Source organism: Cupressus sempervirens, chromosome 11, assembly GCF_028749045.1.
Source record: "Cupressus sempervirens isolate cs-2001-9-10 chromosome 11, ASM2874904v1, whole genome shotgun sequence".
NCBI classification, from domain to species: domain Eukaryota; kingdom Viridiplantae; phylum Streptophyta; class Pinopsida; order Cupressales; family Cupressaceae; genus Cupressus; species Cupressus sempervirens.
Genome location: NC_143128.1, coordinates 584,488,196 through 584,632,374, shown reverse-complemented (window position 1 = coordinate 584,632,374; position 144,179 = coordinate 584,488,196). Strand labels below are relative to the sequence as shown.

The 144,179-nt window shown below is 35.2% G+C and overlaps 1 protein-coding gene across 2 annotated transcripts; it reads left to right on the top strand.

Annotated features, from left to right (window-relative positions):
* Positions 1–41,686: 41,686 nt before the first annotated feature.
* On the top strand, positions 41,687–143,387 carry LOC149531003 (ubiquitin interaction motif-containing protein). 2 transcript variants are annotated; one of them, XM_089811195.1, is made up of 8 exons: positions 41,915–42,841; positions 66,459–66,537; positions 88,180–88,298; positions 119,317–119,443; positions 119,700–119,885; positions 141,296–141,364; positions 141,577–141,648; positions 141,849–143,387. In XM_089811195.1, exons 1-8 carry the CDS (start codon positions 42,402–42,404, stop codon positions 142,677–142,679), a joined length of 1,923 nt encoding a protein of 640 aa, XP_089667321.1. In that variant the 5' UTR covers positions 41,915–42,401; the 3' UTR covers positions 142,680–143,387. The 2 variants fall into 2 exon arrangements, with proteins under 2 accessions (XP_089667322.1, XP_089667321.1); XM_089811196.1 differs by lacking the exon at positions 141,296–141,364 and having other exon boundaries at positions 41,687–42,841.
* The last annotated feature ends 792 nt before the right edge of the window (positions 143,388–144,179 follow it).

The window sequence follows — 144,179 nt, the reverse complement described above, 5'->3', positions numbered from 1 at the left end:
CACACACCTTGAAGGGTGGTGGAGATATGGTAGAGTTGTGGAGGAGGATATTTTGAAGGAGATGGAGGAGAAAATATGGATTTTGAGATATAAGGACCCAAAATGGATTTGGGAGATGGAGAATTGGATGAACTATGAGTGAAGGAATCTTTTGAATTAGCAAGTTTGGATGCCAATTTGGATTTTTCTTTGAGTTTTGTTTTCTTCAGTTATTAGCTTGGGAATCCACGTAATTTTTAAAATATTGTTTTTGGGCCTTTTTGGCCTTTTGATTTTTTTTGCATTTAGATCGTATTTTTCTTATCTTGAACATGTCTTTAAAATTGTACATGTCCATCCTTGGACTTTTGTGTATTTTTGACTTCATGGATTTTAGAGTTGGCATCCAAATTGTGTCCAATAGAAATGATATAGGTGGATGAGGGTGAATAATTTAAAGATTTTATAGATGGAATAATGAAGGGTAATGTTGGAGGAAATTCAAGTATGTGTTCATTTGCCAATCTTACTTATGGATTTGAGTTGATAGAATGGTGTATTTGGGTATGGTGGATGGATGTATGTAAGGACCCAAAATGTATGGAAGGAATAAATGGTATGGGTTTGGCAAATAAGGACCCTAGATGGATGTGGATGAGGAAAGAAATAATTTTTTACATAAGGGCCCAAAATTGATTTTAAGGATGGGGGATGGGAATATTTAAGTTTATACGGAGGGATTTTGGACATAAAAGGTTTACCAAAATCTTGAGAAATTTTTTTCCCAATGGGATACTTAGTATTTTGAACGCAAGATATGGGTCCATGTGAATTGAAAGGATATGCGAAAGGAATGATGATAGCTTAATGGAAACCATGTTGGATAGAGGTGGAGGAACTTAGATTATATATATGGGGTCCACAAATGTGTTAGATAGGTGTCATGGGATCTTGTGGAGGATTAGGATCATGTAGAAAATGAGGGTCATGAGGAGTTATAAGAAGATATTGAGATGGACTAGTATTATGATATAGAAGTGAAGGGTACTTTGATCTTGACTTTGGAGATGATTATCTGGTGGAGAAGGGATTGTTGGATCTTGAGATGGAATGATATCACGGAATGGTGTGGAAGAGATGACATCATGAGATAGAGTGAATTATTCTTGACATTAAGAGAATAAATAGATTGGATACAAGGAATAACTTTATGAGGTGGAGGGTAAGTGTATGTTAAGTATTGGAATGGAAGGGGATCATTGGGTGTGATAGATTAGATACTATTATCTTGGAACTAAATGGTACTTTTATACAAATTAATTTTATCTTGATATGGAGGGGAGTTATTAATGGATGGGACAAAAGGAATGTCCTGATATTGATTAAGAATGGGATCATGATGTGTGTCTTTATTTGTTGGGGATTTTGGTGGGTATATGACTTGGGGTCATTAGAAAAATATGTTTGGAGCTAGGGATTTAGAATTCTTTCCTAATACTCAAGCCTAATTAATGAAGGACTTCTTACAAGGTGGGAATAACATGGGCTTTGGACAATCATGATTCTTTAGAGGTTGATGATTAGGTGAGGTTTTTAGATGATGGTTTTGGATATTAATATTAATGTGTAGGGGATTAGAATTAAATGGTAGATGGAGTTCACCTTATGGATTTGGGAAAAGGAGGAGGGACATATGTCTTCAAAGGCAAACTTTTTTTATTTTGAGCCCCATTTTATAAACTAAGGAAAATGTTTCAAAGTTCTTTAATCTCTTGGTAAATGATAGGTATATTGGAGGTATTATGTTGGCTATGGAGGGAATAATATGTGAGTGAATGATAATGAGATGGATTTACCTCATCAAAGATAGAGTAAGGATATGAAATGGGAGATGGATTAAGATTGGATATGATTTGTTGAGGTACGATGTATAGAGAGATGGTAGATGGATATGAAGTTATGGGATTGAATTGGTAAGTAGGTTGTGGTGAGAGATTTGAATAGTTAGGGATTAAATTATTTTGATGAAGATATGAGTTATATGAGTGTGGTTGGTATATTGGTTGGGCTAGAGGTATGGTTTGAGGATTTGGATTTAGAATTTGAACATCCTTAACCATATTTGTGATGCTTATATGAGATGTTTTGAATTTTCATTAGATGATGAGGCAATAGAAGAAACAATCAGTGTGTCGGCTACAAGGAAACAAGCTATGAAAATTCCATTCACACGAGATGATAGATAAATACAGAATACTTGGCCGGGGATTAGATTCAAATCACCCTCAGGAGCTTTGGTAACAAGCAGTAGCAAAACAAAGAAGAAGGCAGTTGAATGGGTTACTCCACAGGAAGGCTAGGTCAAAGTGAATTTTGATGGAGCAGCAAAAGGCAATCCAGGGGATTCAGGAATTGGGATTGTTTTTAAAGATGACAGAGGGCACCTTTTATTAGTAGGAGCGAAAAAACTCCCATATGGAACGAATAACATAGCAGAATGCCAAGCAGCATTATTAGCAGTTCAAATAGCTAGAATGGAAGGGTTAAAAAAAATACATCTGGAAGGGGACTCTCTGATCACAGTGCAGGCAATATCGAAATTGAGCGTAAAGGCATGGCATCTATAACCTATTATTAACAACATAGAGCAAGAATTGAATAATTTTGAAGATTTTAAAATTCCAAATATAAATAGAGAAGGAAATCAGGAGGCTGATATGCTTTCAAAATGGGCTTTAACAATGAATGAGCAGACATTAAGGATTGAAAAGAAAAACTCAAAAGGTAAAATTTTTAACATTATAAATCGCAAGAATAAAAGAGGACTATCAGCAATGATGTAAAAGACAACTCAGGCCGTCCGATGAATCCTGTGCGAAATCTTTTAAGTAAGGTGCCCGCAGGTAGTTTTAATGATTGGAAAGATCTTAATTGCCTTTAAAAAGGCACGGCATATGTCATTCTTTAAGTGTAAATTTTAAGGGGATTGTAATTGCACAAGGAAAGTGTGAATAACAGAGATGGATCCATCTTTTACATTCAAAACTCAGCGATAGCAAAAGGCGTTATTTGGGCGAGTAGCGGATCATAGGCTGAAGAAGATGGTAAAATGTGCAACGCAGGCTGTGGTGGGCACGTTGCAAAACACATTGGGCCCCCTTTTCCAAGATTTGGAGCATCGATGGAAAGCGCAAGTTGATATAGCTACGATGACAATGGCTTGGGGCCTAGAAGTTGGAGAGCATGAAATAGTAGTGGAATGGGTTATGAAGGAATTGTTTGAAGAGGAGTTAATCCCAAACATGGATGCATGGTTGGAGTGGGCCCATCCGGGCTGGGCCTTCAATTTATCGGAGGGTTATGCAAATGAGGAGGAAGGCAGGGAGAAAGGAATCATGCCATTTGTGAACTGGCCGCGAGGATATCAGGAGAAAGATGCCTATGTGAATGAGCGTTGGGTAGCGTGGAACGCCTTGAAAACTGCAGTCATGGAGGGCAAGGCACAACACTGAAATGAGCCCTTCAATGTGGTAGTGCCAAGGAAGTGGCGGTCAAAAAGAGGGGCCAGTAGAGGGTGAAGGTAAGACTTGATGGATGGTTTTTTGGTTTTGAAGATAGAGGCCATATCCTTTTTGTCGCCTCTAGGCATGAACGAAAGCAGCCGAAAGGGTAAATGGAAGCTCAATTTTCTGGCTCTAGTTGGTGGTAAGGAAAACCATAGAGGAAGGTAGCGACCATGGGGAGTTTTCCAAAGGCAAGTTGTATGGCAGGGGAAGGCAGAAACATGCGAAGGATGCCTTTTGAAATGGTCGGGTTTTGCAGGTAACAAGGTGGCCCCCTGTAGCAGATTATGTTTATGGTTTAAAGTATGTAGAATGTAGTTATTATGTTTGAATGTAAAGACTTGTAATGAAAGTAGTTGGCTATAGTGAAGAAATTTATGTAAGTAGTGGGGAAGGTTTAGACTCAATGGTAGAATGGTGAACCTTGGAAAGGTTAATGTATGAAGATTATGTAATTTCTTTTGAATTAATAAAATATCTTATTATCGATCAAAAAAAAAAAAAGGATTAACTTTGAAAGATAGACTAGGGATATTTGAAGAGAATTGAATGACTAATTGAGTGATTGGTTTTGTAGGAAGCGGGAGATGTATTGAATTAAGATTTGGTTGGAATGGTATGCAATTAACAAGTGAATTGGATTAGGATGATGATGATTGATTAGATTGGATTAAGGATGGATAATGAGAATGAATTAATAAAAGTGGATTTTGATGTGTATCATGGTGGATGATTAGTATGAGGATTGGGTGATGAATAAGACCTTGATTAGATGGATTAGGAAAACTAATATGGATTGGGGATGATTAATATAGAATGATGAAGATGAAATATGTCTAATATGAGAGATGAACTTAGGGCTAGGAAAAATATTTGGATTTTTTTTTTTGTGAGGGGTATTCAAGATTCTGTTTGGTTCAAATGACTGGATTAAGGTTTTGGATAACCTTAGTGAAATAATATTCTATAAAAGAAAATTATTTGGGTATGGATGATATATTTTCTCTACTCAAGATAAACTATAGATCTTGAGAAAAATAGGATATAACTAATTAAAGCAATCACTTAAGAAGGAAAAAGTTCTCAACTAATAAGATTTAACTAAGGTTTTTGTAAGGATGAGTATCTTAATAACACTTTGATAAAGCCCAAGTGGATTATGTTTTTCCTAAGTCAAAAGTTGGAATACTTGATGTAATGTAGAAGATTGGATTGATAAAGAATTTAATAAGATGGAGGAAAAGGATTGATTTAGGTAAATTGACTTGATCAATCTCTAAGAAACTAGAGATGATAGATTTTGGAAATGTTTGGTATGTCACTATTTTTAGGTGCATAGAACGCTTCAAAATAGAGCTATCAATCTATGTGGATGCCAATTATAGGTAAAAATTCTAATTTGAAAACCTAGGTTTCCATTAAATTTTCTTGTCTCAATCCAAAGAGGCGGAGATGATAGTTTACCTAGCAGAGATCTCAATTTGTGCAAACATGGGTTCATAGGCATAAACGACATTTTACAAATAATGATTTTTTAAAAAGTTTTTTTAATGTTTGACTAATTTAGAAGGATTTAGTTGGATCTATTTTGTGGCAAGAACAGGAATATGAGGCATAAACTTGAAAAATCACAAATGTTTAACCTTCAAACATTTTTCAAATAAATCATTTACATATGGATAAACATCAAACAACCACTTTCTACCTTAAGGAGTGGATTCAATTTAACACTTCTAAGCCCATGAGAGAAAGATCCAACTATGATATATTGGACCATCATGCACTCTATCCCTCTCAATATAAGAGGTAAGTTAATGCGAAGATGAATGAAAAATTATGCACTTAATAGGGCCTTCAAGGAGTGTGTAAGTAGTGGATCCCCTTGCGAGTAGAGATAACTTTAAGAAACCCCTCCGAGAAAATTATGTAAAATACTGGAAAATTCAACATTAAATATGTAGGAAAATTTTCTAATCAAGGGTGATTTTTTCATTCGAGACAAGGGAGAAAAATAATTTTTATTGGCAAAATTTTCCTTTTCGTATCAAAATTTAATAATAACTGTGGCTAATTTATTTTATTTTATCTAGTATGCAAATAAATGTAGGCAATTTTTTTGTTGGTCATACACATTTTCGTAATGTAAGAGACAAATTAATTATTTCATATAACACAAAATATTAAATTTAGTTGGCTAATTAATGTCGGTTTCCTAAGAGAGATTATCTAATTTTTTGGTGAATTTATAGAGTCACAAGTGGTGCATGGCCCACATGCCAAGTGTACACTGTATAGTGTACTTGTAGTATGCCAATCCATTAAGATTCAACTAATAATGTGTCCTTTTGTATTGCCAACTTGGACATCATCACTTTTAATGTTGTCATTTTTATGGTGAAAGGAATTAATTTGGACCGTTGATGTAATATAGATCAATGGCTTAATCTCTATTTTAGGCCTAATTTTAAATGACTTACCATAAAGTCTAAATCTTCCTGAAATTAGGACATGTGTATCAAAGACCAAAACATAAAATAGTTGGCTAAACGAGGGTAGCTAGAGACACACGTCTATAAAATGGTAGGTGATGCTCAACCCAAGAGAAAATATTATTTTATTTTAAGGTTGAAATAACATTGTCCAATAAGAAAACATTAGGGAAAGGCTGGCAAAAATTGTAAAATAATTGTGTTCTAAATGTGGATTACATTGGTGATAGGATCAGAATTTGAGACCAATTATGTGTAAACTAATGAGCGATTACCTTGGGATTCAGACCCATATTATTTAATATCTTGATGGTGTGGTTGACCCCTTATGTAGATTTTATTTGCCAAATTTTGATTTCCCAAAGAGACGGAATAGCCAATCGGTGAAAATTTGCCACTAAAAAAATCACTACTTGCGAGGGATTTTCCAACTTTCGATAACAAATCCAAAAGACTTCACACCTCACAACTTTTCATGAGTAATTTTAAAGGGTGACACAATGCCCTTTCAATACAAGTGTTAAATCAAGGATAAAAATGAGGACCTCTAAATTATAGTTTATAGTTAGAATTGTGCCATCCCCTTAATGCAAAAATCTTGATACTCTAATAATTTCCAGATTCTAAACTTTTCTCAACCTTCTTGTAGGCTTAGACAATTGTTGTTTCACAAGGAGGCAAATAGATGAGTTGTAAAACTATGAAGTTTTAATATTTTTCAAGGAAGTAAATAAATGAGTTGCAAAATTGTCAAGTTCCACTATTTCATAGAGAAGCCAATCAATGAGTTGCATAAGTTTCTCTATTTCACAAGGAACAAAACTAGCATGTTGCGAACTGGCAGAATTTTGCTACTAGTCCTGCTAGACCTATCTTTTGGACTTTTCTCTGAACCTTCCCAAATAATTTCTAACTCTTTTTGAAACAACAATAGTTGATTCACCATGTACTAACTCCTAAAAAAAAATCCAATACCTTAGCCATATTATGCATATATTGCACTATGCCAATTTATGCAACTCCTACCCTAGGGTTTCAACTTCTAATACATAGTTCTTTATTGTACTAGTTCAGTAAATGCAAAGAAACAAAAGTATGGAAAACTATACTAGTCATTGAAAACTATCTTTTATTGCAGAAAACTTCAAAGTGTTGCAATTTTCTTCCACACCAAAAGTCCTTCACTACCATGCCTTCCTTGCATATATTTATCACTCTCAAGCCATCCATGGGTTCTAGAAAACTTGTGCAACTTCCTTAACCCCTTAAACTTCTATTACCCACTAAGAAGAACTAACTATTATGATTTAAAAAATTAAAATTGTTAAACTTAACAAATGACCTTCTAACTTCTAAGAACTGACACCATATTGTTGCTCTTTCCCCCATTACATTATTATGACCCTTCCTATTCCCATTGACCCTTTTGGAATCATTTGTGTCATTTTACAATTTTTTGTCCTGTGGTCCTTACTAGGAACATTAGAACATCTACCCATTTTATTACATCTTATAGCTATTATAGGATGTAATATCATAGTTGAGTCTTGTAGACACGTGTACATCCTTTTCACTCTTCGATATCTTCATAGGTCCTTTTCCTCTATCAGTTTCTCCTACACCACGTCTTAATTGGTTTGTACATGCATGAGACACTTAGGTCTCTAGTGGACCAAATTGGATCCATAGGCACAATTTGTCCTATTTGAATTATCATCCACACACCTCACCCAAGCTTGTTGGGATGAGTCCAGAGGTTAATTGGAGTCTTATTTATATACCATTTGGGTTATTTTAAATGTTTGAGGTCATTCTTTGAAGATGAGTGATTTTTCAAAATATGCCTTGCTATAGGGAGTACCTCCACCAACAAAGTCTTCCAAAAACACAAGATATAGGGTTCAATTCCAAAATGAAGCTAAGTTAGAGTAGTTATGCATAATTATCTAACATAATACTCTCTCATAAATCATTAAATATAATTCACTCTAAGCATGAAAGTTTTCATTCCACTAAAATATGAAATACACATTCAAAACATTTAAATATTCATGAGAAAACCTGCAAATGTTAGTAGTTTCTTTATTTTTTTGGTATTGGACAGTGAGATATAATTGCACCATTGGTTATTCATTAGGAAAAATCAAGAAATCTACAATTAGATACAGATGCCAATAAACCGATGCAAATGTTGATCTACACAAATATGAATCAATAAAGATGGTAGTTTTGGAATCGACTAAAAATCAAAAGTAGAAAATAGAATTTAATCACATGTCAAAATGCCTACACTTACCCAACAAAGATGATGATTCAAGGAGCATAGACATCGATCTATGCAAGCATCAACCTATAGAGACACAAATCAAAGCCTATGGTTAGAATATTAATTTATTTGCCAATATTTACTTTCATTAAAACAAATGTCTATTAGAAAATCAAATGTTAGTTATTCTAAAAACTACAAAAATAATAATTAAAAAGTGAAAACCCCTCAAAACCAAGTGTCAAATTATAATAGACTAAGACATCAGTCTATAGGAACAAATGCTAATCCACATAGACTTTCACACAGATGACTATTTATAGGAAGAGATGCCTATGTGCAAAGTGAAGATGTTGATGCAAAAACTGGTCATGTAAGTGCATAAAATTTGAAAAATGGTAAGTAGTTTAGGGACATGGGTCCCACAAAGCATGCCAAAATGTATGTGTATTTTCTTTCTCCTGTGTAGACAAGCATAAACAAAGAAAATGTTAAACAAAAACATGTATTTAATCTTAATCTACAACATAGAAACTCACATGACCTCCAATAGAGCCAAAATAAGTGCACCCAAGGTTTTTTTTATTTTCTATTTTAGGAGAATGTGGATGTTCTCTCCTAAACAAAATGTTTTATCCATAAATTCAACCTCAAGATGATTGAATGAAGCTACAAGCACTAATGGATATCCAATGACTACAAGACTAGTATGAGGAACTAACTTGTAAAATTAATCCAAGATAATGAGACAATGAAGCTAAGATAACAAGATTATTATAGAATGAGATGCAAACATAAAGATATTGTGGATTTAAAAATTAAACTAGCATGATATCAAGATTGAAAACTTGAAAACAAAGCTAACGAACATATGTTAAATGGTCTAGAATGCTTCAAAATAAACTAATACAATAACTCTATAACATAAAATGATCAATATCAAACTAGCATGATAACTATAAAATGAAAAAAAGGATATTCAGAAAACTATCATGATAACTCTAGAATGCAAAAAGATGGATAAAACGCTTGAGGAAATGCTCCTATTTATAGATTTTTGAAAGAGATGAGAGGGATTGGATGAGGTGGCACCTATTTGACATCCACGTAGTAGGTACATAGGGGACAAGTGGGCAAAAAGACAAAACATGCAAAAATTATAGTTGCTCACACATGTTTGAGAAACTTGGGACAAGATGGACCATTCAAAGTTTGAAGGAAACTGTATGATGGGGAATGACTTGAGGTTGCTCACAAATGCTTGAGAATCATTAGAATAAGAGAGATGAGACAAATTTGTAAGGGTTTAGTTGGGGACTTTAAGGAAGGTGGTTGGTCAACTTGGGAAGAGTTACTTATACAAGTATGAGCAACCGATTAGTTCCAATGGATGTGGAATCCCTTGGATTAGTTAATTAATCTAGGATTTATCTAAAAGATAGGTTTATGTATGATGATGATCAGGTAGGTTAGGTTTTAGGCTATATTTAGGATTAGACCAAAATGGATTTAATTAGAGCATGTGGGTTAAGGTATGGAGGGATTTAAATAAAAATATTTATTCAAATGGGAATGGAAAGGGATTAAATGTATTGAATAACATTTGATACATTAAGGGAGTGGTATTTGAATAAAATTCAACTACTCTAGGATAAGAAAAAATTATAACATATTTGATTAACTATGGTATGTTATGATATGATATGATTAACAATAATATAATATAATATAATATAATATAATACAATATTATGTTATACAATAGAATATAATACAATAGAATACAATGTAATAGTATACAATATAATACAATGTAATATTATACAATATAATACAATGTTATATTATATTATACAATACAATATATATAATATTATACAATATAATATAATATATCATATAATGAAATTAAGATTAGGAAGCAACCTAGGGCACCTCCACCAAGGCAAGCTTCCCTTCATTGAAAGGTCTCTCCCATTAATTGCAGCTAGTACACCAAATTATTTACTTAATTAATGGGATTGATTATTCAAGGCAAGGATAAACAACATGATCCAGGCCCACATACGCAACATAAAACCTTTAGAGAAGTGATGAAGAACAAAACACAAGTCCCATATAGAGTGTGTTTTACCAACAGATAAGCCAACCCTCAACAACTGATGGTGGAGGCAAAATTTCTAGCTCTAAGACTGTTGCTATCAAACCTAATGCTTCCATAGCCATAGCCATTGATTCTTGAAAAATAGACTCAAATATTTTGCAACTTTTTTGGTCGCTCAAGATATAAATGTTCTTCCTTCTAGGAAATTCATGAATGGTTGAACCCAAAATGTATGGAATAAAAAAATTGGGTACTAGTTCTCATATTTTAGATTAATTCAAAAAGGCCTTTTGATTGTTATCTTTTGGAACCCCAAGGCATCAAAAGGATTTGGTAGAGAAACAACATTAGAAAATAGGGTAGAGTGTTTTTTGTGCCCTACCTTGGACACCCAATGCATTGCTTGATGAAATTGTGGCTCTTTCTTGCCCGGGGTGGGTAACAATTGGGAAAAATCCTCCATTTCTTTGTAACTTTATTCCTTAGGCTTTAACCCTTATTGAAAATGTTATTAGGTTTGATCAAACAAATAATGCTCTACCACATAATGATGCTCGTATTCTTATAGCCGCTAACCCAAGGGTGGAAATCCCTAATGAACTAAAGTTTGACATTTAGGGCCAGTTTTTTTCATGCCTAGTTACCTTCCTTAGAGGGTTTAATGTTTGTTTCTTGTGCAAAAAAGAGAGACACGGAATAAAATATTGTCCTCTCCTCCAATACAAAAATAAATCCACTCTCTCTAATGCTAATCTTAAATCTATGTATAATAAACCCCTTAATTGAACTTCTCTTACTTCAAATAAGAAATTAAGGAGGAACTTGATGCCCTCCAAACAAAGTTTGCAAATAATTAAAGAGAGAGAGAGAGAGAGAGAGAGAGAGAGAGAGAGAGAGAGAGAGAGAGAGAGAGAGAGAGAGAGAGAGAGAGAGAGAGAGAGAGAGAGAGAGAGAGAGAGAGAGAGAGAGAGAGAGAGAGAGAGAGAGAGAGAGAGAGAATTTGTTCGTATCTCCCAACCCCAAAATATTTGTGGGCTTCCATTTATTAATACCATTGACTTTGGTCTAGATAAAGCCTCGACCAAACCTAAATATAGGACAATGAATGCCCAACAATTAGCCCTTCAAAAAATTAGGAGTTTATCCTCCTCCAAGAATAGGCCAAAATCTATTATCTATTAGAGCATTGGGCTAGAGGAAGATGTTTCTTGTGCAGTGGGTGTGGAGAGTGGTGGGGTAGGTCTTGATGCTCCAATAATGGAAGCACCCCTAGAGAGACATAATACTTTGAGCTTGGCTATAAAGACTAGCTTTAATCATAGAAATGACAATAGTCTAAAGGAGTTACAATATACTTACAAAGGTTTTGATAGAATATCAGACTTTGAATTGATAGTCATTCCTCCCAATTAAGACTTGCACCCCTTGGAAGGGCTTCCATCAGTGGATTGCAGTGCCTCTCCTCCCAAACCCTCCCCATCAAATGTGGAGGAAGTAGATAATCATTTTTTTCTAGAATCAATGTGAATATTGAAGATATGAACATATATATTGTCCCCCTCAAGGAAGGTGAAGAGTTTATATTCAAATCCAAAAAGAAAAAGAGGAGATCTAGGAAGGAAAGCCTATCCATTAGAAATGAGGCTGCTAGGATGATGGTGAGAATTAGGTAAAAAACCCTAGAAAAAGAGGAAGGCCTCTGGGATCCACTAATGTTCCCAAGGATAATAGAAAAATAGAAGAAGCAACTGCCTTATTGCTTTAAGAGTTTCAAATACCCAGAGGAAAACAACAATAATCCTACTTTACGATGGAATTAAGACTAGTATCTTGGAATGTGATGAGATTGGAATCCCCAAACAATAAATATTTTAATAGATTCCTGATGGAAAACAAGGTAATAGATATACTTTTGATGCAAGAAGTAAAGGTTGTAGGATTTGGTTTGGGCATCGCTCTTAAATGCATATGGAGATATGCAAATGTATTCTCTGCAGCCCATGATAAAGGAAAAGGAGGAACAACCTTGCTGGTAGGTCCAAAATGTAAAAATAATATATTACAATGGAGAACCTCACCCTACAATAGTGTGGTTTGGGTTAGAATACAAGATGATGACAAAGAATTTTGCATTTGCAATGTTTATGCCCCAAGTGACTATAAAGAAAGGATTGATCTCGAGAATCAGATTAGTGAATTACCTAACCTTCTTTGGATTTTAGGTGGAGACTTTAATATGGTAGTAGTAGCATGTGATAAACTGGGGGAACAAATTTCAATGGAAAGGGAAGGAAATTTTATACTAGCATAGAATGATCAATAAACTAAGAATTTGTGACCCCTTGGAAGGAGCCAAAGATAATCACATAGGGATCTGGTTCGCTTGGTCCAACCTACAAAGTGTTGATAAAATAGTCTTCGATAGATTAGATAGATTATATGCCAGCAAAGACTTCTTTAGATTTGAGTTGGGACGTCATGATGCCCTAATAATAGTGATCCCCTACTTTATGTCAAGCCATCACCCAATCCTAGCTGGAATCTAGGTTGTAAGCAAGATAGAGAGAATTCAGGATAGAAGGGATAGTTTTTTCTATTTAACCATATCCCTTTTGGTAGATGAGGATGTAGGAGTTGTAGTAAAAATTATTAGGTGGCCCAATAATAATGATGCATACATATTCTCTACAATAGACTCATGCAATCAAAAGGTTGAATCTTGGAAAGTTTTGTTCCAAATAGTTGGTAAAAAGAGAGGAACGAATAGAAGGAGAAAGGAGTTAGATTTACAAAATAAATTATTACATGCAGAATTGGACAGTTAGTTGAAACCGGAGTGTGGAAATATTTAGACAATAGTGATTATTGCTAGGGATGCATTGATAAATTTGCAACATAACAAAATCCAAGGAGCTAGAACTAGAGATAGGTTGAACTGGGTTAGCATGGGAGATAGAGGATCCAAATATTTAGTCAATATGCTTAAAGAAAAAGAAGCCAGAGTTAGAATTGATTGTATCAAAAAAAGAACAATAAAAAGTCATGAACCAGAGGAAATCCTATTGAAATGAAGAAGATTGTTGAAGGATAGAAATCGTGGAACAATAATTATTTTGTCATTGATGTCAAACCTACACTTACTAGTGAGACAAATGCTAATTTGGTTTGCATTTTATCATTTGATTGATTGATGAAGAGGATTTGAAAAGAAAGGATAACAAAAGTACGTAGAGAAAGGTTGAGTTAGATGGTGTATAAAAGGAGCACTAAGACCAAGTAAGCCTTTGATGATATAAGGTATTGTTTATCTACTTAAGGCTACAATGAAAGGATTCTTGAGCAAAGACAATAAGAAGACTAAGAAAAGAAATGTGTTTGCTAAGCTTGATTGAGCAAAAAGTGGAAGTTGAGCAAGTGAGTGCAGGCTGAGTAGAAAGTTAGTTGAAATTGAGCAAAGAAAATTTAGTATGTGCCTGTCGAGCGAAGGAAATTCAATATGTGCCAAGCGAAGGAAGTTTAGTTTACATTGAGCACCAAATTAAACTTAGTGTATGCCAAGCAACCTAGTGTTGACTGAGCATCAAAAGACATTTATTGTCAAGCAAACAACATGTTATTGCCAAATCCTAGTAAAATGAATTTGATCAAATATTTGATGAATCTGAGCTGACAAAGTTGATTTATTGAATTGTGTGAAGCGTGTGAAATGTAAGTATGATGAGATGGTGGCACAAAATTCAAGATAAACCATTTTGAGATGAATTTGAAGAAGATTGTAAGAGAAGTTTCTAGAGGGAACAAAATATAAAAGAGGGTGGATTCAATGAATCTGACCTAATCCTAAAATGGACAATTGTGGTGAAGCGAAAAAAGATCTAAATTATTTATATAAGGAGATAATAGGCTAGAAGAAAAGTGTCATAGTGCAAACTAGAGAGAGACAAGAAGTCTAGTGGTGTTGCTTCATTTGGTGGTTGAAGGAATGAACTTGTAGTTGGCATACTAAGAAAGAAGGTTTTAGGAGGTGAAGAGTTGAAGGGTGAACAAGCAGTCAGAGATGAAGGAGATTGAATGCCAAGAAGAATGCATGACTCAATAAGAGATATGTAATCTACAAGTGAGTTGTTTTATTATCAAATCAAGTCTTATTGTTACTTTATAACAATTGTATCAGTCTGAATAAATCCTTTGGATTAAGCTTGACCTAACAGTCATGAGTAAATCCTTTAATAGGGTGACATTCTAATAGAATGTTCTAATTTCATCTAAAAAGGCTCACTCCTAACAAGGTGATTAAAATCCTTTAATCAACATCGCGTTTAATAGTGTGTATTGTAACCTTTAACAAGGTTGGCTCCTCATAGAGCTCACCTCAAAAGAGTGGAAATTGGTAGCATGTTACTGGTGGTTATTCCCAAACTGGATTTCCATGAAAAATCCTTGTGTCAACTTGTGTGAATTATTTTGCGATATTTCATGTTTATATTTCTGCAAAGTTCATTTGACCTAGGGCAGTAAATACTATGGTTTGAGATATTGGATGATGAATACATGCACATGTATTTTTTAAGTACTGAAAAGTTTTATCTGTACATTTGGACCTTGGATAATTGATTTAGCCCTCTCAATTATTCTAAGCATTCCAACAAATCCTACAAGCCTTTGCTAATTTTTATTGAAATCTTTTTACATCAGAAGATATAGGCAACAGTATAGAAATGCGAGGAAGAAAGTGGTTAATCTCATACCCAAGGAACTAGATATAACAAATATTCTAGAATTAGATAAAATAATACTAGAATTTGAAATACTAAGGGTCATTTAAAACATAAACAATGACAAGGCCCTCGACCTTGATGAACTACCCTTTGAATTTTATAAACAAAATAGAGAATGGATAGGAAAGGATTTTTTGACAGTATTCAATGAAGCACTCTCTAAAGGATCTCTAAGAGAAAGCATCAATACAAGAGTCATTAAGTTAATTCCAAAAGAAGGAGATAGAAGAAAAATAAAGAATTGGAGGCCCATTACACTTCTAAATGTGTCTTATAAAATTCTTGCCAAAATTCTAGCATCCAGACTATAACAATCCTTTCTAAGATTATTAACACAACCCAAACTGGGTTTGTCAAGGGGAGATACATTTTGCAAAAATCTTATCACTTTTTGGGAAGCTTTAGACTGGGCAAAAGATACTAACCAATAGGCCACTATGCTACTTCTGGACTATGAAAAGGCATATGAAAAAATTAAATGAGGGTTTATTAAGATGATGATGAGGTAATTGGGTTTCCTAGAGTTCTATTGTATTATGGTCCGAACCCTGTTTAAAGATGCTAATGTCTATGTTGAAATAAATAGAAGAATATCCAAAACCTTCGCATTAACCAAATCCATTAGGTAGAGATGCCCTTTGGCAACTGCCCTTTTTGTAGTAGTTGCATATGCATTGGGTTATATTCTTAGAGATAATATTATATCACCATGTGTCCAAGGCATTGTCCTACCTAATGGAGAAGAAATATCCAATATCCAGTTTACATATGACACTACTATAAACATTATATTGGAGGAAAGAAACATTCAGAATCCAATGAATAAGTTGAACCTCTTTTGTACTATCTCTGGTAGTAAGATATTACTCCCCAAGTCTATTATGCTTAGATGGCAAGAGGAACCTCCAAGATTGTGTAACCAGTATGGATTCTCTTGGGGGGGTCCAAACCATGTTGTCAAGTAGCTTGGAATCCTCTTTTTTGTATCCCCAAACCTGAAAGAAATGTGGAGATGGATAAAAACAACTTGGATAAGAAATTCAATAAATACAATGTTAGACTTCTCTCCTTAGCAGGGAGAATCCAAGTGTTCCAAAAAAAATCTCTTTTCATACACTATTTACTGTGCATCAACCTGCATGTTCAATCAAAGTCAAATTAGTTATTTTCAAAAGCTCATTAGAAACTTCCTTTGGTCATATGGAAAAGGAAATATGAAGGCACACACATTTAGATGGAAATGGTGCACAATGAATAAAAATCTAGGGGGTGTGGGGCTTAAAGATCTAAGACTACAAGGAATCTCCCTTGTAGTAAAATGGATTGATAAGGCCACTAAGGGAAATGAACCATGGGAAATTTTGATTAGAAACAACATCTCTAAGGGATACTACTATAAAGCATCATACTAGAAAAAATTGAGCCTAAATGATCTCCTATTAGGAACTTCTCAGTGAAAGTCAAAGGGTTCAATGTCTTTAGATCAATATGGAAATGTTGGGAATTGATGAGACCATATTTTTCAACTAATGGGCCAATTAGCACAAATAATAATATCTGTGGTAAAAAATAAAATTGGTGGAACTTAAAATATGGGGAAAACCACTAGCGTTGGCTCAAGGATGTTCAACAAATAATCAGGATTCCCTTGGGATCAACACATTCAAAGACATTATAGAGAAAGGCGATCTGGTAACCTAGGATTTCTTGTGCTCCAAATATGGGCTACTAGATACACATAGAAGAACATATGCTATGATTGTGAAGACTTATTTTCCCTTGCTTCTTCCTAGGCATGTTGTTAACATAGATAGTAGATTCTCAACTTATTATTGGAAGGATGGAACCCCCTTTTCTTGTACCAAGGCTAAACTCATTTACTAGTTCTTATGTGCTAGCCATGATATATATGATCACCTCAATTCATCCTGGAATTTCTCTTGGGATTCAAAAGAGTGGAAGATCATTCTGTTTGACATGTGGCATAAACCCTCTGAACCTAAAGAACTATATTTCTTCTGGTGTTTCCTTTACAAGTTACCCCTCATTAAACTGGATGGGGAGTTCAATTTCAATTTCTACTCTTGTTGTAGGAAGCCTAAAAGTCACTACTACATCTTTTTTGAACGCCTCTTTGCTAAAGAAGTATGGGTCATTTTTTATTTTTCCATGAATGAGAAATTTAATATCCAAAATATCATTTTGGGAAAAAAAAAGGTGAGAATCAAAAATATTTTCAATAAATTTCGGTATGTTCTTTCAATTGAAATACTATGGCTTTTGTGGAAAAAAGAAGAAGAAATGATAGCATATTCTCTGGCATATCTAGAAATCTTATTGAGTCTCTTAGGATAATCATTTACCATAACATCTCTCTATAGGTCACCCTAATCTTGAAGATTGAGGAGGAAAAGTTTAAAAATCTACTACACAATAGTGTTGCTACTATGCTTAAAAAAGAGTCAAGTATAGATAAATGACAAAGTTGAAGAAGACAGAGCCATCCTCCTTTGAGAAGGCAATGATAGAAACTATGAAGGCGATTCAAGAGAACAGAAGGCATCTTGTAGCTACCAATCGATTGTCTATGCTACCACCAACTATGGTTATTGTAGTTCATCCAGGTCCTTAGGGGTGGACCACAGTCATTTCTAGAGATGTTGTTTTAGATTAGATAAATGTTGATTATGTTTTGCTATAAAATTTTTTATACAACTAGTTTACTTTGTATAATCTATGAGTTGTAGATAGAGGATCATCTCTAGATCTATGGTGTCTAGTTTGTTGTTATGATTGTGAAGGTGATATAAGTACTGGTTAAAGTTGCAATTTTGTAATCTTGATACTTTATACTCAATAGAAAAATAAATTAATATTAGCATTAATATAATATAATATGCATTCATATATTAATAATAAATTAGTAATAGAAAGTGATTATAAAATATGATTAATATAAAAATACTATAAAGATAATATCATAAATACTCAAATTTAATTTATTTATTAAATAATAAACATATCACACAATATAATAGATAAATATTTTTTTTAATCGATAAAATCTTATTTTTTTAGTATTAAAATCATAAAACAAAGAATACACTATTCAAGTATGTCGACCACATCCTAAAAATATACAACCCATATGACCTGGTAATGTCATATTTAAAGACTCGTTAACATCACTATAATTGTGTACACAAAATGTGGCAGACATTCATCCCAAAAGCACCCCCTTAAGCATCATCTCAACAATTACATTTGTTTCTCAGACATTAAAAGATCACCACCTGACCACCTACAACTATCTATAAATATCAATGGAAAATATATTCACAAATAAGATGAAAAGTTGGGATAGAGGGGAGGGTGATGAAATACCCATTTTATCCTCATCGCCACCACCTAAAGACTCATTAATCTCCAAGACACTACCAAATGGCTCCACTTGAGTAGAAGAAACACTAGAGACTTTGACCAATGCCACATGCTCATTGAAAACACCTGTATCTAAATGCACTCTACACCCATAGGCTCGATTCCTATTAGAGACACATCCATACCTTTGAGTCTTACGTTGTCCTCTACCACCATGATATCTTCCTCTACCTCCAACATCTCCATCCCACCCATAGACTCACCTCACCATTCTTTGCTCCTTTCTTTGACTTTCCATGTCTTCCCATGCATCTATCAAGCATAGCCAAAATAGGTCTGGATTCATCTAGTTTATGAGAATTCCAATTACTAGCTCTAGGTCTCAACAATGGATGAAGTCCACCAAAGGGCCTATTCCTTCCTTGCATTATTCTTTCTTGAAAGAAAATCTCTTGAGATTCTCTAAAATAGAAAATGGTGTACATGGGGTTGATAGCTAGGAAAACCTAGCCAATTTTTATTAGCAATAACAAGTCAATGCCTAGGTACCATATAATTGAGAATTTTGTCCAATTGACTCTCCACTCTAACTTCACACATCTCTCCACAATATGTTGTACCTACTCTTTTCGGTCTAAAATATAACCCCAAGCACAAAAAGAGATGCAATGTTATAACCTGCCTACCACTTGAATTGAGAGATTGTGTATTTGATACCCAACAAAGTGTAGATGATTCTAACAAGTACCAAATGGTCAAGGTGAAGACATTCCTTAGTTATAGGCCCTTTGAAGGCCATCTGCTATTTTGAGGGGCCCAAAAGTGGAATTAGCCTCTGTTTCTTCTTCAAGTTTCCTCTTCTCTACTCACTTTTTCATTTCAAAAACCACTCAAAGTCCATTAAAAAATAAAAAGGCTTAGGTACATAGTATATATTCCTTGCATTTAATGCACGCATAAGAGAATGTGATAAAGGGAGATTTTCTTGCATCATATTCTCACCAAATTTATGGCCAAGTTTGTCCTTTATCATCTTTCGAAGTGTTAAATAGCTCATCAAGTCCCATCCATTTTATTTGCAATAATTTTTGTGATGTTACCATACTTCTCTCACTATGTCACTATTACTTCAATTAAAAACTTGAGCAATGATTTGGCAAGTGTGTCTCCCTCCTGATAGATATCTAAAAGTTTTTAATTTTACAAATGACATTTTTTTCTCCTAATAATGTCAACCACTTTCTACAAACATTATGTATGAAACTTGCTAGTTTAGATGACATTTATAGCAATTTGGGAATCCCCTTCCAAATTTAAACTTTCAACATGCAACCTTTGTGCAAAATCCACCCTTAATAAAGATGCCTAAACTTTTGCTTCATTGTGAGTTCCTACACTTAGTGATTTCTTCTTTGTGAGAATAATGTTGTCATCAACATCCCTTATCACACACCCTACCCCTACAAGACCTCAATTTATTTTAGTAGCACTATCAAAATACATCTTGATTCATCCCTCATCCGAAGCACTCCAATGAACCTCTTCCCTATACCCCTTTTTAAAATCAAGCTTCTGACACCCACCAAGATAAATTATGGGGGGGGGGGGGGTGTGTGTGTGTGTGTGTGGTGAATCAATTATCCAATAATTAAATAATTTATCAACCTTAAACAATCTTATGCATTCAACCAAAGTAAACAACCATAACAAGATACACATAGACAATTACACCAGGTATGTTAAATAAGGAAACCCTTGATCAGAGGGAAAACTCCGGTGGGAATGATGCCCACAAGATGATGTACTAATATAAATATTCATTGTTAGAGGATGTACCCTATTAGGAGACTATTACAACATTTAGTGCATATGAGTCCTTGTTAGGAGACTTTGAACCCTTGTTAGAAGATTCCAACCCTGTGAGGAGTTGTGCCAACCCTTTTAGAAGTTGTAGAAAATAGAAGGGCCCACTATCGAAACAACTTTTGGAGCAAGATCACTGAACTCACTGTCCAACTGATCTCTCAACTATTCCTTACTAAATAATTGTGTGTACTATAGTTGAACTTCTTTCCTCTATCTTTTCAACCTAACCAATCACTGTCAAACCTTGTAGGCCAAGTAACAAACCTCAGATCCAAGTATCCAACTTCAGATCACACAATAAAACCTCGGCAACAAAGTTTCCTTCACCTTCACTCTGCTCTACTGATCTTTGCATTCTACTCTTTGTGTTGCTTATAATCATTCACTTTATCCATTGCATCCATTCTTATGATAAAGGAAAATGTCCTTCCTTTATACCGAATCCATAAAACAATTCTCTAAGTCAACTATTACACCTTCTCAATTAATTATTATAGGACCATATAAAGAACACATTACACTTAGCGCTAACATTAATCTTTCGCTTTGTAACTTGAATAAATTTGTGTACACTTAACATTATGATGACCAAGATTAGCCATGTCATCACCAACATCTCTTCTTCACATCTTTAACTTTGGCTTCTCATAATAACAACTCTGGTAAGAGATATAAAAAGTTCACTAGAACATGCCACTGTAAACTCTATCTCAGAACAATCTCCACTGAAACTTGCATAACTTCTTCCAAACTTAATATCTTATGCTTTAGAGGTTACCTTCATATACTAGATACATATTATAATCTCCCTTTAACCTCACTACTAAAAGTACTCAACGATATATTTGTACCAACTCGATATTTATGTTGTTCTTCTGTCGGATACCACAGAAAATTGCTATGTTGACATCAATGACAAACATAGCCATGGATGTAACATATCATCATGATAATGATTCAATCATGTTTCTACAATACTCCCCCATAGGAATATCATCAACACTCATACTTTTGACACCATTAATGGGTATATAATATATAAATATAGTTTACATTGAATATTCATAATATATTTCATGTAATTGATAAAATCTAATGAATCAAATTAAATGTAATTGTAAAGAATGATGAATATAATAAATAATATGATTATATAAACTAAATACTTAAATTTAATTCATTTACTAAACAATAAAAACATCATATGAGAATAATTAGCAAAATAATCTTTTAATATTGGAAAACTAATATATCAAAAGGAACAAAACCTTTAAACTAGTAACTTTTTTAGTTAAATGGCAACAAACAAATTTTCCTATAAATTTGTCTCTGTAACACAAAATTTTTGAAATCAATAAGATTTTAGGAAAATGATTTATAAATTTATAAATTAGAACTAACTTTTGTTTTTTTTGGACGAATTAGGTATCACCATCAATAAAAGGATTTAATACATAAATGAAAAAAAATGAATAGTATCTCGAGGATAAAAAATACTTTATGAAAATCAAACATGCATAGCTCAAAAACTAAAAACCATAGAAATCAAGGGCAAAGCCCAAAGACAAAAATGCACTATTCTACTAATAATACCAACAGGTGGAGGCATATCAAGATTATCCTTCTTTCTTGATACATCAAAAGGGTTGAGATTGGGGTCTAGAAGGAACCAACAATTAGATGTCTCTTCTTCCTCCTTATTTTCTTCTATGACTAGAAAAAATAGTTAAAGAGATTCAATGAAATCATTTGGAAAAGGAATTTTAATCAAAATTTCCACTAGAAATAGGCCATCCTGAAGTAACCAGAGCAAAGGGAAAACCACCAGTTAAGGGCCAACTGGGGACATAACCACATGGAGATGGTGAAGCTAAAGGTAATTGTTGATGAGTGAAATATTGACAATTAGTAGAACATTTCCTAGGAGTTTGCAAATGTGGTGTGCAAGAGTGTTTGGCAGAGAAACTACACCCATGACAATGACCATAGGGTTGAGAAAGATCATTAAAAATAGAAAAATTAAACATGACTTTGGAAACCATACAAGGAGCATCACCCCAATGTTGAAAAAGATTTTTCAAATGGGCCACTTCAAGAGCCAACTTATTTCCTTGTGCTTGAATCTATGGCACCATATTATTATTATTATTATGCACTTTTAGCAAAAAGTGAAACACAAGTATCAATACAAGAGTAAGATCATATATCTATATTTTGTTCTTCCATATAACAAATAAGATTTCCATCCTAAGAAAATGACAAATTTGAGCAAAGTGGAAATGAAATCTGGGCGAGTCACCCAATAAGACCATATACCAAGTGAAGGATCGTGGTAAAAAAGGATAGAAAAAAATAATGAGCCCAAATCTAATACAATTTTCCCTTCTACAATACCAAAAATATGTAGGAAAGATTCAAGATGATCGCAAAATGGATAATGGGAATCTAGCACCCCCAAAAAATGGAGGTGGAAGCCCAAAGGTAAGCCTTAGAAAAGAATACACAAGGAAAAATGAGAAATTTTGGGCTATGTAATTGTAGATTGAATAGTAAAAAATCTCATTGCCTAGGAAACATGTAATGACTACTTATGCCAATAAGTGTTCAAAATAGGGACCATAAGAATATGGGGTGAGATCCAATGATAAGTCAACCAAGATTTATAGCTAGTAAATAATGTATGAGGATGTCAGTTCCAATCTTTCCAACATGGTTTAATGGATGGAATTCCAATTTTGTGCAACATCTCAAGTGCTAAAGTTAAGATCACGAGATCAAAAGTCTAACTTCTTAGCAATCAATACATAATTGATCTTGTAGATCTTTCTAGGTACAAAGCCTATAGACAGTCTAGGAAAAAAGATCTTTAGTGGTCCAAGTACCACACTTGTTAAAGTGAAGAGTGTGGATACTTGGGAGATGGGCTAGAGGAAGGCCTTGAACTTGAATCAATAGAGACTACCAAAAATTATGTTGGTTGAAGGAAAGTACATCACAAAAGATAACACAATCCTAGTGAAGCCAATGCTTAGCCACTTCCTAGGTACGCCAAATGATTTTAGCAATAAATATGCCTTGTATTTGAATTAGATTGGTCATTAGTATAAGGGTTGCAAAGCTAGTTTTTGCATTAGAAGATCAGATGAAATATAGTGTCAAAGGATAATCTTCTTGATTTCATTGCTAGAGATGACTCAAATCACCCATTTAACACATAAGGAAAGCCCTTATTTCTAGGTGGAAAGAAGTTTGAAGCCTCTAGATCCTTTGGGAAGCCAACACAATTTTCATTCAACCTTATGAAAATCAATCATTTGTGTTTGTAGCCCAAAGGAAATCATGCAACAACTCTTCATGTTTTTTGTATAAAGATTTTGAAGCAACCTAACATGAAGAATAATAATCATAAGTAGTGAAAATATCTATGGTGTAAATCTAAAATTTTACTACTAAAGAAAGAGGTTTTGTAATCTAGCAAGAAGCCCTCTTCTCAATTTTAGCCAAGATGACATTTTAAAGGTCAACAACTAAGACCTGGAAGGAAAAGGGATGCTCAATAAATGAAAAAAATCACCATGTTGAATCCACTTCTATCCAAATTGGAAAATCCAATTCAAAACTAGTAAAAATAATTGCATGTAACAAAGGGTTTTGTGTAATTGAATTGCTGAACTAGAATCCAAACAAAAGATGTGTAGGTAATGAAGAGTAATCTGGATGTTTACATAGTCTTCAATTAGACTAAGGAAAGAATCATCCATAAAGTGGCCATTAATAAGTTGAGATGATGATTTTGGCATGATAATTCCCTTTATCTGATTGACAATAATAACATAAGAAAGTAAATAACCAAAACCCTCTACAATAAGAACATAAAGGGATGGAGCCAAAGGAAAACCTTGTTTAATGGATATAAACAAACAAATATTGTGATTATAGACCATTAATAGTGATACTAGCAGAGGCATTAATGAAAAGTATTTAAGCAAATTGAACAAAAAAGGGCTTAAACCTAAGGCCTTGAGCATTACTAAAATAAAAGGGTTATTTAATGTGGTCATAAGCTTTAGAAGAGTCAATTTTGATGAAACCAACATTTTTTGGGGAGTGTTAAGCCCACTCAATATATGCTTCCTAAACAACTATAATTCTATCCAAACTAAATTTAGGCTTGATAATTTTTTTCCCTCTAGATGCACAATATATGGTAATAGGTGGTGAATTTTGAAAGCAAGAGGCCTAGCAATAATTTTATATGAGACATTGAGCGATGTGATATGATGATAACTATAACTATCTTCAGGAACATTATTCTTAGGTTTGAATTTGATATTGCCTTTGTTTATTGCATGTCCTAAAAAACCATAATGAAAAGATTCTAAAAAAACCTTATGGAGATTAGAAGCTACACAAGGCGAAAGTTCTTTATAAAATTCACCCTATGGGTATGTCATAACCCATGGAAATAATTACATCATTTATTTCTTTTGAGGTTGGAAATTGATCACAAAAATCTATTTATGAATTAGAGAGCCTAATGTGAACATCTGCAAGTCATTTTTTCAAGGCTTGGTCACGAGCAAAAGAAGGTTCTTGTGAAGTGATTCTCTTTGGCTGCTGAGACACAAAGGATTTCAAAATATCAAGTAGCTCTGAAAGCACTAAATTTCATAGTTGATTTTTTTTAATATCAGGGGAAGAATGACAATGTTGAAGAGTAAAGAAAACCTATTTTGAATATGAATCTCCAATTTTAAGCCAGTGTATATGTATTTTAACTTGATCACCTTAGGTAACATAGTTGTCAATAATATACCTTTAATCATGAAGGATTGTAACATGGAGTATTAATCAATGTAAAAAGGATTTTCAACCAATTTCTTTGTAGCTACATGCAAATCCTTAGTGGTAGTTGTAGAGGACTAACGACATAAAATTCTCAGTTGTCTACCATAAATGTAGATAAACCTTATAGTATAAATAATAATATTATTCCACTATGAAATCCATCTAGTACAAAATATGATGAATGGAGGCTAACATAGGAGGATGACTCATTAATGATGTGTTAATAGAAATAAAGTTAAAAAAGAGCATTGAGAAACTAACTGCCATTCAATTCTAAATTTAATGGGAACATGGTTTGACAAAGTGACCTAAAAAAGTGGTAGAACTAGAAAATTTTGATTCTCTCCAATTGATAAAAAAAGGTCAAGTTGATATCATTACATAAGCATGCCTTTTAAAAATTATGTCAAACCCATCTAAAAATCTACACAAATTATGTTAGACAATTTATAGTTGACAGTCATTTATATTTGGATAAAAAAGGCCTAATTTGTTATGCATGTAAAACCATGTCTCGCGTTTACTAGTTGCCCACCAAAATGGTATAAAACCTTCCTTATCAAAGGCCACCTCAACCATATTAAAATAACCAACATAACCCAAGTGGAAGGTTGTAGTAAATCAATTGCACATCACCAAAGCTGAGATCTTTCTTCAACATAATTGGAAGCATAAACTTTAATTAACCCCAAAAATATATTATTAGTGTGTAGGAGGACCCAAACTAATCTATATGTAGGGTTCACTCTGTGATCAACAACTACATCTTGCCAACATGGTGATAAAAGGGTAGTAACTCCTCCACAGGTAACATGAGAAGTCATGGGTAAGTTGAAGGCATCTATTTTGACTTCATAGAGGTGAAAAACTAATACTAGGATATTTTTATGAACATCTTGCATGACATATTTGTGAGGCCTCGAACATTCCATGAGATGAAATTCATTTTGTGCTATCATGCATATCATTATCGTCCTAAAGAGAGGAGAAACTATTATGAAAAAAGTATGAATCCAGATAAAAGATTGGGTCGAAATCACCTAGGATTGTCGATAAATTTTTAGGGCCTTCATGTCCTAGCTCATCTTACCCAAGAGGGTTTTGAGAATCGCAAAGGAAGTAAATGAATTGGAAATTAGAGAAGAAGGATAAGGAGTGCAAACTTCTATAGTGTGAGGTGCAAAATAACCTTGATTCTTCACTTATGAGGCATGGGAAATTGTATTATTCCCCTGTGATACAAGTTTGAAATCCTTTTTGCCAAATATTGATATTTTGACAACTTGGGTTGTATAGACTCTTGAGCTAGGGAAGTGGAGGATAGATTTGGTTTCTGGTAAAAGGCCAAGTTGTGGTTTCCTATGTGGAACATTATAACTCCATCCTTCTTTTGAATTTGAGGTGTTTGGGGACCGAGCATAAATGACCTCCTTTGATGGAGACATGGCCCTGTGAGTTGTAAGGGGACAATCCTTGATTTTTTGTTGTAAGGATTGACAATGAAAATATGTACTAGAAAAAATAAAATATAACATTCACTGTGAAAAATATTGGCCAACAACCTATATATCGGTTGACCTCTAGAGATCCTAAGATAAATCAACTTTAATGTAAACCCTCTTTTAAGGACAAACATGAATAAAAATGATTTGTTTTCATAAATACAACCATACCTAGGGATTGAGCTATGATTTGTAGAAAAATCCAACAAGGTAGAGGGAGACCAAATAATTCAACGCAAACAAGAACCTTTTTTTTGTCAGAGACTAGAAACTCTTGTGACCAAGGCTGGAAAACTAATAATGAGGAGTGAGCAAACTAGGGTCCATTCTTGAGTACACCCTCCACATGAGATGGGTTCCCAAAAAAAAAACTAAAAGAAACCCTTGGTAAGATTTTAGATGTCATCCAGACGGATCCCATGAGGGGCCCAAGCCTTGAATACCTAATCATGCAACATGTTTTAAGAAGGATATCAACCCACAAGGTAACCTATTAAAATGAACCTTTCTAGTAGTTCACAAGCATTATAATAACAAAACTACATCAAGGGGAGAAATATTCCTACCTCACAAAATACTTTCAGTAGAAATTTGTGGGGGCACTTGTTTGGTGGAGCCATATTCTCCTCTAACCAAAATTTTGACCCTAGTAGAAACTATTTTGCTAAAGTTGGTCGAAGCCATAAAAACTATTCAAAAATTCGCAATTAAAGTGGTATGAAACCAAAATAGTAGACAATACTAAAAAAAAACACTAAAGTTTAAACACTAGCAGAGCACATGCATTTTCTATTCCTTGATTATTTTTCTTTTTACTTTTTACGAATGAAATAAATAGTCATTTTTATTGTAGAAATTCAATTGATTAATAGTTAATAAAAATCAAAATGAGTGTAATAGTATTGGCTAATAAAGCATATACACCTATAAACTTGTTTAGCTAATTCAAGATTCTTAGACATGTAATAGTATATTTTAAAATAGTAATTAGATTATTCACACTAGTACTTTATGAAAGTCATTACATACCGAAAAAAATTGTGAACAATATAATAATATACTAAAATATAGATTTATTTAAACTATCTTCAAATAGTAAGATATGAATGTTTATAGATACAAATTTTAAAACTTGTTATTTTTAATAATTGTTGGGGGATCATATATGTAATACATGATTCTATATTATTTATTATATATTTATATTGATTTAGAATCATCTTAAAATAAAAATTATAAACTTTTTCACATATAATATTATATATATAAAATAAGTACTAAATTGTTATAATTTATTATTATTACGTATTAAGCTAGAGTAGACTCGAACCTAATACCTCCCACAAGAGAGGCTCACAAGTTACCATTATGTTGTAGGTTCTTGCCTAAAAAAAAATTTTTATTATATTTACTAATTTTGTTGATAAATAAAATTATATATATATATTATAAATTATTCATAAATTTTGAAAAATTGACACTTGATATTTTAATTGAAGCATAAAATCAAAGGCATTAAACATATACTTCTTAGAACATAACTTTTTCCCCGAAATATTTAGAAGTTACCATCCCATTTAAGGATGTTATGTAGATAAGGCTTAGATTTTGAAGGCCACCATAAGTATCATATAAATTTAAACGATGATTTAGTCATTTTAATGTATTTTCATTAAATTGACCAAATTATCATTAAAATTCATATGACTCAAAATTTCCTTTCAAATTCTTTAATAATGGTAAAATAGAACACTTTACATCTAAATGTTCTTAAAAAACAATTGCTTTGCTACTCGAGTACCTATATGGAGTCTTAAATCGCTTGTCGAGGAGGACTTCCAAAGGGCAGAGGACCATCCTCCACCTGCTCTAACAACTTGTAAATATTTAATGCAAGAAAAGTGGTTCCCTTGTTAGATGAACCCCCTGGCAACATTTTACATAAAATATCAAAGAGTAACCAACTAAAATCAATTGAGATAGTAAGAAATTTAAAAGCTTTCATCCAAGCCCTTAGGAATGAATTAACTCTTCTAGATGGAGCCAAGTTTAAAGCAAGTGCAAACAAGGATGGAAGTGAAGGATGCAAAGAATGAAACCTAAGTAAGAACCCCCCTATGTGTTCTTACTCCTAATGTTGAGATGGCCAAGGCCATTGAGGGTGAGATTAATAGGTTGAGAAATATTGCCACTTTCCTTTCTACTCAAGACGTTAATAAGATTTTGTCTAGGGCCTTCCCAAATGAATAACCCCACAATAATTGGAGAAAAAACCTACCTTTTCATTTCACATTACTTAGAATGTTACAATTACAAAAGGGTCTATTCCTTATTTTTTCGATGATCCTAATTCACATAAGCACATAACTGAGAAATAATGTTGGAGAATTGGTACCTCTAACTTTCGGGTCATTTCATGGTCTCTTGATGCCATTAACGCTAAGATTCTTGCCCTATCTTACCCATCTTGGATTAACATTAACAAATTTCCCCCATTCCTATGAAATCTCATCCTATAAGCCCTAGAACCCCTTAGCAAAGTGATATGAATTGATAGAACAACCACCCTTCTTCCTCTCACAGATGTCAAAGTCCTTGTTACCATCGGTCCTAGAAAGGATCTTTCTAAAGAACTAATTTTTTTTTATAAGCAAAACTAAAGAACTAATATTTGTTCTTTAAAGGAAAAACCATTTTTTCCCTCTCTCATTCTTGGGTGGATTAAATGCATGTTTTTTTTGCGAAAAAGGTCATATGAGAAAAAATTACCGTCTTGTTAAAATGCAAGTTCCAACCCTACCTAAAATGAATCTTACTCCTCCCAAGGGCTCAACTCAACTATTTCAGCAAGAAGGAAGATGTTAATGATGCCCCAATATTCAATATCTTCCCTCAATATCACTTTGCAACCACTTTCTGATGATTTAAATGTGTCACTATATGCTTTGTAAATAGCCTTCAAAGATCCTATTGTCCTATGATCCACTCTATCTAGTGTCTTGCCCCTTCCAAAAAATATCCATGGTCCTAACTTAAAATCTCTTGGTCTTCATATGACCTTAGATAAACCTAAACACATGACATAAAATGCACAAAAAATTGTCCTAGACAAAATCAAAAGAATTTATAGTCATAAATCCTAGAATCATGCGATAACTCCTCTTGTTTTGAGAAAGTAGAAGCTATTCTTCTCGGCTCCCCAAAACAATGCAATAGATCTCCTAACAATGTCCACCAAGAAGGTAACCTAGTCGAGTCCTTGGGAGGCCCCAAAAATGTTCCAACTATGAATGATAAACATGTTCGAGAGGAAATATAATCCATTTAAAGATTACATGACCTTGAATCTAATCTTAATAACATTGATCTTATGGTCATCCCCACCCTTGCCCTTAATTCGAAAGGATGCTCCTCCCCATAAGGCTTGTCTCTATCACTACAATTGCATCTTAGAAGGAGAGAGATGAAGCAAATATAGAGAATTATTATGGGGAGGACAAATGAACCCCAAACCCTTACAATAAAGATGAGGATGGTGATTTGTTTACTTTTAATGTAAAAAATTAAACCAGGAAACCAAGATGTAGAATTTAGGAGATAAAAGAGGATCCTATAGATAAAGATGTTGTTTGGGATGATGATATGCATTCTCCTAAGAAAAATTATGGCTAACCCCCTAAATCTATTAGATCCATTAAGCTTTCTAAGATCCCTAAAAGGAAGTTGCCCTGGTGCTTCAACAACTTTAGATCTTCAATGTAAATTGAACCCTAACACTTTAAATTATGATGGCCAAATATATATATTGGAATGTTAGAGGGTTGGAAACCCCAGACATGAAATATGTAATTAAGAGAATCCTTAGAAATCATAGAGACGATTTTTTGTTTCTGCAAGAAACCAAGGCAACTGGGTTCCAACTAAGATGCCAAGACTATGTTCAAAAGAATGCAATATATCTCCTACAAATGTCCACCAGGAAGGTGATACAATCGAGTATTCAGGAGGCCCCAAAACTATTTCAACTATGAATAATAAATATGTTTGTGAGGGACTGGAAGCCATTAAAAGACTATATAACCTCAAATATAATCTTAACAACTTTGATCTTGTGGTCATCCTCCCCCCCCAGGGACTGGAAGCCATTAAAAGACTATATAACCTCAAATATAATCTTAACAACTTTGATCTTGTGGTCATCCTCCCCCCCCCCCTCTCTCTCCCCATTTCCAAATGATGATCCTCCCCATAAGGCTTGCCTCTATTGTTAGAGTTACATATATGAAGGAGAGAGATGAAACAAACATAAAGAATTATATTTGGGAGGATAAAGGGACCCATGTCCTTGCAATAGAGAGAAGGAAGGTGATTTATTTACCTTTAATGCATAAAAAAAACTAGGAAGCCAAGATTTAGAATTGAGAAGATAAGAGAGGATCCTATAGATAAAGATGTTGTTTGGGATGATGATAGGAATTCTCCCAAGATAAAATGTGGCTGACCCCCCAACTCTGTCAGTTTTATTAAGATTCATAAAAAGAAGTTTCCTAAATGCTTCAACAAGTTCAAAGCTTCAATGGAATTTAACCCTAACACTTTAAATTATGTTGGCCAAATATATATCTTGGAATTTTAGAGAGTTAAAAACCTCAAAGATTCCTTATAAATCATAGAGACATTGATTTTTTGTTTCCCCAAGAAATCAAGGCAATTGGGTTCCAAGTAGATGTAGCTCTTAAATGCATCTAGAAAGTTGCCAAAAATTTGTTCACAAACCACACAAGAGGCAAAGGAAGAGAAACTATCCTTATTAGTCCTAAATGAAGAATTCCATAGTTGAAAGGGAAACATCAACCTATAATAGATTAGTATGGATTACCCTAAATGTTAATGACAAGGAAGTTGGAGTTTTCTCAATTTATGCTCTCAATAATTACAAACGCAGGATCCCTCTACGGAATTGGATGTGTCAATTGAAATATGTCTCTTTGATTATGGTCGAACACTTTAATATGACAGAGAGACAACGTGATAAAATTAGAGGATCCATATTTGAATAGAATGGAGAAAAGATGTTTTACTAGTCCAAGCTTACCAATAAGTTCAGACTCTTTGATCCATTAGCAGGAGGTGAGAATGAACATAGGGGAATTTGGTACACATGGACTAATTTCCATAAAAGATTTAGAGGATTTATAGTAGACTAGACATATTCTGTGTCATACAAAGAGACCTTTAGTTTAAGGAATAATCGGGATGGATTAAGTATGTAAGTATACCCCTTCACCCTCTATGATCACCATCCCATTATTGTCACTATTTTCATGTTGAATTGGGAAAACCAGTCAGTCCATCCAAGTCAAAAGTATTTTCCCTTAATACTTCCCTACTCAAAGATGAGGACACCAATTTTGTTATTGTGGTGGTTAGACAATATAACTATAATGTTTCTAAACATTCTAATGCCATGAAGAGATGAGAAGTTATGATTGAAAGTTGGAATAGACTCTTTAAAATTGTAGGGAAAAAAAGAGCGAAGGGTTCTAGGAAAGAAGAATGTGCACTACACAAATCCTTAGTGGAAGTTAAGAGGATTATGCAATTTGATCCTACCAATAGGGAATCCTTAGAAACTCTAACCTCAAAAGAGATTCTTTGAGGAAACTATAAAATAGTAGGATACAAGGAACAAAGACCAAAGCTAGAATCAACTGGCTCAAACATGGGGATAAAGAATCCAAATACTTATTTTAGTTGATGAAGCACAAAGGAGCCAGTGATAAAATATAGGTGATATGTGAAGAAGGGAGAGAAATGATTGACCAGAAAGAGATTCTAAATGCATTTTCTAAGTTATATGCTAAATTATTCACTGCAAAGGAAAATGGTACAATAATGGAGGAAGAAAGTAATAAGATCAAAAGCCTCATTCTAGAGAGGGTTTCAATGGAGGATAGACTGAAACTCAATCAACCAATCTCAAAGGAAGAGATAGTTAATGCAATTGCTCAAATGAATAATGACAAAGCCCCATATCCATATGGTAACCAAGTGAAATTCTACAAAGCACATGTTGATTGGATCTGGCAACACCTTGTATGGTTATATGAAGAAGCTATACAAGTTGGTTCACTAGGATTGGTGAGCAATGCAGGACTAATAAAGCTAATCCCTAAGGATGGAGACAAATCGTTGATAAAAGAAATAGAGACCAATTACACTCCTCAGCATTTCATACAAAAAATATTGGCTAGAGTTCTAGCTCCTAGACTGAAGGACATTCTCCCTAAGGTGATATTCCATACAAAGACAAGATTTGTTAAGGGGAGATATATTCTAAAGAACCTTATTATATGCTAGAAGGCTATGGAGTGGAAAAAATGTTCAAGGCAACACATTGTTGTGTTTCTAATAGATTATGAGAAGGCTTGTAATAGGGTGGAATGGAAATTTATTAGTATAATGTTGCATAGTCTTGGATTTCCCAAATTCTCTATCAATATCTATATGACAGGGATGCCCTTTAGCACCATCATGATTTGTTATAGTTGCATACTTCATTATATATTGAATGATGATTCCATATCCTCAAGAGTCAAGGGGATTACCCTTCCTAACCATGAGGATATTTCCAACATTCAATTTCTAGACGACACCTTACTACTAATAGAACTCATAGAAAAGAACACTAATAACCTCATTGCCAAACTAGATATGTTCTACACAACCTTAGACAACAAAATATCAATGTCTAAATTCATCATCCTAGGGTGGGATGAATAAACCACAAATTGGTATAACAAATTTTGTGTCTCATGTGGAGGCCCTAATTAGTTGGTTAAGTATTTGGGCATCACATTCTCTGTCTACCCCAATATAAACACAACATGGATCTGGGTCAAAAGTAAGATTGAAAAGAAACTACTAAAATGGAATAATCGATATCTCTCCCCGACAGGGTGGTTGGAAGTATGTTAGAAAATTATGTCATCTTATACCATTTACTCCTCATCTTCTTGGCTATTCAATCAATCCCAGATAAACTAAGTTCAAAAAATCATCAAGAACTTCCTCTGGTCAAATGGAAAATGTAATAAGAAAAGGCATGTTGTTCAATGGGAATGGTATGTGAGAAGGAAGGAAGTTGGAGAATTGGAGCTAAAAGATATCAAATGCCAAGGAATTGCTGACGTGGTTAAATGGGTAGCCAAGGCTACCCAGTAAAACTATCCACGAAAAATTCTAATTCACAACAATATCGCCAAAGGTGCTCCACAAATGGACAAATCTTTGAAAGGTTTGCATATACATGACTTCCTTTCTGGGAAATGGAAAATCAAAGTTTCAAAGGTTCTTCAGTAATCCAATCAATTTGGAAAGGTTGGGAGCAAGTAAGACACTGGGTATCAGGGACAAGATTAACTGATAAGAACTTCAAAATATATGGGAAAAAAAACCATGGTGGAATTTGGAAAGGAATGAGAATCCATTGGCACTTCTCCAGGGATGCTCTACTAAATACTGGTCTAAACTAGGCATTACTAAATTTGGAGATCTCATTACTAATGGTAGATTGGTTCAAAGGAAAGAACTGGCTTCCAAACTTGATTTTCCTGCTTCCCATAAAAGAACCTTCTCTATGTTGAAATAGGTTTGGGAGTTACAAAAACTACCTTTAGACTATGGTGAGATCATTGGCAGACTTCCTTTACTGAAGTGGCCAAACAATCGCCCCTACATACTACAAAAGCCAAATATATCTACAACCTATTATCCAATTTAGTAGACATAATTGATTACCTCAACACTAAATGGTCCACCAACCATGATTTCCAATCTTGGGCCAAAAGTTTTCACTACTTATGGCATTGCACTGTCAAACCCAATGTTCATTGTTTCCCATGGAAAAATATGCTCCACAAATTGTCCATCTATAAACCAAATGGTGATCCTTATCTTTGCTCTATTTGCTAGCAACCACAAACTGTCTCTCATGTCCTTTTAGATTATACTTTTTCCAAGGAGTTGTGGAATGTCTTTGGACTCTTATTGCATGGGGATGTCTCTTTGTTTCGTATTATCTCAAGTTTTACTCCTAGATTTACTAAACATCTCAATTACTCATGGTCTATTTTCTCCTTTTATTTACTTTGGTACATTTGGATTCTTAGGAATGAGACATATTCAAAGGTAGGCAAAAGATTCTTTTTGAGCCTCTATAGAGACTCATTCATCATCACATCTTTGTGTAGGTTTCATTGAATTTCCATGTTAAAGAGTGATCATTCCTCAAGATTATCAGGAAGTGTCCCAATGTGCTCAAAAGTGAGAATGCCCCATTTGAGATAAAATCTAAAGAGTTGAAGGACTTTAAATTTAATAGCACACTAAAAGAACTCTTGGATTCAATCATTAGGAGGAAGAGGACAGAAAAATTGAATGCAACCACAAGACTTGTCCAATATGCAAATATAGGAACAACCAGTACCAATACCCACAACCAAGGAACAAGGGAAGTCTTGGACAAAATTGTACCTGATAATGGACCAACAAATGTTTTGGTAGTCTCGTAGAAAACAACATAGATTAGACGAGGAAGACCCCTATGCATGTTGATCATCACTATTCCTCACCCCCTCTACTCTACCATGGGAAGTGCTTCTCAGTAATCCATTCAATGAAATAAGAGAAGATGGCTCGAGACTTAGATGGGAAGATGGTCCTCTAAATTGGACAACATGGTTTGAGGAAAATTAGATATAGTGTGATATAGAATTTTGATTAATATGGCCCGATGAAATATTTGGTAGATTTGTCTCGATAGACTTATATGTGGGAGCTTTGCTCTTGCAATTTACAATTTTCTACCAGAAAATTGTCAGCCCTAATAGTAAAAAAATTATGATTACTTTGAGTAATTTTTTCTAACTATTTTGAGTTACTTTTTGGTTATTTTAATTATTTCTTATTTTTATTCCTTTTTATTTCAAAAAAATTGTTTCTATTTTTATTTATTTTTGACCGATAAACGGCTAAGGCCTTGATAATTTTATTAACATAAAAGATAAAGGTATATTAGCTATCTCCATTCAAACGGGTGCTAGTAGGAAAGAACGAAGAAGAAAACCTCCAGTCTAGCCTGGGACAAGTGTTCTTTATTATTACATTTTAAAAGGGGCATACCCTAGTCACCAATAATCACAACACCAAATATCCAATAGATATACAAAGGATTGGGAATGAACCCTAGATAAATTACATAATTCCAATAAATTGGAGCATATGCTTTGTCAAAATCCACATAGGTACTTCAATATAAGTACATGTTCGCCTTGTTGACTAACTTCTCACCTTAATGCTGATAAACAATCCTTTCTATAATCTACTCAATAAACAAGGTTAGAGACAAATAATTCTTAAAAATAATCAGCCTTTCATCGCCAACAGCTATCCTAATCTGAAATATAACCATAAGTAAACTATACCAACTTATTATTATGCAGGTTAAAAGAGAGGAATAAAGGTTATATGATATCCAGAATACTCACTCTACTAAACACCTCATTTAATCCACTTTAATCAAGGTTAGCAAAGTATAAGCTATCAACGACCTTAAAACTAAGAATTAAGTTATACAAGCCCCTGGCCAAGGAAATACCCAACAGAGTTGCTAGCCTTTACAATTAAGTAGAGAAGGAAAACTATAGAGACTTAGTCAAATCAAAACTAGAGCACCAAAATTAATGATTTCAATATCATGATCAAGCTATCTTAGCCTTATCATACTGACTACATCTTACGAAAACATACATAGCAGCCTACTCATCAGGAACCCACATTACCTCAGAGTTTTTGTCGATATAGATTGATGGATACCTATGCCAGTCAGGCTAAGAGCTACTAGATTTGATTAGCTACATAAAGAGACTCAACAATTCATGCATCCAAGGCCTAGACATAAAGAACTAATCTAAATCAATCCCTAACAATTAATCAATAATATAAAAAAATGGAGGCTCAATTTGAGCGATAAAATTCCAACTGAGAGGTTGATATTAGATAATTGGTAAAGAATCCCTCAATATATAGGTTCACAAGTCTAAAACTACCAACAAACGTCCAACTACCATCTACAACAATTTATCGCAGTAGCCCAGAGATTATGCATCATAAATTTGAATAAACAGGGACCCAAAGTGCAAATATTAGATTAGCAGAGTTATTACCTTACATCCATAAAATTTCAGTGAAATGCTAATAGTCTAATAAAACAATCAATCAGAGTAAAAGAAACCAGCTCTAACATTAATTAGAATAACCACTATTTGCTATCCAGTTGCCATACCATCTAATCTTAACCAAGAACCCAACACATAAAGGTAATACACATGTCATTATATATTAACCAGTACTATTCATATAAACCATATAACAAGTCTTATGTACATTGTCCATTAGAAATTAAGGGAGCTAGTGTCTCCATATTGATATAAAGAGCTATATACAAACTTCCACCTATAATGTACTACAAATATAGACATAAACCTACCAGTACAAACCGAAACTAGGCAAGAAGCTATACATAAAATGCTAACCCTAGCACCATATTTATCTGACCATTATAAACCTCGATATATTATCCACCTAAATAGTAAACATGGCTTATTTCTTGTATACCATAATGATATCAAAAATGTTATTAGGGTTCTCTACTTGAAAATTAGGGGAAATTCGAAATCAAATTTAGCCCTACTTGTCTTTTTCGCATTCGACATGTAGATTTCAATTTAGGGCTTCAAGATCCTCAAAGGTAACCCGAGGCTGAATGTAAGCATTAACTGCTTTCAGGTAATTGACTAACCACTCTTTATTCTCCTCCTCCACGGTGCCCCTCCAATGAAGAAGGAAATGGATACTGGCCTCCATTTTGGGCCATTCCTTGTAAAAGGAATATTTTTCCCAAATAATTAAGGATGGACGGTGGAAAATGACCCTTAGCTCTATCGATCCAGGTGGGAATTCCATGTACTTTTCTAGCAGTGGGATCCTTAGTTTGTCATCAATACTGTAGACTACTTGTTCTAACCCCTTTCTCCATGTGGGGTCGAAAATGTTGCGGCATAGACGAATGGTATCATTAGAGTTCACCTTTTCCCTCGCCATACATCTGATGAATGAACCAATTATGTCACTGTTGGTTCTTCATGTAAACGTATAATCAAAGACCCCCTTCCTAATTGCTATGCTAATTGCCATTCTTGCCATGTCATCCATAGGATTCAATATCTGATTCCAACGTTTCGGTTTGACATTACCACAAAATGCCATGGTGCGGGATTCAGTGGTATGGAAGACATAAACATTCGAATCCATGCTCACCAATCTCAATCAAATAGTATACAGGGAAAATGACTCCAATAAAAACCACAGGAGAACCCTCTAGACGCCCAGCCTGACATGACCTCATTTGGTTGACAATAGCCATCCTAGTCACGGGAAAATCCACAATGCTATTATCATAGCCTCAAAATCTTGACAAATAAATAAAGATCGAGAGAATGCCACCATTACTAATGATAGGAAAATGGAGGGATATGATGAGCTCATATCCAAATCCCAAAACACTGATGTAAAAGCATAAAAACCTAATCCAAGGAGACCCCTCTACATACTAAGGCCAAGACCTAACCAAATTAAAAAGATTAAAAATTTAAAAAGAATAAACTAGGATATATTAGCCAAATAAAGGAAAGAGAGAAAAGCCTATAAGGACAATCTCACTAGGGTGAGATAAATTATCCATCATTATAAATCTATAAATTTACCTCGTCAGCTCCTTTGTTGGCTAAACTATCCGCTTTCAGATTGCCTTCTCAAAAAATATGACATATTTGAATATCCTCGAATTGATCTATAAACCCAAGAACCTCGCCTAATTTTGAATTCAAGACCCAATTGGGGGGTAATGCGCTTCCTAACCACATTTAGGATTATCTGAGAATCACCTTCTATGATGACCCTAGTCAAACCTAATTCATGACATAACTGCAAACCCTTGTCCAATGCTTCTAGCTCTGCTAGGTTGTTAGAGGTAGGCATAATGGACATAGCTTTCTTTGCTTTTAAACCAAAATTACCTTTAGCAGCCTCATCAAAATTGAGTTTAAACCATCCGTGTGGGGGCGGTGCTCATCTGCACCTATCTCTATCCTCCCTACTTTTCTTAAAGTATACAAGAGGTAGATTAATCAGGTTGGTCCAATTCTTCTTCATTATACCATCCCAAATAGAGAAAGAGCCTTCCTCTTTCATGGATTTTTTGAGATGGGAATTCATCACTTCCACTATACAAGCCTCTATCTTTAATAGTAACTCTTCTAATTTCAATTCAGCTCCATGAAAAAATGCGACAATTTCTTTCCTTCCAGATCTCCCAAGCCACAATAGAGGGGCATATATTCCATAGTTTATTATATATTCCTTTAATCATGCCTATAGGCCAAGCTTTAAGGAAATCTGTGAAAGATTCTGACATAGGTATTGACCACCCTAACCTACATTTAAGCCAGTCCCAGTAGGCCTGGGCAAAAGGACATCTATATAATAGATGATCTATGTCCTCGCTATTCTATTTACATAGCACACACCTCAAAGGACCTAAAACACCGAATTTAGATAATCTATCAGTTGTCAAGTTTCTATTTTGGAATGCTAGCCATAAAAAGAAGCCTACCTTAGGAAGACAAGTTGTATCCTAGCAAAGTTTGAGAGGATTTTCAATTTTGCTCCATCTTTGAGAATGAATCAAAGCATTATATTCATTTTTCACATTATACTTTCCATCGTTTGAGGCAGCCCAAATAAGTTCATCTTTCCTTTCTGCTTGCTTACTCTTCTTGGTTGATAGAATCTTCTCATAAGCCTCAATGGATAGAGAACCTAACCCCATCCCTTCCAAAGATCTCCAAACCCATCGATGGGTACCTTCGTAAGAAATTTTACTCTTATAATTACCAACTTTATCCCCCCATAATGAAAAATTGTTTCTATTCTTATTTATTTGTATTGTTTCTATTTTTTTTACTTTCTTTAAAAACCTTTTGATTATTATTAATTTCTATTCAATCGTTTTTAAAGTTTTCAATTTGTTCATAGGGCATTTAAGAAAAAATCGTCTACAGTGTCAGAGAGTTCCGAACTTCCCTTTTTATGAGCTAAAATGTTTGCGAGTTTGATTTTTTCTAGGTTACAACATAATAATGGGAGTTTTGTTTCTTATTTTAGCATCTTTCCTGTAGGATTATGAGGATTGCTATAGTTTGATTTCTCTTTAGCTAGAAACCATTGAATAAATTCACTAATTTAGCAGATCTACGTACGTTTTTTTTGTAAGGCTAATATGTGTTTTTTTTCTAGAGAAACTTGTTTATGAATTCACCTTAAATATTACTACAGTGGAATGAAATGAGTTACAAAGTATACTAAAAATGAAATTTGTATATCTATTTGATTTTGACTGGTACATCTAGATGGTTCAATGACAATGAAATTTGTATATCTATTTGGGCACCGAGATGACTTAATGGGCATGGGAGCATAGAGGGGATGACATCCATGGCTGGGTAGCCACTGCCAAGATATCGAAAGGATAGACTCACTAAATTATGCATCTCTTTTGATGACCTCAAATAAAATCATATCATGCATGTATATTTCTTATGACATGTTTCATTGTGTTTGTTGCTTCATTACCAAAAACCTTCTTTTTGTGCGCGATTTTTTATTATCCCCTAACTCCAATTTCTTTGGACAAATTTATTTTAGGACTTGCAACCACTACTCAGGAAATATGTATTCTCTTTTTTTTTTTTTTTGAAATGGAAGAATTTAGAATGGAGGAAACAAAAAGGTCCACAATGTGGAAGGGTGGAGATTTGAAGATTTAAAGGAAAGATATGTAATTTTTCTTATCTATGATCACGATAAATTTTAATTTTAGATTAAACTATCTAAGTTGTTGGGGGTTTATGTTAGAAATATGCTGTAAATGTTGTTATTTCAAAACACTGTTTATGCTATGCCATATATATTTAGCATTACTGGCCAAAGTGTTTTAAATCAAACTCTCTGACCAAGGTAGGGTTCATGTCAAGATATGTTAAGAATGTTAGTAGCAAATTTGTGTATTGGGTTTTTGATTTTTGTCTAAATGGTATTGTGAAAGTAGTTTCTATCCTTTTGCATTTGAGATTGCCCGCATTTAACAAGGATGAATCAATTTTCATTTTATTTCTGGCTTCCTTCATTATATCAAGCAAAAAATTAGTCAAAACAATAGTGTCGATAAAGTCTTAAAGGGATTTTTTTGTCAATTTAAAACCTTGCCTTTAGCTCAAATATTTAAAGTTGGACATATACATAGAAGGAAAAAATAGTTGTATGCACATAAGAGAACTTGCAAAGGTAAAGCATTAATAATAGGAATAAAGAAAGAACAACAAAAGAGAGAGCATTCATTTCCTCAAAATCTAATGTGCTAACTTTTAAGTATTTCGTGTGTAAAAATTATTGAAGGAATGTTTAAGCAATGTTTACCATACATAGCTTCAACATCGCTGAACACTAGATAATAGACTCGAAGATTGTAAGTGTATGATTGTACAAGTAAATTTTGTCTTACCAATTATCTTATCAAGCAAAGTTTTTTCACTCCTCATTTTGATTTTAAGGAATTAAAAATGATTAATATTTATGTTGTACACTATTTTTGGTATTATACAAAGCATATCGCCCCTATACAATTGCTAGTTAATAAAAAATAAATGAGATGATCGTAAAGTAACCGTCAAATTGTAAACGATATGTTTACATTTACTTTTCGCAAAAAGCTATGCACCATATGTTTTTAACAAGCATTTTTCGAGTACCTGGCTTTTGACGGTGAATTTATCGAGAAACGTATCGTCTACGAAAGTAAATTCAGTTTTACAGACACAATCTGTAACGGCCCAATCACAGAAAGTAACAGTAAAATTTCCCGTCGGTTACGGTTTTTGGTCCAGTCCCAACGCGAATGCTCTGCCACAGGAATTAGTGTAGGGTAAAAAATAACCGCTAGGTCGTATGTATGCCCTCTTCACTAATCGTACGAATACGAGATCATTTTGCCATTGTTTTTCTTGGATTGTTCTCTTTTTCGAACCAGTCCAAAATCCCATACCTAGAAAATTAAAGTTATTAACTTGCTGGAACGCAGATTGAAAGGTCTTCCATGATATTGACGAAAACAAGTACACCTTTTCTTTTCCCAATCGGGGGAATTCTTGCACTACACAATTGAATTTGTCTCAAAAATCCCCCGATCGGAAAACCCTCCTGTGGATTCGACGCAGAAAGCTGAAGAATTCGCTGAATTTTCACTTGCGGTGGCACGGGCTCGCCAGATCGATACCCTTTATTTTCAAATTGTGGAAACTCGATCAAAAAGTTTCCACTTTTTGGCCCAGCAGAGGAAACGATCCATCTCTAGGGTTTGTGGAAATATAAAGAGGCTCAAGGAATGTTCTTTGGGGATAGAGAGCAAAGGCTTACTAAGGCATTATCTGATTAGGGTTTTAGTTCTTTAATGGCTGATCACGATGACGAGGAGTTGCGAATGGCATTACAGATGAGCCTGCAGCCGCCCCCGGAGGCGAAGCGGAGTAAGCCCAGGGAAAACGCAGGTACCGGTGCTTCGATGGAGGTATCCGAGGATAATGCACGGCGTTTGCAGCGCGAGCTTCGCGCGTCCGCGGCAGAGAAAAGAATGCAGTCTGCTCAGACGCCTCGAGTGCAGACTTTAAGTCCTAATCTACACATGCAACAGGGAACGGGCATGGCGGAGCTTAAAGAAAGGCCCATTACGGTGGACAAATTATCGTCTCAACAAGTTTACAGAGGAAAAAGGAGCATCGACGATGAGACTCAGGGTTTGTCCGTTCAGCAGTCGGAACAATTATATAGCATGGTCTTTGGGCCGCATGTTACCAAAGACGTCCTGTCTCAGTGGTGCAATCAGGGTTTCAGGTACACTTTATTTATCACTTTTGGATGGCAATATGTTAAATGCTTCCGAAATTTCCAAAATCAGGTTCCCTCTAGCGACGACAATGTAAGCATAGTTTCTACATTTATCAATATTACAAGGACAAACAAATTTCTGTTTAGTATCTTGTATTGAACCTTTAGACAAATCACAGTTGAATTCTGATAGCAATATCAAAATTGACTTGCTGTTGAAAATATCTCCTACTTATCATTAGACAATTGTTATATTTTAAACCACAAACTATTGGAGGAAGACATCGGCCAAAGCTCTTTCATTTGGATAGTCTGCCTAAACATTTGTGTCAAATATTGGGAGTGAGCTGCCTCGCTTATTGTCAACGAAATGAGAATAGTAATTGGGAGAATGTAGGACAAAAAAAACCTTACCATCATTCTGTACTCACATTCTCCAGATGTTTTCTATCGACAGTCACTACATTAGTGACATGTTTCCTCCATGTCTGTTAGTAATAGTTAAAAAGGAGGGAACTTCTTGGCATAAGAGCGCCTTTAGGCATTTGTTAGTAGTTCAGAAAAAGTAAAAGTGCAATGCCTACATTTTACAGTAGGTTCTGCTTGTCAAGTGATATTTTTATGCCAGTTATTTTATCAAAGTTACCCTTGAAATCCTAAGACATGCATTATTATAAGTAGAATCATATCTATCCTAAATCGATATTGGAATAATCCTTCAGAAAATTTGATGGTCTGTCCAATATTTGCCCTTTCATGTGATATTCTTCCTAAAATGTTAATTGTATTTCATACCAAAAGTTGCGATGCAGACCAATAGAGCCATTATATTAGGCATTAAACATATCAAGGTTTGGGAGGGAAAAATTTAGGAGTATCATATGGTTAAAACAAAATGGGTTCAAAAAAAAGAACTATATCAAAGAATTTTGACTCCATGGGAGATCGTGAGGAAAAATCATGCGTAGGATCAAATATTTAATGGAGAGCAAAAATGCTTATAGTGCAGCTTAGGACAAGTTCTCATCTTTTGGGGCGTGAAACAGGTAGATGGATGATACCTAAGGAAGAATGGGAGGACAAAATTTCTATTTTGCAAGATGGGAGGGGTTGTGACAGAGCACCATTTTACGAAGAAATGTCGAACACATGTCATCCACTCCAGCTAGGAGGATATTTTAGAAGCCAACACTATAGGTACTTCATTTGAAGAAACACAGCTAGACAGGACATCATACTTAGTGATCAAAATTCACTGTCGAAGAGAAGACTTAAAGAAGTTTCAAAAGGTCTAAAGTTCAGGCACCCTGTTCTAGGGTGCATATTATTTTAGGGGGTCTTATAGGCTTTTTTGGCCTCGTGGCTTTCATTCATTAATTCATATCCCTTTGTGTTTTTTACCCTATTACTTGTTTTCAAAGTTGCATGGACACAAATACAGATACATATATTGGTATGGTATTGGATAATGATACAACCATTTTTGAAGACCCTCAATATGGATTTGGCTATATATGAAAGTTAAAAAAATAAAAATACTGGTATTTAACACAATTTTCTAAGTTATTATAGGAGTTTTTCATTATTTTAAGAGCATTGTAGACACATATTTGGTACATAAATAATTTTAAGTTGATTAACAATAATAGCAGAGTTGCATTGGAAGATAACTCAAAAAATGGTTTTTGAAATATAATATCATTTCCTTAGTCTTCCACAGTTGGTGTAGTGATGCAAGAGCATCTTGGGTCAATGGGCGATCTTGCAATAATAAAAAATATTTTGTTGTTTTGTATACCAGTTTGCTGTTCATGGAGTAGATGTTGCTGCTTGTAGTTTCAACCTGTGTGCGGTTGGGATCTTAATGTGGACCCATTATTGATCCTTACATTGAATGCGCAAAATCTAATGTTCTTTGTGCCTGGAGTTTTGTGCCTCTTTCTTCGCTCACTTTTCACTACTTGGTTCATCTAGCGTAGTGTGGGGTTTCTTAGCACAGTTTCCTATGATGATGTGGCATCTTGCGCAGTTGAGGAACGCCTCTTGGATCATGTGTGGACCTATCCTTCAGATTGCAGATTCTATTTTGGTGATTTGTTGGTTCTTTTGTTTTTCTTCTCCAAGGTAGGATCTATTTTGTAATTAATTTCCTGATGGGCTGACTTGTGATCTTGCTGGCTATATAAGGACTTGGATTAGATTTAGGAGGTCTAGATGTTTTTCAGGGAGAAGAAGTAGAGGAAGTCTCAAGATAGTGAGCTTTAAGCTCTGATGTTGTAATTTTGTGTACTTGCCGCAGCTAGGAAGGTCTTACAGCCTGACATGTATATTTTATCATGCAACTTGTCTAATCAATCAATAACTCTATTCATGAATAAATTTGTTCTTTGCTGCTAGATCTGTTTTTGCTTTCGTGTGTACTATTGACAAGGTGTTAGGAGATTGGAATTGGTTCCTTCCTCCTACCTGCCTTGTGTCAAGTGATATAAGAGCAAGGTTTTCTTTCCTTGTGAGTTTGGGGATTGTGGGGAACCTTAATTGGATTGGTTGTAGGGTGGGAGATTTGAATTCTTACCTGTAACTTGCAAAAGGTTACGATTCTTGCAGGAACTATTGTCAAGATGGTTCGAGGTAGAGAAAATGTAGATATTGCTATAATGGGTATGTTGAGACAGATTGCAGCAAGACTTGAAGTTGTTCAAACAACCCAGAGAAGAGGTGTACATCTTGAAGATGTTAGCGATGATGAAGTGGTACTTAATCCTAAACTTGGATCTGAAAGTGGAACAAGCTGAGGAAAGGCTTCTGAGAGTTATGTCTAGGGCAAACTCCAGTCTTGCAGTAGAAATTTCTTGTTATGGTGGAAGGCAGTGTTGGATTGGATCTCTGAAATGGATAAATTCTTTGAATATGAAAGTACCCCTGAGAATAGAAAGGTAAAGATTGTAGTCACCAAGTTAAAAAATCATACTTCACTTTGGTGGGATAAAGAGGAAAATAAAAGATCAAGACATGGGCAAAGATGATTGCAAGATGAAGATGAAGTTCCTTCTTGACGATTACTAGGTTAATATGTTGAGGATAATGCATAATTTAAGACAAAAGTATATGACTGTGAAAGAATATACTGAAGAATTTTACAAATTGGACAATAGATCTGGACATGTGGATGATGAGGTTGAGAAAGTGGGTAGATACTTGAATGGTTTTAGGACATCAATTCAGGATGAGATTACCTTTTTTAAGTTGGACAATGTGGAAGAAGCATATCAGTATGCCCTAAAGGCGAAGGAGATGTTGGCAAAGAAACATAATAAAAGACAAAGAGGAAGATGTGGCAGATTTCAAAGAAGCAGAGGTAGAACCTATGGAGAAAGTAGTAGATCTAACAATAGTATGCAAGACAAGGGTAAAAGAGAATGGAAAGAAGAACATGTTAGTAAGAGAGGTAATTACACTAGAGGTAGCTATACTGGTTACTCTAGAAATGGTAATAATGGTAAAGGAGAACAAAGATCTTGGTTTTAAGGGCACTTGTTTCAAGTGTGGAGAGGAAGGACATAAAGCCTTTGAATGTACTAATTTTGGCAAGAAGATTGGAGGTAAGAGTAGAAATGCTCTAGCATGTGAAGAAGTTGTTGAATCACCCAATGGGCCTGAAAATGGTGAGAACTTGATGATAAGAAGAATCCCGTGGAATGAGGAAACTAATGAAGGACTTGTTTTGAGAAAAAGTTTATTCAAGACTAAATGTAAGATTGTAGGAAAATGTTGTAAAGTGATCATTGATGGTGGCAGTTCAGATAGTTTAACATCAGGAGCTGGTTAACAAATTGCAGTTGTAGAGATTGAGACACCTTAAGCCTTATCATGTTAGTTGGATCCAGGAGCATAAGTTACTAGTAAGTGAACAATGCCTGGTTAAATTCAAGATTGAAAACTATTATAATGAAGTTTTGTGTGATCTCATGCCTACGGATTGTTGTCATATTATGTTGGGTAGACCTTGACAGTATGATAGACAAGCTTTGCATGATGGTAGATTGAATCGGTATACTATTTGGGTTGATGGGAAGAAACAATTATTGTTGTGTTTGGTAGAGAAACCTGATGAGAATCATTGTCCCACTATTAGAGTATGCTTAGTTGAATGAAATCAATATTTGTTTTGCTTTGATTCCTAGGAAGATTGAGAAACAAGATGATCTTAAGCATGCACTCGAGATTAAATCTTTGCTGATTGAATTTCAAGGTATTATTTTTGATAATGTACTTGATGGTTTGCCTCCAATAAGAAGTATTAACCATTGTATGGATTTGGTACTTGAAGCTAGTTTGCCTAATACCACATAGGCTAACACCTGGTGAAAATGAAGAATTGAAGAGGCAAGTGCAAGAATTGCTTGATAGGGGTCTGATCAGAAAAAGTTCCAGTCCTTCTGTTGTACCTACTGTATTGGCACCTAAAAAGAATGGAGAATGGAGAATGTGCATTGATTTTAGAGCTATGAACAAGATAATAGTGACGTATATTTTTCATGGATCGGTGCCATAGTTCCTAGACTTAGACTTGACTTCGACTTGCCAAGGGTAAATCGATTTGTGAATTGACTTAGACTCATCCGTGACTTGGCAAAGCGACAAAACCCTGGAATTTTAGAGATTTATTAGGATTTAAAGAACAATCCATGCACCCATTACTGAATAAAGCTTAAAGACAAAGTAACATCATGAAATAGAAGGCAATTTGATCACATACATAAACATACATCAACTACATAAGTAAAAAGGTAAATTTTAGATGGTTTAAGAAAAATTTTAAAACTAAAATTAAAAATCAGACGAGTCAGTCAAGTCACCCAGGTGAGTCCGCCATCGTGACTCAGAGGGTTAGGGTCATGAGTTGTTTTCATTGGGCTGGGGTGACCTGATTCACTGACTTTGGTGACTTGTGTGATTCATGGCGAGTCTAGTAACAATGATTGTTGTAAATGTACTAACTCTAAGCATTGTTCTGGTATGTGATTTCCCACTGGCAACGGTCTCTTATTTATATTGAGAATAAATCAAGAGGAGACATTTCCCTTCATGGGACATGTCTATTCATATATATATATATATCGGCAACATTTAGTCTTAGGGTTTTTCAGGTTCCTTGACTTCAGATATGTTGACAAGGGCTTTCTGTCTTTCTGGACAGTACATGTGAGTATGTCCAATTTTGTCACATTTTTAGCATTGAACTTTTGACAAATCTCTTTTCTTATAGTTTTGATTTTTCTTTCCTCTTTTCTTAAACTGTCTCTTCCTTTTATAGTTTGAGTTCACATTTAAAGCTTGAATTTCCTCTTCTTTATTAGGAATGATTCCTCTTGTAATCAGTCAAGATTCTTCCCGAGAACAATCATTCTTGAGTTGATCAAATTTTGTTTTAGTATGAGCACTATAATTGCAAGCTAAAATATATTAAAACAGAAATGTACATGTCATGAATGATGTTGGAGACGAAATTTTCGATTGTTGTATTCCTTATTTCAAGAAAAGTAAGGTGATTGGAGTTTGGTTGTTCTCATCGACCTTTGATTTTCATCATAGGATCGCTCTATGAATAATCTGATTCTTCCTTTTCGACTTTCATACATTTGATACCATGTTGATTTTTCATGGATCACTGCAATTCTACTAACTCTAAGCACTGCTCTGGTATGTGTTTACTAATTGACAGCGATCTCTTATTTATATTGAGAATAAATCAAGAGAAGACATGTCCCTTCATGGGAAATGTCTATTCATCAAAATAATAACTATATATATATCTTCAATTTTTTGTCTTAGGTGTTTGTCCAACTGAAGCTACCAAACAATAATACCATTACCTAGGATGGATGACATAATGGATTGTTTGAGTGGAGCAAGATATTTCAGAAAGATTGATTTGAAAAGTGGGTATCATCAGACTAGAATCAGAGAAGGAGATGAATGGAAAACTACTTTCAAGACAAATGAAGGTTTGTATCAATGGTTGGTTATGTCTTTTGGTTTAACTAATGCACCTAGTTCGTTCATGTTGTTGATGAATTAAGTTCTAAATAAATTCTTGGGTAAGTTTATGATTGTATATCTTGATGACATCCTGATATTTAGTAAGACTAAGGAAGAACACCTCGAGCATATTAAACAAGTGTTACAGAGATTGAAAGAAGAGAAGTTGCTAATCAATTTGAAGAAATGTTCATTCATGAAGAAGAAATTGTGTACCTTGGTTTTGTGATTTCTGGTGATGGTTTGAAGATGGATTTTGAAAAGGTAAGAGTTATCCTTGATTGGCCTATACCTGAAAGTGTTGGGGAAGCTAAGATCATTTCATGGATTGGCAAGTTTCTATAGGAAGTTCATCAGAAATTTCAGTTCAGTAAGTAATGCTATGATTAAGACTATATGAGAGGGGATTAAAAGGATTTCAAATGGACACATGGAGCACATAGGAGTTTTGAAACATTGAAACAAAATGTGGTAGAATTACCTACACTTGCTTTGCTTGATTTCACTATGGTTTTTCAAGTTCATTGTGATGCTTGTGGAAGTGCCATTGGTGCTGTTTTGGGTCGAGAAGGGAGACATGTAGCTAAGAAAATGTTTTTGGTGTATGATCAAGAATTCTATGCTATTATTCAACCTTTGAAGGAATGGAGACATTATTTGATGCCTAAGGATTTTGTGTTGTACACTGATCATAAAGTTTTACAATATTTGGGAAGTCAAAATAAGTTGAATTAGGGAAACATAAAGTGGCTAAAGTATTTTCAAAACTTTTCTCTTGTGTTAAAACATAGAAGTGGACATTCAAACATAGTAGTTGATGCTTTGAGCAGAAGAAGAAATTTGTTGACAGAAATGAGAGTTGAGGTACTTGGCTTTGATGATTTGAAACACTTGTATGAAATTGATCCTGATTTTGCAGAACCTTGGAAGGCTTGTAAGAATCACATGACAACTAAATGAGATAAGTGGATAGATTATTTCATTCAAGAAGACATGTTTAAGGGAATTCAATTGTGCATACTTGGAGGATCTATGAGGGATAATGTCATGATGGAGAAACATAGTGGAGGACTTTCTGGACATTTTGGGATTGATAAAACAATGAAGATGATCTCTGACAGATATTACTGGCCTCAGATATACATAGATGTCTAGAAGATGGTTAAGAGTTATAGAATCTTTCAAACGCCAAAAGGAACTAGTTAGAATTTGGGTTTGTATTCACCATTGCCTATTCCGAATAAACCATGGGAAGATATCAATATGGACTTTGTGCTTGGCTTACCTAGATCCAAAAAGGTAATGATTCTATCCCGGTGGTGATTGACAAATTTTCTAAATGGCTCATTTCATACCTTGTAAGAAGACATCTGATGCAATACATGTTGCTGAATTATTCTTTAAGGAAGTGGTAAGATTGCATGGTTTACCAAAGATTATTGTTTGAGATAGGGATACTAAGTTTATTGGTTACTTTTGGAGGACACTTTTGAAGAAGTTGGATATTGAGCTCAGATTTAGTTCTACATTTCATTCGTAGACAAAAGGACAAACTGAAGTTATTAATAGGAGTTTGGGTAACTTGTTGAGATGTTTGGTTTGCTAATTGGGTTTTGATTCTAGCGCAAGCATAGTTTGCATATAATAATTCTGTAAATAAGAGTACTAAGAAGACACTTTTTGAGATAGTAAATGGAAAACATCCTAATTAAACTATCGAGTTGAGGGATTTGAGTACTGAAATGAAGAGGAGTGCTGAAGCAGAAGAATTTGTGGATTTCATGGAGACCTTGTTTGAAGGAGTGAAGAAGAATTTGGAAGTTAGATAATCAAGAGTACAAACAGAAGGCAGATAAAGGAAGTAGACAAATCTTTTGAGGTTGGAAATGAAGCTATGGTTCACTTGAAGAAGAACAGATTTCCAACTGGTACCTATAGTAAGTTGAAGATAAAACCATTTGGTCCTTGTAAATTTTTGAAGAAATTTGACAGTGGAAATGCTTTCGAAGTTGAATTAGCAAAGAACATGGATATTTTACCAATATTCAATATTGTAGACATCTTTGAGTATTCTGAATCAAATGAGGAGTTAAAAGATAACTTAAATTATCCCAAGAGAAAGACTAAAAGTATCGAGAAGATTTTGGGTACTAGAGTAAGTAGAACACCAGAGGAAAAGGCTACATGGGGTACCTTGTTCAGTGGAAGGATAAACCAGTTGAAGACAATTCATGGATAACACAAGCTGAGCTGGATCCTTATGATTCAGGTTAGAGCATCAGGGTTTCCTGATGTGAACATCAGTTCTTTATTTATCTCGGGTGTCTAATGCAAGAGCATCTTGGGTCAATGGGCGATCTTGCATGAACCAAAAATATTGCTTTGTTTTTAGTACCAGTTTACTGTTGCTGCTCATGGTTTCATGTTTTGTGCGGTTGGCATCTTAGTGTGGACACATTGCTGATCCTTACCCTAAGTGCACAAAATCTAATGTTCTTTGTGCTTGGATTTTGGTGCCTCTTTGTCAACTCGCTTTTTATTGCTTGGTTCATCCAACATAGCATGGAGTGTCTCTCATCACAGTTTCCTAAGATGACATGGCATCTTGCGTAGTTGAGGAACGTCTCTTGGATTATGTGTTGACCTATCCTTAAAGCACAAATTCTCTTTTGGTCATTTGTTGGTTCTTTTGTTTTTCTCCTTCAAGGTAAGAGCTATTTTGTAGTTAATTGCCTGACAGGCCGGCGTGTGGTCTTGCTGGCTATATAAGGACTTGGTTTAGATTCATGAAAGTAATTTTTTGGAAGTCTAGAAGTTTTTCAGGCAGAAGAAGTCTCAAGATATTGAGCTTTAAGCCTTTGAACCAAGAAAGCCTTGTAACTTGGCATGCATATTTTATCAGGCGAGTTGTCTAATTAATTAGTATCTATTCATAAATAAAGTTGTTCATTGCTACTAGATTTGTGTTTTCTTTCGTTTGTACTCTTGGCAAGGTGTTAGAAGATTGGAATTGGTTCATTCCTCCTACTTGCCTTGCTTTATGTAGGTTTTATTTATGCCAATAAAAATTTAAAAAACTACACGAGTTAAGTTCTTTAAAATTAAGTCTAGGAGGATATTCACCAAATGTTTAAAAAATACATCACATAGTATTTGTAACATGATGGTTTTTTGGATATATGGGGGATGATATTTGATGTGTATCACACCATATCCGTATTGGATATGGAGATACTGGCATCTAGGGAGGAGTAGATGTGTATCCAACCACTCTTCTTGTATTCTATTGGTTGCTCAGAAAGTTTTATGTTCAATAATTTTTGTTACTAATTTGTAGCTTAAAATGAACTTTCCTTACTTTTTACTTAGATGATAACATCCTATATTTGTACTTAGTTCCATATCTTAAAATCTCTTGATATAATCTTTGAACCTGGATACTTGAGAGAATTTCACATCAAATTTTAGATTACCTTTCTGTACTTAAGTTTTTACATGGGACTTTGGCGTGCACACATATAAAGAAAATCTCTTCGTCTCAGCTCTTCATTACCAGGCTTGAACTTTAGATCATCTTTTTTTCTAATCTTATTTTCTTTGGGATCTTATAGCCTATACTTGTAGATATCTATCGCTAAAATATTTCTCTACTAGGTTTGGATGACAAATAAATTGTATATCCTTTTATTTTTCTTGGGACTCAGGTAGCCAACACTTAGAAAATGAGTTTACTTTTAAAAGAAAAGGTTTTGTAGGAAGATGTATGTGAGAGCTCTTTGGCATTACATGCATAGAAGCTTTTGCTCATATTTTTAGTTTTCATGGGTCATTGGCAGCATTAACTTTCCCCCCCCAAAACTCTAGGAGGTTTTCACTGCTAGCTTTGAATATCAAATTTTTCTTATGACCTTTTTTAATATTGCTTGCACTTTGGGGTACTAGAGATCTAGGTTTTAAAATATCTCTTCAAACATGGCTAGTTTTCTTCTAGTAAAATGAAAATCTGTACATAGAAATTTGATTTTATGAACTATGAAGTACTAGAGATCTAGGCTAAAAACAAAATCTCTACAAACATGTTTCCAAACACCAGACGTGAAAGTGATCAACTCGAGGAATTTTGAGATGACAAGAAAATTAACTCAGAAATTATCAACGTTCCTTTGAGACAACTTAATGTTTATCCTTTGACAACAGCAAAAAAATGTGAAGGTAAACACATTGTCAATGGTGCATGCTTCCCTAATGCCCCTTAAGTTTGCAGAGTTTATGCATCTGGATGAAGACCACTGCCTTTAGCTTTTGGGCCCTTGTATTCGATTGCTTCAATATACTCCATTGGTTGCTAATAACCATCTGGGACAATGCATCTTTCACCCACGGAAAGACGATTATGTGTGGTGCAAATCGAGTTTCAGCCACCTAATAACATGTTAATTGTAAGTTAATAACACATTTTGAATATGTAAACAATGCAAAAAACATGTTATTCAATTAAGAAAGTAAAACACAAATTAAGAAAGTAAAACACAAAATGATAAATAAAACTAAATTAAGTTTCACTTAAATTTCAAAATTTACCTTCAATAATTCCGAGTCGTAGAAAGTTCTGAAAATTTCTTGTGACATATGGTGGTTTGTCATAAACATTTAGATCTCCTTACCCTCATCATATACTTTTTTCACTCATTCAATTTGGGTGCCAATTGCTTGTACCACCAAATTCAAGGAGTAGACGGTGCATGGTGTAGATCTTGTAGCACACAGTTCCATACAGAACTGAACAAAAAATGATGATGAAAATTAAAGCCCCAAATTTCTAGAAACTTGTGAGGATGAATCACATTGTGGTATTGATGTAGGAGCATCTTGGGTGTAAGGGCAATCGTGCATCATCCAAAAATATTCTTGTTTCTATCTTTTCAATAAGGGTTTTTTCAATGCAGAGTTGCTCTTTGTGGAAACTTTTTAGTTTTATTAAGTTGGTCATATGATCACAAAATGTTCTAATTTCACAAATGGAGTTTTATCTTAGATATATCATCATATTAGTAGATATATCATCTTGCATCATCCAATTTTTTTTTGTTTCTATCTTTTCAATAAGGGTTTTTCAGTACAGAGTCGCTCTTTGTGGAAACTTTTTAGTTTTTTAGTAATTTGGTCATATGATCACAAAATGTTCTAATTTCACAAATGGAGTTTCATCTTAGATATATCATCATATTAGTTGAGTTTCATTGATGAAGTTATTAAATTAAGGATTTTTGGTATAAATTTTTTGAATAAAAACTTTGAGCTCTATTTTGAAGGCCCTAAGAGGCTCCAAAATGAGGTTAAACTACTATAGATGGATGCTTGGACATCTATATGTTGTAGATTAGGAGCCGTTGTTTTTGAAAAGTGGTTATAATAGCCAATTGAGCATACAGTTACAAAGTTATGACCTCCAAAAGTTGAGCTACTTGAAAATATAATATGACATAATTTGGAGCCAATTCTATGTAATAAAATAATATAATTTTTAGGGTTGGTCGGATTCAAGGGTTAAGGCTAAATGTGTAGAACTTTCCTGGGCGGTGGAAAATTGTCTATATAAGGAAGGCCCGTAGGGTTGACTAGGGCATTACAGGGTGGTCGTTCGTGCTCTGTCTTACATAATATCGTAAGGAAAAACCCCATGTGCCTTTGCATATTGTATTTCCAAAAACTTTAATCCCATACTTTTGGAGATAATAAGAAGCTTATTTTTTGTTCTTACAAATTGCTGTTGTTTCTCTATTTTTGTTATGTGTTTGTGGTCATAGGGCTTATGAATATCCTCGATGCCAAGGAAAGACAGATTGGAGAACTGAAAGCTAGGCCAGAGTTGCTAGATGCTGAAAGAGAAGTCCTAGTTAACAGAAGAACCTTGCTGAGTGGTGAGAATAAATTGGAGCAAAGAAGGAGCTAGTTTCACACTAGGTGCAAATGTGAGGATAAGTGTTGTGATGTGCTTATCAACAATGGGAGCAGTGAAATGACAATTGTGTCAGAGGAGATGGTCACAAAGTTAAAGCTCAAGAGGTAGAAACACCGACACCCATATCGCATTGCATGAGTACAAGATGACCACAAGGTCTTGGTCAATGAACAATGGCTAGTAATGTTCAAGATTGGGAGCTACCATGATGAGCTACTATGTGACATCATGCCCATGGATTTATACCATATGTTGTTGGCAAGGTTGTGGCAGTTTGACAAGCACATACTATACATGATGGTTGTGCGAATACCTATTATTTGACAAAAGATGGAGTGAGACACAAGCTAAAGCCATTGAAAGACATAGAAGAAAAGATATGTAGTAATGTTAGAATAAGTATTGTTGATGGAAGAAAGTTCCTAGAGGATATGAAGCATGAGCATGTGTTTTGCTATAATTGCAAAAGCTCGTAAAGAAGTAAATGTACCTATAGAATTTGTAGATTTGTTGAATGAGTTTCAGGATAATGTATCGGATACTATTCCTGATGGATTAACCGCCTGTAAGGAAGATCACTCATCAGAAGGACTTGATTCCAGGAGCCAATTTGCCAAATAAGGTAGCGCACAGAATGAAGCTAGTAGAAAGTGAAGAGTTGAACATATAAGTAGAGTAGTTGTAGAAGGGGTCAATTCGAGAGAGTCTGAGTCTATGTGCTGTACCATGTACCAACACTATTAGCACCAAAGAAGAATGGAGGTTGGAGGATGGAGGATTTGTACAGATTGTAGGGCTATCAATAAAATCACAATCAAGTACAAACTTCCATTACTGTGGATGGATGATATTATGGATTGTTTAAGTAGAGCTGTGTATTTAACAAAAATAAATCTGAAGAGTGGATATTATCTGATTTGGATCAGAGAAGGAGATGAATGGAAGACTGCCTTCAAGACAAAGGAAGGATTGTATGAGTAGTTAGTCACGCCTTTTAGGCTAACCAATGCACTGAGTACTTTCATGCCACTCATGAATGAGACACTGAAAGAATTTTTGGGTAAGTTTGTCATTGTTTACTCGGATGATATCTTGATCTTTCGTAAGACATTGGAGGAGCATATAATGCATATTCATAAGGTGTTTGAAAAGTTAAGGGAAGAGAAATTGCTGATTAATTTGAAGAAGTGCAATTTTGTGAAGGAGTTAGTGTATTTGGGATTTGTAGTTTCAACAAAAGGTCTTAAAATGGACCCAAAAAGGTGAATGCTATCCTTGAATGGCCTACTCCAAGGAGTGCTAATGAGGTAAGAACTTTTCATGGTTTGGCTAGCTTTTACAAATAAATCATCACGAGTTTTAGCAGTATTTTTGGACCCTTGATTGAAACAATTTGAGGGGATAGGAAAGAGTTTAAGTGGACTACAAGAGCAGATAAAAGTTTTAATTTGTTAAAACATAAAGTTACAGAACAACCTGTTTTAGCACTTCCATATTTTAATAAGATGATTCAAGTAGATTGTGATGCTAGTGGTATTGCAATAGGAGTTGTGTTTTGAACGAAGTAGATAGACTTGTTGCTTATTTCAGTGAGAAGTGAAATGACGACAAAAGAAAATATTCTATTTATGATTAAGAATTTTATTCTATAGTTCAAGCATTCAAGAAATGGAGACACTATCTTCTTCTTAATGAGCTTGTTTTGTATATTGATCATCAATCTTTGCAATATTTAAATAGTCAAGAAAAATTGAATTAGGGGCATTTGAAATGGGTTGAGTTTGTGTAGAGTTATTCATTTGTTTTGGAACATTAACAGGGTTGTAGATGCTCTTAGCAGGAGACAACTTTTGGGGGCAGTTACAGATTGATGTTGTTGGGTTCAAGGAACTCGAGAATTTGTATCCAAAGGATCTTAATTTTGGAAAAGCTTGCAAAGCTTGTCCAAAACTTGTTACACTTGACAAAAAAAAGTGGTTGGATTTCATCATCCAAGATGGAATGTTATTCAGAGGAAGTCAATTGTGTATTTGAAGGAGTTCTATGAGGGAGAATCTCATCAAAGAGAAGCATAGTGGAGGGTTGGTTGAATATTTTGGCCAGGATAAAACCATTGCTCTAGTTAGTGAGCATTATTACTGCCAATAGTTGTATCAAGATGTCAAGAAGTTTGCATAGAGTTGTAGAGTATGTAAGATGGCAAAAAGACCAAAGCAAAATATAGGGTTATATCAACCATTACCTATACCAAAGAAGTGGTGGGAGGATATTAGTATGGACTTTGTTCTTGGTTTACGAAGAACTCAGCGAGGGCTTGATTCAATTTTTATAGTGGTTGACAAGTTTTCAAAGATGACACATTTCATTCCTTGCAAGAAGACTAATGATGCTATTCATGTGGCAGGGTTGTTTTTTAGAGAATTTGTGAGACTAAATCGTCTACGAAAGAGCATAGTTTCGGATCAAGACACCAAGTTTGTTAGTATTTCTGACGCACATTGTGGATGAAGTTAAAGACATATTTGAAGTTCAGCTCATCACATCACATCATCCACATAATGATGGATAGACAGAGGTGATGAACATGAGTTTGAGGAATTTGTTGAGATGTTTGGTTGGACATAAATTGACAGGATAGGATTTGATTTTACTAGAAGCATAATTTGCATACAATAATTCTGTCAATAGGAGCATTGATAAGTCGACATTCTAGATTGTTTATGGAAGTAGTCCCATAAATGCTTTTGAATTGAGGAAGCTAACAAAGGAGAGATAAGTAGTGTTGAAGTTGAGGATTTTGCAGAACACTTGAAGAACATCCATGAGGAGATGAGGAAGCACATTACTGAGATGAATACACAGTACAAGGCTAATGCAGATGAGGAAAGGAGGCATAAGGAATTTTAGGTTGGGGATGAAGCCATAATTCATTTGAGGAAGGAGTGGTTTTTAGTAGGAATATATAATAAGTTGTAAATGTAGAAGTTTTGACCATGTAAGATACTGAAGAAACATGATTCAAGAAATGCCAGTCAAGTAGAGTTGTCCACTAAATTGAATATTTCACCAATATTTAAAATTTTAGATTTGATAGAGTATAATGAAGGAGTTGTTGAAGATGAGGTTACACAATTGCAATGGAGTATACTGGCAACTACTTGAGCTACAAAGGAGATTGATGATATATTGGAAGGTTACAAAAGTGCAGTGGAGCATTCCGACAACTACCTCAGCTATAAAGGAGATTAAGGATATATGCACAATCATATTGGTAGAAGCACCATGAACAAGACATATGAAGAATATCAGTTCAAATGGAAAAGGGTAACCTGTAGAAGATTCATCATAGCTGACAAGGGAGGGGGTTAATCGTCTTGGTATTCCTCTGAACACTTGAGACATGACCATGTCACTTCTCAAATTACCCGGGTGTCTGATGTAGGAGCATCGTGAATGTAAGGGCAATCTTGCATGACCTAAAAATATTTTTGTTTCTATCTTTTCAATAAGGGTAGTTTCAGTGTAGAGTTGCTATTTGTGGAAACTTACTTTCTATAGTAAGTTGGTCATTCGAGCTCAAAATGTTATAGTTTCACAGGTGGAGGTTCATCTTGGATATATCAGCTTACCGATTGAGTTTCATTGCAATATCATATGCATGGGTGAAGTTATTTAGAATTTTTGGTATAAAACCTTTGAGCCCAATTTTGAAGGCCTTAGAGGCTTTAAAGCAAAGTCAAATCTTCACTAATGAGCGCTTGCATGAACAAGTAGGGTAGAGCAAGAGCTATTGTTTTTGAAAAGTGGTTTATAATAGCCAATCGGGCCTATGGTTACAAAGTTATGGCTTCTAGAAGTTGGGCTACATGGAAATATAATTTGAAATAGTTTTGAGCTTATTTTATGTAATAAAATAATATAATTTATGGGTTTGGTCAGCCTCAAGGGTTAAGGCTAAATGTTTAAAAGCTTCCTGAGCGTTGGAAAATTGCCTATATAAGGGAGGCCTGTAGGGTTGACGAGGGCAATTTTGGGTGGTTGTTCATGGTTCAATCTTACAAAATATTGCAAGGAAAATGCCCATGTGGCTTTGCATATTGTATTTTTGAATTTGTAATTCTATGCTTTTGGAGATAATAATAAGCCCATTTCTATTCTTGCAAATTGTTGTTGTTTCTATATTTCTGTTATGTGTTAGTCGTATTAAGGGGAGTACCCTTTATCGGGTATCACCAGACAACATGCAACAAAATCCCCTAGAAATACTCATGCCCACCTCTAAGAATAGCCTTTTATAGATGCTTCTTACTGTTGGCATATGGTATTTAGTTGATATGGGCACTCCTGGATCAATATAGGCATTTGTTTGTCACGGGGATCTATAATGACTACCATAAATGTCATACATGCACTTACAACTCTTGACAAGTGCGAAGCACCTCAAATTAGGAAATTGCAAATGGGATGCCTAGCTATTTTGTCCTTTTCCCAAAAGACAAATGGTAATTTGAAGGTTGCCTCTACATGAGTTCTTTCACCACAGTGGTCTGTTAGGAAATTCCAAATGGGATGCCTAGCTATTTTGTCCTTTTCCCAAAAGACAAATGGTAATTCGAAGTTTGCCTCTACATGAGTTCTTTGACCACAGTGGTCTGAACAGTTTGACCTCTTAGGGGTGAATTACAAATAACATCATAGGGACAATTAGTTAAAGGATTTACAAGGTTAGTGATACCTAGATTTTAACAAAGTAAAGATTGTGTAGCAGTTGAAAATCCAAATCTGTTCACTTTCGATCTACATCCCACATATTTATGCTCTCCTTGTATTTATTCTATTTTTCAGTAAGAACGTGCAAGTTAAAATGCACATAAACTAACTATTCTTCCCTTCTTCCTTTTGAGTAAGAAGGTGTAAGTTAAAATGCACATAAACTAACTACTCTTCCTTTTTGCCAATTAATTGCATTCTAAGGTAATAAAGGACTATATGCTTACTTTTGCTTAGAGGAAGTGGAACTAGTGGCTCGTTGAAACAAAGTGAGGTGAGTATAATTATAAAATTGTAAATCAAATTCTAAATTTAAAGTTAAATAATTAAAAAAAAAAAAAATGTAAGCTTTAAATTTAAAGTTAAATAATTTTATTATTTTCTAAAATGTATGCAATATATTTTTAGAGTTTGCAATAAAAATAAAGAAACTTATTTGTGATAAAAGTTTGATCACAAGAGTTTTAATGTTGTATGGCCATTTGGGGTACCACCAAGCATGAGCATCCTTCCTATATTTGTCATGAAAAGTGGAAGTACTCTGGGTCTTATTCCTTGGAGGTTATGAAATCAACAGTCACTTGTAAATTAATCCTCCATTTCATGATTAGGGAAGAGTTTTGTAAGTGTTTTCCTACTCATATCATTGCTTTGTATACTTTGAAAAGTGACACCCTTGATGGTATACGCGAATCTCATCGCTATAAAATTTGGGTATCAATGCAAATGCAAGAAGATTAGTGGGCGATAATTTTGTTCCACTGCTCAACACAAATTGTTTGCAACTTTTGGAAGAAAGTTTCATTAGGGATTTGCATTTTTCATAGATGGAGTTTCATTTTCACAATCATCAAGTCAATGCTATCTTATACCTCTCGCAAATATGGCTTATCCATGCCATGAAAATGGATCATACTCATGATGACCTCTTTGGGCGGTACTTGTCTCACTCATGCCATTATATGCGATCCCTTCATGTTCCTCACAATTGACTCTGTTTTCTTCCATTTGGCTCAATTGCCTGTCCTTTGGCTTAAATTTCCCTACGTGTAGGAGATTGTAGGTACTTTGAAATCTTTAGGATACTTATAAATCCTTATGCCTTTGGTTTCCCTTGCACGCCCCTTGCTTTGTGAGCACACATAACTTTCATGTCCTTATATCATTCCAACACTGATAATGTGTTGTTGCGAATCTTTGCCATTGTACCTTTGCACAATATATTTCTGCCAGTTCATACGATACCCTCTACCTTGTCATTGTACAATGTTCACCAATCTTTCTCTCTCCTTCACACTTTTATCCTTCCTCACTCCCTCCCTCATGTAGTGCTTTTAGTGGTTGTCATTTTTTGTTTCTCTTGTCATTGTCTTGTTTTGGCACGACGATGATTTTAATTGTTGATGGTTAGGTTTACTGTATGGTTCCCCCTGCGGTTTGTTGTGCGGAAGTCACCGCACAGTGCTACCACTGGCCTTACCGTGTTGTTCCATCGTACAGTGGTCCTTGCATGTCATTGTTGTATGGTGACAACCATACGGGCTTGTGTATTCTCTCTCTTTTTTGGAAAATATTTCTATTTACATTTTGATGGCACAATGGGGCTGAACTCCGTCCCTCTAACGCCTTTTGTGATATATTTTTAGCTTTGACCCATTCACTGTCTCAGGAACCTCCTTGTTGAAAGTCCATAACTTGATTGCCTTGTTCTTCTTGACTTCCTTGACTGTGTAAGGTTCCACCAACCTAATTTTGAATATGATCAGTTGCCTCTTTAGAGGTAATACAATATGCCCACAAGTTTGAAGACAAGTTCTCTTCACAGTCCTCTTGTTCTACTCCACATAATTTGTATGTAATGCCTTGCTCAGGAATCCTTGAAAACAAGGATTTAACATTAACTAACATGTATTTTTTTGTTAAATAGAGCTATAAGCATACATACAACATAATTAATTGTAAGTGGAAGACTTTAACAATGGGAGATTCCCAAGGCTACAATTACACTCATACATTCCCCTTTTCCACCTAGGTGATTAACATACAATGTTCATTTCGATTACTATATTTGCATCTAATTCGATGTTCATTTTATTGCTCGAGTACAAGTTCCTAGATGGTTAGTCATTCAAGCTCATTTCCAATTTTAAATGCAAATTGAATGAGAAGATGCTTCTAACTATCTCAAAAGTCATTGATAGTCAATTTGTTAGGGATTTAGAAGTAGTCACTTTCTGAGAAATGATGAACTCTGATTAGTATTGTAAAATGAAACTCCATAATGATGAAGTGCATGAAATTAGCAAGATAAAACACTAGAGCAAGTGTGATGAAATGCTTCTAGCATATGATGAAAGCTCTAACTGAGTGTGATGAAATGTATTTATTGTACAATAAAATGATTAATCGTACGATACAAAGCATCAACAGCTCGTGGAGACAAGTACAAACATCAGACAATAATGGAAACGTCCACACTGGGGAGTACCGAATACACATGAATCAAGGAGGAAGTACTCGATTTTAACTGATAAAAATGCATCAATTAAACATCTAAATCATTTAGCTAACCAGATATACAATTAGTTTCACACAAGTGAGAATCTGTGCCAAGAGTGTAAGTACAAATACAAGGTCAAGAGGAGGGATAAGTTAACATGATCCTGCATTTGGAAGATAGTTGTCCCTGTTCTTCGATTTCCAACAATGGTTAAGCTAGCAATGCCTCCCAACCATGTGGAACTTGTAGGCTCTCTTCGTTGTTCTCATGGAGATAATGACTAGACCGCAATGGGGACTAGACCACAATCACATACGACAAAAGCATCAAAAGCTTTTCCGCCCCATCAAAATGTGGAATCTTGATTTAGTTAATTTTATGTTTGAGTTCTTCATTTGCAATCCTTCTAGATGTCTCCCTTCGTTTATCATCACAAAATTCTCTGAATGATACCACTTCTTTGATGTTAGGTTCTAGAGCTACATATGCCCTTGCAATATCTTCAGTCCTAATCATTGGTTGTTCTATTCCCTTTTCTTCTCTTGGTAGCTCTGCTCTGCGTAAGAATGGTGGTTGTGGTATTCCAGTTGTAGAAAACACATTATTATTTTTAGAGTGGGTGGAACTAGTCTTTCTTGCTTGTTTGAGTTTATTGATAGAATTTCCCATATCTTGCAATGCTTGGAGAAGTGCTTGATTTGATTTTTCCATTTGACTCAATATAGTTTGGTTGGTTTGGTTGTTTTGCTCCATATAGGATCTCACTTCATTTGCTAAGTCATTCATTGTAGTTTTATTTGTCCTTCTCTCGTAAGTTTCCATAAGTCTTCATTCTCAAGATGACAGGATTATGCTCTGATACCACTGTAATGTCCCCTATTAGAATAATTATTATTTGGTGATAATTATCTTTAAAAAAATCTACTTTAAAGAGATTTCCTTCTATTGATTATTTTATAACGATGAATGATAACCTTCTAAACATTCAAGTTTGATAAGTTTAATAATATTATACAAGGAGCAATGTACATGGGTATGATTTTGTAGTCAAATATATGCCAGCTCAGTATATATATTTAATCCATTTAATTGTTTGTAGTGGGACCTCTTCGATTATGCTTGATATGGTGCAAGTGAATGTATTGTTATCTCTTCTCGTGAATTGATGTATATAGTCTTCTTATTCCTTATGGGAGATAGTTGTATCTTAAGATGCTCGGAAGTTGAGCATAGTCTAAATAATAATCTGCACAATAAAGATTAACACAGTCCTGATAACGATTAATGTTTAACTCTAGCTGATTGAGATTGATGTTCACATGGTGATCGGGGGACGCTCTATCTGAATCTCAGCAATAGATCTATGCATCTTGGGTCTAGTAGTGGATGAAAACGAGTACCAATCATATGCCCTTATAGAGTGCTACCGATCTGATTTTGATAATCTATTTTACACTCTTCCAGTGGTCCCTGTTACCTTTTACAATATTTAGACTGCACAAGATTGCTTTTTATCTATCTCCCGAGTTGACGCCAAATTATTAATGATATTCTCTTGCCATTACAAGTGTTCCATTCGCTCACCCAAATTATTTCTCATATCTCTGTGTTGACTTATGTTATAGGGTCTGCTGCTATAAACAATCTATTCTTTTTCCTTGTGCGGTTCTGATTACTCAACTCTAATAAGGAAAAATATCATAGATCTTCGATGCTTGATTGCTTCTGAATTTGTATCTATCCTGAGGCGATATCTTCTGGTCTAATACTCTGTCGCGAATGCTTTCCTTGGCTATTATGATTGGTGAATGGGAAGAATGAATTAGATCGTGATGCCCATTGTTCGGTGGTCTCTTCCTATCCTCCCCATAACATACATATGTTGTATGATTGGATGGTCGTGCCAGATTGTGAATTTGTGACCTTTGGATCTCATATTATGATATGTTGATATCAATCGTGTATATAATGATATTATTATATGTTTGAATATTTTTCATTTAAATGTAGATTATAATCATTGTCAATCTTTCATTTTTAATGTTGACAAATAATTTTATTTATTTATTTAGTGTAGATTATATTATAATATAATTAAAGATTATATCATAGTTTCTTTATTAGCTATATTATTGTTTATATAAATATATTATTTTTTTCATATTGTCATCGTCATATTACAATATTATATCAATTTGATATCTTATTGAAATATTATATTTAATATTAAATTGTATTGTAATATTTGTTTATTTATTATTGTTTAATATAACTTATTAAATTTAGAGGGGATATTACAACTGATTTGCTCTGATTAGCCAACATGAAAGCTTGCATCCAGTGACCACATACATGATACATGTTATGTATATGATATATATGATGATTTCCATCTAAGGAAAACAACCTTCCTTTATACACATACAATCAATTAATTAGGTCAGCTTGTTAAGGCTTCCCCAATATACAATTGATTACATAGGTCCATGTTAACGCATGCACGCCTTGATAAGCATCATTACAAATATTACATCATGGTTCTCATATGTTACAATACAAATATTACATTTTACCATGATGAACAATACATTTCCTCAGTACAGTCAATTTTTAGTAAAATATACTGCACGTTACACAACAATGACCTTTTCAGAATAATCCAAACACCTTGCTATCATGAACATAGCTGCACGAGCAAGTCTTCTACCATGATCCAACCTCATTGACATTAATACAACATTACCAATAAGATACTACAAATATACTGTCAACTATCTCTGCCATTATTTCCTGTACACTGGTCTGCTACCAATCTTCACCAAACATACTATAACTCATTCAGAACTGAACATAAGATACAACAAACATAACTATGATATTTACACTCATTCTTCTACATAAATATAAGGTCACATAGCTTAACCTGTTACGTGCCAACTTCGCTATGCCAACAATCATCTTGTGATATACAGAATCTTTGGTTGTCATGATCCCACAAACATATGTTGTCATCAATGACAAAACCTGTCATCAATACAACACATAAACTACTGATTCAAGTGCCAACCAAACCTCCATTTCTGACATATACATGCCTTATGGTCATAAGTAATCCAGAACATTTTGTTGCTGCTGAGAACCTCCTCAGATCTGTAGAATGGGTGGCCAGAAAAAACGGAGAAAGTGGTTCCCTTCTTTAGAATTATTATCGGTGTGAGAGTAGAGCCTGTTACAGACTCTTCCACTAGCACTCCAAAAATCGGCGAGTAGCTAACCAAAAACCATTATAGAATCATTGAACCTGACATTGAATAACAAAACTTTCCTTAGAAATAAAGTCACACTGGGAACAATTGCGAAACCCTCCAAACTATTGTAGATGGGCTGAATGCCCCAAAACACATTGCAAGATACTATGATTTGAGAGTACAAACCATATTTTTATCAGAAAAAGGTAAAAAAAAAGCTGAAAGAACATACCGTGCCAACTTTGTGTATTACAGAAACCAAAAATGATTTTTTGAGGAGGAAAGCTGACCAATTCTGAACACAATAATAATAGTGTAGTCTAAAAATCAATGAAACTCAAGGACTCTCCCCCTCAAGAAAAAACAAAAACAAACAAAAAAAAAACTTGAAGTACCGAAGACCCCGACCTCCATTTTGCAACCTTGCTGCCACCAAAACAAGTACTCGAATTTCTTTTTGATTTTTGAATGTTACTAATGGGTATGTACTATGTTAAATGTTCAATGGTTCTAGTTAGTGTCACTATTTTTCTATGTCCAAGTATTTCAATTTGGTATGTCATATTGAAACATCATTTCATAACTAGCATTTCAAGTTCTACATGTATAGTATATACTATATAACACACCTGTGCCAGCCGCCCCGTTTCGCCATCCCCCCACAGTCCCAAAATTGAGGTCCTTTTTACCCCCACCCTTGAAATTCATCCCGGCATCCTAACATACTCCAATGCTTGTGTCACAATCCTAAAAACAGACTTAAGAGAAAAACTGTAAAGAAAGCCTAAATGACCATTAAATAGAACTAGATAAGTATAGCGAGATGCTAAAAATATTCTAATAGTTTATTTTCTTATTTTCTAAACTCATGATACCCAATTAAATGCAATAGTAGGGAAAATTTTGAGTATAGAAAGTCTGGGCATGCTGGTTGGTGATTGCCCTGTCAGACTACAACATAGTTCATGGTAGTACATTGCTGATTGCTAGTGTGTAATGGTTAAATCAAAATGTAGTAGATGTCTGTAGCTAAGGGTATTAAATTTAGGTCTTTATTAATTTGATTTCAATTTTCCAATGATATGAAGAAGTGTTTTTCAGGTTTAGTTCCGAACCTGGTACATCTATGGGGCTGGTGCAACGGGAAGGAGGACCTTGTGGTGTTCTTGCACCAATACAGGTTTGGATTTATTTTGATATTTTTTCTCTCCTTATCTTGATGAGTTAGTTACTAATGATTCATAAAAAATTGTCAAGGAAATTAGAGACAAAATAAGTTTTGTTCATATGATTAATAATTTTGTGCAAGGCATACTCCATGGATTTATAGAAGTTTTCATGGGAAATGTAACTCTTTGATTTTGTATGGCAGGATACAACATATATTAAATTTTGTAAAGGATTTTTTTGTCAGTAAACTGTTAACAATTATGTAATGTCTTTATTAATTCATGGAAAATGCACTATCAAACATGGATCACTATAAGACTAAGTAGACAATTTGAGTGGTTTTATGCTGTCAATATTTTCTTGGAACTTGCATTCAATCTTGAACTTGTGTCATATATGCCATTGGGGTTACTTCAACGTAGGCTGCATGTCCAGCATGACTTGAACTTGTTTATCATTATAGCAATTGCTCTCCCCTTCCACTAGATAATAGTCTGCCAGACGTCTGTCACATTGTATTTTGATCTGAGTTACCAATCCATGGAAGATGATATTTATCATATTTCGATTTAAATCTTACACTAATATGTAGACCATCTGCTCACATCCGTTCACAAGCCTATCCTTGTGTAAATTATAGATATAAAAATTGGTCAGTAAATTCTTTTCTGTTTTTGCTTTGGTGTCTGGTCTAGTATTTTGAATTCTTTTAAGTATGTTAAGCAGTTGTAACTTGTACAGCCAACAAATAGATTTATGCTTGATTTCTTTTTATTTTTAGAATCTCTATTTTGCATACATGTCGGAGAAATCTTATTTTCTTGGACTTGTTGAATAGAATTTTCTGGTCATATCATTCTACATTTTTGGAATCTCTTCACAATGAAGCCACAGAAACAATAAAATAGTGCCGATTTCACTAGATTCATATCTCTTACTTGTACATTGTACTTGATATTGGAATGACAAAAATAGCATCACATTGAACAGATTTTATCATTTGAATTCTTTAATATACAAATGCATGGGGCAAATTTTTTGTTTCATGGATTTTATTGTGGAAATTCCCCTAGCTCTATAGTTTTTTGGCCAAGGATGTCCTGTTCGTCCAAATGGGCCCCCAGAAAAACCATGGTTTGAACCTGTCTGTGGTATTGGTCCGGTTCGCTTGTAGGTCCAGATAGGGTCTGGTCCATAGAGCCATGGTTTGGACGCGACCACAGACTAGTCGGACTCGGGCCCAGACACAAAATATGTGGACCCTGATTGATCCAAATGCGAATTTCGGCCTATGGACAATCAAAGTGAGCGGGAAACACATTCAGTTTTTGCAAAATTTAATAAAAATGTCTCCTTCGCTTCACTTTTAAAGATTTTTTTATCTTGGTAACATGTTTTCATGGTTAATCATTGTTTCCACTCAGGGCCAAGAGGATTTATACAAATATAACATTTAGGTATATAAGTTTTCTTGTACTTCATTATATTTGTATAAATAGTGTTAGGATGTTTGAGATAGGTTTCAACTTCATAGGAGTTAAAATTCTGGTTCTAGATTTTGGGGGTTTAAAAAAAATATTCCAGACTTAGCCAAATTTTCGGATTCAGCATGCCTTCAGCACTGTTATCTCCCATAATTTGTCCTGTCGTTTTGAAGTCAAATTGAAGTTGGAACAAGGATTTTCTAATGATTGTAGCTCATTTTCTCACAAATCACTTGTTCTCAACTATATTTCCTAACAGACTTAGCTCAACAGTTGCTCACACCCTAGACAAACATTACTTTCCAACATGCCAAAATGGGTCAAATTCTCTTTCGGACTTAGAGACTTGAAAATTGCTATCACCTAAGACTACCTAAGGTCACTCCAAACATGTTCCCAAGAGACATATCTAAGATCTTTAAAAGGAAAGTGAAGAAGACAAAGAAGAAGAATTTCAATAAATTTTTAATCTAGTAGTTGAACTTCAAACAATGATACTTGAACATGATGTTATGATTAAATTTAAATGTTTTGAATCATTGAGGTTGAGCTTGAAGTATATGAGGCTATGATGGTATGATCAATGATTCGTGATGCTATGATTACAAGTTTATGGCATTTTTGTTGTTTAAATGTTTTTTTGAGACTCTGTGACATTCTAATCATGATTCATGCTTCTAGGCTTCATAATTTTGTATATATATGTATGTATATATGTTATATAAAATTTATATGTTTTTGAACTAATGAACCCAAGCAATCCCAAACCCCTTTTCAAAAATTGCCATACCGGTGGACTGGTCTTTTGTATCGAAATGTGGAACCAGGAACCAGCATCGTAGTTTTTGGCAGCAAAAGTTATATTCTTAGTTACCGATTCGGGATACGAATCCGATTTGGGCACATGAATTAGATCCGTGGATTCACGATTTTTTTTTCCCAAATAGGATTCGTGAATATATATATATATATATATATAACTGATCTTGACCAAGCCCCAACTAGGAACAGAAATTTATATATATATATATATTTTATTATGTATATTTCTCTCAGTTTTTAGTATATATAATGCATATAAGGGTCATTTTAGCACTAGAAAGCAAACAAATATATTTAACAAAGTCATATTAAATAACTTAGACTCACTTAAACCTGTCGATCCTTGAGGATTCGCATTGGATCCTTGAGTGCCTGGATTCGTGCAGATCCAGGTAGGATCCTTGTTTTACACAGCGAATCCGGACGAATCCACTGTGTAAAACAAGGATCCTGCCCGGATCTGCACGAATCCGGATCCGGCCTCTAGGGCACAAATCCAGTAACCAAGGTTATATTTGTTTTTAGAAAATAATGGAATGTACACCCATCTCTGATTGACGAGGATCTATGAGTTTTGATTGTGATGTTTCAATTCATTTCTGCAGTCAATGATGTAGGCCAACAGTTACTGGTTACCTTGTGTTGTTGGCTACGCTTAGTCAATTCTGAACACCTAACCTTTTTTTTCGACCTAATTTTCTTTCCTCTTTGACATTAAGTTACTGACAGTCCCGACAAAGAATTAAGTAATTGTTTGGGATTGCTGCCGGAAAATGGCAGCTTTAAAGACCAAAGGGCAGAAGATGAATTTTTTCATCTTGTAGCTGTCCAATGTTGCTTTTTTATTCACATGTCTATGATGGGAGTATTGTCATTGATGTCAAAGGATGCATTATCAATGTCAAAGGGACAAACATGTCCTGAAGAGATATGGATATTAAATGGAATATGTTTGGCATTCATGAAATTGTCTTAATAGGTAGTGATTGGTGCATACAATAAAAAACCAATGAGTACACTTAATGAAATATAATGAAAGCTACATTCACAGGTAACAAAGAGCAGATGAAATCAAGATGAAGATGGCCCATCTTAGATAGAACCAAAAAGATAGTCTTGTGAGAGTTTGTTGAGCTCCTTACAAAAAGAAATAAAAAGAGACGACAATCAATAAGGAGAAAACAATGAATACTTCAGACGTATATTTGACTGGGACAACAACATGATTAAGGGAGAATGATCAGTGACAGCAAGAGCAACAGTTTGATAAAAATGAAAGAAGGCAGCAGATGATTGAGCTTATCATCATTTAAGCAATAGCAGCAACTATGTTCCAAGACATGACTGATTAAATAGGAAGGTCTGGTTTAATTTACAGTTTGCAGCATGACAGCATGAGATTTGATTACTTTGTGGAGCAGAGATTACTAATTAGTGATAGAAGTAGTTAAAATAAAGATTTAAGGCAACAATATTATACTTCATATATAAGATAAAACTAGAAAACTCAGCGTTGAGTCTTCAGCAGTATTTTGATACATGCCTTTCTAGCATATTTGACAACAGGCAATAAAATGGAAGTCTTCTTAAGTATGTCAGCAAAATAAGCCAATGATGAAAAGACGTGTTGAACAGAGTATCTATGTGGCAGCATATATATCATAGAAAGATTATAGATCTGTGTTGGATCCCAGTCTGTAGGGAAGACAAGTTGACTATGGATTCTGATAACGTAAGCAGGTGTTGTTATCAGCAACACAATAATGAAGACTGACGACATTAAAAATGGAAGAATGGATGTCCCAAAATGATATCTCCAGCAGTAAAAAATAAAATTTTTGATTTATCAATGATTACAGTTATTATAAGATGGAATCCAAAGTATCGAGTGCTTATGAAGCATAGAAAATTCTACAGAGTATAATATGGAAGGCATCATGGTTTGATGTTACAACAAACTATATATATATATATATATATATATATATATATATATATATATATATATATATATATATATATATTCAATGATTATAAAGATTAAAATAAAACATGGTTGTTCAATTTAAGATTAGATGCGGTGGATTAGCATTTATATAAAGACAGGTTAGAAATAACACATATGGCAATTCTGATAATTTTTAAGAAGTGCCCCATAATCATAGAGTCATTAATCTTAAGTATTGGTGATAATTGTTGTTGGTAAAAAGTATTATAGCCGACAGGTAGAGTTGTATCCGAAAGGGCGCGTGACGGTTGAGTCACCCCTTCGGGAAAGTATATGTACATTGTCCGAATGGACTATTGGAGCATCATTATCATTGTAATTGTTGTTTGCATGCTGCTGCTTATATGAATAAAATATCTTGTTCTACGTTACATTCTAATACCTTAATGCGATAAGTATCTTTTCACCCTGTACGGTAAACATTTGGCGCCGTTACCAATCAAATCTGGTATACAAGAGGTGTTATGAAGATTAATGCCAAATCTGCTTAATAAAGATAGGAATAAAATAAAAGACAAGGGTGATATACACACAACACGGGGAGCATTAATTTTAGCACAACAGGCGAAGCGTAGACAAAAGTTTCAGCAACTTATTGATGGACACCGAGGGGGTGAAGGAGCACTGACGGAGGGAGTGCATTCACCTAGCAGATGGGGGAGTGCTGAGGAATTGCTCGAAGAAACGCAACAGAGATTGAAATTGGTGGAAGAGACGAGGGAGGAGTTTGTTAACTTGTATACGCTGAGGGCAGAGAACCCAAATGAAAGAGAAGGTACTTGCACGGTTCAAAGTGTTGAAGGAGCACAAGCAGGGGTGAACTCTTCGTTTCGGAGATACTTGACAAACAGATATAGGTAGAGAATCGAACAACTTCGCTTGAAGATCCCTTCACATCGGGTAACACGATTGTCCAAAGTAGGGCGGTTGTTCAAAGTAGCACGATTGTGCAGAACAATGCGAGTACTCAAAACAACACGGTTACTCAGAATAACGCGGGTACACAACAAGTACCACAAATTTAGAAGAAATTAATGATGGTAGGATCGAAGAAAAATTGCCAAAGTTTAATGGTGATGGGATGATCGATCCAATCAGACAATGTAAAACATGTGAAACGATCTGGATGTCGAATGGTGTAACGGACCAAGATGATTGGCTTCGACAGTTTCTGGCGACCCTACGGGGTGTAGCGATTGATTGGTTTTTGGATGCCGATCCTCAAAAATTAACTACATGGCCGAACGTCAAGAAAGAATTCATAGCAAAACTTTGACTACTAAGGGATGATAACGAAATAAGAGCGAAAATATATAGTACAAAATAGGGAAAGAACGAAACAATCTGTGTATACGCAAGAAGTCTGAAAAAATTGGTGGAGAAAATGGAAAGCGAACCAGCTGACGAGTTAAAGAAAAGGTGGTTTGTTGGATGGCTATGACTAGCATTGAAGAAAAAGATGAAAATTGTACCTCTAGTTTCATACATAGATGCATATAATCGGGTGATGGATCTAGAGAGTGCGCAAAAAAAAGAAAAAAGAAAAACAAATCGTTGGACTTAGACGATTCATCTTTCGAAAGTAGTAGTAGCGATGAAGAGTCAAGTAAGAAGGTTTAAGCATTGTAGGACATGTTATAGATGATGGAGTTCAAAAATCTGAAAAAGAATTTTGAATTAGCGAAAGGGAAACTGTGGTGTATGGATTGTAAGGAGGAGGGCCACACAAAGGGCTCCTACCTGAAGAAATAATTTTGCGATATCTGCCAAATTCTGGGACATTCCACCAAGGAATGCTTGTTCAATATGAAAATGAAGGGACATCAGGAAGTGTTATTGACGTAGGAAGTGTCCACTGCAGGAGCAAGAACGAATACAAAAAATGACGCAACCTCAGGAGGGTATTGTAACAATAATCGACACAGACGAGGCGGTAACAATAATAATAATAACAATAATGGAGGCCGAAGTCGGATACAGTACGACTCGAGTGGACAGCCGATGATACAATGCCGTGCGTGCAACCTTTGGGGACACTTCGCCAAAGACTATACCACGAAGGAAACACCACAACTATTGTGGAGATGGTGTGGTCCAGGAGACCACTAGGATTCAAAATGCCCTAAGCAAGGGGTGAACTTGTTAAGTATTGAAACATGTGAGGAGGAGACATTAGCTATCATTGGCGAGCAAGCAAAGAAGGCAAAGTATCCAGATGCAAAAGAGGAAAAGGAAAGGTTGCAACAAGCGCAAGCAGAATTAGAAAAACAAATGAAAGCTGAGAAATCACAAACAAAAGGCACTGCCGACACCTCAAAGAGGAATCTGGTAGAACAAAATATTATACGAAAGGTAATGCAAATGGAAGTTCCTATGAAACTAAATGACCTTATAATGCCTTAGCTACGAACTGTGATACTGAACATGACACCACTCCCGAAAGCAAAGGAAGAGACAAGAAAAGATGGTAGTGGAATGACTGCAACAGACCCAATGCTATTGGCAATCACTATGGGAAGACATCTTGCAGTAGTAGAGATGGGTATCCTCGAAACCATATTTATGGATACAATCGTAGATGGAGGGTCAGGAGTGAATGTACTACCGAAAGATGTATGGAAGAAGTTGGGGCAACCTACGTTGTGGCTACCTACATTTCAACTACTCACTGTCAATCAACACGAGATCAAGCCTTTAGGGATCCTGATGGCGCAACCTGTAACCATTGGGACACAACCATTCTTATTGGATTTCGTGGTCATACCATTAAAAAGAAAAGGGTATGATGCCATCCTTGAACGTGGCTGGCTAGTACAAGTGAAGGTGAAACATGATTGGAAACAAAATACTCTATCTATGGAAGCCAGAGGCCGGAGATTTGTAATCGACCTACACACACGGATGGTAGGAGAGGAGGCAACATCGTCGAGTTTCGTAGGTGAAGGTAGAGGTGACGATAAGGGGAAGAAAATAATGGAACCTGATGAAGAGGGAATATTGAGATTGGAAGGAGGGTCTAACGATGACAACCTAGACTCGGTGAATGAGCTACTCCATTGGCAGATGGAGGACTATGAGCTCTTTCCGAGTTGTAACATGTTGAGGGTCGAAGAGGGAAAAAAAGAGAATGAATTTCCAAAGGAGTATAGCGAAGTAAAGGAAGGAGAAGTACAGATAGATGAAATGCCTGTGCATACTTTTAGTGAAGACAAACCTAGTAAGTACAAAGAGGCTATAGTAAAAATGATGAACTTAGGGGATGAGGCCAATTCAAAAAATATATTTGTGGGAGATGATTGGAATCCAGTCCTAAAAGCGGCAACGTTCAAAATATTCATGGAGTATAAGGACGTATTCGTGTGGAAGTATAAGGACACAAAAGGGGTGCTGTTGGAACTATGCATCCACCGTATACCATTGATGGGAGGAGCAGTATCCGTACGGAAGCAGGCGTACTGAATGAACAAAAACTATGCCGCATTAGTTACTAATGAGATCAACTGAATGCTTGAAGCATGCATTATTTTTAGTGCAGACGAGTGAGTGGGTATCACCGATTGTGATATCTTTGAAGGACACCACTTAGATAAGAATGTGTAGACTTTCGATGCCTGAATGCAGTAACGATCAAGTATCCATTCCCGATGCCATTCACCTATAGTATTTTGGAAGAAGTTGTAGGGCACGAAATCTATTCGTTTATGGATGGATTCTCTGGATACAACTAAATATCCATCATAGAAGAAGATAGGCTTAAAACAACCTTCATATTTGAAGATGGAGTATATGCCTACAATAGGATGCCGTTCGGATTGTGTAATGCTTTGACAATATTTTAGAGAATTATCTTGCACATATTTGATAAGATGTCAGTTGAGAATTTCAAAGCATTTTTGGTTGATTGGTCAATTTTTAGTGCGAAGGTCAAGCATATAACTGTACTCAAAGAATGCATGGAAAGATGCAGATGAGTGAGACTGACACTGAATCCGAAGAAGTGAAGAGTCATGATACTGTAGGGAAGCTATTAGGGCACATAGTATGCAAAGCAGGATTAAAGATGGATCTTGACAAAGTCCGGGTAATCTTGGAAATGCCATCATCGACGGATGTAACATAGGTAAAATCGTTCCTTAGACATATTGGACATTATTGAAGGTTCATTAAGGGCTTTGTGAAAATATCTTACCGGCTTGACAAACTAACCTGCAAGGGAGAACCTTACAAATGGGATACAGAGCAGAATGAAGCCTTCAAAGGACTGAAAACAAGACTAGCTACAATGCCTATCCTGGCTTATCCAAATTGGGATAAGGAGTTTCATGTCCATGTCGATGTGTCGAACTATACAATTGGAGCAACGTTGGCACAAACAGGAGATCATCTATTGGATCATCTTGTACTTTGCGAGTAAACTACTATCTAAAGTACAGAAAAATTAGATTACAACAGAGAGAGAGGCAGTTGGAATGGTATATGCTGTACAAAAATTTAGACATTATCTATTAGTGACACTGTTTGTATTCTATGTGAACCATCAAGTATTGTTATATCTCGTGAACAAACCCATCATCCAGGGAGGATAAGCAGATGGCTATTACTCTTACAGGAGTTCACATTCAAAATTGTGGTACGGCTTGGAAAAAGCCATGTGAGCACGAACCATTTATCAAGGATCAAATCAGGAGAACCAACGGAAGGAGTCAACGACAATTTTTCGAACGCACAATTATTTTAGAATGCCGTACTACCATCTTGGTACGCAAGTATCGAGGAATATCTTTCGACGGGACAATTCCCTAGGGAAATGCTGTCGAATGAGAGGAGGAAACCGGTGCTAAGGAGTTGAATGTTTCAATTGATCAATGGGTTGCTGTATAAGATGGGAATCGACTAGATTTTAAGACGGTGTGTTCTAGAAGAGGAAATACCAAAGGTGTTGAGGGAAGCACATGAAGGACTAGTAGGAGGGCACATGTGGTGCAGGAGCACATCATCAAACCAAAGAGTCATAAGGTCTTCTCCTAGTAAAACAAATGGTTTTAAGGTCTTCTAGGCCTTTTTCAAGTTTGATTTTAGCATTTTTTTGCTTATTTCTTGCAATTTGACCCTATTGTGTGAACCCTTGACAACTTTGGCATTCCTATAAACCGGTTCATTCATGAGGTCACAGGGGTCTAGTAATCTCTTAAGGTCTCATTAGAAGTCATAGGAGATGTTAGAAACTTTATAAGTCTTAATAAAGACATGAAAAGCAAATAAGTTGCATAACTAGAGCAATAATGCAACTTTTATGCAATAAATATGGTTTTTGTTTGTAAAGGTTCCCTCCAATGGTCACAACCTTTGAAAATCGGTTGGACTAGTTGGAGGAAGGTCTTCATAAGCCCTTACAGGCAGATGGAAGATAGAGATGTACTTTTGGCTTTGAAATCAATAAAGAAAACTATCATTTTCTTGCAAAAAGACTATTTTTCCGTACATTGTATAGACTGTACAGATCAGAGGGCCTGGAAAGTTGGATTTTATTGAAGGTTACTAAATCACCTTTCAAATGAGCCTACTCTAAGCTCTTGAAACATTGGGAGGTTGAAGTTATAAGGTTTTTAGTGAAAGTTGCTTTCAAACCCTCACTACCTAGGGTTTTGAACAAAAATGTTGATTTCTCCCATTTCCGCTGTTGGAAAATTCTGATTTTTGGTGGAATGGGTGGTTATCCAATGTACTTTGAGATTTTGGTGGTTTCCAAGAAGGTGATGATGGTGGCTGTACGGAATTTGCATTAAAGAGTTGGCATTACCATGTGATAACTTTGCTGCATCAAGAAACTCTGTGATTTGCATGCATTGGGGTTTGAACCAGTAAGTGAAACTCAGGAATCTACCTTCCCCTGTCCTAACCTAATCATTGGATGCATTGGTTTGGTCTTTCTAACTTGATTTTTGGTACTTCATTAAACTGACCTAATTGAAGGAATTAGGCTTGTAGAACAGTTCAGTTTTGGAAGGCTTGTATTTGGTGCCAACACTTGTCCTTTTGAGGGTTTGACAAACTCCATAAAGGGTATTTAGAATGCCAATTGGTTTGGGAGGTCCTTTGGAAGATTTCATACTTATTGCACATTTTGCCTTGGGACGGGCTAGTAGCCTTAATTGCTGCATTATTTGGACATAACTATGAAATCTGAGTTTTTGTTGCTGTTGGGCCTTGATTACTGGGTTTTGGTGTTATGTTGAACCCCCTTAACATGCTAAGAGTCCTAGTTTGTGAAAATCCATCATCCATGGGTGTTGGTTCAAGTTGCTAAGTGTCTAGTTGTATGGATTAATGCTGATCCACTAGCATTGTCTTTGTGTCACAGTGTAGAAGTTGGGTATATGGTCTGTCCTATTCAGCATAGTGATTAACATACCCTAACCTCTACATCAACATGGGGCCGGATACAATTGCATTGAAGATACTTCTGGAAGGGTTATGGTGGTCAATTGTGCACAATGACGCCAAGGAGTGGGTCATTGCATGCGATACATGTTAGAGGGCTGGGTAACCACTCAAGAGGAATTTTATGCCTTTGAACCCTTCCTACGCATAGGAGTTATTTGAGCGATGGGGGTTGGACTTTGTTGGACCCCTCAAGGTAAGTAAAACCAAAAGATGCAGGTACATTGTGGTAGCGACGGAATACCTTACCAAGTGGGTAGAGGCACGATTCCTACTAGACAACTTTGCGGTAAGCACGACGAAATTCAGTTATGAGCAAATCGTCACAAGATACAAAATCCCGCTACAGTTGACAAGCGACCGTGGAGGACACTTACTCAATCACGTCATCCAACTAGTGACCATATAGTTCAAGATATACCATTCCCTCCCGAGCCTGTACTATTCGAGAGCCAATGGATAAGCATTAGTTACAAATAAGATCTTAGTCGGAGTGATTTATAAATCTTGTGCAGTCGAAGGAGAGCATTGGGAAGAAAAACTACCATTTGTGTTATGGGCGTACTGTACTTCATACAAGGTAACCACAGGATACACTCCGTTTCAGTTGATATATGGACAGGAAGCCGTGGTACCGATGGAATTCATGGTATCGAGTATAAGGATCGGGATAGAAAACAAACTAGGAGATATGGAAATTTTGAAGGAAATATTTTATAACTTAAATAAACTTGATGAGCAATGACTACAAGCACAATGGGCCACTAAAGTTACACATGTCGGACGTAAGGCATGGCACAACAAGCACTTAAAGCTCAACAAATTTCAACCGGGGCAACTAGTATTGAAGTACAATGGGTGCAACGAGATCAAACCAGAAAAATATAAAGTAAAGTGGGTCGTACCATATAAAATTTGCGAAGTTGGCAATAATGGAGCAATGAAGCTATGGATGCTCGGCGGGAAGGAAGTCTTGATGTAGTGAATGGGTTGAATTTGAAAGTTGATCATGAAAGAAGTAACGTGCCTCTGTGCACGAGCAACCCAGAGACAGTACAAAAATAATAAGTACCAATGTATACATTTAAGATACTAAATGTAAATAATTATATTAAATGTGCAGAATAAGAAAGAGAAAATTTTAATATGTTAATAGAGCAACAACAAAATACAAAAAAATAGTAAGCTGAAGGCTATATAATGTACTGTATGGTCAAGAAGGACTTGTCTGCGACCATATGGCTTTAATAAAGCATGTGTTCTAGGTGCAATAGTAGATTATAGCCATCGTACAGTTTGAAGGACTAATACGTGGGTAATTAAATTAAAGTACCATATGGCCATAAATTGCAATCAAATGAAGGAGTACGATGTAGATTTGAGAGTTGAAACTTAGAAGCCGTACGACTATACGACACAAAGCAGCTTGAGAGGCAACCATCGTACAATAGTAGGAGAGATGTGGTGTCATATGGTCAAAGGGAAGTAATCATACAGCCCAGGAGTTAAGATGTTAGATGATTACTGTACAAAATAAGAAGGATAATAGGAGGTGCATAAACACATACACCATATGACTATAACAACATGTAGAGGTTATTATCGTACACCTTACGGTAGGGACAGGTACATCGTACGGTAGGGACAAAGAAGCATAAAGCAATATTGCACACCATACGACGAGTGATAGGAAGCATCATATAAGCAGGGTATACCATACGGGCCACAAGAAATTGTCTCTAATCAGCTATCACCCTATCATATGACATTGATAGCAAGACACATCAAGACAAATCACCATACTGTACTGCAAAACAAGAGCAATGACAGCTGTACAACAAGAACGATAAAAGAGCCATTTCAGTGGAGAGAATGAATATCGTACGACCACAAGAGAAAAACTAGAGACCATATGGACAAAAAAGGCAGGGCTAGAAAGGAGAAAAGAGGGCCGTATGGCCTAGAGGTATAAAGATCAGATACCATACAGGCATATTAAGATCATAGAATTTGAAGGAAAGTGTAAAGAAAAAGAAAGTGTAATATTGAGAGCAGTATACCGTACAACCGTACCAACCAAGCCCTTGGGAAGTTGTACGGAGGATTCCAACAATTGACTTAATGGTTTTTACCCTTGTCACACAAAAAGACAAGGGAAGTGACAATTATGCACTCAGCCAGAAAGAGAGCTTGGAAAAAAAGTTTGGAGGAAGATAGAACAATGACTGCAACCATGAACAGGAACTTGAAAATCTTGGCGTCCGGAGTGCATGTTGTAGGAGGCACAAGCACAGGACTAAGTAAAAAGAAAGGTAAGCAAACAACACAACCGACTGCAATTGATAATCTCATCAAACAAAATGTCTCGTTTGAGGGTTTGAATGGATTAGAATGCAGGAAATGGTGGTAGGAGACAGCTGATAACCATCTGGTGAAAACCAACATTTGGAAGGCACAAGTTGAATGGGTAATACAAATGCCTGCATTTTGCATTCGAGACTACGAAGGGCTCCTGCGCACAATGATAGAGACATACTATAGGTTCTCTCTAACCAATTCGTTCGCCTATCTTGGATGTGACCTTGTAATATCATTTAGAGAACCAGACTTCACACGGGTATTCAGAATACGTGGTCATGCACAGGGTGGAAGGAAAATCAAGAACAAACAAAAAAAAATTAAGTGGAGAGGTGAAGGCACAACTGGTACAGTTGGTATGCGGGGATTTGACATAGAAGGAGAAAGAAGCCCCCATGGACACGTCGAAGGGTAGAGGATTGAAGAAGTCCAATGCTCAAAAAGGGCACTGGTGTTGTCTTATGGACTTGCCTCACAGGATGTAATGAACTTTGCTGGATTTGATCAATAATAAAGAACTTGGTCTAATGAGAATGTTGTCAAACAGTTCTTAAGCAAAATAAGCCCTTCAACGAAAATACTAGTGTCATGCCACAATATTGGTTTCTAACATAAATGATATGAAATAGTTATGTTAAGTTTACAAGAATTCTTGCCTTTCAACAAGTCTCGAGATGGAGGTTCGAAAACACAACATTGTAGTAAGGCTTTATTACCATAATAACAAACCAACAATGATTGTACAAAGTGCTGGGTGATAGATTTCAACTTCATATTAAGATGAACATATTGGAATTAAATGACAGATTGGATAGTTACTATACAGTCCCGTTATCAGTGTGAATCAATCTATGAGGCCCAACTGAGGTATGAATGTTCTCCTACGTCCACGTCCAGATTTTTGGTCTTATATGTTATTTTCTTGTACGTGCTGATTTTGACTGCAACCATAGTCATCCTATTTCTAGATTCACTGCTTCATGCATATGTTTGGTGTGTGGCTCTGCGGAATTGAGAGAGGCTCTACAATGCCAGGGGTATCCTACGTCCTAACAGTCTCTCCAATCTTTGTTTGTTCTGTCTGATAGTATCCCAACTTGCTAATATCCGACGTCCTTGCAGACCTTCCGACCTCTCTGAGTTATAACTATTATCAGCTTCGACCTTTTGTCACGGGATGAAATAATCATATGTGGAATCCATCACGAAAGAGGCCTGTGTGTTGTTCAGCCGCTACTATCTATTACACATTTCTCTATGGTTAAACAATGCTGTTACAACCTAACAGAGAAGTGAAATGCTACTTATGTAAGTAACTTCTTCTGCCATGGGGGAATTAATCTCTCTTCTTGCCGTCCAACTCCAATTGCCAATAACGACCTAGTGTTATTAGGTCCTACTATCTTCAATTCCCAATCCATCAAGTAGCTATAATCTCCTGAGATCAATGTATTAATCCAGTCCTTCTCTCTGAAAATGAAATGGCGAGTGCTAGGTTTGCGTCTAGCCTCATTGTTTTCCTTAAGGGGTTTCGTCCTTAAGGATTTTCCAGTCATAATAAAGCAACCTTTAGGATTTTGTAGAAATATCATATATTTGTTGTTCCAATCCTAATGCAAATGCTTTCCTTTATAACTTCGAAAAGAGGAGAGGTACAAACAACTTAGCAATGTGGGATAAAAGACTATTTTGTCTTTTAGTCAAGTCATTTTGTCATAAAGTGACTTTATAACTTTATAATAACATCAAAATATTTGAATAAATCACTTAAGTCACTTGAACTTTAATATCTCTTGAAATACTTGTCTGATTGTCATGCCGTTTGAAATAGGAATCTCTCCTCATAATTCCCCATGTGACCAAATACACTTTCTAAAAATAAGAAGGGTCCATCTCTACTACTCTTGGCTTACTATACATATTAAGTATGGCAAATGAAGTCCAAGAGATATAGAACGAAGGCCAAATCAATAAATCCTTGAATGTTGGAGACGAATCAATCCTCTAAAAATCCTCTAACCATCCTTATTAGCCTACGAGGATCCAATATTAGGCTAATCCTTGAAATTCTGATGCTTTTAACAAATGGGGACATTATAGTCCTCCCTTCCCGAAATTGCTTGCCCTCAAGCAATCCAACAATCATAGTGAACTCCAACTTCCATCTGGATCCCAAATGAAGTTGTATGTGACACCCCTTCATTGAACCAAATGCATACCACTAACATCATTAGGACCAACAACAGAACCTGCAATATAGCACTCAAAACTTGTGCTAATGATGTAGAAGTCAGAATATCACCAGAAGAATATCCCACAAGAAATAGCTTCATCTTGGTCCCCACCTATATAATATAAATTGGACTGGAATCCTGAACAACCATCCCTTGAAGAGACATAGCTATAGGAGAACCATATGTACCCATGCCAACTGTATCAACCATAGGTGTAGCCATGTCAAAATCTGTGGACACAGGTACATTACCAATTGCTGCAACACAAAACTGGATCTTTACAAATGGTGAAAATTGAGCCCAACTCCACTCATGTGAGTGATCAACTTCAAACTCAAACTACGGATTATCATATGACAATGTTGCATCCATGTCAAACATAGGATTATCCATGATGTGAACATCAACACTTTGTTGATCGGTAGTGTAACATGACTCTAACACTGCATCGCTCACATCATCAACAATAATAGGTGTACTATCATAAGAGCACACATATACAACCACATGCATACTGCTAAACTCTTCAATGGATGGTTGAACCAACACATAAGTGGCTGCTGATATGATAGTATCCTCGCATGTACCTACTCGTGCTATTGCTACATCGCCATCAAAACCATAATCCAGGGAACTCATGCTGACAACTACATCATATGACTTAAAACTAACATAATTTCTCATCACATTCCACCTCAATTGTGCCCAACTCATGAAGTGTCTTGTAAGAAATGTCCCGCAAATCTAAAGCTGCAACAGTATCATCACATTTTTCGCTTCAAAAAAGTAGTATCATGCTCTACTCAAATCTCAGATTCGAAATCAGTTGGGTCATCTGTTTGTGATTTTGATTCATCTCATTCCCTAACACATCCAATTGTTTCACAATACCTTGTATCTCAGAATCTCTCTCCATTGGCATAGAAGTACGCCCTCCGTGGGTGTAATGAATACCCAACCTTTTGTCACCATCCAATAATGCTAAAAACTAAGTCCTCTACTTGTGGGTCAAAAGAAAAGTGATAAGCACTCCTCTTAGTGTAATGCCGATAAAAACTCCCATTCTCTGTCAAGGGCTCATCATCATCAAATTGGAAATCAGAAGATGGTTCCAATCTCTGACTCTGAACTATTGGTCGGGCAGGATCTTGGGCAACCCTCTTAGCAAGCCCAACCACAAAATCCCTATTGGGAAGCATTGTAGCCAAGGTCTCTACAATTTTTCTTACCAATCGTCGAATAGCACGAGAGCCTCAAATGAGAGCACCCTTAGATATTCTAGGGTTTGGCCAGTTCAGACAACCAGTGATGATGACTTTAGCTACTGTTGTGGTTCAGCCAGCTATAGAGACACTACCCATTCCAGAGGCCGTAGCCGTAGGGGGACAGAGTCACATTCGTCATCGACGGCGACAATCATTTCGGAGGTAACAATGGAGCTTGTTCGAGACGTTTTTGCTAGCCATACCAGAGGCAAGGGTTGAGGTACTTATACTGGATGAGGAGATAGACACTCAGGAGGGAGTAATGGAGATATTGATAGGTGAGGTTTTGAGGATGCCCGGTGTTCATTTGGATGTAGTGGGCTTCGATGCGGTGGTTACGGTAGATGTAGCATTGCTAGTAATGCTTGAGGAGCCGATCAAAGAAAGTAAATCCCAAAGGTTGAAAATGTATTTGAGTACGAGGTTTAATCGTATACTAGCCCCACGGGCAATAGGCATCCTCACACCTGCATGGGAAGTAGCCCTTGAAGGAGATCCTCTACTGACATAGGTCGAGGAGAGTTACTCGACATAGATCAATGGGATACCACACTTCTCCACGGAGAGCATTGCTGAGCGGATGGTAGAGGCAGTGAAGATGGCTATGCGCACCGAGCAGCCTACAGTGGGGCCAGATGCATCGATGGGAGAGGGTGTGGAGGCATTTATTGTTGATATGGCGATTCGGGCTCGTTGAGCGGTGGCCTTTGCATAGACACAGGCCTTGGATTCAGTGGTAAAGGAGCTGGAGCATGTCATAGCCCTTATGAGAGTAGGGTGCCCAACTGCCTTTTCCAGTTTGCTTTGGGGAACGTGGGTGGCCTAGAGTCAAGACTTCAGAGATGTGCGAGGATTGGGCCAACATGAGAGAGCTAGTTGGGGAGAGCTGCATAGAGGCTCTAACTCAAGAGTCTAGATATACAGGGATGCTTATTATGCCCTTCAGTGGAGCTAGGTAGACCAGGTAGTGACAGAGGGCTCGAGAGGAGTTAGCTACCAAGTTATCAGCAATGAAGGCAGAACTAGCTATAGAGAAGGCAACTCGGTAGTCAGAGATAGCAGCCTGGAAATCTGAGAGGACAACATTATTGGCCCAGCAGAGTCAGCTACAGCTGGTGGCAACGTAGAGACAAAACTTGGAGAAATTGCTGGAATGATGCAAACAACTTTAGAGATTTAGATGGAGGCTGAAGCAGATTTGAAGTTACGGACAAGGCAAGTGTGTCAGCTATGAGCAGAGCTGGACGAGCTTAGAGCATGAAGGTCTTCTACACCAGGGATGCATCCCTCTTCCTAGTTGTCTAAATCTTGATGTAATTAGTTGTTTGGGTTATAGTTTGAGTTTGGTTGTAAAAGTTGTCTCTATTTTGTCGTCCGGAGACAGCCTTACTTTTTGGGGGGGATGATGTTGTCAGTAAAAACTAGTATAGCTGACGGGTATGGTTGTATCTGAAAGGGCGCGTGACAATTGAGTCACCCCTTTGGGAAAGTATATGTACATCGTCCAAATGGACTATTGGAGCATCATTATGTTTGTAATCATTATGTTTGTAATCATTGTTTGCATACTGCTTATATGAATAAAGTATTGTGTTCTGCGTTACATTCTAATACCTTAATGCGATAAGTATCTGTTTACCCTATACGGTCAACAATAATGAGATGAAACAGTGCAATTAAAGATTAAGATAAAGGTGCATAAGATAATAATTAATAAAATGAAAGGACATACTTTAGAGACATCACTTTTGTCATAAAGACGTGACCCTTAGTTGAAAGTAAAAGATATTTATAAATTAACTTTTCAGGTTGAAAGATTGAATCGTGGAGAATAATGTGTACAAAAAATGGTGCAGCCCATAAGTCAGAGAAAGCAGTAAAAAGAATGTGAAGTACAGAAGTCTGAGATATGTGTCAAATAGAAGATAATAATTAAGCCGAAGTAGTTCTGATGTATTGAAGAATTATCAGATTTATATATGTCGGGTTTGATATATAAGGTCATTACAGATGTAACCATGAGGTTATTAGAAAAGTAAAAGTGTAATCATCCCAGGAAAGAACTGTGAATTGAATTGAGATGTGTGTGCTACATTTAAAGATTCACGCATATATAGATATTAAAATAGAAACAAAAAGGAAAAAGCTAAGTTGTCGTATTCGCTCAGAAATCTTCAAATTTGACATTCAATTTGTTGACATTCGTAGTCAGTTCCAATTCTGTTCAAACTCGCCCGATGCCTGCAAAATTCCGCACAGATTCGTTGTTTTGGACCCTGGTCGATTTTGGGGGAATCTGTAGCGACTTTGTTAGACGTCAGCGGAGCCCATGCGGAATTTGAACTGAATTTATAGCAAATTTGTGATATTCGAAATCAATTAGTTAAAACGTAATGTTCACTAATTACTGTTCAAGAGATAATCAGTTAGGGTAACCAGAATGAGAATCTGAATGGGCATTCCACAAATGTTCAGTATAATCTATAGTTGAGAATGAGAAATCCGAGCCCTTCATCACAAGGCATCCATGATCCACAGGAGACATTTTTCATTGCATTATGTGGACAATCTATAGCAGGCATTCTGTGATCAATATTTGATATAGAGCCTCCAACTCTACAAGCACTGTCTATACTCAACAAACACAGGTTACAGCTACAAGAAACACTCTACAATATGTATATTTGATATATATAAAAATAAAAATATATAAATACACACACACACACATATATCTATATAAACATCTTGTTTGGATGAACCCAAAACGAACCCAAACCTAGCCCAAATTTTTCTTTAATGAATTTCGAACTCGCATCAGAATCAAAATCCAAACTGGCAACTTAGGGGAAAAGACATATATACAGATCAAATATACTTATAGAGGAGGAAGTTTTTTTGAAAAGGAAGATTAATATTAGATCCACCATCTGTTGGTATAGCAACATTATTAAGGTGGAAGAACAATTTGTGTGTAGTGCGTTAGTGCTCATAAAGACAGCAGTGGGGGTTGGTGCTTCCAGAAGGTCAGTGCCTGTGAAGTGTGGGAGTTGGAGCTTCCAGTGAGTTGGTGCTCATAAACATAGGGGTTGGAGCCTCTAGAAGGTCGTAGCCTATTAATTTTTGTAAAAGAACAAGTTTATATAAAAATCATTTATTTGTCGTGGTTTTCTCCTGCGTTGAGTTTCCATGTAAAACATTGTGTAATTGTGTCCATGTGTATAATTGTTTATTTCAGCATTTGAAGTTATTGTGGTGATTAAAGTTTTAAATTGGAAAAGTTGTTATTATACCGATTCACCCCATCTCAGTATAATCGTGTGCTCTTCAGTCTAAATATGACATATTGACTTATAGTCATTCATTCGTGATAACCATAGTTGAAAATTTCTGTCTTGGCAATACAGTCTGCCCAATTTTTTTGGAAAACTCGGAACTGCCAAAACTTGACAATATATAATTTGTAGAACATATACTATTTTTATATTTTGGATATTCAATATATTTTACATTTTAAATACAATATAAAATTAAATAATAAATATATTTATTATTTTACAAATAGTAAAACTAAATACAGTATAAATGTAAATATATTTTATAAATTCAAATGAGTAAATATTAAATTCCTACATAAAATTTAAATAGTATTTTACAAATATAGTAGTCATAGTTAAAAAATAAACAAATATATAAAATCAGACTGCAAATATTAAATAAATAGAAAGCCTGAAACTACTGTTGTTTTTAGCCTTCTGATCACCTGCTCTGATGTTATCCTTGCATCCAGTCACCTGGTCTGCTGTTGTCTTTGCATCAAGCACCTGAGACTTTGTGGGATGCTGCTGAGTTGTCCCTTTCATGGGCTGAGACAGCACAGATATGAATAGACCAAAAGCCAAAAAAGTTAAAAACATTATAAATTGTCACCCTACTTGAAGTTGTAAATTTTAAATTCAAATGTCACTTCATGTTAGCTGTGGAACTGATGGTTTTTCGCTGTTATTATTGCCGTGCAAAATACATTAATGTGGGGCTGAGTTTTTTTAGTGATTGAATCACTGATAACTATAGGGCTCTAGTTGCAGGTTAAGGGCCCGGGTTGTTAATTTTGTGCAAAGATCTAGTTTGTCGTTGCATTTCACACAGTAATTTGATAACAATAAGGTTCTAGTTGCAGGGTAAGTTCCCAGGTTGCTAATTTTGCACAAAGATATACACTTTGTCATTACAATTCATATATGTATTTTGATGTTCTCTTTTAATGAGTGCTTGTGTTTGTTCTGTTCATTGTGTTATTCTTATTTTTTGTTCATGAGCATCAAGCTAAGCTGTTTCCTCCCATAACACAGAGAAACTTTTATTATGTTTTGTTGGCCCCTAGATCATCAATGTGCTGTGGGTTGTAACATCTTTCTTATCTGGTCATGCCCAGTTTCTTTACATCTTAGGGTGTTCATTTGGAGGGGTTTTTAGTCAGAAGAAGCATAATCACGAGACTTGTGGGTTAGTGTTACCTTGTGTTTCTCATGGTTTAAATAAATGTTAATCAAAATATCACTTGATATACTGGAGAAAAGATTGTATTAGAAGATGATCACAGATGCTTTGTGGTGACAGAGTGGATATGACATGGTAAAGAACATTTTGAAATGTGAGAGGACCAATGTGATTGACAAATTTGATGGCCTTTATCATTGGTGCATTCTTTCCTTGAGCAGTTGTCAAAGTGAACTAAAAACCAGTTAGACGCTAAGCACGATTTGATGTAGAAGTAAATCGAGATATACTATTTTGAAGGAAAAAATAGATTTTTGAGATAATTTGCATAAACAAGTAAATTCGTGGTTAACAAATTATGTTTTGTGTTTCCTGTTGTGTCCCATTGTTATCAGAAGTTTTTTTATAGTCAATCTTCAACAGTTTTCTTTTAAAATAGAATTCTTCTTGTAAGATCTGGAGTAAGAGTCTACAGACTGCAAAAATTTTAAATTGTTTTAGCGCAGTTGACTGTATTTTTTTTCTTTTAATGAAGTGCAGGCACTGGTTCTCAAGAACTTTTTGTTTGTAAATGAGGAAGGAGGTGGCCCTTCTGTCAATGTTCTGCAACATAACCTAGGCTATGCAGATGTGGCAATGCCAGAACATAAACAGACAAGGTATATTCCCTTTTTTTGTTCAACAAATTCAGTCATCCACTTATTTATAGTAAAAATTTTGTTAGTAAACAAATCGTGAACACCTAGAATTGGGATTTCAAGGGTCTATTTGGTTGACTTAGTAGGGACTACTTATGTTATTGAAGCGGCATATTGAGTTACAGTCTATTGTTTGAAACTTTGTTTGCCTTGGTGATATTTTCGTAATCAAAATTTTTAAAAGTAACATTTTAAACTATAGCTTATACAATTACAAGCCATATTGACTAACTGACACTTCTATAACATATGGATAGGATGTTATAACTGAAATTATGATTTGAAACTTTGATTCTCTCTTAATGGAAAAGATTAGGTAGAAATCAGATAATCTACTTTTACTCATTTGCATGGTCTATTATTTGCATGGCTAGGTTATATCATTGAAGTACCTTAGGGACTTACATTCTATTTAGTTTTAACTGCTGATGTATAGCCGTAATATACAGCTAGAATTGTGATTTTTTGGGTCTATATATGTAGACGTTATGCAAGGGCTACTTTAAGCTCTTGAAGTGGCACGTTGATTTACATTCTATCTATTCTTAACTGCTCGTCTGTAGTTGAAATATTTAGTAAAGTTAAAAAATGTTTTAAGAGAAATTGCACTATTATATTCATTAGTAGTTACATATTGATAATATGTGATCACTGGAGAGGCATACTTCCATTTCTCAGCAACTCAGAATAAACAACTGGACAGATTTTTTGAATGAGGTTACATTTAAACCATGTAAATGTTTGAGACCAATATCTGGACTCTAATTTAGCATGAGGTTTCAAATCAGCCAGAGAGTATGAAAATGAAAGGAATCAACTAGAATAAACGTCTTAGAGATAACCAAATATGAAATACTGTGCACCATTAGAAATTTGCTAGGAATTATCAATATGTAACTACTAATTAATATAATAGTGCAATTTCTAATGGTGCACAGTATTTCATATTTGGTTATCTCTAAGACGTTTCTTTTAGTTGATTCCTTTCATTTTCATACTCTGTGGATGATCTGAGTTGCTGAGAAATGCAAGCATGCCTCTCCAGTGATCACAAAAAATCTTCGGATATTGCAGATGGACTGAATGCTAAAAATCCTATAAAAATATAGTTGAAAATTAAATTAAGTCAAACAAAATAATAAAAACATATTATAAATAAATTGAAAGAAGACAGAATTATATAACATCCATGGTTCAGTATTGAATGGTTATGCATATTATAGAAGGTTTGGAAATTCAAAGTAAATGCAGATACCGGTATTATGAAATTAAATTACATAAATGACCATCCATGACATTGGAAACTGCTTGCAGTATAAATTGGATTCGTTATCAACTATATATTTGGCATGAAATATTAATTATTGAAAATCAAATTGCCAAAATCAAAATGCTTAGCTGCATTGCACATACAAAAGGAACTTTTGGAAATGGAATTTAAAAACAAGTTAAACAAAATGATAATATATATGATAAGCAGATTGGAAGAAGATAAAATCTAAATAATATACATGATTCAACATTGAATGACATTGTCACATTATAAATGGTAGAAAAATCAAAATTGAATTACAGATATAAGCACAATAATTTGAAATTATGCAAACGACTGCACATGCATTGAAAATTAATTAAGTATAATTTGGATTCATTTTCAACCATAAGTCTATCATTATATTGTAATGGGGACTCAATTTCAATAAATCCATGTTGTTTTCGAGAGAATCAAATTTGGCTTGGTGATCTCTCATTATTGTACCATCTTCCACTTTATATGGCAGTCCTCATTAATCCCTTCTTCACTTTATTTTCATCTATGGAATTGACTTTTGTATGCCTCTCCAAAAACCTTTTTGTATTCATAGCATATTTGGTGATGCTTCATTGTTCAGCCATGTAATGTGTTTTTGTGGGGATTCAAACACAAGTCTCCATTGTCAATGCACTCATGTCTTCCCATTGGTTGATTTAAAAAATTCCATTTTTATTTACAATAAAATCAGGTGATTACATGGGTATGATGTGCGGCATGTGCCACATCTGACTAAAATTTTTTATGACAGGCACATTCTTCACCCTCTTCCATTGTTTTGTGTCAAACTCCTTGACAACTAGCCCTATCTATGTCATAATAATTGGTTGCAAATTTAGTTTAAACTTGTTCAAGGAGTTTCTTCCTTGAAAAGAGTGAAAACAATGACAGTGAGTTGTGCTGGCATATTTTGCCACTTTTTCAATCTACATAATTTTTTCATTGCCTCTAACTGCTTTTCCATTGCTTTTGCAAAACATGGGCTTTATTAGATGTGTTTATGAGTAGCATCAATCAACATTCTTACTAGCTGTTGTGGATTGCTCTTATATCATTAAATATGCATTCTAACATGGTAAACACTGACTTAGGACTTGCAACACCAAAAAGGGAACAAGAGCACAAGTATACATTCTTGATGTGATCAATCTTATACTTTTATAACTTGATAAAGAGAGTTCAAATTCATATTATGTAATGTGTAGTATATTGCTTTCCTAAAGTTGGACTGGGAAATTACAAAAGGGTGCCCTAGCCCAGCCCGAGGGCCAGGAGCAGAATTCTGTCCCTCTTGGTCCCACGTTTCTTGCGGTTGGTGTAGCTAGTCGGCCTCACTATTCCCCCATATTGTAACTTCTTCCACTTATGTGGATCATCCCTTGTAAGGTAGTGCCCTTGTACGATGTAACCTATGCCCATTTCACTGGAAGCCTCATCTAGTGCCTTTGTATGATTTAGCCATGCCCATTCCTCTGCAGGCCTTACCTGGTGCCTTTGTATGATGCAGCACAGTCCATTCTCCCACAGGCCTTACCTTATCTTCTGGGGTAATAATCTTAATGTGGTTAAAAAAATAGACATAATATTCTGTTCATATATGAACTATATATATGAATCAGTAATTACCCAAATATAAACACATTGCATCTTATCTTCAGAAGTATGATAATATATGGACATCCGTTGTGAATTATATTAACAGTCACAAGTATGGACCATTTGCACTTAGCGATAAGCAGTAACAAATACCACATAAGGTATATACATCTGATACTCAATATACAAATGAACAGTCATTTATAAGTAAGTGATACACACAGCACACAGAGATACGCATATATGATGAGTTGTTGATACCCGATACCCTTGAGTATTGGGACAGATTTCTAGTTGTATGGATATGTTGTTGCAGGCTTTCCTTTTGTTGGTGCTTGTGCAGACACCTCCTCATTCCTTGTGCCATGTACGCACATGATGATACTCAGACCAGAGATTGCAGAATTATATTAATGATGGTTATGGGTCTACTTTTCAATTTATGTCTATTTTATTCACGATTCTCCTTTATTTATTTATCTTATTTTCCTGTGATTCCCCTTTTCGTCCTCTGATTCGATCCATATTATATATCTTGTAATCTAAATAGTTGCATCTCTTGATTGTATGAAGACATATCCTTTGCTAACCATGTCTCTCCACAACAGATCCAATCTCTTAGTATAATTATTGTAAATGGATTATTAAGTTATCACAGGCCTTGGTTAATTTAGTGTCTCTTACTTCGGTAAAGTCAACATGATGATTCTCTTATATTTTGATTTCTGGAATGTATTTAATCACTCCCTCTCCTTATTACTTCTCTTGGATACAAATTGGCACGCACCGGTTCTTCTCACATAATAAAGGACATACATTCTTAATTGCCAATCATCATCAGAACATGCTAACAATACAAATGGCACCATCTTTTTCTAAAACATGTTGCCACATTCTGGGTGATTTACTCGATACTAAGTACTGTGTATCGCTACATTAATGACTATGCTGTAAATATAATATTTTTGGCTGTTTATATGATACAATTTACTGAATGTTATCTTCTTATTACCTTTGTTGGACAATTTTTAATCAAAATTTATATTATACTTTATCTGTTTATTAATTTATATTTGTATTATTTATTATTAAATCCTATTCCATGAAAGGGGGACATAACCGTTGCCCCCACCCAAAATTGCTTGTGCTCAATCTTATTTGCAATTCACTTTCTATAAGGTATTATGCCTTAATTTATGTGTTGTCCTCATGCTGAAATCCATTAAGGTCAGGGAATTCAAATACGTGCCTTTAATGTAATATATCTATTGTTCCAATCTATTTATCCAAAAATAGAGCCATGCAAGGAGTATGCATTTGAAACACTCATGAAGAAACAGAGCATACACAAAGTAGACACATGAATGTATCAAGACATGAAGGATACACAGAGAAAGCACAAGAATGTATAAAAGGAGCATACTCGAAGTATACACCAATGTAAACTTTAATAGATTCATTGATTAAACCCCACAATTTGCAATTAGAGAGGGCTAGGAAAATGATTTACAAATTTAATTTCTTCATCATGTTTTTGACTATAAACACTTCAACCACAAAGTGGACAAAGTGCATATATATATAGATAGATAGATAGATAGATAGGTAGATAGATAGATAAAAATAGCTATATATTTGTACACACACATATAAATTCAAAAATTATAATTTCCTATGTTATTATTATAATTTACTAAGTTATTATTCTTAATTAATTTAGTTCATAGAGATTGAGTCATGATAGGTCAGTCCAAGTCAATTTCATACTAAGCCTAAGGGCAAAGCTTTGCCCCTCTTGTCCTTGGTGGCTAGACTTGGACATTCATGCGAGGTGGTCTAGTTTGCAAGATGCTGGGTCTTAATTCCTTATTTATGCCCATCCCAAATAGTTGATTAACTCATCATGTAGCAGGTCTCTTAGTGTGAACAACCTAAACCCAAGAGCAGAACTTTGGCACTCTTGGTCTTGATAGCAGAATTTTGGCATCCATCAAGGTGGTCTACTTAGATGAAAACCTTAACCCTCTTACCTACATCTCTTATGGTAAGAATGGTATGGAAATTGTAGTGGAGTTCTTGGGTTGTCCAACCTAAAAGCACAATAGGAGAACTCTGTGTTAGTATCGATGAGCTCAAGATTACTTGGGGGGATGGATCAGTAATCTATCATATATATAGATTAAAACCAAACTTTACAACATGAAACTAACTTAAACAACCGACCACACAAATGCAAAGATGACACTAGTGTTTTTTCTCGTGTAAACCCAGGGAATAAGGGAAAAACCACAGTGGGAGTTGGTACCCACGAATATGTACTCTTTTGAAATGTGCCCTATTAGGAGCTAAAAACAATGTTCGGTTAGGAATAGACCCTGTTAGGAGCCACTTGATAAAGGGATTTAAACCCAAGTTAATGAGTTACCCTATTGAAGGATTTACAAGAAAGATCTATTAGGATCTACCCAACTATGAAATTTTCTTGTAGAAACCATTAGATATCAACAAGTACAATGATTTGTAACTAGCAACACTCCTCTGCTTGATCAGATCCAGTTTAACTCAACAACACACTAGTACAAAATTGCTTCTACAATTGCATGTGACCACAATCCTTTCACTAATGATCTACACTTAGGATTTCACCCTACATCCGTATTTATGCATTTCCTACATAATAGGGCAGAACTGCCTTAAAATAATGATTTACAATAATTCCCACTAAATCAACAAGCCCTAAAATGTATTAAACTTCTAGAGCAATCGATTTCATAAATGAGTCGACCATAGATTCCATTGCACATCGATCAAATACATAAATAGTTAGTCATTTGTTGACTTCTTTAAAGTGTGTCCAAAACCTTCAAAAATTTGTTCACTTGGATCATTGCAGTAAGATAATCTAGCCACGTCATCATGACAACTGGGAATCACAAACATCCATGGCAACTAATCAAATCATGACTGCTCATCGATCTGGTATCACCTGTTCATGCTTCCTCAAACATTTTAATGTCCCCACTTTTAGCTTAAAGAATGAATGCCACAACTTGCAACGAATTTGTTGGAGTATTATGGGAAATATCTATTAATATCCAAAACATGTTAGAAACATAGAACAAGTTAAATATCAAACTAAAAACTATCCCTTACTAACCCCTCCTAATCTCGTAAAAAACTCTTCTCAAATCACCTAACCCTCTGATAAAAATAATTTCTTGATTAGGCGATCGTCATATAAAGAGCGCCCTTCCTAAGGCCTCTTAGGATCTCTGATTATGCTCTTTACAACACTACTTGGTAGAGATCCCACATCTAACCAAGACTCTTTATCTCTAACATATGCATATGATTGACCACTACAATATTGTCTGTAAGAGATTCTCTACAAATCTCTCTCTGGGTTTGAGTTTGGAATCTTGACATTCAACCAAGAATGCCCTCTAAGCTTTGAGTTCTCTTCATGAGAAACTCAACATTCTAGTGAATGCCCTTTACCAAGTTCTTACTTGGTCTTTTTAATTATTGTAATTATAAGATTGCAATAGCTTTAAAGAGGATAGTCCTCTGTAGTTGCATTCTCAATGGTAACTAACTGATATAAGAATCAAGTTAATCTTACCTCTGTATCTCTATTATTCTCTGTAAGATTATATTAGTTATAAGCATGTCACAATATATTCTTATGGCTATTTAAGTTACACTAGTGATGATGTTGGAGATAAGATGATTATGTTGTGGCTATTTTGTCCTACTTAACTATTTCCTCCAACCTCCTGTAGTGTTTTTCGGTTGACTAAAATATATTTCTTCTCAGTTTCCTCTGATCCTTGCATGGAGATTTCTTAGTCCCACTTTGGCTATTGACAGTTGAATGCTATTATTATCAATACTGATCTGGTGCACGTGTGAGATATTACTCCTTGTTTGATAGTCTCCTTCCCGCTCAATAACTATGACATTTGATATAGTTCTTTTGATGGAGATTCTGTCTTGTGTCTTATTTAACTTATTTCTTGGCACTTGTCGTTATTTGCTTTGATTGGTCTGTCCGGTGTTTGTATTAAGGTTGATAGTATCGTGCTATGGCTTGCACACTATTATTTCATTTACATGATGTCCCTATCTACTCTGTGCGATTATGGTTGGATTTTGTGGTCTTTGTTTGATTCATAGTCCCGTCCATGTTGGCAGATTAGTATATCGGGCCTTATCCCTTCTTTCCTCCCTTTATGTTCTTGTCTCGATGTAGGAACTTTGGCCTATAGGAGAATACGTGGCAACTGTTTATGATTTTCCAAACAATCTTTTGTATTCTCCAATGTTAGGAATTTTGTATTTGGTTTCTTCCTACATTGTTCGATGGCGCTTCTCCCTGTTGATTGATGCGTTGTATCCTGGTGCACTGGCTCATTATTTTGACACAGTTTATTCGTGCAATGGTATTCTAAGCAATCAAGTCCCTTAAGAAATACTTCCTTCCAAACATATATTTTCTCCCCCATCCTTTTTTCGGCTTTAATCATCATATATAGGCGATGACTATCCTAAATGGTCACTTGACCAGTCGTGTCTTTTGGTTAATGAGTTTAATTGGGTAATATCCAAAACAACTCTCAATTGTATAAATTATCATTATTATTAAAAATAGATTTGTTAATATTAATTGATGTGAACTATTATACTGCAACTAGACAACTTCCTACAGTATTGTTCACATGGAATAAGTTACCCCTAGCTTGTCTTCCAGTAGTTGACTAAATCTCTTGATTTTCCAAGTATCCTGAAGACTCCTTTGCACTCAAGATGACAAAACTTTTTCATTTAGCTGACCGATACTCAACAAATTATGTGTCATACCATCAACTCGATAAACATCATCAACATTACTTTTACCGTTCAATGAAGTTGTGCCTTTACCTTTCACCATACATGGTATATTATTACCAAATCCAACTTGTCCACCATCAATCTCGCAAAAGTTTAATGAACTTACTTTTGTCACCAGTCATATGGTGTGAGCAACCGATATCAATAACCCATGTGTTACTTGATTTCATATGTGATACTAGAGCTTTCTCACCTCCAGTGGCTTCTTCCTTCACTGCAACAAACACAACTTCTTCTTCATTGCTTTATTTGATTCATCATCAGTTACTCCATCAATTGCAACATGATATTGCTTCCTTCCTTTGCCTTTGAATTTCTTGATCATCTCCTTTGGTTCATTATTAGGACAGTTGGCTGCGATATGTCCAATCTTGTTGCAAGCGAAACATTTCAGACATAATTTACCTTTGTACTTACCAAAACGTCTTGGAAGTCTCTTTGCCGATAATGCCTCAATTTCTTGTTTCCTTTCTTTTTCCAAAATAGCTTCAAATTCTCTAGCATAACAGGATAAGCTAGAAGATTTATGGCTGTTATGCTTTCCTCTCCTATCAGATGAAGTCATGCTTGCAATGCTTCCCCAACTCTAGGAATACTATTATCAAAATTGCTAAGCTCAACAGCTGTAAATTTCATAATCAATGAATCAATGGTAACATCAACATCATCACATGTCCTTAGTTTTTGAACAGCAGAAACTCTAATGGCATAAATCGGTAGTAAGGTTTTCAAGATCTTCCTTACCACATCATCCTCTGACATTTCATCACTAGCACCCATTATGGCACTTACAACTTCTTTTATCCTTTGACCATATGGAGCAATGTTCTCTCCTACCATCTTCATGTCATCAAATGTGTACCAAACCTTGGTCATCAGCACTGCATCAGTTATGCCAACACTTTGGCCCTCTTGACCTTGATGGCAGAACTTTGACATCCATCAAGGTGGTCTTCTTAGATGAGACCCTTGACCCTTTTACCTACTTTTTCTCCTAGATCAATTTGATATCTTTCTAATGCCCTTTGAGACCTTTGGCTAGTTTGCATTAATTAACTCTCATGGGATGACAAGAAAGATGCTGAGACACCAGTTGTCATATCCCCTTTTGGGCTTGCCCTAATTTTATCCCTAGAATCACTAATTCCATCAAAATAAGAATTGTAAGACGATCAGAGATATAACCTTACCATTTAAAATGCCTTCTAACAAGGTAAACCCTAACTCAGGTCTTATACATCCATTCAGAGATATAACCTTACCATTTAGAGATATAACCTAAAGACGATTAGAGATATAACCTTACCATTTAGAGATACATCCATAATTCTGTCTTATACATTTATAACATGATAAGAGAGTTCCAATTAACAACGTGTAATTTTAGTGTTTTGCTTTCCTAAAGGCAGATCTTAAAATCACAAAAGTCCCCCCTAGCCCAATCCTAGGCCCAAGAGCATAACCTTGTACCCCTTGGCCCTACGCTTCTGGGGTTGGCTTACCTAGTGGGTCTCACCATACCCCCATATTGTAGCTTCCTCTACCGATGTGGATTATCCCTTGCAAGATAGTGCCTTTGGATGATGTATTATATGCTCATTCCAGTGCATGCCTTATTTAGTGCCTTTGTATGATGTAGCTCATGTCCGTTCCACCATAGGCCGTACCTAAATCCTTTGTATGTAGCATAGTCCATTCCACCTTAGGCCCCACCTTATCTGGTGTGGTAATAATCTGAATGCAGTGAGTATATTTCTAGAATTCATGAGAATTGTTTCAGTGGTGCTTCCGAATTTGATTCCGAAAGCAGCGTTCAAATAATTTAATGCATTTGAAAAATATAGATACACAGTATTCTGTCCATGTCTCCACTACATGTATGAATCCGTAATTATCTAAATATAAACATATTGCATCTTATCTTCAGAAGTAAGACAATATATGGATGTCCGTTGTGAATACTTTAAACATTCAGAAGCACTAACCATATTGTAATGTCTCTTATCCAATCCTATAAGATTCGGGACTCAATTTTCAAGATACTCATTTTCATGTGGCAAATATCAATATTCTTATCTTCGTTGATCTACTGACTTTGATTAAATAAAAAATCTTTCTACGGAGTTCCCACTATAATTGCTTTGTTTGATGATCTGCATGTCTCTATACTCCTTCTCTAACATACTTTTCATGGAAGAATCTCCTTAAAAGAGGTATATATGTAGTGATGGTCATCTTGAAATCTTTCTTCTCACTGAGAATTGTATGTAATTGAGCTACAAATGATACATCCTCATTGGACTTTACAGACGAGGTTTCAAGTGTATATATTGATCATCCAAAGTTTGTCTCTTGCATTATGTGTCTCTATATTTGGGTATGCTTAATTTTACTCTAACAAGTGTTTAAATTCTAATATTTATATTTGTTTGTACTTCTATTTGATAAGACGAATATCTTTACTTTACTCTTGTATGAATTCTTTGGAGGTTGTCATCAATGAATTATAAGCTTTATGCTTTCTCGCCCAGTGTTGGATATCATTAACAGTACTACAGATCACTCTGCCAGTCAACTTGATACTCTGATCGCAAATATCATCCTTTGTCTTTTATAATCTTGCACACTAAGCCTCCTCAAATTTGAATATGCGCACAAATATGCTGATCAGATTTTATCCAACATAAACTGGAAATCTCTGAGTCAGACCTATTCAATTCTCAAGTCATGTGGTAATTATTTGGTGGCTCAGCTCCTAATTTGATTAATTGGTCACTATGTGTTCTTCATACTATGCAATGTTGAATTCTGAATATTCTTAACAATGATTCTGATTATATCATGACCATTAATATCCTTCCTGATAGATGTTTCCAAGTATTAATATTGTTAACATCTCCTACAATTGGGTTGTTCAATAATTCCCCCAAGTCTCCACCAAAGCATTTTCGGTAGTCTTCCTTGATTCTCTTACACACGTGTTATTCTGTAATGCTCTGCTAACAATATTGATCACTCCTTCGTCCCATTCTGTGTTGGATATGTTTTTGATCGATCTTCTATGCCAAATTTGCTGCCATCTATCTCCATCTTCAATTCATGATCTGAATGTCCACCAGTCTTCTTGTCCTCCAATTTGTTCTTTGGAGATGACCAGGCACTATTTTCTTCCATAGCCGATTGTGAGTATTCTCCCATTGCTGTCTGTGAATCCCTCCATAGCCGTCTGCCTTGCTATTTAACGAAGGCTCTCTGCCTATTCTTCCTCCTATCGTATTTGACTTGAGTCGATTGTCCCAGTCTGAGCTGTAGGCGTGTATCTGTGGTGGTGTTTGATTTGTCTTCTTTGTTCACCAAATCGTTCTTTCCTTCTTTTTCCCGTGCGTTGCTCTTCATTCCCCATTTTTGTATGCTCTCTCGTCTTTCCCTCACTCTCCTCTGTCGATGGTCCACTCCCTGTTCTTTCTTTTCCTTATGTATAAATCACCCAAAAGATAGATTGCATCTCTTAGATGGGATTGTGACTTATAGTCACATTATAATAATGTATTTATTATTATTAAAATTTTCATATATTATACTATGAAGTAATATATTTTTCAATATGCTATTATATATAATTAATATAATAGTAATATATTGTATAACTATTATCACATTGATAATATTGTATTTGTTTATTTCATATTATCCTGCTTTGGTACATATATTTTATGTATTCAAATTATAATATTTATACTTTAGAATATATGATTCAATATATTTGATTATTTATTTAATATTTATTATGTCTTACCTATAATAGTTGTTTATCAACTATAGAATATAATTAGTCATTCTATATAATTTGGTTAACAATTATCTTATTTATTGATAATACTAAATTATAAATAAATTGATATATTTCTCAATTCGATTGTGTAAAGATTTTTACCATCAATGTTTCGAATCACACTACGTGATCCATCATCAGGATGAAGAGAGCAGGAGCTGTAATAAATTGATATATTTCTCGATTCGATTGTGTAAAGATTTTTACCATCAACGTTTCGAATCACACTACGTGATCCATCATCAGGATGAAGAGAGCAGGAGCTGTCAAACAAAGTGCTCTCCTGCTCTCTTCATCCTGATGATGGATCATGTAGTGTGATTCGAAACGTTGATGGTAAAAATCTTTACACAATTGAATCCAGAAATATATCAATTTATTTATGCTATGGATTGTGGAAATTTGATCTCTTTAATACTAAATTATTATAATTTGTTGTTTTATCATCATATTAATCATATTTAAAGCCATATGATTATATCAATCAATATAAATTATATGTTATCAATTTTCTATTTTATTAATATTATTATTTTATTTGCACTATTATTTTATTACAAATCTTATAAATATGGGGACATGACACATATGCACTGAGTGATGAGCAGTAACAATTACCACTTCTTCTATATACATCTGATAATATACGATCAACTATAGAGACACAGATTTATAATATGGACTGTGATTTTTAATTAAGCAATACACACACCTGGTTTCAGTAATTTAGCAGACAAGGATACAAACATATAGTGAGTTTCTCATAACCAATACCCGAGTACTGGTACATATTGCTAATTGTACGAATATTTTGTTGCAGGCTTTCCTTATATTGGTGCTTGTGCAGATTTCTTCTCATTTCCTGTGCTGTTTACACATATGAAGATACTCAAAGCAGAGATTGCTTAATTCTATTTATTATTAATGATTGTTATGTGTCAGTTCTTCATTTCATGTCTATTTTATTCCATGATTCTCCTATATTTATTTCTCTTATTCTTTCGTGATTCTATTTTCTCTATTTGCCTGTTTTGATCCATATTATGTCTTGTAATCTAAATAGTTGCATCTTTTGAAAAATTATGAAAGACGTGTCCTTTCCTAACCATGTCTATCCACAACAGATCACATCTGTTAATATAATTATTGTAAATGGATTATCAAGTTATTGGAGCCCTTTCTATAATAACAACCAGTTAATTTTGCGTCTCTTACTTCGGTAAGGTCAAGATGACGATTCTCTTATATTTTGTTGTTTGGAGTGTATGTAATCCCACCGTCCCTATTACTTCTCGAATACAAATTGGTGTGTGATGCTTACTGCTTCCCATAAGTAATGCATATCCATTTTTAATTGCTTTTCATAATCACAGCATAATAACAATACAAGTCACACCTTATTTCAAAACATGTTGCTGCATTATGTGTGATCTCCACGATACTAATTACTGCCTATCCCTACTTTAATGAGTATGCTGTATATATAATATTTCTTGCTTTTTATATGATACTGTTCACTGACCTTTTGGGTGCATTCTTTCTCTGCATGTTATCTTCTTATTACTGTTTTTTGATTATTAATTGCAGCACTAGAGCTAGTATAATCATCCCCGATCAATCTAATCAGCTGTAGATATCCAAGATCAAAGCATTTTACCTTAGTTAAGAGCACTATTGACTATTTTCTAGTATTCGTGAAGAGGATTCTGTAATGTTGCTGCTGGTAATGATTGCTAACCATTAATATTATATTGATTATTATATCGATTCCATATGATTAATATTAAATATGTATAATATCAATTATTATATAACATTCTTCAGTATAATACTAAGCTAATTTTCAATAAAAAATTATATTAAAATTTATTTGTTTATTAATTTTATTATTAAATCCTATTCTATAGAAGGGGGACATTACAATGTTCGTCAAAATTTGTAACTGAAATTCATTGTCATTATTTATATGTGACTATATCATTAATGAATGGGTAATGATTACTGTCTCTCTGTCCACTGATGATGGTAGACCAGCCGTGCTTCATAACTTCCATAAAAAGATAACATTTAAATGATTTAAAAAAAAAAAAATTATGGTTGTCAATTTGGTTTCACTAAGTGCAGCTTTGCATGCTTACCTTTAATATGGAGATTAAGCAACTTGAAAGAAAATGTCATTGGTAAATTAGAGTTTATTGATGAATCATGACATCATCTACTTCCTCTTGAGTTTGACACTATAGGGGAGTGGGATCAGTGGTTTCTGTGGTATGCGGTTCAATTTTTGTGATAATACCTGTGGTGATTGTATTGAATCTTGCCACATATTTATACTATATAGTCTTAATAATTAGTTCACATACAAATTAAAAAATAACCAAATGTTGGTCAATGTGGATGCATACTTAACACACAAGAACCTATGCGTGTTATATAAAAAAACATAAATACATTCATCGACAATTGAAATAAAGAGATTTGCTGCTCAAATAAAACATCATTATATCAGTAATATCCTTTGTAAGTGTCTTTTATAAAATAAGGTGCTCATATAAATAAGTATTGCTAGTGAAACAAAAATTATTATGCATTGGAGTATCTCATGTTAATAGTATGTCCTATCTAAATATAAAAGGTGAACACAATAAACTCCTTGTATTTTCCCATTTTGAAATGCACCCCATTTTGAAATGCTTTTGTGCTAATTATGTTAGCATGAATGCTGATGATACTACATTGGGGGAGTATCCTAAGCATTGGAGAGTATTGACATGTTGCATTCATGATTGTGTTTGTCATTGATGTCAACATAACAATAAGTTTGTTAAGACTATTAAAGTAGCAGACATAGATCTTTGTTGTACAGACAATGTTTTGATTGTCTGGTCATGCGTGTTCACGGACATGTTCGATATAATATCCTATTGTGAAGGTTCAATCTGTAGTACCTGAGTTGCAGATGTACGGAAGATATGCCTAATTTATAGAGAGCAGTACAGAGACAGAGTACCTAAGAAGCGGTTTTTGATGTCTGCACTATATCTTCTAATAGAGATAATGTGGAGATGCGCAGTCATGCAATGACATAAGACAGTCTGATGATGATGTTAGCAAATGTGCAAGTCGTAGTGTCACACGTGTTAGAAGTTGCATAGACTTTGAGTTGATAGTGCCATTGTAATTATGAATTAATTAATTATCTTACTATAATTAATTGGGAAAGCCTCAAGGCCAATTGAAGGAATTATTTTGAAGATACGGTATAAAGGAAAGATGTTTTCCTTGTTTGTAAGAAATGTGTAGAAGTCGTGATCAGTGTATTGAGTGCGAAGTGTGAAAAGGAGCAGAGTGTTTGATGAATGTGACTAAGCAATCCAAGGGATTATTTGATGTGAGATTTGTGATTTGGTTACATGATCAGATGAAGCAGAAGTCCAGTTGACAGGACAAAGAAAGAGGAAGGCGCAGTTCAATTCATTTATATTATTCTGCAAGGAATAATACAAAGATCATTTGGACAGTGGGTTCATTGGTCTTGCCATGAAGCTGTTTGGACAGTGGGTCCATTTGTCTTCCACAACTCCTAACAGGGATTCAAAGTCTCCTAACAGGGACCGATATGTACTGAATGTTGTTATAGACTCCTAATAGGGTTCATCCTCTAACAATGATTATTTATATTATTATATCATCTCGTGTGTACCATCCCCACCGGGGTTTTCCCTCTGATCAAGGGTTTTCCTAATTAACATATCTTGTGTTATCGTGTATGAGTATCTTGTGGTTTCTGATTATATTGCTCATATGTTTAAAGTTTAATAAGGTTGATAATTGTGATATTAGTTGGATAACTGATTCTTTCCCCCCCTTCTCAGTTATATTGGTGGACTATATAGTCTAACAATTGGTATCAGAGCTTTAGGTCCTTGAAGGAAAAGCTTAACATCTTTGGGAGATAGTGGCAAGAAGAGATGGTCCAAAGTCGGAGGAATTTTCGTTGCCCAGAAGATGGAGATTCTTGGCGAGTTATCATATTTGTGTAAAGAACAGAGCATTGAGTTTCTAGATCTAGAATCCTTTTGTTGGATACAAAACAATAGAAGCACAAGTCAAGACCGATCAAGATCGGAAGAAGATAAGAAGATCAAAGAAGATATTGATTTGCATATGAAAAGAGAGTCAGAAGGTGTGGAAATTTTTGTTTGTTGGACATATAAAGATTTTGATCATTTTTTCTCTAGATGTCCTAAGAGAGTATGAAAATCTAGAAATAGTTCAGTTTCTAATGAAGATGAAGAATTTAAAGTTAGTGTGGAAAGATTCTTGAATGATTGTGATGATAAAGATAATGAGCCTGAATTGATTAAGGAGGAAGTAGTAGGAGAGATAGCTTTGGTAACTATTGCTGATTGAAAGACTAACCATGAAAATGTGGAAGTTATCATTGAGACTAACAATGATTTGCAGAATGGGAATCAAATTGAAGAGCAAAGATCTGAGCCTAGAGTAGAAGAAAGAGTTGAGTCGACAATTCCTAGCAGAAGTATATCAAAGAATCACACTCTAGAGCATATAGTTGGAAGCAAAGACAAAGGTGTGATGACAAGAAACAGATTTAATGAAGAGATATGTTTGATTTCTCAAGTTGAACTTAAGAGTGTTAGATGGAGCCTGTAAAGATGATCATTGGATTCAAGCAATGGAGGAAGAATTAAATCAAATTGTGAAGAATGAAACATGGGAATTAGTTCTAAGACCAAAGATAAGAATGTTATTGGAACCAAATGGGTATTTAGAAGCAATGCTAGACTTGTGTGCAAAGGATATTCACAACAAGAAGGAATAGACTATGAGGAGACATATGCCCATGTAGCTAGAATGGAAGCAATATGAATGTTCTTGGCTGATGCAGTGAACAAGAAATTCAAAATGTATCAGATGGATGTAAAATCAGCCTTAATGAATGGAGAACTTGAAGAAGAGGTATACATTGAGCACTTGAAGGTTTCCCTCTGACATAAGAAAAATACATGGTATGCAAACTAAAGAAAGCTCTATAAGGTCTAAAGCAAAGCACCTAGAACATGGTATGCAAGGTTGGATAGCTATTTGGTAAAACTTGGATTTGCTAAAGGTATGATAGATGGTAACTTGTAGTTGAAAGAAATTGAGAATGGTTTGTTGATAGTAGTAATATTTGTTGTGGATATAATATTAGGAGGTCATGATGAAGCAAATGATAAGTTTGCTGAAGAAGTGAAGAATGAGTTTGAGATGAACATGATAGGAGAAATGAAGTTTTTCTTAGTGCTGCAAATTGTTGAAAATAGTGATGGTATTTTTATTTCACAAGCTAAGTTCTTGAAAGATTTGTTAAAAAGGTTTGGATTAGAAAGTTGTAAGCGTATTGGTGCACCTATGATAACTGGTCACAAGTTATTTAGCAAGGATGAGACACCTATAGTTGAGCAAAAGAAGTGTAGATCCATGATTGGAGGTTTGCAGTCTCTGACTCACACCAGACCAGATATAGCAAATGCAATTGGGATTGTAGCTAGATTTCAAGCTAATCCTATGGAGTATTATTATGCAGCAGTAAAGAGGATATTCGAATATTTGAAAGGAACATCTGATTATGGAATATGGTATGAAAGATCGAGTGATTTCACTCTATGTGCATATACTGATGCGGATTGGGCAGGTAGTATGGATGATTGAAAGAGCACCAGTGGTGGAGCATTTTTTCTTGGATGAAGATTGGTTTCTTCGCTGAGAAAGAAACAATATTGCATTTCACAAAGTACAATTGAGGTAGAGTATGTTGCAGCAACAAATAATTGTAATCAAGTTATGTGGATGAAACATATGCTGAAGGATATCAGGACTGAGTTTACAGAACCTGTTATCATATACTGTGATAACACAAGTATAGTAAGTATGTCTAAGAGTCCAATGTTGCATTTTGAGACTAAGCATATATCTATTAAGTATCATGTCTTGAAAGAGAAGGCAACAAAAAAAGATGTTAGATTGGAATATGTGAGTACTAAAGATCAGATTGTAGATATCTTTACGAAGCCCTTACCTAAAGATACATTTGAGTACCTGAGAGATATGCTTGGGGTTATGCCCCTACCTACTTCTGAGTAGATGATGTAGAGATTGGATCACTTCAGTGTTACAGAGCACTATTGTTAGACTGGATTGAATGTTGATGCTTCCTGTATGGGGAGTCTCTGTTATGAGCTGAGTCATTTAGGACTCTTGGTATTTGGTTTTGAACATTGTCTTAGGAGACTTGAGCTGGTTGAAGCCTTGGAGCAACAAATTGACATAATGATGCTTTTTTCATTGATGTCAATGGGGGAGAATATGCAAGAAAAACATCTCCTATGTACGTATGGGGAGAAGAGTGCATGAAAATCTCTACTTTATTAGGGAGATTTAGAAATATTCATGTAAGAAAGGAGGAATGTCTCTATGGGGGTGATATGTAGGATGAGAAATTCTGATGTATGGTGAGTTGTTTAGTGTGAACAACTGTTGCCAATCCTGAGAAGATGCAGAACAAATTAGTGTTCCAGAGGTTGTCAGATTTGATTGATGAAGAGGATTTGAAAAGATGAGAACAATAGTAGCAACATAGTACTATTTTGGTATTCTTGGAACTTTGATGTTTTTCATCTATGTTGCTATCAATTCCAAAGGGGGAGATTGTTAGCATGAATGCTGATGATACTCCATTGGGGGAGTATATTTAGCATTGGAGAATATTGACATGTTGCATTCATGATTGTGTTTGTCGTTGATGTTAGCATAGCAGTAAGTTTGTGAAGATTGGTAAGGTAGCAGACATATCTTAGTTGTACAAACAATGTTTTGATTGTTTGGTGATGCACGCTCATGGACATGTTCGATACAGTGTCCAAATGTGAAGGTTCAATGTGCAGTACTCGAGTCGAAGATGTATGAACGATATGCTTGAGACAGAGTACCTAAGAAGCGGTTTCTGATGTTTGCATTATATCTTCTAACAGAGATATAATGTGGAGATGCGCAGTTATGTAGTGACATAAGACAATCTTATGATGACGTCAACGAATGAGCAAGCCCTAGTGTCACATGTGTGAGAAGTTGCATAGACTATGAGCCGACAGTGCCATTGTAATTATGAATGAATTAATTATCTTATTATAATTAATTGGGAAAACCTCATGACCGATTGAAGGAATTATTTTCAGGATACGGTATAAAGGAAAGATGTTTTCCTTGTTTGTAAGAGATGTGTGGAAGTTGTGATCATTGTATTGAGTGCAGACTGCAAAAAGGAGCAAAGTGTTTGATGAATGTAAGCGATCTAAGGGATTATTGGATGCGAGATTTGTGATCTGGTTACAAGATCAGATGAAGCAAAAGTCCGGTTGACAAGATAGAGAAAGGGGAAGGAGCAATACTATTCATTTCTATTATTCTGCAAGGAATAATACAGAGATCATTTGGACAGTGGGTTCATTGGTCTTGCCTTGAAGCTGTTTGGATAGTGGGTCCATTTGTCTTCCACAACTCCTAACAAGGTTGGAGTCTCCTAATAGGAATTCGAAGTCTCCTAACAGGGATTGATATGTACAAAATATTGTTATAGACTCCTAACATGATCCATCCTCTAACAACGAATATTTATATTAGTACATCATCTTGTGGGTACAATCTTCATCGGGGTTTTCCCTCTGATCAAGGGTTTCCCTAGTTCACATATTTGGTGTTATCGTGTATGAGTATCTTGTTGTGGTTTCTGATTATATTGCTCATATGGTTAAAGTTTAATAAGGTTGACAATTGTGATATTAGTTGGATAACTGATTCACCCCCACACCTCTCAGTTATATTGGTGGACTATATATTCTAACAAATTATTGGCCCATTTGTATTTTTAATAATAGTGTGTTATTTTTTAACAACAAAATAATATGTTGTGTTTGAGTATTGCTCCTTTTGTGTTTGATATAATTTTATAAAGGTTAGAGATAACGAGGTTGATGGTTAAAAAAGTTAATTTTAGGGCGCTTGAGATACTGATGTGGCAATTTGTGTGACAAGTCACTCCCCTGGAAACCTTAGTTTTAGATAGATGTGATGTGAGTTCACTTTTTAAAGAAAAAGTCACATAGGTCCTACAATATTTAATGCAACTGTAATATGTTCACAGTAATAGCCAGCACAACTCTTGGCGCCTCTTCCCTCCATATTTCTATCGGCTTTTGGATTTTGTTTTGAAATTTTGGCCTTTTGTTTAATCATTGGATTACACTACGCAAACCTCAAAAAATGGCACCATAGGAGTTCTAACAATGTTAACACTCCTGGCTAGAAGTTCTTGCCTATTGTTGACTGATTACCCTAAGAGATGGATCTAGTCCTGGCTAGACTTTCTTGCCTCTTGTGGATTGATTTCTCTGAAAGATGGATTTGGTCTTGGTTCGATGTTCTTGCCCCTTGTGGATTAGTTTCTCCAAGATATGTATCTCTTGTGGATTGGTTACTCCAAGAGATGGATCTAGTCCTGGTTAGGTGTTCTTGGCTCTTGTGGATTGGTTACTAGAGATGCATTTAGTTTTAGTTGGATATTCTTGCCTCTTGTTGATTAGTTTCTAGAAGAGATGGATCTAGTTTTGGTTGGATGTTCTTGTCTCTCATTGATTAATTACTCTTAGGGATGGATCTGGTCTTGTTCAAGCATTCCTACATTTTGTGGGCCAAGTGAACTTAACCTACACACATATCCATGTGCATGCTTTTTGCTTGTGTATATTCATGTATGCTTCATGCCTTCATGAGTCTACTTTGTGTATGCTTTGTGTCTTTGTACATTCGTGTTAATTTGTGTTTCCAAGTGTGTGCTTTGTGAGCTTCTCTATATTTTTTAGTTGATCAAGAAAAATAGCTTAACTCAAAGTTAACAAAAGATATGAGTGAAGCATGCTAATATGGAAATGTTGGTTTTTGTAAAATTCGACTGGCACCATTGTGAGATGGCCTAGATCCTTTTCTCTAAAAGATAAGAAAAAACTTGTATTAACTAGCCAAGCTTCTTTTTGTCGATCATATATCACATTCAAAAGAAGGGAAAATACCTATGGGATAATAGTAGAGTAGTGCAATGAAAGGTGGATTACAAATAGTTTTATGTGTTTATTCAATCATTGCTTGAGGACCGACAATCTTGGGAAGGGAGGACTGTAATGCCCCCTTTCTGCAATAGGATTTAATAATAAATAATATTAAAATTAAACTTTGAAAGTAAATAAATAATAATAAAATATAATATAATTACAAATAAATTGAGTTTAATAAAGGGGAGTAATATGCAATGAATTGTTATGGCTTTATAAAAGATAAGACTCATCAATTCCAGTTGGGAGATATATACAACAAATGACCACTCCAAGAGGATATGGAAGAGATAAGGAATTCTGATAATAGTTATTAGACTAGATTTGACTTGTTTAAATCAAGACAATGGTACTCTAGTTCTTTATGGACAAATAAAGGTAATAAGAAAAGAGAACATTTCACAAAGGTGTGATGACAAAAACAAAATGCACTATGCAACCCACTATGACACTTTATTGGATGGCGCGTCAACAAAAAACACATTGTTTATCAATTCTTTTTTGCTTTGGTGAGTTTGGAAAAGAGGCGTAGCATCTCTTTTTTACTGGATTATGAACTCACCAGGTTTGTGCAGGGTATTCCATGGTGCTATGTGTCGAGGTAAGTTTTGTTCAACTACGATATGTAGAATCAAAAACTCAATGTTCCAAGATGAAACACCAAACATTTAATCCTCTCTTAATATAAAGCCATCTCTTATGCTAAGCTTGCGAAGTAAGATCATGGAATGACTTCAAGGTTCCTTCTTAATCATGTATTTCACTCAGTTTTAAGATGTGATATACTGGTTATCACAAAGGGACTTATTTTATCCATCTAATGGATATCAACCCTTGCACTCTTAAAGATTTTCCTTCGCAATGTGCACTTAAACTGAAATCGACTAACTCTTACTCCTAACTATGAATACAAGGGATCATTGAGGACTTGGACTCTACTAAATGCAATCTCGCCATTGACTAAACCCACCTAGTGCAACCTTCTAAGAAACAAACAAGTAGTTTTCAAATCAATATTTCCTCTCCAATCCCATCAAATGGATGCAAACTAAAGATTCAACATCAATTGAAGTTAAGTGCATTCAATCATTGACTTACCACACAAGGCACCCTTACCATCAGCTAGAGGCTAGTGTCTCGGATTTGTTTGAGTCAAACAAGTAAACATCTATAACAACTTCTATTCAACTAAACCACTACAACATGAAAACAAATCTATTCCAAGTGAAAGACCGAGGAACCATGCAATACTCCAAAGCAATAACAAGTAATTCACCATGAAGAACCAACGACGAACTATCCACTACTTTGGAAAGCATCATGGCAACAATTTGATCAAGTCTCTCCCTTGGCTATCACACTCTACTCTGCCTCTCTAATGTCCCGTCCTAAATTAAGTTATTGTTAATGAGAAGGCCTTGGCCTTTTATAGCACTTCCATTACAATGAATGACCAAGACTGATTCCAGATCAAGGGCTAGGATTTATTCCCACAAACCTTGATTAGCGTTGCCAAATTTACAACCAATTACATGAAGGCACCACGTTGTGGGCCAACAAGAAAATTACAATAATCGTTCCAATCAATGACAAAGTAGGTCACATGGCATGTGGTGATTAATTGTGCTCGAAATAGAAAATTTCTGATTGGAGGAGACAACCAATTGCCACCTCATCATCCTTATCCTCTGCTTAGTGTCTTGGCTTGAGAAGGTGTTTATTAAAATTGCGTATATCACAATGTTTGAGATTTACCTATCTTTTGAAATTCCCATTATGGAATTGACTTGAATCACTAGCATTTTCGTGAACCTGTGAACTCGATCTTTCTTGATTCTCCTTGAATATGTCCCTTTTGTAGCTGAATCTTCTGTGCTTTCTTGAATTTGTTCTTGATTTCAATCTGAATTTGTGGGTTGATAACTTGAACATGAATCTTTCTTCTCACTTGAGTCATTGGGCTCGAGCCATCTTCTTTTAGCATCCACTTGAAGTTTTGAGGCCTTGATCATCACCTCACAAAACAATGGAGAAAAGCATTAAGTTTGTGGAAAAAACTCTGAAAATAAAATCACATCAAGTATAAATAAAGTTCATCCCACTTAGCGTTAAAATTCATTTCTCTCACAACTTTTCAATCCGCCCATTTGTTTTGTCTTTCATTTTACATGAGGAAAATAAGGCTAAAGGGAAAGGGGGAAATTCCAAGTAGGGAGGATTATTGTGGTGAGAATCCTAAGGTTAGAGGATTTCCACTAGTGGAAATTGTAAACTTTAAGGATTTCCACCAAATTCTCTTTGCGCTTCATTTGAGTGTGCAGCATACCAAGATATCCGGGAGCAGTTTGAGTACAATTTGAAGGAGGGCCAATTACATTAGATTTTTGAGGAATGAAGACTACATAAAACAACAAGCTTCTTAAGGCAGATCCATAACAGGCGGGTGGACATTGAAAAGAACATGAAAAGGGTCCCATAGGCTGGCTGGTCTCGTGGACGTCATTAAAATACCTTCATTCATTCATTTCCTTCCCTCCAAAACTTCATCATTTTACATCAATTTTGCTTCAACACACATCCCTTTACCCCAAATGCTTGCTTGGAATCTATTTTAAAGCAAAGTGGATGGGGGAAATCTTGGTTTGAGAGGATCAAAGGGCAGTGGGAAACCTTAGCTTTAGGGATGTGGAAATCCTAGACTTTAAGGGTTTCCACTAAATATGATTTTATCAAAAGTTACTCCATTTCAACATGTCTTGGCGATTCTTTGTTCATTCTTTTACTTGTGATGTTGCCTCATGCCATAATTCTGATTTGAATGCCTTCGAGGGTAGTGGAATTTTGGGTCAATGTGTTGGAAATCCTAAACTCTAAGGATTTGTACCAAATTCACTTTTACCATTTAGACTCCCAAGGCTTGGCATCTCACACCCTTAAGCTAATTCTTTTACCAATTTTCAATTTGCTATGCCTTAGCATTATCTTGCATCAATTTTGAATTGATGAGAAGGGTGGAAATTCTATACTTTAAGGATTTCCACTGAACATGAGTGCGACAATTATCCTTAATAAAATTACTGTTTTCCTTCTCTTCATTGTTTTAGCATTGCATTGATTAGTGTACCACCGTAATAAGAATCCCTCACAACGCTTGCCGCTCACCTTCACCCAAGGGGAAATCTTGAGGTTTTGTGGAGAAATGATAGCTGGTGAGAATCTTAGTCTCTGAGGGTTTCCACTTGTGGAACTTTAATGATTTCCATCAAATACACTGTGCTTACGATCCTTCTCCCATCTCCCAACCATGTAAGCCTTTATCACTCGGACTAAAATTCTACCTTCCCACTTGAACTTTGGCTAAGAAAACACCACGAAGGACACAAAAACCGCAAACAAACATAACTTCCCACCGAGCCAAAATTACTCAAACTCACTCTCAGACTTGAATAATTGAAAATGCTGCCAACTCAAGCCACCTAAGACAGCGACCCCTACTTGGTAGACAAAAAGAGGGGGGCCCCCATTTGCAATGGGGTGATGGTGTGAAAAGCACACAACATATAGCACCCACCCAAATAAATGTTCTTGAACACTTGTGTAGAACCAAGAACCTTTGATTGAATCCACTTCCACCTATCAAACTACTTGGAAATGCACTCATAATGGAGGAAACCATGAAATTGGGCTAAGTGCCTTCATCCTCGATTGCACACGTGTGCAAGTGTATCCATTCCCCTCAACAAGAACCCAAAAATCCTTTCAAATCTATTGGGCATAGCTATTTTGATATCCTTACTCCAAAAGCAACCTGGATAGAGCCTTGTAGCCAGTTAGAGGTCCATAGCCTCGACGAAGTTATCATCGTGGTCAACCACGAACATTACTCTACCTTAAGTGATTATTTTTATAGCACCGGTAGAGATATTTGGACAACCAAAGCCAAACTGTTCCATGTTTCATTTTTTTTTCTGGTCTCTTCTTTTCCTTCATTTTTCTTTTCTTTCTTTTGATATTGTTTCTTTGTTCTTTTGACCCTTTGTTTGGCTTACGAGGAGTGTATCTCATAGAGGGTTTGGAAAATTGCTTGTAGAGGGTTTGGAAAGCCACAATGGTGCTTGAAGCAGGTGTATGATTTTTACTAATACCAATTTCACCTCAAGAGCTCTCAAATAGCTCAAAGCAATTAAGTGTAAGTAAAATGTTGTAACCGAAAGAGTGGGATGCCTCAGACCCAATGAATGAAGTCAATCCAAATTTAGTTTGAATCCTTTTCGCAAGATAAAGTTATTAGGAATCCAATCTCCAATTCAAGGAATTAGATAGGGAGACATCTAGGGAATATACCAAACAAATCTGCCAGGAGAAATACCAGTGTGTTGTCTGACACACCACTTTTCTCACAAATTTGGAGGCCAGACAACAAACAGAAACAACTACTAAACTACTCGGTTTAAATGACTCAAGGCAAACCTACAGACTGACTCATGAAGGCAAGCAAAGGCAAATAACTAACCGAGCCACTCAAAGAAATCTCAAGTCAAATGACTCAAGGAGAATTAGCTTCCCGACTTGACAAGGAAACAACTATTTAACCGACAGAAAGGAAACTAATTGTAACCCTCTTGAACTAAGTGGTTTGGGACAAATGTTCTTTAACTATGTACAAGAATCCTAAGGGATGACACTGAAAAAATTAATATATACACTTGATCTAACATGGTTTCTTAAGATGTTCAAGAGTAACAAGGCTTGGGTAAGGGTTCTCAGTTTGGTATTTTTATCCTTGTACACCCCAAAAGAAATCATTACACAATTTTCAAACTTCAATTTTTTTAATGCAATATCAATAGTTGAGGCAATTAATGTAGTCCATGGCCAATCCAAATGCAAGTTTCCTTTCCGAAACCTCCATAATCAAAATAATAACTTTCAAAATTTTTACCATTAGAAGTGAGGAAAGAAATGACTTGGCATGTCTTCAGTGATAATTCTTGTTGAAATCCTTGTTGATCATTCATAGCTTTAGGAGGTTACACTTGGTGGTGAATTCCGCCTTTGGCGTCAGCATCGAACTCATGGGTGTTCAAGGCAAGATTACTCTTTAGGTCAAGCCCTTAAAACATTGCTTTAGGTGGCTTGTCCTTGTATAGCATGAACCACACATTCTTGTGTGTATTGCTAAGTGCATCCTCAAAGATCAAGGATTCCCAAGGTGTTCAAATGCAATATCCAACTGTCGTATTAACCTAAATTGTTTTTCATCCTCCTCCTTAATGGTGTTGCATGTAATTCCTTTTTAGAAACATGTTGCAATTCTCTATGTTGAATCCCATCAAGCATAGCATCCTCGTGACTAAAAGGAAGATCATCCAACAACTTTACTAATTCATCATGAAATCCAATATCAAGTGGCAAGATCTTTGGAGGTCGAAGTTGATGGTGAACCATGGCATTGACTGTAACTTGATCATTTGGAAATGCATTTGGCAATGAATCAACTTCCTTCATGACATTGTTAAGCACCCCCCCCCCCCGCCCCCAAGAACATGGCGGTGATGATGTCTTGTAATGACTTATAAAATTGCTTTCCATATCTTGATTCCTTTGTGATAACTTGTAATTCTTATTCAACTTGCCCAGTTGATTACCTTCCTTTTCAAGGGTATGCGAAATCTCTTCAAGTCATCCTCAAGAATTTTACTTTATAGCTTGAGGGAAAGTTTACCAAGGACTACTTCAAAATTGTGGTGATCTTCTTGTAGTTCTCCATGATGTTGGTCTATCTTCTATGTCTCCTCTTCCTTGGATGAAAATGATTGCATACTTGCTTTTCTTTTTAACACCTTGTGAAGTGATGCGTGAAATCTCTTCCTCTTGATTGCCATTTTCATGAAGCTTATTGATACTACCTTGATTGATTTCTTTCTTTAACCTTTGGTTCTGAACTTGAGTGATGACTACGACCTTCCCTAGACATCCAACTTGGGTGATGGAATGTGTCCTTGCCACATCCCATTGATATTTCCTCATAGTAACCCATTTGAAACTATATCAAGTCAATAGTGTCTTGACAAGATGGGCAAGTGGATTCTACAATCAAAGGTTATGGACACCACACCAAGAATTTCGCCATATCCAATCTTTGGTTTCCTATTGATATCTACGTTGAACTCAAGAAACTCCTCTTCTGAATAGACAAGTACTGTAGGATTTGAGTAAATATTTTAATCAAATCCACGAAGCCCAAGAATAACTGCATGTAGAAAACCTGTCACGGAGAAGAAAAAGACAAGAAGAGGCAAGATTTTGATATGAAAAACATGCAAATTGTATTCAGATGAAGAAAATATTATTCAACGGATTAATTAATTACAAAGAGATCAATCCTTATAAAAGGAGATCGAAACCCAAAAAGGGTAACCTAAAGCCTAAAAAAGCTAGGTTGCACATTATAATTAATATAATTATATGCACCTAAGAGATAGCTTAAGAAAACTAGAGTAATAGGCAACTTATTTAATTAAATCAAAGTGATTTAATTAATAAGTGTAAACAAATAGTTACTCTAACAAGTACCATAGGTTCATACACTTGTGAAAAAGAAATTCTTCGTTGTAATGCGAAGTCTACACTTAAAAGGAACACCAAACAACGTATCTCCTCATGTGCGGTGATGTCATGTATCCTACATTGTCCTGACGCTGCCAGTTGAGACAATTCTCATAGATGCAACCTCTTGTGCAAGTCAAACCAAATGGGAAGAACATCAACCTACCTATCCATTGAGAGACCTTAACCTTTTCAATTTTCAAATTTTCACTTTTATTTTGGATTTTTTAAACTTTTGAAGAGATCTCCTATCTCAAATGCAACATAAAACTCACTTGTTGACAATTCCACAAATGAACTTTGTTCGAGCCCTCCTGCTAGGGCCAATTTCTATTGGCCTGACGATGGAGGGTATGTGCATCAACAACACTCTGATTTCTAAGTTATTCTAAGAATGAATTCCAATTGCGGTCTCTTGCTAGTGCCAATTTTTGATGATGGGAGTTTTGTTCCACTACAACATGTTGAGTCAAACATTCAATGTTCCAAGATAAAACACCAAACATTGATATAAGGTCATCTCTCATGCTAAGCTTGCGAAGTAAGATCATGGAATGACTTCAAGGTTCCTCCTTAATCATGTATTTCACTCACTTTTAAGATGTGATGGTTGGTACCACAAAGGGACTTATGCTATTCATCCAATGGATATCAACCCTTGCACTTCTAATGATTTTCCTTCGCAATGCACAATGGAAATATAACTTTGGTCTTTAAACCTTTTCACTTACACTTAAACAATTGAAATTGACTAACTGTTACTCCTACTTTGAATACAAGGAATCATGGATGACTTGGTCTTTACTAGATGTAATCTTGCCAGCGACTCCACCCACCTCGTGCAAGCTTCTAAGGAACACTCTACTAGTTTTCAAATCAACACCTCCTCTCCAATCCCATCAAATGGATGCAAACTAAAGAGTCAACATGAATTGAAATTAAGTGCATTCAATCATTGACTTACCACACAAGGCACCCTTGCCATCAACAAGAGAATAGTGGCCTAGATTTGTTCAACTCAAACAAATAAACATCCACAACAACTTCTATTCATTTAAACTACTTCAACATGAAAATAAACCTATTCCAAGTGAAAGATTGAGGAAACCATGCAACACTCCAAAGCGATAACAAGTAATTCACCATGAAGAGCCAACATTGAATTATTCATTACTCTGAAAGTATCATAGCAACAATTTGGTCAAGTCTCTCCCTTAGCTATACTATACTCCAGCCCTCTAATCCCACCTCCTAAACTAGTTAATTACAAATGAGAAGGCCTTGGCCTTTTATAGTAGTTCTATTACAACAAAGGGCCTAGAATGATTGAAGATCAAGGGTAGAGATTTCTTCTCACAAACCTTAATTAGGGTTGACAAATTTAGAACCAATTAAATGGAGGCAGCACGTCATGGGCCAATAAGAAAATTACAATGATTATTCCAACCAATGAGAAAAAAGGACACTTGGCATGTTGTAATTAACTGTGCTTGAAATTGTAATTTTCAAATTGGAGAAGAAAACCAATGCTATGTCATCATCCTTATTCTCTGCTAGATGTCTTGGCTTGAGAAGATGTTTGTTAAAATCGTGTTAGTATCTCTCAATATTTGAGATTTTTCTATCCTTTGAAATTATTAACTCATGGAATCGACTTGAATTGCTTGCATCTTTGTGATCCTGTGAACTTTATCTTTCTTGATTCTCCTTGAATATGTTTTCATGTGATTGGATCTTTTGTGCTTTCCTGAATTTGCTCTTGATTTCAATCTAAATTTACGTGTTGATAGCTTGAACATGAATCTTTCCTTCTAACTTGAGTCGTTGGGCTCGAGCCATCTTCTTGTAGCATCCACTTGAAGTTTTGAGGCATTGATCATCACCTCGCCCTCTAGCTTATCCTTCTTGAATTCACCTCACATTTACCCCAAATGCTTGCTTGGAATGTATTTTGATGCTAAGTGTGAAGGGGAAAATTTTGATTTGAGAGGTTTAAAGGGCGGTGGGAATCCTAAGCTTTAAGGATTTCCATCGGCGGAAATCCTTGACTTTAAGGATTTCCACTAAATATGATTTTCTCAAAACTTACCCCATTTCAACATTCCTTGGGAATTGCTTGTTGTACTTTTTACTCATGACGTTTCCTTCATGCCATAATTTGGATTTGAATGCCTTAGAGGGTTGTGGAATTTTCGGGCTAATGTGGTGGATTTCCATTGGTGGAAATCCTCAACTTTAAGGATTTCCACCAAATTCACTTTCGCCATTTAGACTACGAAGACTTCCCATCTCATGTCCTTAAGCTAATTCTTTCACTAATTTTCGATTTGCTATGCCTTAGCATGATCTTGCATCAATTTTGAGTTGACGAGGAGAAGGGTGGAAATCCTAAACCCTAAGGATTTCCGTTCCATTGAACATGCCTGAAATTTACCATTTTCTTTCTCTTCACCGTTTTACCATTTCATTGATTAGTTTGCAACCGTAATAAGAATCCCTCACAATGCTTGCACCTCAGCTATACCCAAGGGGAAATCTTGAGATTTTGGGGAGAAATAATAGCTGTTTGGAATTCCACCAAATAAACTTTGCTCACAATCCTTCTCCCATCTCCCAAGCATGCAAACCTTTATCACTCGGACTAAAATTCTACCTTCCTCTTGGACTTAGGCTAAGAAAACTCCATGAAATGACACCAAAACCCTGGAGAAACATAACTTCCCAGCGAACCAAAATTACTCAAACTCACCCTCAGACTTGAAGAATTTAAAATGTTGCCAACCCAAGCCACCTAATATGACAACTCCTACCTTCTAGAGCAAAAGAAGGGGTGGGGCATTTGCAATGAGGTGATGGTGTGAAAACCATGCAACACCTTGGTTAAATATATTTGCTTCAATTTCTTTTTTTCGCATTTTTAAGTCTGCTATTTTTTATTGAGTTAAATGGAAGGTCGCAGGTATAGACAGCTTTATGACATTATGCATTGCTGATTTTTTAAGCATATCACTTTTGAGCAGAAAACTGGTAATTTTCAGTTATAAACAAATTTATCTTTACTCACAAGTTGCACATTGGGATCTTAAAGTCTCTGATGGTCATCCTCTATCTTAGATTAGTAAATGTGTGAAGCAGGTTTAATTTGCCTTTGCTCCTTCGACTTTATGTTCCTTTCTTTTATGTTTTATCAGCTAATTGATATAAAGAAATTAAGTAAATATAGTAGTATTTAGTAATGACCAAAATAGGTGAATTGGACATGTAAGCAGGTAATAATAATGAAAGGAGTATCTAAGCAACTTCTACCTTTAAAAGGAAAAAACATATAAAAAGCATGCAAAGAGCAAGCCCCTAGATATTTATGAATTGTCTTTTATGATTTAATCCAAATATTTGTAAAAATGATTAATATACATGGCGCACAGCTGTCAAAATCTTAAAGGCAATAAAAAGCAAACTTTGACTTTACTTCTTGTAGATTCTTTTTATAGGATTTGATTTATTAACAGTTTAAGGAGGTCTTCCTTGCAGTTCAGTCAACTAACCTGGTACATCCTTTTCATTGTGTAGAGCATTGGTATATGCAATGGCGGAGACATTATGGTTAGCTGGAAGGAAAAACAGAGCAGTTATTGCTGCTTTGAATATTAACTATCCTCAACCCAGCGATCATGTCAAAGATGTTCATCATGATGAGGCATGTCACAATTTCTAAGAAATATAATTATAGACAGCATTGCTTCTGCTTCTCACCGCTCATTAATTTGATTCTCAACCTTTTGCAGAGCAAAATGTCATGACAGTGTGTAGATTATGTTCTATCATTGCCTGTTATTCGAATTTTACTTCATTCATTTTGTTCGTTTAAGAACAACTTATAATGTAAATCTAGAATATTTTTTGCATTGTATATTCATACCATTCCTATTGATAAGACAATATTTTTTTTCCAGATGATTTCTAGAGCACTGGAGGGCCTTTCCATTAATTCTGCTTCAGAATTGCAGAGTGTCCTGAGAATAAATATATGTACTTCTACAAGTGCTCTTATACAGAAACTTAAGGATATGCTGCCTGTTTTTCAAAGCCGTATGGGAGCACTATTATTCCTTTTCTCAGCATTGCTTTCAAGGGGACTGGTATGTACCTAGTTTGTGGAGTATATATTTAATCAATTTTCCAGTACTAGTGGTCATGTAACTTGTCATTTAGATTAGTATGTGGGGATTAATTTACAGTACATTAGTTGGATAATCTTTTGTTTTATTGCTAATATTATTGTTTTATTGCTTTCTAGGGATTGCTAGAATATGTTCTTTTTGAAATTTGAGTGGTAAGTGAGGGCTGCAAGTAAGGTCTACTTTTAAGGCTTGAGAGCTTGACATTAAACAATTTTAAAAAAATATTTAAATATTGTTAGATATTTCATCATTGTCTCCAAGTAGATAGATTGTTTTGATGATTATGTTTTTTAAGTCTGTTGTTGTTTGATCGCTTATTTAGGAATCTGTTAATTTTTTGTTGAACCCGTCATTATTGGAAGTTACACGGATTGCTTTTGTTGTCGTATAAATATATGTTTTCAATGAAATGAAGGTGTTGGAGTAATTTAGAAACTCTGATACGATATCAGAGCAATGATAAAATTCTTGTGCCTGTACGTTGAAGATGGTGATAGATATTGTGAACATTTTGGAGAAATAAAACTATTACCCAAGCTCCAATCTAGCTTGAGGCTGCATTGAATGCTGGGCGTTCATTGTAGGTTTGTAGAAGGCGTGAAAGAAGCAAATACCCACAAAAGGTATTAAATCTGTGCTGCTGATCCTTTTCTAATATTTTAGCACATTTGTGAGTTATGGACCATGGTAGACCAGTTACCTATGGCTATAGGAAAATTTTTTGGAGGGACAACTTATTTTGTTGGCTCCATCCCACTCATCACATAAGAAAAGTGGTGATATTATGAGCAGTGGTAGACCAGTTGCTTATGGCTATAGGAAAAAATGGTGGAGGGACAACTTATTTTGTCGGCTCCATCCCACTCATCACATAAGAAAAGTGGTGATATTATGAGCAGTGGGTTTGCTACTTTATTTTGATCTACCCATATCAGCAGTCGCTGAACAAGGAGCCAGATATGATAAGCAGACTGAGCAATAATGAACAGTCAAATGAATTGCACTTCTTTTTAGAGTGGAGTTGTTCCACATCATCGCGATGTTACTGGTTGGGTATGTATTCTGATCTTACATTACACAAACACATTGGAGGTTTGATATTGATTGTGCTTATATCTATGATCAAATTTGACCGCAAATGATTTCTTTGAGCTTGGCTATTGCAGAAGAATAACTTGGGAGCAATGAAAAGACCCAGTTGTGGCTGTCAATGGTCATCCAAGATTTGAATGGAGTACAAAATAGAATTATTCCATCCTATCTCAAGAAGTTGCAGTTGCCTGCTCAAAGTAATCACATTCAGCTTTTGCCACTACGTATGGGGGTGTTCTTTTTCATCTCAGTAGGACATTAATTTTCTTTCTATACTATCCCCTCTCTTATGAATTATTGATTTGAGTGATGAGAAAGTGCGCAAAATAGTCTCTATGTAGCTAATTAAATAGCAGGTAGTTCTCCTAAATTTTTTTTTCCAGATTCTCAACTGTTGTGACGAAATAGTTATCCACATGGAACACCGAACTTAAACTTGAGTTTGAGGAGGTTTAGGATGTGGTCAATGGTACCACAACATGGCATAAGATAAATGTTTATGAACAGGAGAAATTTGTTCAAGCTGATAGAAAGGCAATATTGGTCATTTTGTTTAGTGTGTTTGATGGAGTTCAACCCATTATCCGCAACCTATCCACAACCAAAGATATATGGAATCAAGATGGTTTATGAATTGGAAAATCAGAATAAGATCCTAAATTTGCAAAGTTGGCTACATGGCTTGAAGATGAAGATTGGAGAACAATTGCAATCCTTTCTCAAAAGGATTGTTGAGTTGAGGGCTTCCCTACAAGCAACTGGGAGAGACAATTGATGATGCATGTTTAGATTGGAATCTTTTCTCAAAAGAATTCTTGAGTTGAGGGCTTCCCTACAAGAATTGGGAGAAACAATTGATGATGCATTTTTAGTGCCCATTGTTCTACGAGTACTACCCTTCACATACACTCATCCAAAGTGTCCAAGGACATCAAACTAAAAAACCAAATATAAAAAAATTTCATTTTTTTTTCGATTATCTCTAGTTTCTAGTAAATTGTATTTTTGGAGGTCCTTTGGTTAAAATGTAAAGTGGAGACTTTCATTGGTCTTTAAAATTGGGTTTTCGAAGGCACGCTATTTTAAGGACTAAACTAGATTTTTAGTTTTCTTTTCCAATGACTCGAATGATTTTAAATCTTGAGCTTCGAGTCAAAAGTTATGACCCCACCAAGTCGTTGGGTAAATAAATTCTTAGTTCTTGAAATTTTCTATAAATTTAATTATTTAATTATAGCTAAATATTGAATTCAAATTCTTAAGGCTGTGGTGACTTTTGATGTTCTATGATTGTATATATTCTTACCATTTTGAATAAGAAGATGGCTTTTGAATTGCATACAACTCTTTTCGAGTTTGCAAGCTTTTCCAAATTGAACATAGATATTGTGGGTTTTTGATTCACCCTAGATATTGTTATTTCAGCCCATTTCTTAATTCAGATCAGTGGTATCAAAGTAGGGATGGTCATATATGCCAATTTACATAATTAGGATTGGACACAAGATTTGTCGAAATAACCCCCCACCCTTGAGACACAATCAAATATGTCAGATTATGCATCAGACATTGTTAAGAAAATGGTGGAAGAGGCTTTAACTAGGCAACAAGAAGTGATGATGAGACCATTTTCACACATTTTACAGAACCAGCAACCCTTTGGGTTAGTAGCATCATTTCATGGAAATGCCCCTTTCAAAGTACAGGTACATTTTGATATTCCATTTTTTGAAGGAAAAGTTGATGCTAATGCCATACTTCTCAATAAATCATTTCTTTGATGTAGAAAATGTAACATTTTCTCTCTTGAAAGTTAAAGCCTTGTGAAACTATTGTAGGAAACTAAGATGGCGAATAAAGATATGGAATCATTTGGTGGAGAAAGATTGGGAATGCTCCCTAGTAACAAGGCCAAATGGGGAGAATTTGTGGAATATATAAAAGAAGCAGACATGCCTAGAGATATATATGAACAGAAATACATAGAATGATAGTTGCTTCGACAAAACAGGGACCAATTTGTGCAAGATCACACCAATACATTCCATGCACATTCAACCAAACTTGATATAGAAGATTTAGAGAAGCACTAAATTCTGAAATATCTTAGTGGGCATAGATATATTCAAAATGAGATGGAGTTCTTGAATATTGAGACATTAGCATTGCTTTCGATTACGCTACAAAAAAGAAGAGAAATTTAAATAGAATGGGAAGAGAGACTACTTTGCAAATAATAAGTCAAGGGGTGAAGGTAGCAATAAATTCGCAAGAAAACAAGTGGGCAAGGACCCTCCTTGAAATTCTCCTAAGAATACAATGTGGGTTTTTAAAAAGACACAAATAAATACGGACGCTGCTATGCTCCCTACAAATTGCACCATTGACTAAATTTCAAAAAAACAAAAACACAATGAATTTTTTTGAAATTTTAAGCATTTCATCTTTATGATTTGTATATTTTGTGATCGAAAACAACAAAACTTTTTGAGAAAATTTCGCTGTGATTTTGTGAATCTGAAAAATAATCATGTTTGACTTTTTTTTTTTTTTTTTGTCTTTGGTGCATTTTGTTTGGAGATTAGCTAGAATGAATAAATACATGCATGTGGTGCGAGATACATAAGAGCTGAACCCATAACACAAAAATACGAGGAGAGGAAGCAGGGCTTGAGTCATTATTAATAGAAACTTGCTAGAAAAAGAAGAGTGATTCAATCATGGATGATCTTTGGATCAACTTAGGGGGGCTAAGTTCTTTATAAAAATTGACTTGAAATCTTGGTATCACGAAGTACTAATTGATCCAACAAATGTATGTAAGACCACATTCAAGTCCAAGGAAGGCTTGTTTGAATAGTTGGTTATGCCTTTTGGTCTTACAAATGCTCCTGCCACATTTATGTGGTTGATGAATGATGTGCTTGGACCATTCATTGATGTGGTTTTTATTTGGATGAAATGCTCATTATTAGCAAAACTTGGTTTGAGCATTTGCAGCATGTTGAACAAGTGCTTTGAACTCTGCAACAACATAAATTTTATGCCAACATGGAAAAGTGTTCTTTTGGTATGCAAAGCTTCTGATACTTACAGTATGTCATTGATAGTGAGGGTGTTCATATGGACCTTGCAAGGATACAATTAATTATAGATTGGCACCTTCTTGGGTCTAGCCAACTTCTATCACAGATTTGTATTTGGTTTGTCACATTTATCATGATCTCTTTCTTAATCAATTACTAAGTGTTCTTTAATGCAACATGGTCATCCGGTTGCATATCACAGTGAAACTTTTTCTGATACAGTATGTAGCTATACCACATATGACAAGGAGTTGTATGCCATTGTTCATGCCTACAAACAATGGAAGCATTTTATCTTGGGAAAGGAAACTGTTATACATACAAACCATAAACCTCTTCAATTCTTGTAGACACAAGGGAAGTTGCAGAATGCGACATGAAAGGTGGTTGATTATCTACAACAATTTCACCTCAACAACTTATCTATGTTCAATTTGAAAAATTGCAAACTCGAAAGAGCTGTATGCAATCCAAAAGCCATCTTATTCAAAATGGTGAGAACATAACAATCATAGAACATCAAAAGTCAGCATAGCCATAAGAATTTTAATTGAATATATGGTTGTAATAAAATAACAAAATTTATACAAAATTCTAAAAACCTAAGAATTTATTGGCCCCAACTCGATGGGGTCGTAACTTTTGACTCAGTGCTTGAAATTCAAAATGTAATAAAATAACGAAATTTATACAAAACTTCAAAAACTAAGAATTTATTTGCCCAAACTCGATGGGGTCGTAACTTTTTACTCGGTGCTTGAAATTCAAAATTGTGTCCATTGTTGGAAAGAAAAACTAAAAATCTAGTTTTAGTCCCTAAAATAGTGTGCTTCTTGCAGCCCAATTTTAAGGACCAATGAAAGTCTGAACATCAAATTTTGACCAGGATTCCAAGCATGCAATTTAGTAAACTTGGAAAAGGTGAAAAAAATATGAATTTTTTATTTTTTCAGTTTGATGTCCCTGGACACTAGATTATTCCTCTTGGGCCTCATTGCACTAAGCTTGTGCAACAAATGAGGGAATTGTGCTTCAATCTGTTCCCTCGGTTAACTAGCTTGAACTATCCGATAAAGTGGAATCTTTGGATTTCTCCAAGTTTTTAGCACGACTTTAGTGACATGGTCATACAGAAATGGAGTAGGAGTGGATGGATTCTAATTTGTAGCATGAATGTATTCAACAACTTGAGAAATGTCCAATACTAGAGGAAAATAAGGTTGTAGCAATTCCACATTAAAAACTGGATGCAGCCCCAAAAACTATGCCAAATCAAGTTCAAAAACATTTTCACCAACTTGCTTCTTAATGGTATATGAGCCATAATGAAGAGGAGAAAGGTTTTTATTAGGTCCTTGAAGGCTCCTTCTGAAGATGTAACCATGCCTTGTCACCAATCTAGAAGCAATGATGAGTTCTATGTTGATCATGTCTATCGTTATACTTCTTACTGCTTTGCTCCAAAATATCATGAACTTGTTGTAGTTGTTTGATCTTATCAATGAATTTCTCTATTTTGTCTACCTCCTTTTTAGTGTTCAATCGACTACTAGATTGCAGAACAAGTAGTGCTACAACTAGAGGTGCCTATCATCGATACTCGGGACAAATCTCAAATGGATTATGCCCTGTAGTACTAAGGAGTGCATAGTTGTAGCTATGTTGCATGTATGGCAAGCTCTTAACCCATGTGAAAGGATGCTTGGAGTGATACATTTGCAAGATATGAATAATCATTCGATTTACCACCTCTGTCTTCCCATTTGTTTGAGGATGGAATGTTGTGGACTTTGTCAACTTTGTGTCCATTCTACCCTTAGTGAAGACCAAAAATTAATGATGATCCTACTATCCCTACTAGAAGCAATGCTTTTTGTCAATCCCAAATGAACCCAAACATGTTAAAAAAATAGCTCGGTAGTCTTATCTTCTAAAATCACACTTTTACAAGCCACCACGATAGCCATTTTAGAAATTCTATCTACCATCATATATACACAATCATGTACTAGTCTAGTAGTTAGAAATCCAGAGATAAGACCCATTGAAACTGAATGCCATGGTTTATCAGGAATTGGTAATGGTAAACAGAGGCCCATTTGATGATTTTATTCTTTGCAATTGCATAGGCTGCACAAGCTTGTATATGCAAAAGGAGGTGAAATTCGCTGCCAAAATACAAGCACTTGGTTAGAATGTAACTTCCCTTTTTAAGAGACCTTTGCAGTCTCCTTTGTTGTTGCAACTAATGTTTCATTTGACAAGAAGAGACCTTTGTGGGCAAGGCTGAAAAATATACAACCCCTTATACCACTCTCAAAGAGAGTAAGAGACCTCATAAGTTTACAGGATCTTATGATGGAGAAGGTATCAATTCATTATCAAGAATGATGTATAACACATTGTTCCTAGGCCTAAAGATAAATCTGATGTTTCTTCTAAGTGGTTCAAAATTAAACACGCAGTTGATGGAATTATTGAAAAACACAAAGCTAGATTAGCAGCTATATGGCTTTCTAAAAAAGGTATAGATTGTGAGGAGACTTTTTCTTTTGTAGCTCGAAACATTTCTCTTTGAAATATCATTATTATTGTAGCAGTTAAAGGATGAAAACTTCATCAAATGGATGCGAAGATGACATTCTTGAATTGGGTAATTGAAGAAGAGGTATTCATTGTGCAGATTGAAAAAAAACATTGTATGGACTTAAGCAAGCTCCACGTTCATGATATGGGAGAATTGATCATAATTTATAGAGCTTGGGCTTCCTCAAAGATGATGCTGATCCAAATCTGTATTTCAAGGTAACTAATGGATGAGAAGGCTATAATCCTAGTACCTTTGCATAAAAGAAACAATTATTATCTGCTATAGTGAGTGTAACTCAATGTTATATAATTGCTCTATATATGGATGTGTATGATCATTGATTGTAAAATGAGACATTGCTTTTGATATTTAGTATTTACACAAAAAGTGCTAATTGTGAGCGTGCAATAAAGGATCTATATTTTGTAGGGATGGGTTTTTCACCCTCAAGTGGAGGGTTTCCCCATGATAATTGTTGTGTTCTCAATTATTGTGTTTTTCTGTATATTGCACTATAGCATTCTGTTTCAAAAATTTAACACCAAGAAACCTACCAGGCAACTTGGTAATCTTTAGATCTAGGATCCCAACAATTTTCCTTTTAATGCTTGGTTGAATATTAAAATAGAAGACTTGTGATCTCATCTGATTGACTCTTTGACCCAAGGTTTTATAGTATTCATTCAATATCTTAATTTTACCTTGGCTTCTCTTCTGCATGTGTTTCTAAAGTGCATTGTGTCAATGCAATCTATGAATTATTGATGCATTAATTCTGCTACTCCTTTTGCCATTTTTTCCCTAATCATGCCAACCTTCTCCACTCTTATTCTTGTCCCAAAAGCTTTTTCCATGATTATGAACAGGAAGGGGGATAATGGGTCTCCTTGCCTCAAACCTTAATGGATGAAACCTTGAGTTATCCATTCTCTAGGACCAAAACGTTTGAGATAGAGATATAGGAGGCAACTCATTAGATTCACTTATCATTGGAACAAAGCTTTCTTAAAACTTCTAGTTTAAATTGCCTATCCACCTAGTCATAGGCATTTTGAGTGCCTTCTTTGATGGTCATTCCTTTCACTCTTGATTTCTAACCATGCAATTTTTTTAATGAGCTACAATTATACCTTTGATAATGGATCTCCCTGGAGAGAACCGTCTTTGTTTCTTTAAGATGATTTTCTCAAGAAGCTTGTTGAGTCTATTCACAAGTAGTCTTCAGTGTTGTAAAGGGAGATTGGGCAAAAATTCCCCATTTTAAAAGTTTCTTTCTTTTTAGGAATCAAAGCCAAAAATTTCCACCATCTTTGGAAATCTTGATTATTCTATTTTTGCATTGCTTGACCTTTTAGGAGTGATTGAAGAGTTTTGAGATTTTTACTCCACCATTTAGCCGTACTTCTTTTGATTTATGTTTCCAAAAGATTTTTATGGCAGAATTTATGTGTAGCTTAACTTGTGTTCTCTTTCTTGTTCACACTTTTCTTTGAGATGATTTTGTCAAGAAGTTTGTTGACTCTATTCACAAGTAGTCTAAGTGTTGTAAAGTGAGATTGGGCGAAAATTGCCCATTTTAAAAGTTACTTTCTTTTTAGGAATCAAAGCCAAAAATCTCCACTATCTTTGAAAATCTTGATTATTCTATTCTTGCGTTGCTTGACCTTTTATGAGTGATTGAAGAATTTTGAGATTTTTACTACACCATTTAACTGTACTTCTTTTGATTTATGTTTCCAAAAGACTTTTATGGCAGAATTAGTGCTTAGCTTAACTTGAGTTCTCTTTCTTGTTCACACTTTTCCCTATCCATTCCCTTTAAAATGACTTTCTCATTTAACCTCGACGACTATTTCTCTAGCATTTCTTTTTCCTAAAAAATATTCCTAAATTGAGACTTATTGCACTTGTTTAGGTGGTTTTTAGTATGTAAAGATTTCTTGAGGAATTGGTGCAATATATATTCCTCTCGGATGGGTTCTTTAGTCCACCATTAAGACATCTTGTGTTCAAATCCTCATCTCTGAAGCAAATGTTCTTAAATTTAATGGACATCTCCATGGAGGCTTATCTTGCAAACAAGTTAGTTCAGCAAGATAGTGTTTGAAGCCAATCCATGGTAGTACACTTGCTTCATACACTTTTGTAGATGAATGCCAATTTCTCACAAGTAGAAATAAATTGAGCCTTTCAAACATGTTAGTGAGTACTCTTCGTTTGTTTGTCCATGCAAAAATGCTATTCTTGGTCACATCTTTTAGCTACAGTGACAAAAGTTCTAAAAATTAATTTTGTACCTGGGTTTTGTGAGTCAGATTCCCTTACATCTCTTCATTATTAAGTGTTGCTTTGAAACCACGTGCTAGCATTATCTTCACTCCTTTTCAATCTTTGGTAGATAATTGATTTAGACTAAACTTGCCTCTTTCTACTTATCCCTACTTGGCCATAGACAATCACCACAAAGAAGACTATTGATGAGTTAATATATTTGAACTGGGGATGTCGCCAGTGCAAGTTAGCTAAAATTTGTTTCCCTTAACAATTTAGAACATCAAAACCTTGAGAGGCTCACCTAGCTTCTAGAAAAGCCCCTTCCACTCTCCATAATCTAGATCGTGTGCCTTTTGTTATGGGCATAAATGCCCCAAAAATTCCAGCTAATCGCTTTCATTACAATTTGAGAAGGGATACACTTGCATTGACATCAATTTCATCCAACCTTTAGCATTCCCTACAATTTCCAATTGTCATATCCCCATTTTAACATAGAATTTTAATAGTAATTAGATAATAAAATGTTATTAAATAAATAATGATAATAAAGTTATATTAAAACTAATACTAAAATATAAAACTAAGAAATAATAATTATTTAATTTATATTATTAATGAAATAATATTTAGTATGATATTTTAAATAATTAAAATAAAATAAAATTTCAATGAGTACATAAAGAAATAAAATTAGATACAAGAGACAATATTGTAGAAAGTATGTTAATTTTCTAAATAGAATTTAATAATAAATAATAATAAACACAAATGAGTAACTAAATAAATAATATAACATAGAATAATATAAATTAACTAAATCTAATGAAAAGTCAAGAGATGTTTAACAAATAGACTGACTCCTTAAAATTAAGATATTAAAGGGAGGAGAGTTTATTTTAGAGAGGACAAAAACAAAAGGAGGAGAAGGGAGGAGTTCAAAAAGGAAAAATGGAAGAGGAAAGTAATATGAAGAAAATAAGGAAGTGATTTTTTGAAAGTGTCAATGATATTGAAAGGATGTGAACCTTGGAAAGGGTCATAATTATGAATAGTTGTGACTTTTCAAAAATATTGTGATTATAATGTAGTGGGACTTTTCCAAAGGATTTGAGTTATGGAGTGTTGTGACTTTTTGAATGTATTATAACTGTAATTATGAAGTGTTGTGAATTTTCAAAAGATTTGTATTATAAAAGGGTGTGACTCTTGGAAAAGAAGAAGGTAAGAAAGGTATGTTTATGAATTATATTTGTTTAATTATGTTTATGAATTTATTTATATTAATGAACCATACTTGTGAATACTATTGTGTTAGCTCATGGGGTTAACACCATGGATATTAATGAGACTTGAAGCATGGAGCATCTGAGATATTAAGATCTCCATTGTACACCATGGCTAAGAATCGATGTGAACTCGAAGCATGGAGAATGTGAGATATTAATATCTACATTGTTTGCCATGGCTGAGAATCAATATCGAAGCATGGAGCATGGAGATATTAAGATCTCCATTGTCCGCTATGGCCAATAATTGATGTGCCAGAGTATTTTGATATTGTCAAACATATGCATATGTCGTTGGCCTTGGATAGAGGATGCTCGTCCAAGAAGAATCTTAAGGGGTGCGCTCTTAGGATGATGACGAGGTAGCTATGAGCTAAGAAGCCTGATCTGGAGGCATCCTTAAGATTGGGGTTAACTTAGAGGGTAGAATAATATAGTTAGTTTCATTATTATTATGATTCTAACATTTATTTTGTAGGTATTACTTGTCCCTAACTAACCTTATTAGTGGGGACACTACACAAACCCTTTTTGTTTAAGAATCTTTCCTCTACCTTTTGTCTAATCTTTGGTATTTTGATCTTAGATTGTGTTTGTTTTAGCATCCATTCCAACATTTTCCCTTACTTTCATTACTCCGTATGGTCCCAACTGTCGTACTTTAAACTTTCCCTGTTAAGAAATGAACCTGGATAATCCACAAGTCTATGGGTGCAGATCGTGCCTTACTCTCCTTGCTATATACTCCATTGAGAAATGGCTTTAAACTTTCCCTGTTAAGAAATGAACCTGGATAATCCACAGGTCTATGGGTGCGGATCGTGCCTTACTCTCCTTGCTATATACTCCATTGAGAAATGGCATTTTGTAATTATTTATACTAGCCCTATGGGTGCTGGCGATCTGGGTGTAATAGCTTTTAGTTTTGTGTCTTAACTAACTTTAGTTAGAACAGACTAATAATTGTTATGTAGTCGCCGGCTTAGGGTAAACTAATTACTAGTTAAATGCTGAGGGTTATGTCCCTTAAGGGACATACCCTCTGAAATGGATATATAGGCGGGCTGTGAAGACAGTATGGAGACACACAACACACCTACAGTCTGATCTCCAAGTCTTCATAGCCTCACGGGTTATCTGCAACATTTCAGTACTCCAGTTCACACATATCTCAGGATCTAAAGTTATCTCATCTGCATATTAAAACCTGAATATAAGTTTTATTGCCAAGGTTATTCCTGTGCCTATCTAGTCTTTGCATTTGAAGTTTGATCTTGTTATCAGAATTTGCAAAACTTTACATGGTATCAGAGCCTTGTTATCAGATCTAGGGCTCTGCAAATTTTCAGTGATCAGACCTTTTACATTCAGTAATTGTCTTCCATTTCCAATGGCATATTCAATCAGACTTGAAGATAGATTCAATGGAAAGGAACATTTTGAAGCATGGAAATTCAGAATCTTGATGATTCTCGAAGAAAATAATGTTAGACAGTTTGTTGATGGAGCATCCAAACAACCACCTGTTGAACCCCACAAATCTATATGGATCAATGGAAACAGGAAAGCCATTCAAATCATATTGGATGGAGTTAAGAATGACATTGTACCTATGCTTACAAAACACCAGATTACCTATGATATGATGAATGAATTACGAAATGCATTTGAAATAAATAATGCAACGAGGGTCCTTGCACTAAAGAGAACTAAATCACATCCAAATAAAGAAAGGAGAATCAATAATCAATAATCTCTTATCCCACGTGCCCTAAAAATGACTTGACACTAGTTACATCTGTGGGAGCCTCCATGTCAACAATGAGTCTGATTTTGTCAAGGTTTGTTTTCAACCTTTCTTTGCACACTATATGTCAGAGGAGACTTCCTTGGGGAACCATAAATCAACATTTCTATGGGTTTAATGCTAGCCTAGCCATTATGTGTTGTGCCATGCATTATCCTTTAACCTTCAGGTGTTGCTCCTTCCAGCTGTAGATAGACCATTCATCTAGGAAGGCCTTAAAATATGTGCAGAATAATTCTTTGAAATGTGGTCAGAGCATCACACAACCCAAATGGCATCTTGTTGTAAGCATATACTCCATCTTCCACTACGAAGGTTGTTTTCAGCTTGTCCTCCTCTACTATGCTGATTTGGTTGTACCCTGAAAACCCATCCATGACGGAGTACATCTCCTATCCGGCCACTTCTTCTGGGATACTATCTGTAAAGTGGATTGGAAGTGGATCTTTTATAGTTCCTACATTTAGGTACCTAAAGTCTACACAAATCCAAATTTGGTTTCCATCTTTTTTCTAGGATATAACTATTGGCGACACCCACTTGCTGGTCTACACTTTGAATATTATGCCCACATCGAGCATCTTAATAATCTCCTCTTGAACCTTAGTTGCATAGTTCTAATTTAGTGGATAAGGTCTCCTACCTACTGGTCTTGCTCTCGGTACTAAAGGTATCTGATGGATGCAAAGTTCAGGTGGCACTCCTTTTAAGTCCTGGTACGTCCAAGCAAACACATCTTTATACTCGAGAAATATTCTGAATGTTGGGGCTTTCAAAACAGGATCCATATCATCTCCTATAAAAATCTCGTTAAGCTGGTCCTTTTCGCCTAGCTTTTCTAGCTTAGTCTCGTATTCTATTCTTTTCTCCTTATGGAATGTGTGTGTTGGGGTATCATCGATTGAAGTCGTGCCTTCTGTGTGCTCCTTGTAACACCTTGGATAGCCATCCTCAGGTTCCATCTCCTGAATCTACAACATATTACATTTTGGTTGAAACGCTTCATAATCCCCCATTTGCTAGTGAAACAGGCCGTTGAGGGAACTCGTTTCATCTTCTAAACATTCTCCCAACTGTAGAATGCTTTCTTCATTTGGCTCAATTCCATTGCCATCCTCTCCTTCGACTTCTAAATTAGAGGTGAGCTCTTGACTTACCGACTGGCTTTTTAGGTCAGTTGTGTATCAATAGAAAGAATATTTTTCTTCTAGTTATGATTCGCCTTTTCCTGAGATTAACCATCCTCTCCCCAATAATGTATTGTACCCCTTCTCTAGGGCAAAATTTTGTGGATTATATATCAAAATTTGAAAATATATTTTTGTTTAGTTCCAATGATAAATACCAAAGCATGTAAATTCAAAATTTTATTTCTCCAGTGATACACAAGTTGCATACAGATTACTTTGCATATCATCAATGGAAATTGTGAAATATGATTGTGTTGAAGTATACATAGCTTCAGTTAGACAATCTCTATGACTAATAAATCTGAATATATATTATTTTGTTATTGATTGCTGAATCTGACTGATGCAGATATATGTTTCATTTGTGAGAAGTTCGCAGCCGATCCATATTGTAGAAGCCGATCCATATTTGGCTAATAAACATTGTCGATGATGCAAGTATTATGTGCGGGTAATGCACACTAGTGAATCGGTGCATATACAAACCGATTGGCATTTGTGAAGTGCTAATTATCTACGAGAAGGAATAGTGATGAATGGGGATGTCTCTAATTAGAGAAATGCCCATTCACCCCTGTGCCTATTCAAATGATTTATAGATTTGTAATTTTTGCCACATATCACATTGATATATATATACCATGTTAAGTTTCACCAAGTTTAAATCAGATTTAGTATGAATTTCGTTTCTCAAAAATCTTACAAGTTGAATGCTTAAATATTGCAGATTTGATCTTCAATATATATACATGCTATTAGAGCCTTGTTAAGGAAAGATCTTTTTAAATTTGAGATATCAGATTTACATCTTGAATTACATTCACATATTATTCTTCAATAAGTCAAACATGATAAGATTCAAAGACCGTCTTGCAAGTGCTGACAACTATGCATCCTGGAAATTTCGAATAATGATGCTGCTAAAAGAAAACAAAATAGAATCTTTTGTGAAAGAAGAAAAGGAAGAACCAAAAGATGATCCAAAGAAAATTCAATGGATTGAGAACAATGAGAAGGCCATGAAAATTATAATGCAGTCTGAGATCACATAGTACCTATAGTAGTAAAACATGGAACTGCATATCGTATGTTTAAAGCCCTAGAAATTGCATTTATAATAAATAATACTGGTAGAAGACTTTCCCTTAAATGAATTATATAGGCATGAATAAGGGAGAATCGATAAATACATTATTTATGAGACTTACAGAATTAAGAGATCAACTGTCATTGGTTGGATACAAAATTGATAATCAAGAGCTATCCCTGATAGCATTAGGATGTTTGCCAAATTCATCGGAATCATTTGTACAAGCTATAAGTGCAAGAACTAAATTTCCAAAATTGGATCATTTAAGATTTGATTGTCTTCAAGAAGAGTCGAGATAAATAACTAAAGGAAAACAAAAGCCTATAGATGAAGACATTTATGTTCTTAACACCAACTCTCAGAAGAAGAGCAAGCGGAAGAACTCTAAAAGAAAAAGGCATTTTCATGGTAAGGGATCATCCAAACAAAAGAAAGACATCTAAAATTCAATGCTTCAGATGTGACCAATATGGACGCTATGCAATAAATTGTCCTCATTGATCAAAACTGCAAGCCTTAGTTGCCAAAGTTGATAAGTCAAACATAGATCGAGATCCTGAGAAGTTTGCTTTCTACTCAACATTGTCCAGTCAAGTGTCAAACAAATCTAACACTTGGATAATTGATCATGGATCATCAAGGCACATTGCAGGATTCCGAGACAATCGAGAGACCATGCAAGTAGAAAGAGATGAGGAAGTCACAATCCGGGATGATTGTTCACATTCCGTGAAAGGGGTCGGGAACTGCACTATCAAATTGAAATCAAAGAACTTCATTCAACTCTCTGGAGTACTATACGTATCAGGTATCAAAAGAAACCTAATATCTATATCTGCTCTTGAAGATGATGGATATAGAGTTCTATTAAATGAAGAATAAAGTCCTAGCATAGACAAAGAATTCAACTATAAAGAAGTCTCAAACTATAGGCATGAGACAAGGACTATTATATGAACTTTGCACTAAGTTAAACCAAGCTCTTATTCATGATTCCTCAGACTCGAATAAAATCTGGCATTGAAAACTAGGTCATATCAACTTGTGGACCTATGTCAATACCATCTTTAGGAGGATTCTTGTACTGTGTAATCTTTGTTGATGACTTTTCTAGTGAGACATGGATATATGAGATCCTTAAAAAGTTTAAAGAATTCAAAGTAATCACTGAAAACTCTTTAGGAAAGAAAATTAAAATTCTAAGAACAGATAATGGAAAAGACCGCGCTTTCGAAATATTTAGGGTCCATTTGGTTGCTGGAATACAACCAGAAAAGTCAGTGAAAATTAGAATATCTGGTTGTATTCTTTATTTGGTGTGTGGAATGAGAATGGGGAATAAGAATACGTATTCCTATTTTAGCTCAAAATGAGCATAGGTCCATTCCTAAAAATATCTGTTATTGGAATGGAGAATAGGAATACTCCAACTGCTCTTGTGATTTAGAGGCCAAGCTACCAACAAAACATACAACACAGAGTATGAGTGTTGTTTGTCAAGTGAGTGCAAACACTCATATTCTTCCTTCCACATTGACATGTTGCTCAGCTTTGAGTTCCCCTATCTGCAAATGCTGCAGAGAAAAATAGGGCTGACTGCCAGAGATGGACACTTGTTGATGGAAAGCATCGTTGCCGCCTCTCTTCCTTCCAACTCCTCAAACATCTTGACAAGCACGTAGTCCGCATGTCAGACATGCATGACTCAAATAGAAAATCAGACCAGACGTGAACTATTCGCACTAAAACTACAACATATCATTATCTCTTGACGATTTCCTTCACTCACTATAACACTTAGTGAATACTGAAACTGCAGAAAAATAAGACTTTTTAAGGTAATATTTGGAGTGGAGTAGAAGAATGCCTTTGATAGGAATTTGATCCCGGGAGAATTAGTGTATTTTTGAGCAATAGAAATGGTGGTGAAAAGAGGCCAGAAGACATTTTAAATAGCTTGACATATCTAGGCATTGGATCGGTGAACCAAACAGGAATGGGATTGCCATTTTCTATTCCCATTCTCTATTTCCATTCTCATTCATATTTTCCATTCTAATTATCTATTCCTATGCTTTTAACCAAACGTGCCCTTAAATAATTTTGTACAAATGTTGGGTTTAAGAGGGAGTTCACAGTTCCCTATAAGCCTCAACAAAATGGAGTTGCTGAGAGGAAAATAAGGACTATTCTAGAAGCTGCTGGGGCCATTATATATGATCAAAATTTGAGTATGTCATTTTGGGCTGAAGCATCAAATACTATAGTATACATTCAAAACAAATACTATAACACACATTTGGACAACCAAACTCTTGATGAAGCCTTTGTAGGTGTAAAACCAAATATTAGCCATTTGAGACTATTTGGTTGCATGTTTACATCCATGTACCTAAAGAGAAAAGGACAAAATTAGAACCTACATTAAGGAAAGGAATCCTTATTGGATATAGTGAAACTACAAAGGGTTACAGAGTGTATATACCTAGACAAAAACAATGGAACTTAGTAGAGATTTCATATTTGAAGAAGACATTGCTTTCAGAAGAGCAAAAAGGTTCAAATAAAATAGAGGTTTATGACACGCCTGTAACCATAGAAGAGGTTCCCACTCCTGAGATTTAGAGGGAGTATCCAGAAGTGACTACAAGTGATTATGAGACTCCTCTTGAGATTCAAGAAGAGAATCTTAACAATAATACTAAGAGGCCACTTTGGGCAAGGGAGATAACAAAGGAAGGAGATCCGTTTGCAACACCTAAAGGGACATTTAGAGAAAGAAAAAGACCTCACAAATTAATATATAATGCATTAATGTGTGAGATTCTTGACTCTGAACATGCTGATGATCAAGCTATGATAGAAGAATATCAATCAATCCTAAAGAATGATGTTTGGGATATAGTTCATAGACCAAAAGAGAAATTTGTTGTTTCATCCGAGTGGCTCTTCAAAATTAAACATGAAGCATTGAAAAACATAAAGAACGCTTTGTAGCTAAAGGATTCTTACAAAGGAAGCAATCAATTATGAAGAAACTTTCACACCTGTTACTAGATATGCCTTAGAGTAGTGATAGCTATTGCAGCTGCCAAAGGTTGCAAAATCCATCAGATGGATGTGAAAACTACATTTCTAAATGGAACCATTGAGGAAGAAGTTTATTTAGAGCAATTTGAAGGTTTTGTGATTCATGATGCAGTTTCTTATGTTTGTAAATTGAAGAAAGCCCTATATGGACTTAAATAGGCTCCTCAAGCCTGATATGAAAGGATTGATAAATATCTACTGCATCTTGGATTCTCCAAGATTGAGGCTGATCTAAATCTTTACTTTAAAGTTGCTAATGGTGATATGTTGATAGTAATCCTTTATGTTGATGACCTTCTGATTATAGGAGAAAACCACCTCATTGATCAGTGTTAGAAAGACTTGGCTTCTGAATTTGACATGAAGAATTTGGGTAGCATTCACTACTTCCTTGAATGGGAAGTCTGACAGATTTCAGGAAGCATTTTCCTAAATCATGGGAAGTACACTATTTGATATTTTGAAAAGGATTGGAATGTGGAACTGTCGACCTATGTCAACACCTATGGTAATCAATTTACATAAATTGAAAGAAGCAACAACCGAGTCCAGACTTGTAGGTCCTACCTTATATAGACAGATAATTGGATCACCAATGTATCTAGTGAACACTCAAACAGATATCTGCTATGCAATGAATGCCTTGAGCCAATTTATGTGTGAACCTCGAGAGATACATCTTCTTGTTGTGAAGCATATATTAAGGTACCTTCAGGGAACCATTGAGTATGGACTTAAATACGAGAATACCAATCTGGACTTGCATGGAAACTTTGATTCTAATTGGGCTAAAAATGTGAGACTGAAAAAGCACATCAAGTTGTTTTAGTTTGGGATTGGCTATGATCTCATGGATTTGCAGAAAGCAATCTTTAGTAACTCAAAGTTCAATTGAAGCAGAATAGATTCTAGCCGCAATGGGAGCAAGAGAAGTAGTGTGGCTTCGGAAAATGCTTGTGGGACTATTTGGTGAGCCTCAGAAGCTTACCATTATTCACTATGATAGTCAAAGTTGTATCAAATTATTCGTGAATCTAGTATTTCACGATAGATCAAAGCATATAGAGGTTCCTTACCACCATGTAAAAGACATGGTAGAAAGGAATGTAATCTAGTTGGAGTATATTAATACAAGCGATCAAACAACTGACATTCTCACCAAACCTCTTCCTAGAGTGAAAGTTGAACACTTCAGAAAGAAACTAGGCATGGTTGAAATTTAAGTTTTTGAGATTGAGTCTCCAAATTTGTAAATTTGTATTAATATAAATAAAGATGTTTACAAGTGTAAACTCTTTTTGTCATACGTGTGGTTATAAGGTGATGGCTTTATAACGATGAGATTACTATTATGATGAATATAGTGAGACTTGATATTCATGGACATTTCATGAGAGTTGATTGGACATATTGATGGATATCATGAGACTTGATATCGATTGAAGATCTTTATGTTCCTTTATCATGGTAGATATTATGGGTCGTAATATCTATGGATATACCATGATCTGTTATGGTAGACATCATGAGACTTGATGTCAGTGCACATTCCATAACATGGATATATATATATGGAGTATATTAATACAAGCGATCAAACAACTGACATTCTCACCAAACCTCTTCCTAGAGTGAAAGTTGAACACTTCAGAAAGAAACTAGGCATGGTTGAAATTTAAGTTTTTGAGATTGAGTCTCCAAATTTGTATTAATATAAATAAAGATGTTTACAAGTGTAAACTCTTTTTGTCATACGTTTGGTTATAAGGTGATGGCTTTATAACGATGAGATTACTATTATGATGAATATAGTGAGACTTGATATTCATGGACATTTCATGAGAGTTGATTGGACATATTGATGGATATCATGAGACTTGATATCGATTGAAGATCTTTATGTTCCTTTATCATGGTAGATATTATGGGTCGTAATATCTATGGATATACCATGATCTGTTATGGTAGACATCATGAGACTTGATGTCAGTGCACATTCCATAACATGGATATATATATATATATATATATATATATATATATATATATATATATATATATATAATGTGACTTGATATTCTTAAGCATATTATATCCACTAATATCATGAGTTAGGTGATATCACTCTTCCCAATAAGGTGAGCTTATTGAAATGAATATATAGATGCCTTGTCTTGCCTAGCTAAGAGGGAGTGTTGGAGTATATATAGCTTCGGTCAGACAATCTCTGTGACTAATATATATTATTCTGTTATTGATTGTTGAATCTGACTGTTGCAGATATATGTTTCATATGTGAGAAGTTCGAATCACATTGCATGTGATTATCGGCCTTACTGCAGAAGCCGATCCATATATGGCTAATAAACATTGGCAATGATGCAAGTATTATGTGCTGGTAATGCACAGTAGTGAATCAGTGCATATACAAATCGATCAGCATTTGTTAAGTGCTAATTATCTATGAGAAGGTACGGTGATGAATGGTCATGTCTCTAATTAGAGACATGCCCATTCACCGCATGCCTTTTCATATGATTTAAATATTCAAATGAATTTATTCTTGGTTGTATCAAAATCAATTAATATAAAGCAAGGTCTGCAGAACAATACAGTTCAGCGATTAAAGCATTTCATTATCTCTGAAGTTACTGTGCATACATTTGTAACTCCTGCCACATATCACATTGATATATATTGAAGATCAAATCTGCAATATATAAACATTCAACCTGTAAGATTTTTGAGAAAGGAAATTCATACTAAATCTGATATAAACTTAGTGAAACTTAACAGATTGCACAATACAAAACCAGAATACTAATTGCATCACTCAATATTTAATCCATATTAAATCCACAGTAGTGTTCTTTTTGGATGACATTGACATGTTCTACTTCTTGCAAATATGTAAACAAAATTCAGTTATCTGGGCTTATGCAAAAAATAAATGGCTTGTCCTAAAATAATAGGCTGTTCTACTGTGGAATATGGCATAACATTTTATAGGAGGCACTGTGTTTGTAAGCATGCTGAATTCTTGTTAGGGTAAAAATTTCAAAGAAAATATGTAAACAAAATTCAATTATCTGGGCTTATGCAAAAATAAATGGCTTGCCCTAAAATAATAGGCTGTTCTACCGTGGAATATGGCATAACATTTTAGAGGAAGCACTGTGTTTATAAGCTGAATCCTTATTAGGGTAAAAATGTAAAAATAGCCCCTCATAATAATTAAAGTTTTACCTATACAGAACTCTCTCCAAAATTTCAAAGTAGAATCCCTGTTTGCTTAAAAAAATAGTTCACTCTGTAAATGCTCTAGATTTTCCAGCCTCTAAGCATAAAAAAGATCCGAAGTAGGTACTTATAAAAGAATATTAGGACCATTGTGAAAAACTAGGAAATGGTACAGAAAATGTGTTGGATTGTGATTGCTTGGGATTAATTGGGGTTTTCTCTGAGTGATACTATACCATGAAATTAAAATCCTCTGACAAGCATAGCTCTGCATACATATGGAGTCTTGGGTTGATACAGTGCCTGTAGATGCTATATTCTCTTCCAAACTGTATCAAATTATATTGCTCGTGCCAAATTTCTGTATTGGCATCTCAGGTAGTTTTTCTCATGAAACTTCAGTACGATCTGTCTTCAAGATCTCTATTCACTATATTAATGAATGTCAGGGATGATGGTTGGGAATTCGGGAGTGTTTGTTATTTCTATATCACTCCAATGAAACTGTATTGATTTTCCATTGAACTCTATGAATGATTTTAGTGGACAGATAAGTTTGAGTTTTTCAGCTATCCTTTATCAGTTGGTGATGTATATGAATGGATTCCAATGATTGTCAGCTTTGGGAAGAATTGAACAATGGCCTCCTGAAAACAAGCTTGGGACTAATGAACAGTGTTGTCTTAAAGGTGCCTAAGGAATTATATGTTTTATCTTTTTGAATGTATATGAATGCATCTGATTGTCAGCTCTGGGGAAGAATCAAGCAATGGCATCCTCAAAACAAACTTGTAGCAAATTCATTTTCCAGGTTATTGCTTGAAGGGAACATTAACTGCTAGATAGTATTGTCTGAAAGAAAGTGAAGGAATTATATGTTTTATGTTTCTGATTATTACAGGATGCAGTTCAAGCTGATAGGGATGATCCAGGTCACCCATTAGTCACTGCTCCTTTTGGACACGCATCACAGGTAAACATGACAAATGTCACATGTTCATGTTGACACTGAAATGCATTCACTTGAAATAATTTTTTAGCTAAAACTACATTTAAAAAGTTCTCTGAACAAAAACTATTTTCATTACTGTTTTTTTAATCGAGAACTCTTTTTGTAATACCAGAGTTAACTGCAAGGCTTTTTCATGTGTTATTCATGTTGGTATTTTGCAGGAGATTGTAAATTTATTACTTTGTGGACATGCAGCCTCCAATGTTTTTGATGACCGCATGGATTTGGGTGATGGATTATTTCTGAAAGGGATACCTACCAATGTGGAAGTAGGATTTCTTTCGTTGTTGGAGTCGCTCAATTTCTGCAAGGTTGGCCAAAATCTTAAACATCCCAGGTGGCCAATTTGGGTAGTGGGCAGTGAGTCACATTATACAGTATTGTTTGCTCTTGATACTAATGTCCAGAAGGAAAATGAATTGGAGGATCGTGAATCACAAATTCGAAAGGCTTTTGATGCTCATGATCAGAGTGGTGGAGGAGGTTTCATCAGTTCAGACGCCCTACAACAATTGCTCAAAGACATGAAGATTGACATGCCTCGTGATAAATTAGAAAGCCTTTGCAGTACAGACTTTGTTGTCTGGAACGAATTTTGGCAAGTTTTGATGCAGCTTGACATGAGTTTGGGAGGGCTGAAAGATTCCAGTGGTCTCAATGGTAGGAAGCTGTTCGACTTGTATCATTTCAACGGGATTGCAAAAGCTGTAATAAGTAACATGCAAAACACTGGAGAAGCATTAGAGCAAAGGCCCAGGCTGACAAAATTACGTGTTTCGGTGCCTCCAAAATGGACCCCAGAAGAATTTATGGCAGATGTGTCATCATCACATGATATTGGTCCAAGTGTGAAGGATGGTTCTAGTGAACTTCAAGGTCCATCATTATCAAAGGATGAGCCTGCACAACATGCTCCACTTGTAGATTGTATTCGTACACGTTGGCCTAGAGCTGTATGTAATTGGATTGGAGATCCTCCCAGCATTGTTTGATGGTTTTATTCAAAGAGGTTGCAGCAGGATTATATAAGAATATATTGTCTATACTTCTGGTTGCAATTGAAGCTCTGTGCTCAGTAAATGATAGAGAATGTCGGCAATGATTTGCACAAGTGCAAGAAAAAAAATGCTCTGATCAACAGTTGAACTGCAAGAAACATGCACAACCCCTCCTGTGGTTTGGAGCATATATGGAAAGCAGGTCTTAGTAGAGTTATAGAATATTTTTTTAACGCTTGGTATGTTTAATAGCTTTTACCACAAGCCAGAAAAGTGGTTTTTTGTAAAATGAATCTGATAATCAGTTTAGTTTTGCAGTGGTGTTGGCCTTATTTTAGTGGTCCACACTTACAAACTGTTGCAAGTGCTTTAGTTTCTGCTTAGTACCATTAATTCCACACACATCACATAGTTTGTAAACATTGGACAATTACCCTTGACGTACACAGAGAACCCTGATGGGCCCAAAAAAGTGTTCTCTATTTCTGCCGTAGTGCAATATGAAATGTATTATGTATGTTATTGCTACGGTTGTTTCTGATTGTATTAGTCATCAGGGAACCACGAATTGGGCTTTGCCCGTGTTTACAGGACGATTGCATGTTATTCAATTCATTCCTTTCTTTCTCTGAGGAGTGGACTTCCTTTTTCTGATTTTTATAATTACAGAATAAAACAAAGCAACATGCCCTTCCTGTGCCACTCTGAGCTGGAATTGTAATGTGATATTGAAGAATATGTTTCTTGTTTTTTTTCCTTTGTATGCCTTACCTTAAATGCAAAATTTAGATTCGTTGGGACTTACATATGATGCCGTTTAAATAGCTTGTGTGTTGCTTATGCTTTCTATTTGCCTTGGGATAAATGGTTTACATTGAACTTTTAGCAAATTATGCACAAAGTATGACTTTTAGAATGTTTGTTTGGATGAAGAGACTTAATAATTAATCTATGTAGTAAAATTAAGCAACTCTTGAATGGGCATGTTTATTGAATTGTTGTGTATGAATACGTTTAACAAATTAATCTTTACAAATTTCACCTTATATTCTCATTTAGGGTAAGGGTGTTCATATTCACCATAAAGAGTCCCTTTTGAAGAGTAGAGCACAAAGTTATTCAAAGGTACTGCGATCAGTTTTCCTTTAAGTGTAATGTCTTTTAAATGTGTTTGCTTCTTGTTAACATCTGTAACTAAAAGTAGAATTGTTGAAATTCTAGAAGTGAATATCAGAATCAACACTCTTAACAGTTTTGTCAGTAGCGATCAATGTTGTTTCCTGCATCTTAATAACAAAGAACCTAGTGACCTAATGTGAATCTCTCCACCATCTACAAACAGATTGCGGCATCAATAATAAAATGAAGGTGTTGTAATGTGTTTCAATGTAAAGGGCCGATCTAGGATTTTTAAATAATTCAAATATCAACAATGGATTTAGGGAGGCAAACCAAGATGAAATAGATCTGTGATTTCTTTTAACTAACAACAAA

Bases quoted from the DNA above. Each gene is read 5' to 3' on its own strand.
- LOC149531003 (XM_089811195.1), top strand. From the start codon at position 42,402: ATGGCTGATCACGATGACGAGGAGTTGCGAATGGCATTACAGATGAGC. The intron at 119,444-119,699 runs GCATGTCACAAT...TTTTTTTTCCAG, and splicing joins AAGATGTTCATCATGATGAG to ATGATTTCTAGAGCACTGGA. The intron at 141,649-141,848 runs GTAAACATGACA...GGTATTTTGCAG, and splicing joins CTTTTGGACACGCATCACAG to GAGATTGTAAATTTATTACT.